At 38.3% G+C, this 144179-nt stretch overlaps 3 protein-coding genes across 3 annotated transcripts in view; 1 reads left to right on the forward strand and 2 right to left on the reverse strand.

Annotated features, from left to right (window-relative positions):
- Positions 1 to 61155: 61155 nt before the first annotated feature.
- On the forward strand, positions 61156 to 114035 carry STAB2 (stabilin 2). The gene is made up of 69 exons (XM_053463660.1): positions 61156 to 61236; positions 63927 to 64063; positions 64494 to 64609; positions 67112 to 67197; positions 67404 to 67473; positions 67698 to 67793; positions 69419 to 69538; positions 69814 to 70010; positions 70364 to 70497; positions 70754 to 70884; positions 71662 to 71741; positions 72223 to 72372; positions 72493 to 72636; positions 72735 to 72797; positions 72882 to 72998; positions 73814 to 73867; positions 74525 to 74605; positions 74809 to 74961; positions 75243 to 75305; positions 77715 to 77810; positions 78266 to 78352; positions 79115 to 79226; positions 79563 to 79743; positions 80140 to 80233; positions 80673 to 80828; positions 81015 to 81110; positions 82072 to 82167; positions 82272 to 82319; positions 83478 to 83614; positions 83787 to 83901; positions 84531 to 84608; positions 84930 to 85028; positions 85155 to 85262; positions 85785 to 85916; positions 86319 to 86447; positions 86624 to 86680; positions 87257 to 87352; positions 87727 to 87922; positions 88637 to 88732; positions 91299 to 91344; positions 92080 to 92156; positions 92563 to 92688; positions 93268 to 93341; positions 93443 to 93514; positions 93641 to 93760; positions 94091 to 94138; positions 94976 to 95059; positions 95615 to 95761; positions 96303 to 96443; positions 96757 to 96816; positions 97265 to 97441; positions 97562 to 97655; positions 98478 to 98620; positions 99293 to 99349; positions 99782 to 99908; positions 100043 to 100192; positions 100729 to 100833; positions 101141 to 101248; positions 101445 to 101638; positions 102261 to 102402; positions 103445 to 103578; positions 103886 to 104051; positions 106881 to 106987; positions 108297 to 108416; positions 110756 to 110914; positions 111056 to 111166; positions 111724 to 111852; positions 112390 to 112524; positions 112793 to 114035. The coding sequence occupies exons 1-69, from the start codon at positions 61156 to 61158 to the stop codon at positions 112838 to 112840; spliced, it is 7683 nt and encodes a 2560-aa protein (XP_053319635.1). The 3' UTR covers positions 112841 to 114035.
- Positions 114036 to 116066: 2031 nt separating this feature from the next.
- Positions 116067 to 133621, reverse strand: NT5DC3 (5'-nucleotidase domain containing 3). Its single transcript, XM_053463553.1, has 14 exons — positions 133404 to 133621; positions 129850 to 130034; positions 128363 to 128437; positions 127926 to 127981; positions 124857 to 124947; positions 123661 to 123798; positions 122785 to 122845; positions 121513 to 121615; positions 121007 to 121108; positions 119902 to 119983; positions 119373 to 119459; positions 117530 to 117670; positions 117086 to 117150; positions 116067 to 116915 (listed from the first exon to the last, which is right to left on the reverse strand). Exons 1-14 carry the CDS (start codon positions 133612 to 133614, stop codon positions 116654 to 116656), a joined length of 1659 nt encoding a protein of 552 aa, XP_053319528.1. The 5' UTR covers positions 133615 to 133621; the 3' UTR covers positions 116067 to 116653.
- A 7477-nt stretch (positions 133622 to 141098) lies between these two features.
- Positions 141099 to 144179, reverse strand: part of LOC128491267 (tetratricopeptide repeat protein 41-like) — a 16665-nt gene continuing 13584 nt past the window's right edge. The window contains exons 13-15 of the mRNA XM_053463549.1: positions 142916 to 143049; positions 142396 to 142519; positions 141099 to 141860 (exon numbers count right to left, since the gene is read on the reverse strand). Coding sequence (XP_053319524.1) covers positions 141242 to 141860; positions 142396 to 142519; positions 142916 to 143049 — 877 coding nt within the window. The 3' untranslated portion in view covers positions 141099 to 141241. The remainder of the gene's footprint in view (positions 141861 to 142395; positions 142520 to 142915; positions 143050 to 144179) is intronic.

Genomic DNA, 144179 nt, shown 5'->3' on the forward strand with positions numbered 1-144179 from the left:
ACAAGGATCCTTAGCAAATGAATGCCTCATCACCTAAAAGAACTGTCGTGTAATTTTTTGTTAAAATAAATACAATATTTTATTTGATATAAAACCCATTTTTTGAGTCTTCCTGTGCCTTTTGGGTGTTAGTTGCATAATAAAAATTTGACCTGGCAGTTAAGTGTACGGTTCCAGTCATATGTCGGGGGCATCAGGGTTCCAAATTGAAAGTTACAAAGTTCTCTCGGTATCTGTGATATGAGTCGTTACCCTGTGCTGTTGAGAAACTCATTATCAAACTCTGCTCAGTTTGCATGAAAGTAAGGATCACAACCATTTGGTAGCCATAAATGCAGATGTACATCATACACTTTCATCGTTAAAACGGCAAGCAGCATTTTGTTCATTCTTGTGTCACTGGAGTGGATCGCTGCCCCCTGGCTCCACCCCCACAAGCCCCTCCCCTTTTGCCACTTACAGAATGACCGCAGCCTGCGTGGCTGCCTACCTCCCATCAAGTGACCGCAAGCTGCGGCCGTGCTTCTAATAAATGACTGTGGTTTGTGGCTGCCCCTCCAAACCTATAGGTGGCGTCAGCCCTGCTGGTGGCTCAAGATCTATGCAGCACAGGCAGCTCACAAGATGCTGGTACTTTTTAGCAGCTGCTGTGTAGGTCTGGAGAAATCTGCATGCCCAATATCTGGAACAATAGTATGAATTAACCCTAGCCTAATTAAACTTCCAAAATTGACCCCTTGATGAAGATTGATTTTTTTATATAGGTTAAAAAATGCTGGTGTTTTTTTCACACAAGGTAGCATGTTTTTAATGTAATAGTACAAACAAACATATAGTCCAGAACACTTCTTGTTCATGCTCGGTAACATTCCAATTGAAGTATAGAACACTACTGCTGCTCCCATTGACTTCATTGTGAATGTCACTGAGAAAGTGTACGTATTGTGTCCTGGTTTCAGCAGAGGCAGCCAATAGAGGCGTTAATAAGTAAAATGCACTGCAGTCCACGCCGAATAGATTACAATATGCAGTACAAAAAAAAATCGGAGACCGGGCTGTTCTATTAAATGTTTTTTTTTTCTCCCAGATGTTATAAGGTGAAGGGTTGTGACCAAGATGTTCTAATTAGTAATATGACATAAAGAACTAGGGCACACATCTTTATTTTCCAGTGCAAGAGGGAATGATCATTCACTAAGCAACCCAATCTTTATTATTCATGTTTTTTGACCTTTTCATTTGGTGCTATGCTCATCTCTTTCATTTATCCCAACTGCTCATGTTTTTCATGTCTATTTATTTTTCATTACTTCTTGTGTTTCAGTAGTTGGACAGCTGGTCACTCAGTCCTTTCTACCATGGCCTTAAACTAAGAATGAAATGATTCAGATGCCCTGGCTCCTACAAACGATAAAAGAACGGTACGACCACATGCAACTCAGCATAAACTGTGTATGCTATACAGCCATACATTTCTATGTAACTCTGTCTTGTTGACTCATATCTAATCCTAACATGGATGTGTGACTTCTGGGTTAAACACCCCTTCTACCACACAGGTGCCAGAGAGGGCTTTGAATTGCACAAGAATCTCAGTGGGTAAAACAGCAATGCTCCACAGCAAGCAATACATCCACATTAGGCTAAGCAATGTGAGAATGTCTGCTCATACATTGACCTCATGTACCAAGACATTTACAGCCTGGTGTTGGTTACTGGCTGGGAAACTGATCCAATATGTTTTAGTGTCAGACAAGGATGCACCCTTTTACCTTTTTTTTTTTTCTTGGATTGCATCAGATGGAAATACTTAACTATACATGTATAATGTGAAAGTCTTCTGCACAGATTGACAATGAGTTAGGGCGCTTCTCCAGATATTCAAGGACTTTGGCAAAGCTTCAGATGCAAGGGTTAACTTGAGACTTGATACAAAATCACTAGGGTCTGATTTGGCAGAGATAGCTAGGCCATTAAAAACTAGGAATGAAAAATTAAGTAAATCACATTTAATGTAGGGGGGAGCACCCTCTCTGAAATATAAAGAAGTTTGGCAGTTCCATCCCTTACACTTGAGAGTGGAAACTGACTTGTGGTCCCTAGGGAGAGAAGTTTATTAGTGCCAAGGACGTTACAAAGCAGATTACTGAGCTCACCGGTGCAGAGACATGGCATCAAGCAAGCTGACCAGTAGATACAGAGACATGGCATAGATTGGTTTCCAGGAAGCAATCGTAATCCCCCCCCCCCCCCCGCCCAGGGAATATAGATGCATGCTAGGGGACTGTGCAGATACAGAAACTGACCACATTGTATTAGAGGAGACTTAATGACATTGTCACATCCTACCCAGGCTGCGGAGCTGCATATCTCGCTCTTGCTTCAGTTTCCTGTTTTGCTTCGATCCATTCCTGGATTTCCTTTTGCTCTGTTCAGATCTTCCATTCCTTGCTTCTGCTTCAGCTCTGTTTCCTTTATAAGGTGTGCCCCACCCGTGTGTTCTGTTTGTCTCAGTCTGCAGTCTAAAGGTATGTCTCGGTGCTATGTGTTTGGATTACATGTTTGGTTTGTTTCGTACCACTGTCAGCAGGGATTAGCGTTAGGACCCACCGTCATTGGAGTACTTTGGCGTAGTGGTGGGCTAAGCATACTATGGCCATATGATGTGACGGAATCTCCAATTGTTATCACATAGTTCTAGGCTAGTTCCTGTATTCATGTTTGTCTGTCTCTTATGTACCTTTGCCCTTCTTCCTTGTATCATCTGAGGATTCTGGTTCCTCTCTCCTCTCCCCATGTCCTAGTCAATATGGCCTATCCTTGCTTAAAGGAGAAGTGTGTGAGGATTCTGGCTCCTCACTCCTTCCCCTGTGTTCCCTGCCTTGTTCCCTGTCCTTTGTTGTGCCCTGTATCATGTATATCTTGTCTAGTAATGTTTATTCCTTGTCTGGTTCACTGTAGTACCCTGTAACATGTATATCTTGTCTGGTTATGTTTCGTGCCTGGTCTCCCTGTCCCTTGCTTATGTTTCTGCTATACCCTTTGCTTGGCTTCTATACTCCCAGCCTGCAGCATCCTGCACGTGATTCTAGTGATATGTTTCATGCCTGCTCCAGGGTGCCTGCAAAATATCACTTTGTTTCCTTTTATATATATATTCCTTTTTCCTTTGCTTTATGAGGGCACTGGTGTTTGGCTGCACAACCCTAGATACTCAACACCCAGGTGAGTGTGGTCACCCTGCAACCAGGCCCTGTCCAACTCCACTACTGCACTGTGACTCCTGCACACAATCTTTGGGCGCGCTGGGTCTTTCAGTTATCCGTATGGACCCGGTCCGTGACAGACATTTGTTCTGGTAGTGTCCTTTTGCACAGACTATGATGGAGAGGAATTTGCTCTTTCATGTTAACACGCGTACCCTCTCACATACGCTTACACATTCATGCTAACACAGCCATGTTAACACACTCCCGCTCACACACATACACATTCATGCTAATACACACATACGTATTCACACAGTCTCACTCTAACATACATACTCCCTCGCCTGGCTGCTCGCACACGCTGCAAACAGACTCACTCCCCCTTGAAGAGTTGAATACTTCCTTGGGTCTCCTCTAGGAGATCCAGCCCACCCAATGCTTATGCCTGGAAGGGAAGGAAAGGGTTGCATATCCCTTTGGGGAGTGCAGCCCCAGAAGACGAAGATTGGGGACTTGGCTCCGCTGTGGCCCTACCACTTCTTGGAGCACCAATCACCCTTCTTTCACTGACATGGTAGAAGACTGACGAAGAGCACGATCCCTCTGGTTCTCAAAAAGATAAGTAGCGAAGACAAATATGTTGCTGCAGAAATAATTTATTAAGGATTGTATTCATAAAACCAGGATACTGTGCCAGGATACTGATATCTTATCTCTCTGTTTAGAAAATAAGTATTTTTAGATTTTATGATTTTTTTTAAATTGATTTTTATATATCATATTTCATATCTGTGTAAGTAAACTATCTAGAATAAAAAAACTCATTAAACAAACTGCAGAAAACTTATTTCTAACCATATTTCTAGCCATTGAAACTTGCATTTTTAGATTTATTGCTTTGAACATTCACACACCAAATATTGCGGCACACTGGTATCAAAAATGGCAATGCAATTTGGGTCAAAATTTTCCAAGGTACACTATATGGACAAAAGAATTGACACACCTCTTAGTTATTGAATTCAAGTGTTTAAATCACACCCATTGTAACAGGTATATAAAATCAAACACCTAGCCATGCAGTCTGCATTTACAAACATTTGTAAAAAAAAAAAAGTCACTCTGAAGAGGTGAATTCAAGTGTTGGATGACACCTTTGCAGTAAGTCAGTTTGTGAAATTTGACCCTGCTAGATATTCCACTGTCAACTGTAAGTGGTATTATTGGTCTAAGCATTTAGGAACAGGAGCCACAAAGCAGAAGGTGTAAAAGTCACCATGCTCTAGTGATTTCATAGTTCCAAACTTCCACTGGTATTAACATCAGCACAAAAACTGTAAGGCAGGAGCTTCATGGAATTGGGTTTTCATGGCCAAGCAGCTGCATGCAAGCCTCACATCACCAAGTACATTGCCAAGTGTCGGATGGAGTGGTGTAAAGCATGCCGCCACTGGAAACGTGTTCTGTGGAGTGACGAATCCAGATTCTCTGACAGAGTTGATGGGCAAGTCTGGATTTCTCAGATGCTAGGAGAACGTGACCTGCATGACTGCATTGTGCCAACTGTAAGTTTGGTGGAGGGGGGAATAATTGTATGGGGCTGTTTTCCAGGAGTTGGGCTAGGCCCCTTACTTCCGGTGAAGGAAAATCTTAATAGTTCAGCATACCGTGACATTTTGGACAATGCTATGCTTACAACTTTGTGGGAGCAGTTTGAGCAAGGCACCTCAGTGCACAAAGCAACATCTGTAAAGACATGGTTGGATGAGTTTAGTGTAGAAGAATGTGATTGGCCCGCACAGAGCCCTGGCCTCATTCCCTATCGAAAGCTTTTGGGATGAACTGGAATGGAGTTTGTGATCCTGGGCTTCACGTCCAACATTGGTGCCTGAACTCACAGATGCTCTACTGGGTTAACGGGCAAAAATTCCCATAGAAAAACTCCAAAATCTTGTGGGAAGCCTTCCCAGAAGAGTGGAAGCTGTTATAGCTGCAAAGGGGGTCAACTACATAATAATGTCTATGTATTTATAAAAGTCCCTGTTGTAATGGCCAGGTGTCCTTATACTTTTGTCCATTTAGTGTATGTTCGTCATGCATAGGTTGCATTTAGATATAAATATGCTGAGTTGCAAAGGATGGCAAACCTTGTATTTTAGAAGGTGCCATGCAGCAGTATGACAAGCAGACTTCTTCCACCTATCATCTCAGGTTTCTCTTTGAGACCATATGTCTAATCCTGAAGAAGAGACCCGAGAGCTTGCATTCCAAATCTACTTAGCTAATAAAGGTATCAACTTGAATCAACTTTTTCTCTTGTGTTTCTACGGCTAACACGGTACCAACGCTAACCTTTTGTCTTTGAGACTAGTAAGTTAACTTACTCGTTTTTGCGTTTCTGTGTGTGGTGAAAATGGAGAGGGAGGTGTTTCCATACTCTCCCACTTCCATCCATGAATAACTGAGCAGTGGGGGAAACTGTGGGAGGAGAAGATAACAGCATGACAAGGGACATTATGTAGAGACACAGGGAGAGAGTTAGGGGAGTGTACAACTAGTGGAAAAAAAAAACTCAAGAATGAAGTAGAGGAGGGGAAAGAGCAATATGATCAATATGGTTTCATTGTTTGACCTTGCTTACCTCCACAGGAGACCATCTGCTCCCTGTCAATGAATCACCTGCTTGTCTCGCGTGTTGTTATGACAACCAGTGGGCGGAGGGATTAAGAAGCGTGCATGTCTCTGCTTATTTTGAGGCTGGTTTAGGGGAAGCCCAGGCAGGAGGCTGTGAGTTGGAAGGAAATGAAAAGGAGATTGAAGAAACAGGTTTATTTTATCTTAACTGTGAGAATTCAATGTGGAAGCATGCCATGCAAACAGGTGCCAGTACAAGATCTATGCTTGTAACTAACTCAGTGGATGTCCATTGGATTTTCTGTTAACGTCTCATAGTTATTTCCAATGCTTTTCTTTGGAATTGAGAAGAATAGATGGCACAGTCGCACGTATATAAATTAGGCGCTTATGGCTTTATTGAACTGAGAGGCCAAAGGATGGAGGAGAGAGACCTATGCTAGTGGCAAGGGGGGTGGTGGTAATTGCGACTCTGAATTGTAGTTTTGGTAGCTACTGATGGCATTTTTAGGTTTGTTTTAGTTATAGCTCCACATATAGGCACCAGAGGGTTAGGGAGAGAAAACAAAGTGTAGTGTAGTATTGTCTACAATATATGATCTTTTTTTCTTTACTTCAGTAATACATGCACATTTGCAGACTGATGAAAGAGAGGCAAAACTGGAGTATTCCTCCCACAGTATAATCCAGAGGCAGCACTGATATCGCAGAATTAAGTTTGAATTTCAACACAAAATGATTTATGTTAAAAAAATTAAAAAAAAATCATATTGTGTTCATATTGTCTTTAATATATAATACTTCAGTCATGCACTCAAATTTACACTGTAAAATAGAAGCCACATCAGAAAAACCATCAGGTAGTCATTTCTGGAGGGGCCAATAGCAGCTACCCCTTGAACCCGCAGCAACAGCATTCGGTAGGCGACCCCTGTGATCACTTCCACATGGACCCGCTGCTTATGTCTGTGTGGTTCGCACACTGCAAGCAGAATCTCTTGTACCACCTAGTGGATACAGGAACCCAGAAGAGTCACGTTGGGTTATGTCACGTCACATGAACCTGCTGGGTTCCTGCCTCCCCTGACCAGTAAAAAGTTCACGCAGTGTGCGAGCAACACAGAGGTAATCTGTCGCCCCCTACGGAAGTATGCAAGCACCACAGACAACTCTGAAGTTGAGGTAAGAGGGTGGGGGAGGTTGTATGAATGAGTGTGTGAATGAATTAGTATATGGGAATCAGTAAATAAATGAGTATGTATTTTATATGTGTGTGTGATTGCATGGATGCATAAGTGCCAAAGATGGCACAAGCTGGCCCTTTGGGGCAAAGATGGCATACGCAGGCAGTTTGGGGGCACATATGGCACAGGAAGGCTGTTTGGAGGCAAACATGACACGGAAGCTGGGGGCAAAGATGGCAAGTCCTATGCCTCTAATCTAGGTGCTGGGCAGGTGGATACAATTTGGGTGTTGGGACAAGTCCTATGTGCCTATCTGGGTGCCAGGACTGGCTTTTGGGGTTTGTGACCAGTCATCTATGTCTACAATTGAGGGTTTACATACATTACTATTTATTATTTTGCCTTCAATGTCGAGTTTGCTTGTGTTTTTTGCAGTTGATCTATACCTGCAATGCTATGTAAGGAGTCTTACACACAATTTAGGTAAAAAACACTCACCATACGTTATTGCACAGCCCATAATAATTATATTTATCTAGCTTTAGTTTGCTACTTAAACACGACTGCATTTTGATCCAGGAAGTTATGTCATTTATGGTGGCCCAGAATGAATATTATTGAAAAGGCGCAACTTTAAAATGGGTTACAATTAGACTTGTGCATTCGTATATAGGAGAACATGAAAACGAACACTAATAGTGCGTTTTCTTTCTTCAAACCGAATACCAAATAAACTAATATGGCGGCGGGTACACGAAGACGAAGAAGAACTAGACGAAGAATCTTAATGTTCGTCTTTGTCTTAGGTAATATCTCCTACCTAATTTCCCTGCCGCTAGCCTAACTTCTCTACGCAACATCCTAGGGGTTAAAAGGGATCTGTAGGATCTCGCCAGGAGTTAAAGGTCATTACAAGCAACTCCATTGGTCGCCGGCAGGGGCCTCCTCTGGCATCAACCAATGTAGGGCAGCTGTCCTTCAGTTTTGGACTGCTGCCACGGCTTTACAGCTGCTACCTCTAGGTAGACTGCTAAAGACCAAGTGGTAGTCCATATACTATAGCCATCGAGTATTTTGCATTGAAGCACCATATTAATCATTCCGATACCTGTTTGGGTTCTTTAGATTGTAAGCTTCCAAGAGCAGGGCCCTCTTCTCCTTTGCACCAGCTTATTGTATGCGTTTCTAAATTGTTCTGACTGTAACAACGCTGCAGAATCTGCCGGCGCTTTATAAATAAATGTAATGTAAGAGCAACCCCAGACCTGAACCACATTAACTCCTTTTGTATCCCTTGTAGTCCTGCTCAACCATCTAACTTCAAGACTTGCCTGACCCATCTTGACATAGTCTGGTCTGGCTTGCAAGCTGAGATCCATAAGGGCAAGAGCAGAAAGTATAATGTTTTGGCATTTATATATTTATATTCCAATTATTATTTTACCTTCAATGTTGAGTTTGCTTGTGATTTTTATTTTATTCTAATTATACATAGTCAAGTATATTAAGAATGAAACTGTACCAGAGACTGTGCTAAATTTGTCAATTTGAAAGATTCATAAAATAGAATAAAAAGTGCACTTGTAGATTAAAGCATACCCCATATGTTATATAACATTGTTACTTGTTATTGACCCTTTAGTGAGTGCCGTTCTAGGACTAAACATGATATACAATAGCCAAACCAGAAACCAGTCAAGCATATAATGGGAAATATATTGTTTATATGGGTAATATAAGTATTTGCATTATTAAAATATTTGAAACCTTTTTAAAACATACCAACACAGCTTCAGCGTTTGCAAGCTACTGTATTGTTTGACACTTGTTATAACTATTAATATCTTGTAAGGACCATAAGCTTCAGATTTAATAACAAAAAAGATAGATTTAGGTTCACAATAATTACTAACATTTTCAACCCATTACAATCTTGTAAATCTGTTTTTATTGTTACGGGCTTAAAAAAATTTCATTTTTTCTGAAGAGGTTCAGAAATCTTTAGCCCATTTTACACAGAATGACAAGTCCCTTTTGTTTGGAAAAGATACAATTTTAACGATTTATAAACTTATAAAACGTATAAACTGTATGATTGAAATGCACTTAGTATGTGCGGAAACAAATCTCTGGATCAGTGCATGCGTGTAAAGACTTGTGTTGCTGCCATTCTGCTACTTGGTTGGAGTGCAATAAAAAGAAATTCTATAATGTTTGACTTGAAGAGTAAGGTTGACATGTTCTTAAATGGTATATACTAAGATAACACATAATGATACAATAATTTATCAACATGTGCTAGATATTTTTGTAAAGGGCAATTAACAAATAACATACAGTGCCATGAACACACATCTCATTGCACTGAGCTACTGATCTTATGTATGTAATTACAATTTGCATTTCAATAAACACTTACATTGCCTGTGGAAAATTGTATGAATGATGGGAAAATCAATATTGTGTCAATGTCTACACACATACCCTATAACTATATTCTAGTGTTTGTGCCTCTTTAAAAATACTAGTGTATATTTTGAATTCTCTATGAGTTTGATTTCCGTTTCTTAAAATGATTAATTTTGAAATATACACAACTTTTTGTAGTCTTGAGGTTCAATCCGGATATATTTTTAAATGAAACACGTGTATAATATAATGTGTGGGTTGTTAACGTTAGACGCTTTTCACCTGTCCTAAGAACAGCCCTCCAACAACTTTAGTGCTACAGACTATGCAAAAAGTATACTTAGATGTGCTTCCTGTTTTAAGTAGAGGCAACCAGAAGTCAAAAAATGAGAAAAGTCTCATTTTCTAATTCCAATAAGTTCAGAATGTCTTTATATCATGGGCTCCGAAATGCATTTTACATTGAAATAGGTTTGGATTGGTGAATGTTTTTTGTACTTGTTAATGTATACATAAAATTAAATTTGTTTAATTCACCCATTTTTTCCCATAATAATATATTAGGCTAGTCAAGTACTTCTTATATACATTTTCTCTTAGAAAGCACCCCTAACAGAAATACCGTATTGGCTCGAATATAGGCCGCACTTTTTCCCCCCACTTTAAGTTTTTAAAGTGGGGGTGCGGCCTATATTCGGGGTCTAGCGCCCGACGCCCGGGACATGCAGTCCCGGGCGCCGGGCAGGCAGCGGGGTTAAGATACAGATCCCCCGCAGCGGTGCAGGGGACCTGCATCCTTCTCCCCGATACGCTCAGACAGCCTCCCCTGCCAGCACTTCCCACGGGGGGGGGTGCCGGCACGGGAGGTTATCTAAGCGTTTTACCTCTGCCCACCCCCAACTTACCGGAGCAGACTCCCGGGTGTCTTGCGGGGCCGGCGGGAGACATTTACGCAATACGCAAATGCAACTTCCGGTAACGGTACCGGAAGTTGCATACGCGTATTGCGTAGATGTCCCTCGCCGGCCCTGAAGACACCCGGGAGTCTGCTCCGGTAAGTCGAGGAGGGGGGGCAGAGGAGGACAGCGGCAGCGTATCGCGGGGAGGGAGGGCAGCGTATCGCGGGGAGGGAGGGCAGCGTATCGCGGGGAGGGAGGGCAGCGGATCTCGGGGAGGGAGGGCAGCGGATCTCGGGGAGGGAGGGCAGCGGATCTCGGGGAGGGAGGGCAGCGGATCGCGGGGAGGGAGGACAGCGGCAGCGTATCGCGGGGAGGGAGGACAGCGGCAGCGTATCTCGGGGAGGGAGGACAGCGGCAGCGTATCTCGGGGAGGGAGGACAGTGGTAGCATATCTCGGGGGCAGAGTGGCAGCATGTTTTTTTTGGTGCTTTTTTAAAGAAAAAAAACTTTTTCTTTAAAAAAGCACCAAACTTTTAGGGTGCGGCCTATATACGGGGGCGGCCTATATCCGAGCCAATACGGTAGCTTTAAGATGAACTGAAGAACCCCTTGTGCCCATCAGAGTTGCTACTTAGTACCTGATGTATAGGACTGGTAACGCAGTTGTGATGTCAGATTTGTGTCGAGTTGAAATCATCAAAGGAAAGCTTCAATAAAACTAAACAAAAACACTGAGCCCATCAGTTAATTTAGGCAATGCTGATAGTTTTTATCAGCACCTGTAAATAAATATGTGCCTTGTTGTATGCGTGCTATATCAGTTACCAGGAAACACTAACTTTGAATTGCTTTGCAAATAGCTAAACTGATCGCCGCTGTGTTTGAAAGGTTATGAAGCTGATACACAAAGTCAACACTGCAATGGAGACACTGTACAGAGATGGAAGTATTGTACTCTCAATGCAGTTAACGAGAGTATCATTATTTTCTCGTTAAGCATTTCTCCATCTCTTTGCACTAGTTTTGTGAGTAGAAGGTAAAAAATATGAAAATGTTTGTTTAATGTTAAATAGCCAATAGCCTATAATTATCTATATAAATAAAATCTATATTTATAGCCTAAATGATCTACAAAGAAAGGGATGTTTAATTTTAATTTGAAATTTAAAATGATTTTTTAATTTATGCACAGATATATTATTGTGGGAACAATATTTCATCAGGCATCAGCATATGTGGTAAGTATCCAGGTTTGATCTGGTGTCTACAAGTCAGTTTCTGCTTTCTCTCTTGTCAGGGGAGTACTACTTGGCTGTACCTACTTCCTGCCTACACCCGCCAACTCCCCACCAATTTAAGGCTGTTTGGGACTAGCCCTGTCACTTCGCTTAGTTTTATTTTTATATATAATATATAATGCTTAAATTATTTAATGTACAGAACTGTAAAATGTATCCTCTGTCGAGAGTGATATTTAATGAGCTGTCATTCCAGATCATTGCCACCTCTCATTCTTACACCTATGTAAGAAGATGAGAATGAGAATGAAAATCCTATTTTCTGTTGTGCTTTTTAAACCCTTCATGCAAAATCCTCAAGTACCATTGCAACACTCTGGGACACTGCACAAACTTGCCTTTACTTAGTTAAAAATAAAAATAAAAAAAAAAAGCATCTTAAAGGGAAACATTGTTGCATTGTAATCATATTGTACCTTTTTACTATTGTAAGCTTTACATTTGCTATTCTTAAATGAGGACCGCTATCGAATTTTTCAATTATGGCTAACTATGAAAATGTTTATATTGCAGTATAGGACAGCTGTCTTAGACACGGCATTGACTCCCTATCACAGTTTTCTGTGGTAGCAGCATTTATATTGGGTTTTAAACGTGCTTGTCTTCAAAGGTTATACTTTTGCTTTGGTGCCTTTATGGTGGTGTTTGTCTTTAAATCCATGATACAGTAGAACAATTAAGTGTGGTAAACTTTAGCAATCATACCACAGCTACAATCCTGTCCATCACAGATCACTAGAGAAGAGTGCTAGGATTTAGAATTCATTAAATTCAGAAACGGCTTAGTAATGATTTAACCACACATTTTTATGTCATTTTGTGGAACTGCAACTCTAAAAAGTGCTGCTAGTGATCCAGGTGGGTCAAATCTGAGCAGGCCTGGAGTATTCAGAGAACACCTATAATCTAGTAATTTTAGAGATGGAGTAGATTGCCGGCACAGCCTGGAGTTCCGGTCGTGTCAGTAGCTCCTCCTCCAGTGACGTCAGCTGGCAAGCTCACACTACACGTTTCCCCAAGCGGCTTCTTCCAAATCTGCCAATAGATATACAATTCTCCGTATAGTAGAACTGGGGCTCCGGCGGAAAGTTCGTATTTAACAAAATTTGTCCAACGTTTTCACTTTTGGAAATTCCGTTCTGCCATCCAGGTTGTCATGCAAACAATAAATTAAAGAAGTTGCATTAAAATGGCGAGATTCTCCTCCTCTTAGTGTAGTTAAAATGGCTGCCACAGCGACTAATGAATGAACGAAGATTTTTGTGTTGTGCACATTCATTTTTCATTTATTTTGTCCAATGTTGGATTTGTTCATTAGTTATTCGGACGAATGGAGGAAACTGTAAAATTTGGCACAAAAACGAATGCGCAAGTCTACCGCATACCCTTTCACTCTCAGTTTAGAGCATGGAGCAAGGAGAAAAGGAGGGAAAAGAAAAAAACACTAAACATGAAAGCATATATGGTATAGATAAGGCATTAACCAACAAGTGCAATCATAATGCTGTCTTGTGCCCTTCCAAACTGATGTATTGTTTGCTTCTTTTGTATTTGTAGTAAAACTCCTCAGTATCCCTTTACACCCTGAGTATACAGTTATACAATGCATAATAAATGTCACCTTTCACTAATGTTGACAAACAGAACTGCTTAATGCACACGTTCAACAGGAAACACACTGTTACATTTACAGCAAGATGATGGTGCACCAATACTGACTTCTAGTGGCTGTGAAACTATTGATATTTCATAAAATAGCTAACTTATATCACAGAAGTGACAAAATCCTGTAAAGGATACTTACTGAAATTCCAAATGTGTGTAATATGATGTAAAACGTACTCTTTATCATTTAGTTAATAAACATCTTCCATGACATGAAGTGTTATGCCTACTGACACCACCAATTGCATCTTCTTAGTGCACGTGGGACTATGAGGTAATTATATACAAAAGAGGGGAGCGCACAGCATAAAAGGCATACACATTCAGATTCCTGGGTTGCTGCTAGAATAATAATGACCAATAAGTACACAAAAAATCAAGAATTCAGTGCATACCCATTCAACACAAAATACACCATAAGGCATAAACAACCCCCACACTACCTCACCCTTTCTCAATGCCTTATGTTTGTCACCCCATTTCCTTCTAGATTGTAAGCTTGCGAGCAGGGCTCTCTCCACCAAATGTATCGGTTTGTCTTAGGCTGTCAATTCTTGTCTTGTCATATCCCTTGAATTTATGTATTGTATTAAGCGCTGCGTAAACTGTTGGCACTATATAAATAAAGGATAATAATAATAATAAATATTGGGGATTCTGTCACATTATATGGCCATACCTTGCTTAGCTCGCCACTATGTCAAAGTAATAGCGGGCTAAGCAGTATTTGGCCATGTAGTGTGCTGGGTATGTGCTGAATTGTTGCTTTGTTTTAAAGTAAAGCAATGCAACAAATACAGTATGTGCACAATAATTATGCATTGTATGTTTGTGTGTGTATAAATGTGTGTGTGTGTACAGATATATACATACTGTATACACCCTTAATTAAAAGGTCTTACCATCTCTTCTCTCTTCTCATTACTATACTGCTGAAAATATGTCATGGACTTTTTTCAGCCAAAGCCCAGCTGCCATATATCATAAATGTACTCACCCCAAACATGCCTCCCTATACCCATTGTATTATGTCAATATATATGGAAGGCAGATGGATGAAGCTGCAGCTTTTCATGTTATGCTTGATCTGTCTTTCCTAAGGATAAGCACCCAACATGTAAGTAGGTAGTCACGCAGAGGGGTACACCATCCAATTATAGTGCAGCACCTATACTATGCTATACCTTGCCCTTAATCACCGCCCAGCAAGACTATCAATTCTCACAGTGACAACCGAAGTGTGTCTACATTTATTTACTCACATGTTCCTTTTTACCCCCTCTGTATATGTGTATGTATGTGTATGTACACACAGTATATATACCGATCAACCATAACATTGACAACTGAAGTGAAAAACACTGATAATCTTATCATGGCACCAGGAAAAATAGGCAAGAACAAGGATCTGAGTGACTTTGACAAGATCTGCAATGGTCAGTAGCTATCAAACATGGTCCAAGGAAGGAAAAGCTTTGAACTGGTGAAGGGGTCATGGGCGGCCAAAAATCACTGATGCACGTAGGGGGCAAAGGCTGGCCCCATGTGGTCAGATCCAACAGACAAGTTACTGTAGCTCAAAATGCTGAAAAAGTTAATGCCGATTCTGATAGAAAGGTGTCAGAACACACAGTCCGTCACAGTTTGTTGCGTAGCCGTAGACCAATCAGCATGCCCATGCTGACTCATGTGAACTGCCAAAAGTGCCTACAATGGGCACATGAACATAAGAGCTGGACCACGGAGCATTGGAAGAAAATGGCCTGGTCTGATGAATTACGTTTTCTTTTACATCACGTGGATGGCCGCATGAGTGTGCGTCGCTTACCTGGAGAACACATGGCACCAGGATCCACTATGGTAAGAAGGCAAGCCAGTAGAGGTGGTGTGATACTTTGGGCAATTTTCTGATGGGAAACCTTCGGTCCTACCATTCATGTGGATGTTACTAACCTTTAAGTACTTACCACCTACCTAAGCATTGTTGCAGACCCTGTACACCCTTTCATGGACACAGTATTCCCTGATGGCATTGGCCTCTTTCAGCAGGATAATGCGCCTTGCCATAAGGTAAAAATGGTTTAGGAAAGGTGTTGACTTGGCCTCCAGATTCTCCAGATCTCAATTCAATCAAGCATCTGTGAGCATAAGAACTGGACCACAGAGCAATGGAAAAAGTGCCCGTGGATGGCTGGGTGCATGTGTGTTGCTTACCTGGAGAACACGTGATCCCAGGAAGCATCCATGGAAGCCCCACCTCGCAACTTACAGGACATAAAGGATCTGCTGCTCATGTCTTGGTGCCAGATACCAGAGTAAACCTACAGAGGTCTAGCGGAGTCTCTGCCTTGATGGCAAAGGGGGGCCCACAGAATATTAGGCAGATGGTCATCATGTTATGACTTGATAGAACCGAGACTTCTTGGATTAGAAAGATCTACGGACTTACATTCACCAGCGGATATCCAGGACTTTTTATACACATTGCCTGTATGCATAACGTTCTATAGTTATGCCGTCTCTTTTGTAAGTTTTTTACCTTTGTTTATTAAAAGTGATTCTTACATACTGCACTATTTGGGTATGTCTATATATATTCCAGACTTCCAGATTCCAAGCCACAATGATTCTTGATGAGCCTTCTCCAATGCTTTTTTGTGAGTGTATTCAACACTAATATTTATCACAGTGTACTTACTTATTACACTATCAGTTCTTTTTATTTATTTTTTTCAACATGTTCCTTGCGCCTCATTTTTGACATATCTACTATATCAACACTTGTGAGGCGTGTGTTTACTGGGAGCAGCAGAACGTGTAGGATATATATATATATATTCTTCATTTATACACGTGATCGGTGGAAGTTTTTTGTCTATTATGATCAGTGTATATACGCTACTGTTGAAAAGTTTGGGGTCACTTAGTGTAGACCTTAACATTGTAAATGACTATTGTAGCTGGAAATGGCTGATTTTTAATGGAATATCTTCATAGGCGTACAGAGCCCCTTTATGAGCAACCAATCTGAGTTTAAGTTTAAAAGGCTAACTGGTAATTAGAAAACCCTTTGTCAATTAAGAGACCCCAAACTTTTGAACAGTATTACGTGTATATATTTATATCATGACTGTCCATCAATATAACCTTACATCTCAATACTTATAAGTAATCTAAATGGCCCAAGCATTGTCTTCCAAATTAGTGGTGTTCTTTCTATTTTTACTCCTTTATTTAATGGCAAGCCAATTCATCAACCATATTTTTTACAATGTTTATCACAGGATCTGGACAATGTACTAATTTAGTTCCATCCAATTACTGTACATATCTGATTCAAATAAGTTAATTATATGGTAAGTAGTGCACAATATCTAGAACACTAAACAGATATACCGCCGTGTCAGAATAAATCTGTTTTTTGTTTAACATGTTTCATTAAACTGACTTTTTGCACTGAAGCATTCTCGGATACGTTCTACCTTTCTTAACTGGGAATCTAAATAGCTACACTTCTCATCGCAAACGTGAACAAATGCATTCTAGCAATAAATTTAATTAAAGAACCTATAAATTCTCATTTCTGGCATTCGACCTATAATTCCCTTTTAATACGTTGGTTTTAAGAAATGATGTTTTAAATACAATTAACATTAGCATTAACATACCCTTAATAAATGGATAGTTAAGATTGTAATAATCTGTGTGCTTTACAAAAGATGACTGGATTTCTTTTTAATTGGATCAACCTGATTAACGCTGTTAGCGTTCATTCTTACCTACTCATTATACAAATAGTTTGAACAGGACATTATTATTAATATTGCTACAGATCCAATGGCAGTTTGGTCTCTCTTCATATTGGTGTATAAGTGTAATTGTGACTGAACACAGGCTTACTACACAACTAAGCTGAACAAGCAAGGTTAGCACTTGATTCTGTAAAGTCTCCTATATTTACATAAGCCAGGTATAATATTATAGAGCATTTAAATGCAGCACAGGCAGAAATGTACAGTAACTACTGTATAGATTACACAAGCATAGGTGCACAGGGTTGTTATATACAATTCATTAATATTAATGAAAATAATGTGGGGGCAATGAGACTGAAGCCAGGGCCACACTGGTAATGTCGAGGCACCCCTGGCACTTTAAGCGACCGGCAGCTGGATATGTGCCGCAGCACGCTGTTTTTGTGCTCTTCTAATGTGGCCAGGTATATCCTGGCAGCACGAGTGTTGCATGCTGTCGAGGCACCGGCCCACTGGACATTTGCCTGGTGTGCCAGATGGCCAGTCTGGGCCTGACTCAAGGCCTGAGTTAATTAAAGGTCCAAGTTATGTGAATGAGGACAACCAATAGCCAAAGGTTATTAGAAACGTAACGTCGGCCCTGTTCTTGTTTTCAAATGTTTATTGTGTTTGAGTTTGTGTTGAGTATAAAGCGTTTTGTCTATGAGTGTATCATATCTGATTCTTACTATGAACGATCACTTTCTGTTTTTGTGTTTTTTTGTGGTTTTACGTGTGCCTAACTATTTTTAATAATGGATCATCTTAAGCTGTTACTTGAGAAAACAACATTTCTTTTTTTGTCAGTAAACAAATATCTAGTTTTTACAGGTTGCCCTTTCCTACTATGAAAAGAGAAAAGTGTTTTGTAAGAGTCAGTGGGTGTGTTTTTACAAGACTAATGCGATGTTTTGTACCCAAGGAGCTTCCATATGATATCCCAAACTGTTCACTTACCTCCTATGATATGCTTCATTGCATTAGAGCTATAGTTGTTAGCATTGACACAGTAAGTGTGATGTCTGCAAGAATATAATTGACAATACAAAATATTTTTTCTTTTCAGTGGAAACAAAGGCTACTATACATATTTTCCACTAAAAGTTTGAGGCCCTGCATTACTATACTTACAAAGAAAAACAACTGTGACTCATTCCGTGACAACACCCAACATTCAGAATATCCTTTATTACACAACTATAAACATTAAACATGTAGAGACCGTAAAAGCCCTAGAACTAATAACCTCAATGATGGCGAGTGGCATACAACGAACCTCTCCACGGCACACCTCCTTTGCAAGAGAATACAAGTGGCGCATGGGGATTCCATCCCTTCTGAGCTTGCTGTCGTTTGATATAATTGCCACTTTTGACTTAGTGTTTTTTTATTAGTTAATAGTAAATGTTTGTGTCATTCACCTGAAACATCTGGTCTCTGCATCTGTATACATATAACATCTAACAGATGTTAGATGTTTTTGTAGGGTATTAGAGTTTTTGGTCCAGTCAACAAGTCAATGAATTGGGCTAAAGTACCCAAGTAATATTACATTACAGCTTCTACTGCAATGCATGACCATGTGGATGCAATAGCCAAGAACGGTTGACAAGGAGGAAATACGTATCTAGATTTTTAAAAAAGGGAAAGGAAATTAATGTGCTGAAAAAATTACGGGAGAGGAGAAAAATGGAGTTGAAAGTGATGAGAGAATGTTATATGGAACATCAGACTTGGAAACATACAATCTAAACAAAGACCACCAGTAAGATTACTTGACATTTTTCAGCTGGATTTGGTCACAGACCAGTGGAGATTTGTAGGGAGAAGATGAGTGGCTTTAACATCTGTTTTAAAAATATTATATTACAAATAGATAACTTGGTGTATAACATTAAAAAATTATCATTAAATGAATGCCACGTATGTTCCATATAAAACTATAATAAAAACAAGTAATTGGCATAGGTATATTCCAGTCAACATTTATGATGCAGTGAATTTTGTGAAACCATCTTATCTCAAGTTTAAGCTCAACTCTAGTTTGAACGAGTTGTTTCTTATGATTTCCACAAACTTATTTATGAAAAAGTTTTTAATTTTACCTCTTTAGTCCCAAAGGAATTTTGCCATTTTTTGTGGTATGTCAGTTCAGCCATTATTCTCCTTTCCTGTGAATTGTGTACCCATGTAAATTATATATTGTTTTTTGAAGGAGAGGGCTTTCTTTTGATACCATAGTTATATATTTAGGATGAGAACTTTTGGTACAAACTAGTGGAAGTTAGAAAAAAATCGGAAATGCCTTATTTATATAGAATTTATACGGAACGCCTGAGTTGATGTGCCTGCCGAAGCACTTCTCTTTGCCTAGGTCATGAGTTGCCACTTCACCCCTGCCTGGCTTTAAGCTTCTGTTAATGGATGCAGGTGGAGAAGCGCAGGGTCTTATGTATAAAATAAAAATAAATAAAAAAACTAATCATGTGTAAAACCATATAAATAATTAACGTGATTTTAAGTGTAAAAATGCACTCACAAAACAATATGAAAATATCACATCCAGGACAATCTTAAAATGCAGTCCTTTCCAATGATCTGTGTGAGAGAAATAATACCATGGCACAGTATAGCAAGTAAAAAATGGCCCCTATTTATCGGATAATAGTCTATTATTATTGACTTTTAATACAGATCATCAATTTGTCTCCTGAGGAAGCCAGGACAGTGCCTGGTGAAACGCGTAGAGAGGCTGAGTTTATTTTCATTCACCTAGATCATCACTTACCAGTGGATTCCTCTTGGACTGCCTTTGCTTTTATGCTGTTGTAGCTAACTCTGTGAGCCACCACTTCTTGTAAGCTGCTCCAATAAATAGGGGCCACATTACTTGCTATACTGTGCCATGGTATTATTTCTCTCACACAGATCATTGGAAAGGACTGCATTTTAAGATTGTCCTGGATGCAATATTTTCATATTGTTTTGTGAGTGCATTTTTACACATTAATTAATTATATGGTTTTACACATGATTTGTTTTTATTTTATACATGAGACCCTGCACTTCTCCACCTGCATCCATTATCTTTGTTTTAATAGTACTGTGAGGAGTACTAAGGAAGAGCTGCGGGTATGCATGTTACTAAAATTAATAGATGTGCCACATTTCACACACACCTTGCTTTTTAGCGTCCGTTGCCAGCCTGTAAGCCCCACTGTATGACCTCCTGGCCCTAAGTAGTGGGTTCCCCTCTCCACCACCAATAACACCCGCACCTCAGGGTCGCTGGGTGGGGGTACCTTTGGTCAGGAGGTCTGGCCTTGGGGGAACAAAGGCAAGAAACCCCCGCAACAGCCAAGCACGTCCATGAAAGGGGATCGACATAGGAGCAAGCATTAGACAGGCATTGCCCCTGGAGGAACCCTGGGCCACAAGTCTCAAGGTGGGTGTACCTTAAGGTTTCTTCAGCCATGGAAGCCATGAAAAATTTGCCACCACAGTGAGGGTCTTTCTTAGGGACACTGGCATGCCACATGAATTATCTTACAACTACACTGCCTAAATACCAGTGGCGTCAGCAGGGGGGGACCTGTGAATGCCCTGGCTAGCCTTTGGGGTGTGCAACCTGTGATCTATGCCTGTAATTTAGTGGGTTTTATCTATCCATTTAATGCTGAGTGTTTATATGAATTCCAATTGATCTATACCTGCAAAGCTGTGTTTTTGTGTTATTCTGTTGATCAATATCTGGTATGCTATGTTTCCATACATCATTTATGTATAGCTGCAAATACAGGGCTTGTATGTCTTGTTCAGTTGACCTGCAGTGCTGTTTCCATATGTTGTTTATTTGATCTATACCTTCAGTGCTGCATTTACATGTGATTACCAGTTGATCTATGCCTTCAGTGCTGGGTTTGTGTGTTTTGTTGATCTATATCTGCTATGTTATGTTTATGTATACCTGCAAATACAGTTTTTATGTCTTATTCAGTTGATCTATACCTGCAGTGCTGTTTAAATATGTTGTTAATTTGATCTATACCTGAACTACAGGGAGTAAGTAAAAGAGAGGTGTAGTGTGGTAGCGGAGGGAGTGATTGCATGCTAGGGAGTGTGGCCCAAGGAAATGCTTTCCTGGGGTCCAATTTTTTTCAATATAAGATATTGGCAACATGGTCTAATATTAATATATATCGGCAGCAGGGGCTGATATTAAAGAATGAAAACTAACTGCCAGTTCAGCTGTTATTTTAAAATCATATTTCAATCACGGTCTTTGCTTCAAAGAGATAAGTACATATTATGTAGTTAAAAATGCATGTCTAACGCATATATATATATATTTATAAATATATATATATATATATATATATATATATATATATATTTTATATGTGGCGTTTTATAATTGCCCCCCTACTTTGGTCCCTGTCCCCCCATAATATGAAAGCTGGAGGCGCCACTGCTAAATACAGGGTGCGCAAATTAAACCTACACCTCCTGCTGTTGGATGCCCCATAGGCCCAATCCATATCAGATATGCGGGAGAGGCATGGAATACCTAAGGCAGCTGAGACCCTCTGGGGCCCCGAGAAACATTCCACCCATTGACAACCTTGGTCCTCTGTGTTCCTGTACTTGAGATTCCATTGAAAGTAAAGTCTGCAGTGAAAGCTGAGAAACACTATGTTTCTGTTTTTTTATCCAAAATCTGCTTGGAGTTGAGGTTTTGCTACCACGTAGCGAGAGTCTATGCAGTCTCCCAAGGCCACGCTGAAGTGAGTGGCCAGCACCCTCGAATCGAGGACCGGCTTCGGTGAGTCTCTGACCTCCTTGACTGTTATGTTCCACCGACATAACGCCCTCACTCCCTGGGCTACCAAAGGCAGAAGATAGGAGTTATGGCGAACATGCATGCTTTTCACTCTTCTGCCCAGAAATTAGTCCTGTAAAAAAGGGACCACCTAGTTCCTGAAACTGAGCACCCAGCCCGGTGTCAATGGGTCACGTTTTTCTTGGGCCACTGGGAACTCCCGGGAGAGCTTCCGGGAGAGCTTCCCCCTCTGCAGGCTTCGTGTCCTCAACAGCCTGCCTCTCACATAGATGCCGCAGCCCACAAACAAGGCAGTGCTTTGGTAGGTGAGCACGCTGGTGGGGCCCTGGGGAACCGTTCAACGTTGCAGAGCCCCTGTGGAACTTCCAGTTCTTAATTTTTTGGGGCCATCGAGGGTCACCACGGAACCTGCACCGACCCCCAGCTACACATTGGGGCAGGGGCACATGTCCCCCCAGAAGGTCTTGGAGCTTGCAGCTTTGCACTCTTTAACATTGTTACATACATCATAACGGGGTTGATCTATATCTACTCACTAACTTTATACATATTTTTTACTGCGGTGTCTGCAGATTAATGGGAGACACTCTACAGTGGAAAGAAAATGGTAAGACCATTTACTATAAAAGGCACACTTCCTCAATGATTGTTTAGTTGATTGAAGAGCAGAGACAAGTAGAAAGTTGTCTCATGTTTTTGAAGTGCCTTCTTATGTTAACAGAATCCCTGAGATAAGGACTATGAATGCAGTTTAGAAAAAGAGAGGGTCTGCTCAGAAAGACGGCTTCAAAGAGTGAATCTACTATACTACTGTGCTATTATGTCAGCTTAGAGGTACTATTCTAAAACAGGTTTCTTTATTGGCTTGTATAGATCTCTAAGTACAGTAAGCTTACAATTGGACAGTTTGTCTTTCAGAAGGCTTCAGGCTAGGTCTTGTTAAGATTCCCTCATGATAAATGACTGCAGAAAGCAAGACTACAGAGGTAATATTCTTGATCTTAGATGTGATAGTAGTGTTTTTGGAGTGACTTACGCACAGTGTTGTTTTGGGATGTGGTATGATTGTGTCAGCCTGGTCTGCATCCTGTGCGTCACTTATCAGACCCAAGCACTAATTACGTAAAAACAAGGTTAAAATGGCATTCAATATACAAATATCTCCCCTTTTTCTGCCAGCTGCAGTTTTCATACTCAAAAGATCAGATCATTGTTTGCACCCTAGGGTTGTTTAAGTGATTTCAGACTTTTTTGTCCTACTGTTCTGGTGGAGACAGGTGGTAGCAAATAGAATTACAAGGAGAAGACAGCAAGGTTAAATTGAATGCATTTTTCTGTGTTGGAAGGAATACATAGTATGTACATCTTCACTGTATGACAGTTCAATAAAATAAACAATGTTAAAAGTAGTCTAGCCTTAGGGAGATTGAAAGTGTCTCTAAGGGTAACCAACAGACTACAGGTGAAAGAAAATGTTTTTCTTTTCATCTTTCATTTCAAGAAGATGTCCAGATATCTTCGGAAAGAAGTACTCCCTGCAATATGGAAAACCCCAGGCAAATATGGAGTTAAAGGAAGGGGCTGGAACAAATTCAGACTTTTTTTGACCCTTAGAGAGCCTTTAACTGAGACCCACCTGTTGACTGCCACTGACCTATGGCAGGTACATATTCATACTGTTTATCAAGCAGCTGCCTTACATCTCTCAGCAGTGACAACTGTGATTTGCAGAGGGCTAGCTGTGCCATCAAATACTGTGAAGGCTGGGCCGTGGTCTGGCTCAGCTCCATCTCATTTTTTTGTCTGTCCAGCCTTTTTTTGTGAATTTATGTATACATACATTATAAATTCACTACAACTTGGGTTCCAGAAAAAAATCCTTAAACAGCTAAAACAGTCCATACTACAATCACTAGTGCAAGCATGAGATATATAGTTTAATTAATCTGTTGCCTAGTGATCTATTATCTCTTTAGTCCTTAACAAAATTACCATGCTTTCTTTTCACCAGCTGAGTAATTTAAAATCACCCCCCGGGCAATTCTACAGGCTACAAGCGTTGTGTCTACGCATTTGCATTAATGATTTTATGCCTGAATGTGGTATGAAGGATAAGGACAACCACTCTAAGTTAAATGAGTGCAGAAGACACCTGACAATGAATGAACAGACTGCTTCCATTTTTCTCCCAAGTTACCATTTCTTTGTAAAGCCTTCTACCCTATTCAATTTAATTTAGTCATGTACAGTGGATGCCGTTTGGCCATTGAATAGAGTAAACCTTTAATTCTCCATGGACACAGACATCAACATTGTCTATTTCTCCATGCCCTCTTGTAATCGGAGGCAAATGGCTATAATTGCTTGGCTGTACGTTTAGATACTTCCACACATAAAAAAGACTTATGGTAGGTAGAATTCCTCTGTTTGCCAGTCTAGTTTGGCTTATAGCATTTGAATTCATTTTTTCTCTGCCTCATTGTATGGGGCTATACACTTCATACAAACAGGCAACAAACACACTCAGGAAGACATAAGAACTGCCTATACTTTTACATACCTTTCAAGACTTAAAGCAATAAAGTTTGCATACAGTTGGCACAGAGGAAATCATACAACTGAGGCTTATACTCAGCTAAACTGTAATTAGTGTGAAATTGATTAATTGTACCATCTTCTGCAAATGCTGCAGGAGTTTGGTAGCAAAAAAATTCCCTTTGTGATCTGACAAATGATACACTCCCCAATATTCTGAAAACCATCAGCCATATCTTTTGTAGACATTCTTCATAATTTGTATATCCGGAAATCTTGTCTCTGCATGCAAGCATTGTAACCATGGTTGTTATACAAAGCTTTTGTGATTTGTATACACACAAACGCGCATACACAAACACTTGTTACAATTTCATCTGGGTGCTAACCATCTACTGTAATGGTTTGCCTTATAAATACAAGCTATAATATGAAAGTTTTATTTTATTGCCTCTTTTATTTGTGAAAGGTAATAAAACAGTTAATAAAAAATTCTATTCTAGTATGTTCAAAAAAAAAAAGAGAGAGAGAGAGGGTCTCCCTGCAGAGTTTGTCTTGTCTATAGTTTTCATGGTTTCTAGAATTCTTAAAGGACGACTAGATTTGTCATATGCGTTGTTCAGGAGCAGAGAGGCTATATACCCTGCAAGCCTTTCACTGTGTTTAGATCTCTTTTGCTACACAGTATGAGCTGACACCCCCTCTGAAAAGGTTAACTAGCACAACTGACATCATTTGTGTGGAGTGGGAATATTGCATGTGCTGCCCTGTCATCATTTATTACCCCTTTGCATTCTGGACTGGCATAGGGCAGATAAGTAAAACTAGTTTCACTAGTTTTGCTTTTTGAAAGAATTAATGATTCTTTTCTCCAAGCCCGTGTTTATTTTTACATTTTATTTTTTTTAGAACATGAATAGATTGTATCAACTAATAATATGCTAAAAAATGATCCTGTTATTTTCATAAGACTGTAGCTGCATGTATAAATCAATCCAATGTCTTTTATAGTCGTAGAAATGCAGCATCCACATTTGTCATGGTAAATAACGCACAAGCGCTAGAAAAACTAAAAAGGTTTCCAGAAAATGCAAACAGTAGCTAAAAGAAACCTGGTCTCCTTTTCAAGGTTATTAATTCATTGAGTCCTCTTTACCCATTCTGATACAATATTGTTTAAGTCATTAATCTGAATTAAGACAAAAGAAGAAGAATCCAATGGGTCATCAGCTAATGGCTGCACAAAATAATTCACATCAACAGTATACAAACTTAATGTGACATCATGCGTAGACTTGGTAGGGAAATGCCAGCCATCATGTAAATCAAAGTGAACAGCATTTCTATATGAACAATCACACTGCTGTGGATCCTCCTTCTTCGTATTGTTCTTGCAAGCAATTATAACCACTTCAATTGGCCACTGTCCCACAAACAGGCACACATACGCAAAGCATTGTCCTGAAAAGATAAATGAGGACACACACAAAAAAAGAGGTAATTTTAACCCTTTAGGAGTATAAAGTGCAATACTAAATACATTATCCCTAAAATGATTCTTTACTTATAGAATAACGTCAATTATTTAATAGTTAATTTTGCTTTTAAAACAAAGACTATTGAATTACAGAATTAGTGTGCAATGTCAATGAATATTGGTAAAGATCAGGAAAAAACAAATTATCATTTTAACTCTAAAATTAATGCAGTTGGGGAAAAAAGTGGAGCTGCAAAAGGTTGAGACATGCAAGAAAATGTTGGTTTTTTTTCATTGTGAGTAATGGTTTGTGAAGTGATGTTTACACTAGACAAGACACATCTATGAGGAGATCAGATACATTTGTCCAAATATATTCAAAGCCAATACAAACAACTCTCAGAGAAATGATTCCTTAATCTGGCTTCACGGAGGACACAAGGTTGTGCTTTGAGTCTTATTGAAAAATACTGACCATTCAACAGAGCAAAAGGATTCTTTAGCCGTTTTAAAAGCAACAGAAAAGACACCCATAGGCAATGGCACTTGCCATCTCCCTGCATACTTCCCAACATTAAAATTATAAACTCAAACAAATGATAACCCCGCTGTTTCTATACACATTGTTTTGATTTTTGCATTTTTTTCATATGCAGCTGAGCAGTCTAAAATTCTATAAAAAGGACTGACTCTGCAAACAATGGCTACTTTGAAGATATGCTCTTGAGATTTCATTGCAATGTCTCTGGCTCTCAGGGAAGAAATGAATGACAGGTTTTAGAAAAAAAGGCGAATGGAGGATACATTAAATTAAGTTGAGGATTGAATAAAATGAAGGGAGGATAAGAGAGGAGGCACATAAATTCTTTTAATTTGTTCTACCGTGGAATACATGTTCATTTTCCCAACTTCCTTTCCATGTCACTTGGGACAACAAGTGTTACAAACAACATTAAATGCAAACAGAATTTGTAAACATATACTGATCATCCATAACATTATGACCACTGACAGGTGAAATGAATAACGCCGAGTTGATGCCTTAGAAAAATGGGCAAGCGTAAGGATCAGAGCGACTTTGAGGGCCAAATTATGCTGGCTAGATGACTGGGTTTAGAGCATCTCCAGAACAGCAGCTCTTGTGGGGCCTGCAGTGGTCCAAGGAAGGAAAAAGCGGTGAGCCAGCCAAGGCTAATTGATGCACATGGGGTGGAGGCTGGCTTGTATGGTCAAATCCGACAGATGTGCTACTGTAGCTCAAATTGCTGAAAAAGTTAATGCTGGTTCTGATAGAAAGGTGTAAGAACAAACAGTACATCACAGTTTGTTGCATATGGGACTGCATAGCCGCAGGCCATTCAGGACGCACATGCTGACCCCTGTCAACTGCCGAAAGTGCCTACAATGGGCACATGGGCATAAGAACTGGACCACGGAGCAATGGAAGAAAATGACCTGGTCTGATGAATCACATTTTCTTTACATCACGTGGATGGTCAGGTGAGTGTGCCTCACTAACCTGGAGAACACATGGCACCAGGATGCACTATGGGAAGACGACAAGCCGGTGGAGGCAGTGTGATGCTTTGGGCAATGTTCTGCTGGGAAACCATGGGTTCTGCCATTCATGTGGATGTTACTTGGACATGTACCACCTACCTAAGCATTGTTGCAGGCCATGTACAACCTTTCATGGACACGGTATTTCCTGATGGAATTGGCCTCATTCAGCAGGATAATGCGCCCTGCCATAAGGCACAAATGGTTAAGGAATGGCTTTGGCGACACAGCAACGAATTTAAGGTGTTGACTTGGCCTCTAAATTGTCTCTCAATCCAATCAAGTGTCTGTGGGATGTGCTGGACAAACAAGTCCGATCCATGGAGGCCCTACCTCGCATCTTACAGGATCTGCTGCTTATGTCTTTATGCCAGATAGCACAGCACACCTTCAGAGGTCTAGTGGAGTCCATTCCTTGATGGGTCAGGACTGTTTTAGCAGCAAAAGGGTTACCTGCACAATATCAGGCAGGTAGTTAGAATGTTATGGCTGATAGATATATATTATACAATATGTGCCACTCCTTCAGTGTTCTAGACTAGGAAGTGTGAAGCATATTGCTCAAGTTTAATATTTTCATAAAGGTCTCCATTTAAACAAAAAACACAATGATTGTACCGAGGAAAGCAATGTCCAAAACACTCCTCCAACTTGTGGGTAAGATAAATAAGAGATCATTATGTTAAATCTAGCATTCCCAGGGACTTACAGATCTATTCTTCTGGAGAGGTAGAGTCTGTTCAGAGAGCTGGAGGTAGCGTTAATGGACAGGAATTCAAACACCACTCCCACTACTTGGCCAGTGGTCATCATAAAATTGGTGGCAAATGATTAACTTGCGCCAGTGATTAGGTAGCAAGTAGAAAGATGAAAGCCTGGTTAGCTTGAACCACTGAAAGACCGGGATTGGCCAGGGCTACTCAAAATCAGGATTTCTTAACCCTTTTCTCACTGCTTTATTTTATTTTATTTTATTGTATACCCTATGAACACAAGTAACACCACCTCTCCTTTAGCCACTCAGGTTGTAGGGGTGCAGTTTAGGTCAGCCTGCTCTGCATTCCCTGTCCCTGGTATCTAGTAAGGAGAACAGCAGTTCATTGTCTGTCTTTTCAAACATCTCCTTTCCCTGCTTTGATACAGAATCGGGTGAACGAACACAACTGAACAATGAGCCGAGTCTAGCTTGCCCTAGTGTGTGGAACCAAATTACAGGCCAAGCCAAGTCTCACTCCACAGAATGATTTTTCCTGCATGTGACCAGCAGTTTGGATGAAAGATTATATACTGCATAAGCACTTTGCACTCCCTTCTATTTTGTCTCCTCTTAAAACACGCAGCCATATATCTGGCCTGTAGCAACCCCTCTCCAATGCAGGTCAATCAATCAAACCTGGCACTCTTGTGGCCACATCCAGATTTATACTTCAGGCGCAAAAGAAATATATATATATATACATATATATATATACTGTATAATATATCTGTAACTTTCCAAGTGTTCCTTTTTAAAGAGGGACAGTTCCTCTTTTGGCCCTAAATCCCTCCATTCCACTTTACTCCCCTGAGGTCCCTCTTTTGGATATTCTCAAAATATTTGGTGGGTATGTGTGCGTCCAAGCGTTCTGCAGCCCTAAAAGTTACAATACTGAGTATAGAAAGAGCAGAAAATGTGTTTATAAATTCAATTGCCAAAATAAAATCTTACAAATGGGTTACTCTGGTACATAACTATCTATATTTCACAAAGTCGTGGCAGGGCCCCATGCCCACCTCTAATCACAATTCCAAAAGCCCTAAAAGAGGGCTCCTCTTTGGCTGTTTGAAACGTTGGGAGGTATAATACACGCAAGTAGAAGCTACAACAGTGAAACAATGACCTTTGAAATTAAATTCATTAGAAAAAATCACTTAACAAAAAGGATCTCTTTTCACCTTATGCCACTTTTCCTAAAGTACTGCATTGCAAATTGTTATGAATGATTTGTAATCAATGATACTTATTAACTCTGAAGCTTAGATCATGTCAGGAGGATTTCATTCAGTTTGTTAGAAATACCTACCTCTCAATAAACAAACAGTCTTATCTTGAGCTCCTTTTCCGGCCATAAATCTTCCAGAACAAGAGCCACTGAACTTCAGCTACGTTTTATTACACAATACATATACTGAGTGTTTGGAAAGCTTTATTGGCTTCACCCAACAAACAGTCCATAACTGGTTTACATATACAGCTAGAGTAAATGTTTCAACTTTTGTTATGAGTGCAACCTGCTATTTTTTTTTTTACCAGATTCCAACACAGTCGGCATCCAGAATAGGATTTGCATTCATAGTTAACATGTTATGTAGCTACTCTAGCCCCATACTGAAGCTCGGATATTCACAGTGGAACTGCACTCTTATCTAGAGTTAGAAAAATATAAGATGAAGTATTTCATTTGAACTGCAACTCACCCATTAGTGAATACCCCATTTGGAAAAGGTGTTTTTGTACAGAACAAGACAATTCGTTGCCTTTCGTGGAAAGAAATTGCCAATTTTGAGTCTCAGGAATTGCAGCTAAGATTGTTTAGAAAGAAAGAAAGATTTATTATCCACGCATAATAATTTTTAGGAAATAATTTTAAGTATGGATTATTCACCTCCGAAGACAATTATATGAGTTAAACCTTAATTATGAATTTGATTTTAGGAAAAGTGAATGCGCTGCTGTCTGTCAACATTTAGATATGTATATGAATCTCAAAGTCAAAGTTGAAAGTGATTGGACATCTCTGCATCTAAAGAATATTTAAGTGTCAGGAGTAAATGTATGATTTTTTTTTTCTTTAAAAAAATAAATTTATAATGCTTAAGGTAATAAGAATGATGCTTATAAAACTAAAATTATATGTCTGTGTAAATAATAACAAAGGCATTAGCACACGTAACAAATTACACGCGATTTCTTAAATGAGTCCACGTCGTTGTAATACTTACCTCAAGGGACAGGTAAAGCATTGTTTCCTCTCTAATTAACTTGAACCCAAGCATTTATGCAATAAGTCAAACTAGACACTTATTTCTTCTAATTAATTGCCAAGAGGGGGCTTAATGAGTGTATTACTTTTTTGGACCATAGGTGGCTAACAACATGTTGTCACTTTAATTAGAATTTATAGCACATTTATGTATAGAATCCACCCCATCTCAAGTATCATAAAGTGATATAATTCTTGATTTATTACATGAATAATAAAGATAATTTCAGGTTATTTTTTTGTTTGCAAAATTCACATGTAATTATATTAAAGCTATGATTGCCATATCTTACTGCGGCTCCATAGCCACCACCTTAGCAATCATTTCTCCCTGTGAGAAACCTGGCGGTTCATTCATCATTTCCTACTTCTAAAACATCTATTGTTTGCTACCGCATCAGGAGTGATGACACAGCAGGCCTGACAAGGCATTACTTTCTAGAAACACATGTACCCTGTCAATGCTTGAGAAGTTGTATTCTCCCTTTCCAGCCCTTGCACATGGGACTTACATGTCTCATTTGTCTATCTTGTCATGACTATGATACAGACCGGTATTACTGCAGTTGAAAGTACACATGTGTGAATTACTGTGATCTGCAATCATCCTGCATGTTGAAAACAAGACTGGATTTCCCCACTAAGTAGGCTAGGCATGTGTCTAGAACACCAGGTTCTTCAGGGTATCTTGTGAGACACAAGGCATGGGATTAATGATATCCATACCCACCGAAAACAAATGTCCATCCATTAAACAAATGTTGGGCCCATACATTCCAAGCGTCCATAGTACACATCCTTCCTCTAACGTCCCTCACTCTTCTAGGAGCTCAGAATATCTGTTTGGCATCAACCACAAACGATATTTATAAATAATACAGAATGATTTACTCTTAACAAAAATAGCTGTCATGAAGTCATGTCAGAAGTCACAGTAAGCAATTTTCTATCAGATTCTATTTTCATAAATAGTATGTCTAAAACTCAAAACAATCCTCTCAATAATTTAGTCATTCTGTTCTTTCTGACTTGTCATTACTACAGTGGCAATGAGCTAATGGATGGTGGAATGATGACCATATATCAAACCGATTAAAGCAGCAAATCTAGGTATGCACACTTCTGCTCTATTTTTACCATGCTTCTGCCGTGATAAATACAACAATGCCATAAAATGCCAAGAAGATTCATCAAACTTGTTTTTCAGGGACCCAGATCTCTCAGTCCACAACAAATAGAAGATGTGCATCCTTTCTCCCTTGCTGATATCCTATTAACTATAAATCATTGGTGAAGTGTAGAACAGCATTGCATTAAAATGATGAATCACGAGAGTACCTATTGTCCGTGCACTCTAGACATGCAAGCTTGGCCCAGTTTTGTGTATCTGATGAGATCCGTGTGTTTCAAACTTTATGCAAGAATCCATCACAAATAATGTACAACAAACATAATGTGGAGGTCGCTTTTCAGACGTCCGCATATTTTCTGAGTACTAGAACTTTACAAATCCGTAACATGCTTTTGAAGTGTCAGTGTATAAATTATCTTATCAAACGCAGTGATATATTAACTGTGGAAGCTTAAAGTAAAAATCTATGGGCGACACAACAAAATGTCCCAAGGCCATGTGATTAACAACAGTTTCAGTGATAGCACAAATAATTCTCATGATACTCAGCGTTCTGCTTTTCCTATTGATTCCAAAATGTATGTCTGCTTTATAATTGGAAAATTAAAAAAATACTTATATGGATAATTTGCTATTTGGGTGTTTAATAAAAAAATAATTATAAATGTACAAGTATTTATCCGACTTTTAAGACATGGCCTAATTTCCTTCAGTTTCATATTACATTTCTAAATTCCCATGTATCAATATGTCTCAGCTATTTTATATCGTGTGGCAGAGTCTGTTGTCACATTCTATTTGTTACAAATGACAAGTACCTTACAATGTTTTATTGACAATTATAATTTGAATAGAACTTTTAATATTCCTTTGATGATACAGCTCTATTCCCTCTTACTTCTGACATCACAGGTAAATGAAATGAATCCTGACTATTAGGATAAGTGCTTGGTACCTAATGCACTTATATGTTCCCATTACATCTCCTCAGGGATTGGTATGTATCAAATACCGTGGGCACCTAATATGTTATGTGAAGGAAAGGAAATCTACAAGAAGGAATCAAGCAAGTTTGTTTTGTTTTTAAATGCAGGAACTTGAATGTTTCCGGTATGTCAACTTATTCACAGTTCTCTAGGCATAAGGGACACCATTGCCTCCTGCCTGGTGTAACTACCCCTTGCTCTTATGTATCCAGTTAATAGCCCCATTCTTGCCCACTTGTGATAGGTCAAGTCTCATACGGAGTATAATGAAAAGGTTCCTGCATATGTTCATATGCTGTTTAAATTGTTGATACCTTTTCACTCGTATTTCTAAATGATTGTCTCCATTGGTCTGGATCTGTAGTCAAATAGTCACAAAAAGAAACAGACAACATTTACAGCAACTAAAATATGTATGAAATTATTTCTTCGATTTTTATACATGTTGTGGGAAATATTACAGGTACCATAAAACATCTTTTTTTCCCATATGCTTATTTTATTTGGCTTTATAGTAGTAATTATTTCTATGAATTCAGTCTATTTACGAAAAGTCCTTATTTTGTGCATGTGCCTTTGTGGTACTATTTTGGGATATAAACAGGTTTCAACTTTTGAAACGGAGACACGCTGTGTCAGGATACAGCAAACAGAGGAAAACTGCTTCAAAGTGACATAGCTTTTATGATTATTTTGTTGCTATTAAACATTAATATACCCACAAATTAGACAGATAAAATTAGATGCCATATGTCAATTTAATTACTTAAAGCTATGTTCACACAATGCATGAATTGAGTTCTGTTGGAGAAACACAATTCCTCTGATTATTATTATACCAAACTGGGTCTGCTGTGTAAATACAGGTTATTTTGTGTGACTAATATTGTACTAATGATCTTCCCCTATACTGTTTTGAGCAGTCTTTGTCACTCTGGACACCTATGCTATTGTACATATGCACATACAAGTAAACATCATTGAAAGATTTCCCTGACCATCTATAATGGGCGGGTGGGCTATGGGACTATGAGAGATAATATTTAAAAAAAAAAAAAAAAAAAAAAAAAAGCAATAGATGCAGGAGTTAGATAATTGATTGACATGTCATGCTACTTGATGTAATGTGCCTATCAGGGGCCAGCCTAGGATCACTGATGCTTGGGTGCAATAATTGTTTTCCCAATGAGGTGAGTGTGGCTATAGAGATAACCCCTCCACTTTATAGACATAACACTTCTAGGCACACCTATTTCTATGGCAACCACTACACCTCTTTGGGGCCCCTAAGTTCACCAAGTTGCATGTCACCTTTAGTGCTAGCTTTGCCCCCAACCACCTTAACAAGGGAATTAATGGTATTAGAATTGCAGATAATTAAAAAATAAAAGATTTCCCCAAACCCAGTTATTTATTCACATTTTGTGCTGGTCGGGGCCTGAGCAGGTGTTTTGCATGAGCTTAATGGAAAGGACGGTAAAGTAATCCTTGGCACTCTAGAGGTTGTGTACTGTAATCTCCATTATGCATGTGCAGGTGTTACAGCATAGCATTCATCAGCATACAGTTATAGATATGATACATTGCAGCCTCATAGTGAGCATAAGCACACATAAGACTGAAATATTTATTACAGCATAAATCCCATTACTATTTATTGTGCCAGACACTCATGGTTGTATTGTATAACGCCAATCATTATATATTGAGCCAGACAATGACAGTGGCACAGGATAAATCACATCATTAAATAGTAAGCCAGACACTGAATGTGGTACAGTAAAACTTCAATCATTATATAATGAGCCTAACAGTGGTACAGTATAACTCCCATCATTATACAGTTAGCAAGACACAGACGACCATACAAGATGACTCCTAACATTATACAGTGATCCAGACACAGATTGTGGTACAGCACAACTACTATCATTATATATTGATCCAGATGCTGAGGTTGCTATAGTATAACTCATATCAATATATAGTGATTCAGACACAGATGGTAGTAGAGCATGACTCCTATAATTATATAGTGAGCCAGGCACAGGCAGTGGTGCAGCATGACGTCCTATCATCATATAGCAAAGTATAAATGATGGTACACCATAACCTCCATCACTATATACTGAGCCAGATATGACAGCGGTAAAGCATAACTCCCATCTAGATTGTAAGCTCGTTTGAGCAGGGCCTTCCTCACCTGTTTCTGTAAGTCAATTTGTTATGTTACATACTACTGTCCTGTCTACCTATTCTACAGCGCTATGGGATTTGATGGCGCTATATAAAACAAATAATAATAATCATAGTTTTCATTTATTTTTTGTTGCAGCTTGGCGCCGCTCTGGTGCCTACATAGAAATATACAATAAGCCAAAAGTCTGTCTAATTTTGAATAGATTCAAAGACAACTATTAATACAAATTCTTATGTATTTTAGTCATGATATGATTTAAATTCATACTATATATATATATATATATATATATATATATATAATTTAATAAAGAAAGCAAGAAAAAATGGTGCAATTTACACTGTTGCTATTACATGAATTAATATTGGGCAGTGGCTTGTCAATGTGCCATCTATTTATTTCCTTATTTCCCTCTTTCTTTGTTTTTTTTTTCTTTTTCTTCAAGATTGTTCATGTAAGTACAGCACTTACTAGCGGTTAGGTGAGTGGACTCCTGTATGATTTAAACCCACACCACAGGTGAGACACTCTAAAGGAGGCATGAGGCCAAAAACCCTTTGGGCCAAGTATGGTGACAGTCTGCCTGCTTCTTTCTTTACATCTACATGATCTAATTAAAGCTTTCCCCTAATTTGCATTTTTAACTCTTGTTTCCTTATACTATAATTGTTGTTTGTTTACGTACAATTAAGCAATTTGGTCAACCCAGAGGTCTCCTTAAATGCAGATCTGCAGTTGTTTAACATCAAATCGAGAGTGGAATGTTTAAAACAAAAAACTTAATGGGTGAGTAAGTGCCAAAAGGGTTATTTAACCTACACTAGCAGGTACCAGTTTTCTTTCAGAAAATCAAGTGACCTCCCAAAGGTCCTATTGTTATGGCACAGTAGTAATTGACTTTTTTTTGCTTGTGTTTAAGAAATAACAATCTCAGAATTTCAGGCAAATGTGTATAATTACTCAGGACATAAGCTGGAATCTTCACAATGTAAAATACATTCTGTCACTTTTTTTTGGCTAAAACCATATTTCTTCGTGCTAATCATAGACTTTACAGAATCAGAATAAATAGATTGGTATAATTTAAATGCCAGCGCTTTATTTTTTCATTGCAGCTGTGACCACTTTTCTCAAATCATATGCAAACTGTTTTCAGAATTTGAAGTGCCAGTCTTTTTATTGACTTTTCTCTAATGGATTATATATTATGCAAACAAGAATATTACAAAATGAATATAAAAAAATTCCTAATTTCATCATGCTTTGCAACATATTTTTATATTGCACTTATCCTTTAAGTACAATGCCTAAGCTAATATAGCAGTTTGGCCTTTTCTACATTACATTTTATTGATAAAGTGCCATCAGATTCTGTACCACTATTACAAAGGGGGGCAGTGAAAATTAACAATATCATTAAAAATAAAAAATACAAAACTGACAATAACTAACACGTTACGACATGCTGGTACGGTTGGAGAAGCAGAAAGCATTTTATCTCAATGATCAAGTGGCACTACACGGAATATTGCTGCCACCTATTACAGTTTATATCTTACAAGTTACGTTAGACCTGCAGCAATGTAAAAGAAAGCTTGCCCATAGCTAAAGTAGGTGCCTTAAAAGACCAAATGCAAAACATTTTTTCACTCTTTGCAAGTCTATTCCACATAGGGTTGTATCAAGCTGTTTGTTATAAAATGGCCGATATGTATATTTAACTAGTTAAAAATATAACAACCAGGCAAAAAAGTGCATCAGCTAGGGAATTTCCACATATTCTGTCACATTATTGGCCTGGGCTATTCAATAGACGACTGAAGACAGGAGTTCCAGTTTCTTCTTGCTGGAGACTTTATCTGCGGATTGATTGCTCAGGAATTACTGTCCCTTTAATACAATGTATAATTGTAATAATATTACTATTCTTGTAACAGTATCTATAACTAAATCATATTGTGACTTAAATCATAAATATTATATGCAGTGCGATAAAAGGCAAGTTACATTTATGCGTTTGTACCTTCTGCTATGGATGGCCAAAGTGCTCAATGTTTGTGCATCAACATATTAATGAAACCCTGGGTATTAATGTAGTATAAAAATGGCTGGATTCTAAATTACCTATATTCAAGCAAAGGTTTCAACATATTTGTATATATGTCATCTCTGGTCTGCCATTATATGGTAGAGGCAGCGATATTCCCAGGTATTTTAACAGGGGCAAATTATATCATTAAACAGGTCTGGAGAACAGAACCGGAATCAACAAACTATACCAAGGATGGTAAACTATATGGAAATCAAAATAGGATAAGGCAAGGGTTTACAATATTCCAATTTGTGATTTCTGAACAGCTGCAAAACTAAGCTCCAAAAATTTTAACTCCGACAAAAGGGAGCTCGTGAAAGTATCCAATTACTGTTTTATTCTTATTCCGATACTGTATCCTTTCTTTGCTCTATGTATTTTCGATGCGTTCCATTTCAGGTCATTAAATGTTGCCCAGGGTTGGACAATCCAAATTGTAATCCTAACCCTACTGTTTGAGTGCACCATATGCTCAATATAACACACTTTCCTGGTCGGAAAGCCATGTACAAGTTAATGTTTAATTCTACCAAAACCTAGAATAAAATACATTCTATATCTAATCTTTTCTGGAATGGATTGCATATTCCTTATTATTTAAATTCAAGAAAATGGGCAGACTATATGGACTATGTTTTTCCCAGAAAACAGGGAATTGAAGCCAAGATGTGTAAACTCTTTTAGTCTGCTGCCCTCTTGTGGTTTTCTTTACAATTGATTTTGTGGTTTTCCAATTTGTTCCCTAGTGAAAAATACTGCTAGGAAGAATGTTTTATTATTTTGCTTAGAGTGGTTCCTTTTTCATATATGAAGATACCATCACTGTTTTATATAGTTAAATATTAGTAAGTCGGTTTACTTGTAAAAGCACCAAGTTCCCTTTTTAAATGAATTATTCTTGGCTGCATATCTGCAGTTGATCTCAGGGTTTCCAGTGAATGGGACTTGAGCTGGTATTGCCAGTGATACTACTATATCTTGTTTGGGTAAATAGCAACCAAGAAGTTAATTGGATTCGTTTTTATACGGCTAAAGTACTCCTTAATTAAATTAACACTGTTGCAGCGGATTTCTGTGATTAAGAAAGCATTGCAAATTAAAGTTTTATTATTTAGTTTAAATAAATAAATGTAGTTATATTAAAGTCTGAGCAAGCAAAAGTTGCTCCTTTAAAGTTAATTCATACACCTTGCCTCTTGGCAAGGATTATCTTTCAGTAAATGTTGTTGGAATATATAAAAGTTACATACAAACATGTTTCTTTCAAGTTTTGTGGCATTCTTATATTATTCTGTTTGCTCAATGGGCTAGAGATTGTACCATAAAGTTTATGTGTTGCGGTACATCCTGTGTGTTAAAACCCCACACCACCTCTCACCCTTTCTCTGTTCCTTATGTTTGTCCTCACCCCATTCCCTCAAAATTGTAAGTTTACGTGTAGGGCTCTCTCCACCTAGTGTACCGGTTTGTCTTAGTCTGTCAATTCTAGCCTTTTTATACCCCTTGAATATATGTATTGTAAGAAGCGCTGCACAAACTGTTGGCACTATATAAATACAACATAATAATAACAATGGTATTGTGTATTGCATCTATTTATATTATTTACTAGCGAGTGACAGGAGGAAATAATTGCTAAAAATGTAAAGGAGGGACTTGCTCTTTATTCCACTGTTTCCGTTTCTCCTGAAAATAATTTAATCTCTTATTGGTTATACCTATTAAGTTGTCCGTTGCTGGGATGAGCTCTGCCCATTCTACAGCATGGAGTTAGAATGGCGATGATGAGGTTACCCTGGCAATTTATGGCCAGCGGCCAACTGATTCTGTAAGTGTGGACGGTATGCCTTGCTGCACATATTTTTATAGCGTGCGGGCACATCCAGCCATCGACCACTCACTGCAGCACCTGATCTGGGGTGCCAATGGCCAGCGGCTCATCTGGAATTTGCCGGGTGTGTCATATGGCCAGTCCAGGCCTGCAACAATCTGCAATTGTAGGCCACTTCAGAAACAGCCTCTTATCTACTTAGAGTCCTTTCGGATCTTCTCTTTCTATGATCGCTGCCAATTATTTATCAATAGCCAGTTACATTCTTATGAGACTGCTACATTGTAGTTTTATTATTGCGCATTATGTGCTAGTTTTGGTCACCTCTGAATAACACGTGTAACAGGTTTGTAGCAACTCAATCCAGAGAAAGGCAGTGACTCTTTTTATTGATCTCAGATTTTCGCCGACAAAGGCTGCAAGTGGAAATTCATAAAAAATTCCTCACCTAAACAATGTTATCTGACTTTTTTTGTAGTCTGACCAAGGTTGATAGCTTTGCGTAATTGCCTATAATTCATTTTATTGCCTGCAAATTATTAACTGCACATAGCTAACGGCAATCAGTGGTATTAGAGGGCATCTGTTATAGAAAGCTGTTGTGATATGCTCTTGGAAATAATGCACAAGGCATGTTGAAGTTATTTAGCATAATTAATCGTTAAACCGTGCCTTTAAAGGCTGTAATCACGTCGGTAATCTAGGATTTTTCTACTGCAATCATTAAAAGGAACAGCTATGCCCACTTTTTTTCAGGGATGTCAGATAATGGAAGAGGGAGAGAGCCAGCAAATCTGAAGAGAAGCAATTGCCTTTAACCATTTCAACATCAACCATACTTGTTGAGAAGGAGCCAACTACTTATCACATACGTGGTGGCACTTCAAAGTCCCGTTTCTTTTATGTTTCTGTAGTGGGACGTTAAACATACATGTTGTGTATTGGCTATGATAATTAAAGGGAGTGGGGTTTTTAAGAAAAATATTTATTCTTTCTTACCTTTACTATATGGTTTGGTATATAATTGGGGAAAATATGTTTAGGTAATTTGGAAACTGGATATAAAATTGTCAATAGCAAAACTACAAAAAATGAACCCCATGGGGAAAATGTTACCCTGACATTCAAAGGGTTAAAGGAACCGAGTCTGAGTGCCGGATATAACGTCATTTCCCACAACAGAAAGTGTAACAGATGGAAAATGAATTTCAGGAAAATTTCCAAACTGGGCCCAAAATAGCTGAGTTGGAAAAATCACTAATTCAACTTTTATTCCAACTCTACTATATTGGGAGAATTTATCTCAGTGCAATTACCTGCACAATCATGAAACTCTGCGCATATGTAAACTCCTTATGTTAGCCTTTTTTCTTGTCTCCATATCACTTTTCCTCCCTCCCCCACATTCCCAGCAGACAGCACTCTATATCTGTGCTCTTAGATCCGGATATCCTGTCACCCTAATCCTGCTTTGTCACTTTATCATGTACCCTGTCCCAAAATCCTCGATGATGTTCCCTCACTCCCTACAGATCATCTCCCCATCTACAGCAGATACTGCGGTTGAAAAATAAACCAAGGACGCTGCTGAGGGGGGACGCCCCCCGATTCCCACTTACAAAGTAGTGAAAGCAACCCTCAAACCCGATCTCTAAATCCCCCGCATTCCTGCTCAAACAGAGCCCACTCATCCCACACCTTACCATACCGCCCCCCTGTGGCTCTAGACACTGAGCTACCCATCCACTGTGCCACTCGTCCAACCCAAGGCACGCGATCCCTTCTTGATCTGCATAAGGTGTTTTGAAGCAAGAGAGAGCATCAGCTGTTACTGCTCTTCAGGATACTCCACCCCAGGGACCCATTACACAATTTATAAGTCTCATACTTATATTTTAGTTATTTATTGTGCTTCCCTGGGGCTTCAATTTTACATGTAAAGGCAAACAAAATTAGCCAAACTAGGCTGTATATACCGCCCATCCACTACTTTACCGGCCTTTCTGTCACACATACCGCACTCATAAATGCTTCCTGTCCATTCAGCTCTGCCAACTCCCATGGCCTTCTTACTGGTAACATCATTATTAAATTAATTAATTGACGGGTAATGAAACACCATGATTTAATTAATTTTAAATTTTGGTAAACTCCTTATGTTATGTATACCGTATTTGCTCGATTATAAGACAAGGTTTTTTTCAGAGCAAAGGCTCTGAAAAATACCCCTCGTCTTCTATTCGGGGTCGTCTTCTAATCAGACCTCAAATAGAGGTCTGATTAGGAGACTAAGATCCAGATCCCCCGCGCCGCTGCAGGGGACCTGGATCCTCCTGTCTCACCCCCCCCCCATCATACACACACTTACCGGTGCTTCCTGCTGTATTGCCGGGGCAGCGGGTTGACGTCTACGCGATCCGCGTAGACAACGTCCGCTGCAGCCGGAAGGAGGTGTGGCTAGCAGCGGGGGTTGTCTGCGTCCGTCGCTTAGACCTTCCCCGACTGTCAGAGACTCCACCCCCATTCCGGCTGCAGTGGAAGGCGACGTCAACCCGCTGCCCCAGCTGGAAGCACCGGTAAGAGAGGGCTGAGAGGGGGGGGAGAGAGTGTGTGTGTGTGTGTGTGTTAAATTGGGGCATAGGGCATTTCTGGAGTGGCGTTAAGGGGGCATTTAATAGAGCACTCTGCCTCCTGAAATGCCTTATACCTCCCTATATGCCACTCTGCCCCATAATATGCCTTTTAACCCCCTAAATGCCAGAGTGGCATATAGGGGTATAAGGCATTTCTGGAGGCAGAGTGCTCTATACAATGCCTTTTAACTCCCTTAATGCCACTCTGCCTCCTGAAATGCCTTATACCTTCCTATATGCCACTCTGCCCCATAATATGCATTTTAACCCCCTAAATGCTAGAATGGGATATAGGGGTATAAGGCATTTCTGGAGGCAGAGTGGCACATAGGGGGTCAAAAGGCATACCATGGGGCACAGTGGCATATAGAGGGTTAAAAGGCATATCATGGGCCACAGTGCCATATTGGAGTGGCAAGCCTGGGGGCAGATGTGCGTAACTGGGGGACAGGTTGGAAAATACAAGAAATAAAAACAAAAAAAATATTTTTCTCAATCATAGCTTTTATTAAAAAAAATAGTTTACATGAATTAACATTTACTGGTAAAACTTTTTTCCTTTGGGGTCGTCTTATATTCAGGCTTTTTCTTTTTTTCCTAAGTTAATATTCAGATTTTGGGGGGTCGTCTTATAATCAGGGTCGTCTTATAATCGAGCAAATACGGTATATATAATCAGACATGATTGGCATTATCTTATTTCAAATTAAAAATAATCATCTACTTTTGTGAGTGCAATCAGTAGTATCTCTAGTCTGCTTTTTCTAATCATACTACACTATTGTGGAATTTTTGTTTTCTCTCCCTATGTACATGTGCCCCTTCTTCTGATTATATTTGTTCTTGGAGTATTTGGAGGAATACTTAGGCTGGGTGCTGCAGTGCAACATTGGGGAGTATTATATATATTTTTCATCTTTTGTTCACATTTACAATTGAGCACATATATCACGTGTCAAGAAATATTCTTTATTGAATAATAATACTACTAAGAATAACCTTAACCCATTAGGCAAAAGAGAAATATAAGTAACCTGTCAGTGAGATGTTGCATTATAAATTAGGACAATAACACAGATCTTTATTAACTAAGATTGATAACTATTTTTTAAATCATAGCAAGTGGTAAAGTAGAAAGAAAAGCTGGAAATCGTGAATCTTTTTTGTTTTTGTTTAGATGTCTTAAACTACATTATTTTAAAGATATGATGAGGGCTCATTTATTAAAATGTATAATTTAATTTTTTTAGGAATGCCGTTATAATATATAGACATTCTTGTTGACTTACTCTAAAATTTTATTCCTACAAGATTAAAGGAGACATTCTAATATCAGCAATTAATGTTAAAAAGAAATGTTAGCAACTCAATGCTCAGATCAACAAAGCGTTAACATGCTTGTGATTACAAAAAGGAGGTCTACAAACCTTTCCATAAAGATGGATTGCAAATGTCCTGTGTACTTTTAAGTCATTTAAATAGTTTGTCTTTGTGTTAGTGGTATATGTGTCTCCCTGGCGGGGACATTTTCAACAGCTATCTTCTTTTTTCTTTTCTTCTTTTCTCCCCAGCTGAGAAGCTTTACTCCCTAACAAAAAGAAAAAAGGGAAATCTAATGAGAACTCTTTGTGGGGCAAGACTATGGAAATGGCCACCCCTCGATTGCCAGAGTTAGCCTTCAGCTGTGTTCTTCATCAACACACGGTGGCTATTGAAAAAGGGCATCGGCTTTGGCACATTCCTTAGGCCACACCTGCTGTTGCTGCCAGCCATGTCCCCAGTGACATTTTATATTCGAACTATATTGACCCTTTCAAACCAAGTGATGAACAAAATCAATGATATGCCATATGATGATGCATTATGAACTGATTCAAAGGATAAAACAAGGTTGCCTGTAATCATTTTTATATCGTAGAGCGTAAACCAAATTATATATTTAACCCTTTAAGCACCAGGGCCATTTTATGTTAAACGATCAGAGCAATTTCAGTGTTTTCTAGTGCTATGTCTTATTTCCCTCTTTCTTATTTAGTGCACCCACACAAGTTATATTTTGTTTCAAGACAAGTAAGGTTTTTTTTTAAAACCATATTAATTTATTCAGTATGTACTTGAAATTGGGAGAAATGTTTTCTTTCTCCTAAAATACTTTTATCAATAAATCAATATGTAAGACATTGTTTTTTTATGAAAAAATTATTTAAAAAGAAAAACATTTATTCACAGTTTTACAGGTATATATAAAGTATACACAACTAGCATAGATGGGAAAATACCAAAAATATATTTAACTTGCCCTGATTTGGGAACTCTATATTCCTATATGATTTGATTAATTTAAGGTTTTCTATGTGTTTTTATTTTTTAACCCCTACCTAACCTTAATCCTATCTAATCCCCCCACTAATACTTTTCCACAGCACTTCTCTACTTTTCCAATATGGTTTAACCACCTCAGGACCAATGATATACCAGGTACATCATGAATAGCTGTCCCTGCAGGACTAGTGACGTAACTGATACATCACCGGTTAAAAACGGTCACAGATTTCTTTCACTTTGTGATATTTTTTATATATGTATTGAATACATTTTGTATATATTTATTTTTTCTTTTAGTAGATTTGTTTCATTTCAGTGTGATATCACTAGAAGCGTAATTACCCTATTTATTGGATCTGGATAATCCTCTGTATATTTTTCTTTAATCATTTGAGGTTTGTATTCAATATACGTTTTGGTGGTATTGTGTGCACTTTATTGTCTCAAATGTTTAATATTAAAGTTAGTTTGATGATCCTAAACACTTAAGTGTGACAAATATGAAAACATAGAAGAAATAGGGAAGAGGCCAAAAACCTTTTCACAGCACTGGACATGCGAGACAAAGAACTTAGACCTTACAAAACCCTTGTTTGATGCACACTAGCTGTATGAGTACAAAATCTTATATTGACTGATAATTGTAGCTTAATGACTTAACAATGATCCATCTAATATTTGGAAAGGTAGTTCAAGGTTATTAATCAGTGAACGTCCCATTAAGAGGATTTCTTTCATCTTGAAACTGCCCAATACAAACTATTGGCCCTCTAGACTGTAAGCTCGTTTGAGCAGGGCCCTCCTCAACTGTTGTCTCTGTAAGTCAATTTGTTACGTTACATACTACTTGTTATGTCCTGTCTACCCATTGTACATCGCTACAGAATTTGATGGCGCTAAATAAAACAATAAATAATAGTAATAATAATAGTAAGCAATAAAATATTGACAATTTTAAATTAGCAGGAAGGGATGTCATCTGTTTTATTATACGGAATGCTCACTAGAACATATTTTCTGTAGATTTCAAGTTTGGAATTATCAAATGGTCTAACTCTAAACGCATTATACAGTACCATCTGGGAGTAATATCTGCACATACAAATAACATGCATAATTACTGATTGAATCAAAATTCAAAAATGGTGACAGACATGTGGTGGAAATATTTTTGAACATAGGCAACATTTTAAACACATCTTGTTTAATGTCTGAAGGTTGGTATTGTATTTTTGCAGTTTCTAGAAAAGATCTATACATGCATAAGAGTAAGACATACTGTGGCATTATTATACATTGTAATTATTTGAGTGTGGCCTGGAGACTATGGAATTCATTTCTGAGTGCTGGATCTCTGGGGGATCCAAGGTGTTTTCCAATAGTTCTTATCTGCTCTGGACATACACATGCACTAACGAAAGCCTGATCAATTATACAGAGAAGACAGCCTGACAGACAAGTGACAACCATGTATATAATATATATGCCAACAATCAGCGGGAGGAACACATTACACTTTTGTTCTCAAAAATATGGTTTAGCCAAATATAATAAAACACCAAATCAAAGATGGATCCAGTTGCTGCCTAGAGTAATACTTTTTCAGGAGAATTACACAAGGCAATTTAAAACATTTTTGCCATCTAAGTCAACCTTTTCTTTTTTTTCTTTTTTTTTGTAGCAAATAAGCTGTAGTTGATTTTGCCACTGTGATTGTATATATAATGCCCTTAAGAGTTTAAAACCACCAAACGTACAGCTTTATAAAAAACAAAAAGCAGAATCATGTATAGTTGCCTAATTTTGCCACACTGATATATTAGCACCTAGTTTTGTATCATTACGGATATTTTGGTGGTTTTTGTATTGCAACGCTATGAAATGGTTAAGTTTTGTGGTAATAGTAGATACAGAACTGGTAATAACATATTGGTGGTGTAAATTACTTTTATGATACATTTCTGAATAGAAAGCACAAATAGTGACACATTATTATGTTATAAATTGGTAGCTTGCTGAATCAATGAGCACCCTATTTACAGCTCAAAGGCTTGATAATTGAGGATTAAATGTGCAAAGAAAAGCAAAAGGCTTGGGTCTTTAGCACTTATTATCTTTGAATGTATCAATAGAGCAAACTGATTTGGCGATAGAACGACAGAGCTTCAGAGTGCTGTGCTATTGACACATTCCTTTTATTTGACTAATACATATGGACACCGTAAGAAGGGTATTGTCAGCTTCACACAGAGCACTCTAAGAAAAGGGCACAGTAACAAAGATACATTTCTCCATCTTTGGCACCTTTTTGCATATGCTAATTTACACCTATATTCTAAACACAATTATATATATATATATATATATATATATATATATATATATATGAGGCATAAGTACACAGTACATATACATCAAGAAGTTAGTTTTTGTTAAAGTGGCTTCAGAACATTGTGTTTAAGCCAACTGAAAACTATTAAGTATTAAGTGATTACAATACATAAAACCACCACCTGGGAAAATAATAAGAAAGCAGATATTTGAGGATTTCTGTCCTTGACAGTCGTTCTAAAGAAGAATGCATAATAATCTACTCTGTAAACACTTTAATATGCATTATTCAGAAACAAAAAAAAACCCACACTTAGATAATGTACAAGCCTCGGCCTTGCAGGTGCATCTGCCGCCCTCTGCCGTGGTCTGACAATTTTTGCCCCGTGGCAGGAAAATGCTCCCACTGAAATCAACAAGAGTGGTTCCCACACATGACCACGAGAGTCTGAACAGAAACCCACACATAGTGTTCCCCAAACCAGTGCTGACTGGAGGTGGGTACATCATATGCATAGAAAATAGCTGGGGTAAGGGGGAAGCTACAAATGTGTGATCTGGGGTTCTGCGATAATTTATGGATACCACGCAGATATCATATGCATTAAGGTGCATTAAATATCTCTTTAAGTGGAAGTGGTATTTTAGTATGGCTGACAACTGATTTTAAGCACATCGCAATATAAATATCAGTAGAATTACTTTATTTTGCCACCAAAAATAATTCACTTTTAAGTTTTATAAGAATACATTTAAACACGGTTTTTCCTATCCCCAATCATTGAACATATTGTAGAATTTTTTAAATATTAAGAAAGCACAAAAGTTAGTTTTCAAGTCAAAGTATTCCTGAAAAATGAACAGCAAATGAAAAAGGGTAGCAGAAAAAGTAATGACAGAAACATGGGAGCAAAATCTGGAAGAAAGAAAGACGGCAAACAATAAAAGTGAAATAAAGTATCTTTTTTCATAGATTTTAACATATACAAATTGTTTTATTCTGTGTTATTTAATGTAGAGGTTATAAAACATATAATAGGGGTTCAAAAAAATCCAAATATAATATCAACTGCACAAAAAAGTAGTAGTATTCTGCATAAGCAGTTTTCTGTATTATATATTTTTTTATGAACAAAGAAAAACATAAAACAGATATGAAACATTTTGAGATAATTGTGATTCTTGGAAATGGAAAATAATCACTATTTTTTTAAATACATAGGATGGAATCTCAATCTACCTTAGCCTATTAAAAGCTAATGACTAATTTCTAATGCTTATTGTTCTTCTCTCTACTATTTTGCCGGGCAGTAACTAAAAATAGTATTAAAATATATAGAACAGATGCAGCATGTTACTTATAATAATACATGAAAAGTAAGGGTGCAATAAATTGATTAACTTGGAAAAATGAACGTATTGTAATTTAGGCTATTGAAACAGATAAACTTAGCAAGATCGATTTAGTATGGAAACAAGCAAGTTGCATGCTTTGTGCTGACTTAGCACCCAGGGTCAGAGAAGGGGCACATAGTGCTTTAGGCAGGAACAATATCAAATATAAATCACTGTGATTAATGCCTCCAACTGTGACTAAATAAAGATCACTGTGATTAGTAGGCACTAAAACAATCAATAAAACAAGTTATAGTGACAATTCTAAATTTTAGGGACCCTTCTGAAAAGATTTAGGAACTACAATATCTGCTGGCGCTCTATAAATAAGATGTATTGTAATTTAGGAGCATGGTTGTAAAACAAATGATGGATTTGATAGAGATACAGTCGAATGGTAGTTTAAAAATGCTTTATATTATGTAATATGTGTATTATGATATGTCAGTGCTTCTTAGTTGTTAGATTCACATATGACACAATCTAAATTAAAATAAATAAAAGATAATAAAATACTACTAATCGGTATTTATACCCACTCCTTCACATAGATCAAGTCTCTAAGTGGCTTTATTTATCTACTTGCATAACAGGGTACTTGCACAACTTTAGTAAAATGCAATATGCACCATAGTGTATGCTTGTGCTTGATAAATCTTATAGTTCATTAAGAAGTTGAGCCTATGCAGGTGACAGGGTATCTCTAGACTGTAAGCTCATTTGAGCAGGGCCCTCCTCATCTGTTGTTTCTGTAAGTCAAATTGTTCTGTTACATACTACTTGTTATGTCCTGTCTACCCATTGTACAGCGCTACGGAATTTGATGGCGCTATATAAAACAATAAATTATAATAATCTCAAAGCCCTACACCCGCTGCTACTAAGCAAGGGCTAGGGTTAGATATGTAAGCAGGGAGCATGGTTATTAAGGTGCTGCGCTTATGTTTAATCTTGGTACTAATGTCACATCGGCAGTGCACCTTAACCTTTACAATGGAAGACTGGAAGACTACCGGAATTTTTTAGGTAGCTGCCAAGTAGAGATGTTGCACCCTCCCTGGAAAAGAAATGCACCTGCATACCCAAAATTCAAGCTCACATATCCATTACTATCAGTTGTCAAAATAAACCCCGGCAACAAATAACTTATGGAATGGAAAGCCAAGTCTAGCATGAAAATCATACTCAGGTCTAGTCATTCTACAGTCAAAGATGCATTAGCTTGTTGGTTATTTTACTGAAGAACTGCGTATACTGAAAGAAACCATTAGCCAGAATGCTTTAACAATGTATCTACAGTTCAAAGAGCTATTCATACACAAAAAATAAAAAATGATATACACTGATCAGCCATAACATTATGACCACTGACAGGTGAAGTGAGTAACACTGATAATCTTGTTATCATGGCACCTGTCAGTGGGTGGGATATATTAGGCAGCAAGTGTTCAGTCTTCACTTTTTTTTTTTTTATGTATGGTATGAATGACACAGATGTGCAGCGCATAGATCCAAATGTCTCCCAGTGAGGCCATTCCGTCACCCTTCTGATATTCTGATATTGTATGATGTCTTTCAACTGCTATGTATTATAATTGTGAAATGGGTGCAAGCCCATTGATGTCTGTTCCTTTCCTGCTTGCTGAAATTCAACATGGACTAAGAAAAATATTTTTTCCGAAAAAAGATCAAAACAGTATATCTCTAAGCCTCCCAGAAATGGACTTCTGCCAGTCAAAAGAATGCCTCTCCTTGAGTCCAGCAGGGCAACCTTTTTTCAGAATTCCCAAAATTGGCATATTTTCTGTCTTACATTTGTTTTGTTTGACATCATTTTTTTTCCACTGTCTCTGGGCCCTCAGTTTCAGCTTCTGGTCATAGTAGCCCTGTTGATTCAAGGAGCCTTGATCCAAGCATATTTTTCAATTGTCTCCAAAACATTCTTTGGAATTTCCTTACTTAAAAAATTGTTTTTCTGTGGTTTTTCTGTCATCATCGAGGGCACAATGAATTCCCAAGGTTATTAAGGTATCATACAGGATAATGTCAAGGTGGCTGTCATTCATAATGAAGCTCTATAGAATTTATGTAATGTAGCAGGAAAATGGCCCTAAACATCGAAGTAAATCTACTACAGAATGGATTCAAACAAAGAAAATCCAACTTTTGGACTGGTCCAGTCAGAGCCCAGACCTAAACCCATTGGATATCCTGTGAAATGACCTCAAGACAGACGTTCACACCAGATATCCTTATATGGCTGAGCTTAAGGAAGAATGGTCTAAAATTCCTCTTGAAGGTTGAAAAAGGTAATACAAAAAAATAGTAATAAACCTAATTCTCGTGCTTACAGGTGAAAATATAAATGGGTGAAAAAAGTAATAATATATAATAAACTTGCACGATACTTCCCAAATGACCGCAGCAGCCCAAAAAACACTCTTCCTCAGGGTGTAGATATACAGATAGACAAATGATTGGGGTGCAGGTACATGTAAGGGAAAAATAATAATACAATATAGTGTAAAGTGTATAAACAATAATAAGTGTAGGTCGTGTTGTGATTGCACCAGTTTATCGAAGAGTTCACTTACTTTTTTTCATCATTGATGTGTACAATAAGGGCATGAAAGACTATTCGTGTCTGTGTTTTACTAGTTATATATAAGCACGTTGTGCCTATCTATACTAGTGACTTAGATATAGAACAGATCACATTAATGTACTAAATCCAAAGGGTTCATATATATATAGATATGACTCATTGTATCACAAAATAGCACACTGCTTAATTTATGCAACAATTCACTTGAAGGTTTACAAAGTTCAAGATGGTGAATATATACATGACTTTTAGAATGACATGGAAAAGGAAGTGAAACTAAGCTACTTCCTGATTTTACCTTCACTTCATTTCCTATTATCTTTTGCCATGTTTGCTTTTTTTCACATTTGAAAGTATCTGAACAGTGCAGAGCGCTGGAAAGCATTGTTTCCATTTAGATCCTGTTTGGATTAGGGCAGTATGTCACTCTTTTGAAGGTCACCCTCTGCCAGAATCAATACTTTTTCCCAGAATCTTGTTTTTAGGGACTAATTGGATAGCACGCTACAGAAATCCAAGTGAAGAAAATTATATTTGCTTTAAATCTTTTAATTGAATATTAAAAAAAGGATATGGTTATTAAATAATGTATAATATCACACTACAAATATGTGAACAAAAAATATTTAATATAATGGTTTTTTTTTTTACTTTACAATCCACTGATTCTGGGAATTTTTTGCATTTTATATCTAAAAGGTATGGAGGTGCATCTAATGTCTTGGTATACTGTGACCCAGGCAGGCATATCCTTCTTTGTGAACTGCTTTTGCAGAACAGACTCCATGCAAGCCACATACACTTCAAGGCTTGTGTATACAAATGTGTCCAAATGTATTCAAATGTCTTGCGTATACCCACAATAGTCGGTGTATGATGTGATCCATAATATATATGTCATACAAGATAGAATACGTTATCCTCAAATAGATTTCTGTGTTTCAGTCCAAGAGGAACAATCTTTCCAAGACATTGTCCCACTGCTGCTGACTTAGATCCTACTTCCCAACATTTGAGGTGTCCACAGTGGCACTTTCATTTAACTTGTGGTTAATAGTGGTTAATAGGGGTTAGGGCTTTACAAATATGTTTAATGCCCTTTTCCCTGTTGATGGCTAATTATGTAACTAAGAGCAGTGTTTCAAAAAAATATGTATTTTATATACAGAATTGACATAAACTAATCTCTTACTATTTATGTACACACCATTGTAATCTTTGGGGCTACACAAAATTGTGCAACACTAAAATTCAGGAGACATTCTACGCTATCAGGGGAAGAAATCAGGACAAACAAGGAGGCACTGTCCTTCCTAAAGAGGGGTAACTGGGAGGTATATTAGATTGTATGGCTAACATTACAACTTCTCTTTATGTCACTCACCCCAGATAATCCTGATTGCTCATTTGTTTGCAGTCTGATCCACACATCCCATGTTTTTGTTTGCCTATGCCTCATTGCTACTATTACACTGTAGCATGACCTTAGTATCGTCAACTTCTGCCCCATTCCCCAATAAGACAAATAGACAACGTGTGTAATTAAAATTGCTTTATTATTCGATTTTGGATAAATTTGGCCACGGTCAAAATTCCAGTATTATCCCCAACCGTGACACTCATTATCATATTTCTTAAACGTTATAAATCATAATTATATAATCAACCACAAATTTGGCTACAAGCCAACCATATAACACCGTAGATCTATAGGGCCGGTAAGGGCGTAACTAATCCACGTCACCTGTAGAGGCTGCCAGTCGTCCAAAGCCCAGCAACCACACGTCAATCAACGTATCACCTGAGCAACGCGCCCAGGGAGTGTTCTGCACTTCCGCCCTGAGGCATGTGCACCACGAGTACAACCATACCTTAGATAGTTGTCTCAAGCACCGAACCAGCCAACCACATATTAACAACGACCAAAACATAAACACCAACCGCCACACAAGGCAATGTACCATAAATAAAAAGAGGGAAGGGAGGGTGGGAATTTCGCCTACTTAAAAAACCTACAAGTTCATCTGTGAGCAGGTTCCCAAATTTATTTAGTTGATGACACCCAGTGCCCTCCCCTTCTTCCTGTGTGGGGGCAAAAGTTCACACAGGGGCCAAGCGGTCACAGAGGATGTATGTATCTAACAAACATTTAACCCCTTGTTAGGTCATGGGGTGCTCCTTGTTCCTTCCCCGGTCATGGTGCCCCTACACCTATTTCTTGCTCTGGGGCTGGTCTAAATCTGTCAAGCTTTACGACCTACTTCGGACACTCAACTAAGAATTCTTGTACATTCCTACCAGTTTTAATCCTAGTAATTGGATAAAAAGTTAGTTATATTCTTATAGTTAAAACCATTTATACCAGTTGCTGACTTAATGTTTTAATTACATTTTAATAAACATAATTGCTTTCAGGTTAGAAGTCTCTTCTTCAAAGAAATTCCATTTGAAGGTCACATGAGGTCCCAAAATCATACGTGACTTATATCTTTTAATATGTTGGTTTAATACAAGACTTCATCTTCTCTTGGACTAATACACAGGGGCGGACTGGCCCACCGGGATACCGGGAAATTTCCCGGTGGGCCGGCCGCTCCGTGGGCCGCTCCGCCCAGTCGGCCAACATTCAAAGCGGCCGTAAGTGTTGTAAATACACAACACGTGCGGCTGCAACGTAAGACAGCCGCTGAGCGGCTGCAAGGAAAGTTCAAAGCGGCCATTGCGTGGCCGCCAGTCCGCCTCCACCAGCCACTAATGAAATTAAAGTGGCTGGTGTGCACACAACGCGCCGCCCAATGGCCTTGCCGCTGCTCTTCCCCCCTTTTGTGGGGGTGGGACGAAGGCCATTGGGCAGCGCATTGCGTGACGGCTGCACAGTGGCCGCTTTGAATTTTGCTCGCAGCCGCTTAGCAGCTGTCTTATGCTGCAGCCGCACGGCGGCTGTGTGGAACATGTTGTGGGGTGGGAAGAAGAGCTGCGGCATGGCCATTGGGCGGCGCGGTGCGGTGCGGTGACACTCAAGGAGGCGGGCTCAGCCTCACAGAAGTGTTCCTCGTGACAGGGAAAGGATTGTCACGTCGTCGAGGAGAGCAGCAGAAAAAAAACAAAAACACAAAACTTTAAGTACCGGTATTAGTATTACCAAAATATAGTAATGGGGTTAAAGGGGAAAACAGACCCATATTCAAAGGATATTTAATTTCATTACATTTTAAAATTAAATAATACAAAAGGAGGGGGTGGCTGGGGGTAATACACATGGCAGTGGGGGGGGCATCAATAAAAGACAAGAGTGTTTCACAAAAGTGTTAGGGGCATCAGGGGGTTAGCTGGGGTATCACATAAATCAATGCTGGGGGCAGCAATACCCAAGGGTGTGGGGGAATAAATGCACAAAGGGGGCAATACCCAAGGTTGTGTTGTGAGGGGAAGACAGTAATCAATACTAAAGGAGGACCTGGCTGGGGCATCAATACACAAGGGGATTAATGACAGGGGGAGTTAATGACAAAGCAGCGTAGAACATAGTGTTTTATGCTTCAGTATGGTAGAGACTGTCCTGGTGTGTGTGTGCGTCTGGGTGTCGGTGTGCACTGTACTTACTGTAGTAATAAATTGATTTATTTAATTTTTACTTATCCAGAGATAAAACGCCTTCCTGAATTTGTAGTCACTTCAGAGGACAAGACTTTCTAGGCCCAGAAATGAGTGAGAGGAAAAGTAAAGGTATTGTGTTATTTACTCTTATTTTAATCTGCATATTTTATCACAAAGGGTTAATTGCAGAAACTTCAATGGTGGTTGGGATCTTCAGAGTGAAACCCAATTTTGTTTGTTATCCCCTTTGGTTTCACAGTCCTTCCCCCTTAAGAGAGGACCTTTTACTTAAACATACTGGCAGACCACTTTGCACCATGAACTGTGTGCATTAAAAATAATAATAATAATAATGTATCTGGGATGAGGTATTCATTGGATGATGCAGTGCTAGAACAGTTGTGGTGATATTAATATCCAAAAGTTTCTTACAAGAATATCGTGAAAAATAATGTGATCACTGTTTTGTTCCACTGAATAAAATGGAATTTTTTCATCAGTAGCAAATGTTTTGATTCCATTATGTCTAATGTATTTCATTCATTAGGGCCTTTTAACACTTTTGCTTTCTGTCATTTTAATACAAATAATGTGATAAAAATAATGTTTTAAAGCTCTTTGTATGGCAAATAGTGTGACTCGGGTATGTATAAGGGGTGCTTGAGGGTATAAGCGCTCGACCACGAGATAAACTATATGGGGCTGGTCTCCAAATGTTTCCAGGGCTGCTTTTCAGTCCCAGTCCGGCCCTGCTAATACAGCTATAGCCATTTTTTATCAGATTCATTGAATTCATGTCATTAGTATGTAATAAAGAGCTTTTCCCCATTAGGCCCCCATTTTTCCTATTAGGTTTATTTGTTGAACCCAGTAGGTAATTTTAAGGTAAAGAAACATTGGGAAGGGAAGCAAGTAACTACATTTCCAAAATAATAATTTTAAACATTAATAAGTAGACAGAAGTATGTAAAAAGTACAACACGGCCTGATTTTATATTTATTTATCTTCCTACTACTTATTTGGCACAAGCCTTTTAAGTGAGGATGAGTGTCACATGCTAAAAAACAGATAACAAGTCAGCATCTGTCTTCACCAACTAGAGTACAGGAAAAGGATGTGTCTCATATTCAATTCCCAAGGCAATAAAACCGAAGGACAACAGGAAAAAGGCTTTTATTTGCAAAAGTAACGTGGCTTCCGAATCATACTGAAGAGAGTCCACAACATATCTAGAGTAAGTTGGATGGATAGGTTCAAAAAGTGCGTTGTCAAGAGTTAAAACTGAGCAAATCACTTTTCCTAAATCACAATTTTTTCCTTTCTATACACAAAATAAACCCATGTTACTGTGTTTACAGATTCAAATAAACAATATATGTATTAAAAACACCTCTTATGTGTATGCTACATGTAGTGCCACCATTAGAAATCCTTGTGCTGAGTACAAACATGAAGACCTGGACCCACCCCATGATCCTCCCACCATCCTCCCCCACATACCCCCCACTAGGCCCCAAAGTCCAGAAAGAGACCACCAGCTCCAAATCCACCTGGCTCCAATCCCTGAGGGGCATTTCCAGGACACGAGGTCAAAGACAGGGCCTGTGGCTCATCAGGGAGGTCTTGCCCTCATACATGGCACAAGGTGGCATTCTGTCCTAACAATGAGTTAAATTAAAAGGAAATAAAGTAGAAAAAGGAAATACATTGGGTCAGATGTGATTCACAGCAAGACACGTGGCAGTCCTGTGGCATTCAGATTTTTATCCTGTTAATGTGATGTCTGTTGGCTCGATTTGTTCTTGTGGCTTGATTGGAACTTTTACACCAATGTCAATAAATCGGCAATGGATTAAATGGTAAATATCCTTAGCAGAGCAATTATCAGTACGTTACTCGCATATCCATATATAACTCCCGTCAATGGGAGCTGAACGGGAGTATTAGAAGCCAATCTATTAACTAAAGAATGCATGAACCAATTAGCATGTAATATGGACTCCATAACACACATTAACAACCAAAAACTCTAGACTTGTGTCAGCAGATATGAACCAATGGACCTATAATATTTGCCTATTAAACACACTTTAGATATGTGACAGTTACCCATGAGTACAGACACACTAATAATCTCATATGAATCAGCAAAATATTGTTTTGAAGTATGATCATGATGTACTCAAAACAGGAATTAGGAACACATCCAAAGATATGCCTGCAATCATTGATATTGTGACCTTAAATCGTATGCATTATGTATGTTTAAAAAGAGTCCCTATGTATGAACAGACTATATTTTCCTTTGCTTGGTAGCAGTCGACAAGAATTTGCTGAGTCTGCAGGAAGCTATTTTGTTTTCTCAGCTCCTATGAAAAAAACTGGTCTTTTCTCTACTATAGTGTGTTGAAAAAACAACTGTTAGTACAAGCTGACAAATGCAGGATTTTGTTGCACTTATCTTAAGAGTTTAAGCAATTGGTGACACAGTCAATTTAATTGTCCTGACATAACTTCTTATACAGATCACTGGATTCAAGCCAGTTCTTAAGCTCAATAGACAGCCTTATATTTGGGATTGTTATTGTCCCAGCTATACATTAAATAAGCCATGGACCCCTGAGTAGAGTCATAATGTATCTGCAATTTGAATCCTCATAATAAAAAAATTAAATTGATGAAAAACATTCTACGATGCCTGAGCAATATTATAAGGGGAAGTACAATATGTTTTCATCGCTGGCATAAACGGCATTGTTGGGGAGCCCCAAAACCCCCTGTGTTTCATTCCTGGTGGTCTACATCCCGCAACCAGGATACTTTGCAAAATAAGGTGACCAGTTTTCTTCCCATGCACTTCTATTCAGGCAGCTTGTTAAGCACAAAGGGCCAATCCAACACAGCCCGTGTCACTGGCAGAGGTGAGAACGCAATGAGTCATGTAACATGATGTTACTTGAACGCATGGTAAAAGCAAGGTTGTTCGCACAGGATATGATGTCATTGCTCCCTTACGATGCTACTTGGCAAGTGTAGGGATGCAGAGTGTAGGGATGTGGCGACATATCCCGCTGCTCTGCGATGAGGTCCGGTGCACAATGATGGAGGCCTGGAAGAAGAAGGGCTTCAGAAAGGAGAAAGGTAAGTGATGGAGAGAGAATACAGAATAGATAGAAAAAAGGGAGTGATAAAGAGAAAGATATAATGAAGAGGAGAGAGAAAGGGGAGAGATAGAGGGAAGGGGAGGATAGGGAGACAGGGATGGAGAAAAGGGGGGCACAATATTAAAAAAATATTGATATTGAGATATTGAGAAAGGGAGAGATGAGGCAAAGAGAAAATAAGAGATAATATGAGATGGGAAAAAGGAGAGAGATAAAAAGAGAGTATAGATGAAGTGAAATAGGATGATAAATGAGATATAGAAAAAGATGAGAGGCAATGAGAAAGGGGAATCAAAGAACGGAGGTAGAGGTAAAAGAGAAATCGGAGAGGTAGGGAGAAAGGAGGCAAAATAAAGAGAGAAGGAGTAAGTGAGAAAGAAAAAAGAGGTGAAATAAAGAGGGTAGAAAAAGGAAGAGAGAGAATAAAGAGAGATAAAAAGAAAAGAGGGGAGGTAGAAAGGAGAAATAAACATGAAGGAGAGGGGAGGTAAACAGACAGGGAGAAGTTGGGGGAAAAGGGATGAGGTAAAGAGAGGAGAAATATAGAGAGGAGGAAAAGAGAAAATGAGAAAGGAGAGAGAGAGAAAGAGGAAGGGCGGGGAGATACAAAGAAGGGGGGTAGAAAGGAGATATGAAGAAAAAGAGATGGGGAGATAAATGGAGAAAGAGGGACAGAGAAGAGTGAGAAATAAAGTTAACAGGGAGAAATATGGAAAAGGGAGGGATAAATAGAAAAGAGGAGAGAGCAAGAGAAAGGAACAGAGATGCACAGAAAGGGTATAGATAATGAGACAGGAAATTATGAGAAGAATGTTTAAAAATGTGTGGGCAAGTATGTCTAAAACAAGTGTGTGGCTGCAAGGGCAAGTCAGGATGTCTATGTATAGCAGCATGAATATGTATGTGTTTTGGGCCTAAAGGGTATAGAATGAATAAAAGGTGTACATGAGCCAGAGAGGAGACCTGAAACTCTTAAAGGTGGCCACTGTGGGTTCAATCTGGGTGCTGGGTAAATCCTGTGGATGCAATCTGGGAAAGTCCAATGTTTTTGGGTAATCTGGTTGCTAGGGCAAATCCTTTTTGTGCAATATGGGTGCTGCAGCAAATCATATTTCTGCAATTTGGATGCTGGGCAAATCCTGCATGTGAAATCTGGGTGCTGTGGCAAGTCCTATGAGTGCAATCTGAATGCCAGGGATGGTCTCCGGGTGTGTGACCTGTGATCAGTGCCTGCAGTTTAGGGTTTCCATGCATTATTTATTTGATCTATATCATCAGTGCTGAGTTTTCATGTAAATTTCACTTGATCTATACCTGCAATGCCCTCTTTCCATGTGGTGTTTATTTGATCTATACCTGAAGTACATGGGGGAGAAGTGTAGCACAGTGAGGGAAAGGACAAAGGGCGGCTTAAATGCAAGGGGACATGCCATGTGTATGATCTACTCACATGACCCTGCCCCCTGATGGGCAGGCTAAAAGGGCACAAGCATCAGGGAGGGATGAGCCAAGAGGGCGGTTTTGCCTAAGATGGCAAAAAACCTTGCACCAGGCCTGGGAGGAAGTAAGTATGTTAAAGAGAGACTGTATTTTGTATGTGTGTGTGTTTATGTGTAGGTTTTTGTTAGCATGAATATGTAGGTGTGTGTGAGAAGGAATGTGTATGTGTACTGTAAGTGTGTGAGATGGAGTGTTTAACATGAGTGTGTGTTAGCATGTATATGTGAGTTTGTGTGTGTATATTAGCATGAATGTTTGTGTTAGCATGAAGGTGTATATGTGTTAACATGAATGTGTGTGAAAGTGTGTTTTAGCATGACTGTATTAGTGTGAGTATGTGTATGTATGTATGTATGTGTATGTTAGCGTGAGTGTGTATATGTGTTTGCATTTTAGTATACGTTGATGTGTAAATATGTCTATTCATTACCAAAGGGGTCATAAGGGACCGATGTGTCCACTTGGCTTACTATAGATTACTATAATTTTCATTTGATTCAACAGGAATACTCTCCATTAAAGTAATTGGAAATTGTTAATTGACTGACTGGAATGCAGGGGTGTTGCTAGGTCTCCAAAAGATCCGTGCTAGAACCTACAGCAAATTTGATAGCAGTGGAGTCCGATTTGGGAGTGGTCGCTGCACACACTTCACATTCTGTATATACAGTATATACACACATACACATATTTGCAAAATAAATATGCGAACGCTTTATACCTGAATTCAGGATCAGGAGATCTATATAACAACATAAGGCAGTTTGAAAAGAGGGGGGAATAAGAAATTCCTTCCACGGTAGCCATTTCAGCCCATTTTATATGCTAGACCTCTGGAGGCCATAACCAGATCATCCATCTATCACGTAAAATTACCTTAGCCTGTTTCCAAAACCTTGGAATCGTCGCCTTAGCAGCGTTTATTAAATGAATAGTTAAAGACCTCCTATAAGATCTCATTCGGGAACTTGGCCTCAGCACCCATATTGGACCCACAAGATTTGCCACAGCACCCATATTGCACCCACGAGATTTGCCCAGATTGCATCCACTGTGGTCTCGTCTCAGACACTCAGGTCTCCTCTTGATCCTCTCCTTTCTCAATATCTTTTCCATTTTTCTTTATCTGGACTGTCCCATTGCTCTTCCTTTTTCCGTTAATATCCCCATTTTCTCAATATTTCTCCCATTTCTCTTTATCTCTTTTTTCTTTTTCTCTGTCTTTGTTCTCTTTATCTTCCCACTTTTCTCGTTATCTCTCATCCTCTTTATGTCTCTCTGTTCTCCCCTTTCTCTTTTGCTTCACACTTTTACACACATTTGCACAGAGTGACATACTCACACCAACACACACTTACACATACTGACATTTACACACATCCATGGTCACACACACTTACACATACATGCTCACACACATACACATATAGATCACAAATACATGCTCAGACACAAACATACATACATGCACACTCACAAACATGTATACCCTTTTTCCACCCTGTGGTCCCCCTTGGAGGAGACTTTTGAGGATTTTCAGCACCCGTGCTTTCCCTCTACATGGGGGATGATGCACTCTATCCCACTTTGTGAAGCCCTCCAATGGCTCCCTATTACTTTCTCAATTAAACTAAAAATCCTTATGCTAACATATGAAGCCCTCCATGATGCTGCTTCCCCATACATTTCTGTCCTCATCACAAAATACTCCCCTACTCGTTCTTATGCTCTTCCCATGAGCTAAGGCTGCCTTCCTCCATTACCACTTCTTCCCTTTTCATGCTAACATTACTTCACGCATGCTGCTCTATACCTTTGGAACTCACTTCCACCTAAACTCCAGCATTCGCTCTTTCTTTCAATGTTCAAGAAAAACCTCAAAACCCTGTTTTTACAGAAGTGTGCAATCTTTTCAGTTCCAACTTGTATGTCACTCATAGAAACATAGAATTTTATGGGAGATAAGAACCATTTGGCCCATCGAGTCTGGCTTTTTTTCCTGACTCGAATCCTATTCAATTCTTGATCTTAGATTTCTTTTATGATTTAGTTGCGTGTTTTAGAATGCATATTAAAATGGAGCTGTGTTGGATACCAGAGTGTCCCTTTACAGGAACAGTTTAATGTACCTGGCACTATTTGTTCTTCCAAAATTAAAAAAATATTTACCTAACACAGAAGATCCAGACCTGCTGCTGCAGCTGCTCTCCTCTTTCATAGTCTGAATATTATTATTATACTGATTGGCTGCTTTCCATACATTCGCACAAGGGTCTGAACCCCCAGGGTTCCCAGAGCCAAAGCTGGAGCTGTCCAGAGGTGCGGGGAGATGTGTTCAGCCGAATACATCTCCAGCAAATCATTTAGCTGGGGATTGGGAAAGTGGCAAAAGCATATTAGGGATTCTGCAGTACATTTCAATAGTTTACCAGTTTCTTTCAATGCTCTTCCAGATTTGAGCATAATAATTATTCCAGATTATGATGAATCCGTACTTTGTAAATTCATTTGTTTGAATAAACGTGTTGTTGTTTTCACTAGATATCCTGAGATTTGATGTCAGCAGCTTCTCACTCTTCAAAACCTAACACATATAGGATATCCTGCCATTTAACTGCTAAGGATTTATTCTTCTTTACAATCATAGAGCCATCCCCAGCATAATTTCCTGTGAATGGCAGGTTTCTCATGCTTGCAATTCTACAGGAAAGAGAGGTGGAACCACTAGGAGTAACTATTTAAGACCTTTGAAACACGCAGCTATTGCAGTGAAATGACAAAGATTTGGGTCTATTAATGTATTGCCATATAACCCAAGAAATCAGTTCAAAGCAAAATGAAGAAAAGGACTATTTTTGTCAATATTGCTGCGTCTGTGGTATTTCTGGGGATTTTTATTGAGGGGTCTGCAATTACGGTAAGATGCATTCTTGTATATGGGACATAGATATGTTTGGGTAATTCATTTAGAACATAGTTTTTTTAATTTCTGTTGACATTTGTGAAAATATCTTATTTGCCCACTTAACTGAGTATGTTGCCATAGAAATCGTCAAGAAACATCAACCTCCACAACTGCATTTGGCTGACAAGAGATTGATGTCCATTTTGGGAGATGTAGTAAACATCATCTAAAGAACTAGTACATATAAAGGCTTTGGTTCTAACATGTTCCCATTTATTTATGCATGCACTAGACTAAGTATTCTAGAAGAATAGTCGAGCATGCTATTACATTTTGATATTTGGAAAAGTATCTATTTTGGCTGCAATCGTTTAAAATACCTCCCGCGCTTGTATATGTTTTTGCTATTACCAACAGATTAAAGTATCTGTACGTATAAAACACATCTGATTTACATTTCTGATGTACAGCATAACGATTTAGCAAGTAAATGTACTGATCCAATCACGGATATCTTTAGTAATGTGACAAATAAAGGACAAAACTTCTACATAAAGTTTGGTCCTCCTCGATTCTATGGTCAGCATCTTTCATCTTCGTATCTCATGACAATTAATCTCATCACTACCTACACCAATTAAATATTTAATTACCTGGGGTATTCAACCTTGTAATCAGTGTGTGCGAATGTATATTGCACAAAATAACTGAGAGCCACAGAAATCACTTTGCCAGATCACTGATTTCTCTGTTGTCGTTTGTTTATATTGCTCTCGCTGATACATAATATATGGCGGTACTTACATATATACATGCAACTGTGCAGCCATCTTGTCTATTTCTGATATTATTCGGGTTTTTCCAAGCTTTTCTCTTTGCAGGCTCAGTGCTATTGGTTTAACTGTCGATTACATTGTTAATGATTATTTGCTACTTTTAAGACTTGATAATTTCTGTCTGGCCCATAGACACACTTAATAACCAATGTTCAAATCTCACATGAAATTTACAGTTATATGTTTCTTTTGCTTACATGGAAATTTGTATTCTCCGAATGTTGTTGCTTCCTTTTTATAACTGTTGTTTACATCAGTGTTGTTGCATGCGTTGTTCACATCAGTGTATGTTTAAGAGATCTGACTGTGTTTAAATATAGGGCCCTTAGCACAAGAGTGCTACGCTTTCCTGAACAACCGCTGGAAGCTTTGGCAGGCACCTGTTCACGAGAATGCGATCCTTTGCTAGTACGATGGATTGATATCTTTAACGTATCTTTAACGTCTCTTTAAAGTCAAAGCTCAATGTTGTCACTTATAAGCCTACCTGTTGTTTCGTCAGTGGTTACCTATAGTTATGGGTGTAGTGATGTTAGCCATAAGTATACCCTGATTACCTTGTTTCTGATTTTGCTGCTCGTGGTTTCTCTCTTTTGTGCCTGGTCCTTATGTACTGCACTTTTTTGTTTGTAACTCCTCTTCCGGCAGTAACTAAACCAGTCTCTTATCCAGTACTCGGTACTGTACTGCTCATCTTCAAATGGGGTGGATATAAATACTTATGAGAAGGGCTGGTTTTCCACATGGTCGCATCAGATTGAAAACCTAGCTGTTTTTCAGTAGCATCCCATTGACTTTAGGGGTAACCTGACAAGGGTTGCATTGTATGTAGATCAATGTACTTTCTTTATGTTTATCTATTAATTATTACTAGCCCCTTAGCATACATCAGGGTTTATGGAATATAAGTGCGCAATCGGTCCTGTTCACCAGTAAGTATTATACATGCTATGTAGGCCATAGAACAAAAACTGCAAAACAGTCAAAGGCAAGAATTTGTACATGATTTAAAAAAATATGATGGTAGTAAGAATCAGTGATGGCAGAATAATTTTGTAATGACAGTATATAATGGAATGCCATGTTTAGTATTAGTCATTAAGAGTGTATAGATTATTGATTTAATTATTCAGTATAATTATAAAAAAATGAGAAAAACATAATTCAAATCTTCTAGTAGTACGACAATCAACATATTCATATAGTCATCTGTTTGCTGTGAAGTGAACAGTGTGTTTCAGTGTACACCATGTACCAGTGTTTATACTTACAAGCATCATGTAAAATAAGATAAATGTGATGATCAGGGGATACACTAACTGTAATGGACCTGAAATAATCATTTCGTTATTTTATTTTAAAATACAATTGCCGCCTTCATAAAACAGATGAAATATCATCATTTTCCCACCCATAAGGTGAGCACTTCCCAAATCCATTTGTTCGATAAAAGTTGATTATAAGTATGTTGTGTGGATGAAAGGACATTGGAAATTACGTTCTCCTTTGATATTGTAGAGCACATCACGCTCCTGGAGACAAATACCTACCCTATCAATGGCAGCTTATATTATGGGTTAATATATATATAAAAAATAATCATTTAGAAGCTTACGTATAACCAGATGTGGTCTTACTTATGAATAAAGGGGTTTTCTTGTTTTGTAAATACCTCTGCAGTGGTCTTCATCTCGGCCCCCAGGCCAGGATAATGTCCTATTAGCTCCATGGTAGCAGGAGTGTGATCAAGGTTTCCCTCTTGATCACTTCTTTATTAAAATGACCTACGTAATATATATATATATTGTTTTTTTGGAATGCAGTATGTTTTTATTTTTTCTGACCATATTTTGTTTTTCTTTACAGGCTAATAACAACAGGTGTGACAAGAAAACATTGATTCTATCACATACCGACTGCGGCTCTTGCTCTTTAAATTTTAATGTAAATTGTCCTGAGGGCTACGTAAAAGTCAGCAACGGGAGTGGAATACGAGACTGCAGGTACTTTTGGTTTATTAAGTAAAGATAATCCTCAATAAGGTATATAAAACAGAAAGAATCAATATAGGTAGATGCTTTGGGGAAAAATACACAAGGAACTGGGCAAAGCATGTATAATATGGGTGTAGGATGCTCTAAAATAGAATTAGAAAAATGAGAGGCCCCATTAAACTGAACCCTGTTTCATTTCTATGATGCCCCTTACTGGTACTCATAAGTGTTGAACCTGAATTTATTATGTGCCCCGAGAAGGAATTGAGTTAAAATCCAAACTATGTATCAATGGAAAGCAAACAAAAAAAATTTATTTCAGCAGCTGCTATCTTTGTATAATGCATAAATAGCATTAGCCTCTAATTTGTATCATACTTCATTCACAAAGCACCATTTTTGAGTTCTCACCCCAACATGCATTTTTGTTTCTTTTTAGATACACTTTGAAGTTGATAACTACTTCTCTTCTTATTCCTGGCTGCCGACACATATGTATGATGGACAAACCTCAGCCTCAGTGCTGTCCTGGCTATTGGGGGCCGGACTGTCTGGGTAAGTTCTTCATAGGGACTGGGAGATAATAGTTTAACGCTAACTAATAAACTCCTAATACACACCAATCTGAGGACTTCTTTTCTAGATGTGCTTGGTGATTGTTTCAGATATTGCATCCTTAAGAAAATCATAATGGTTTATAAGAACCTTAATCCCACTTTTTAAAGGCTACATTTAGAGCCTCTGGTTGACCTATTTGTTAGCACTCCAGACTACTACGTACAATTTCAAAAAGTGAAAATATAAGAAATGAAAATTTCCTGGTTTTCTAGTTGCCATTTTGCGGATGGCATGTCTGGGTACACTTATGTTGCTACTGACCATATAAATATTATATGAAATTATGTCTGTCCATAAGCCATATCAAAGATGAAGAATTTGATAAGAAGTTTCTTGACAAAGGCACATTCCACTTATCACTCCACCTTGTCATGTCTTATGATCACCATGTAATTAATTTAAAACGTATTACGCTTTTATAAACATTTAATAAATACTGTAAGAATGTTCTAATCAGTATATTATTAAAATATCTGAGACATGTATTCAGTTAGCCTTAAAGCATCTAAGATATTTTTGGGATCTGTTTATCCTTTAGAAGGAGTACACATCTTCAAAACACAAAAATCATTACTTTTTTTTTTTTTTTTTTTTTTTTCTATACTTCCTGTTACAAACAGTGCAGGACATCTTGTGAGTGTGAAAAAGCAGCTATTGTTACTCCTGTCAACTCAAGAAAAATCGCCCCATTCCTTATCATACAGTGTTAAGAGCAGCTTTGACTGCGCTAGTAAAAATCAGTTCCTTCCTGTGCCTGAATGAACAGGCTGATTACAGCCTCGGAAGGTGATGACAAAGTATACTTAACTGTATCACGTTCTTTAGAGATTCTTTAGAAGACAGAAACCTCTTTAAAGTGAGCATCTAGATGAAAATATTTACAATAGCGATGATTTGAGAAATGGGCTATACATTTATGCAACATCTTTCATCAACTGGATGATGTCACTTCTGTTACCTCTATGACTAAACGCTCCCTAGTCTCACAGCAGAAGTTGTTAAGAGTGTTTGTTGTAGTGCCATGCCCATCTAAGCTCCATGGCATGTTAACTGGCATGAATGAGTCTTATCAGGGTTCAGCTGTCACTTTAAATGCTTGTGCATGCACATCAGGAAGCACATGGTCTAGTATGAATGCTAATTATGGTGATCCACCATTTTGACATTCTAAAGTTTCAAAGAAAGCAAACTTTACTCAACATATCCAACAATACTGCTTTTGATATGTTTTATGTGTTTGTTGCTGTATTTGGTGTGGGCGTTATGGTAAAAAATCTGGTTTTTAGCTTTCCAGACTCGTTCTAATTTTGGAGTATATAATATACAAATAAAAATATACAATATGGCTGCAGATAAAACATTTTAGCCCATTTAGTGTACCCATTGTTCCTGCTATAAAGATCCAAAACTTAATCAGTGCAAAGCATTCTAAGGTATGCTTATCTATAACCTTCTCAATAAAGTAAAACCTCCTTCCATTACATCAAAGCCTATGAGCCTCTGGTATGATTTTAACTACAAAAAGCCTTGTTGAAATAATAAGTCATAGCATAGAGGTTTAATATTAACATTCAAACTGTTAATGTTCATTCCTCTGCTTGAGCAAAAACTGAGCCCTGTTTAAGATTTTGAGAACGTACTAGGAATACATTATTACATTATTTTAAATGTTACTGACTGCGCTAATGTATCAAGTGGTACCGATGACATATAATCCTTTTATACCAATTTAAATTGAGGAATATGATTTACTCAGTAATATTACTGTCATGTAAAATACTTTTTTTTTTAAGTAAAGTAGAAGGATTTATAAGAAAATATAAATGAACTGTGATAGGCAATCCAAACAATAACTTTCAGATAGATTGTCGTGTACATTCCCACGAGGAATGGAAGAACAATGTCTCTCTCCCTTGATGATTTCCAGCGGAAATATGTCCTCACAATAAGCACTTTCACTTAAATCATAATCATGGAAACGCAAGTGACCTAGAGGCCAACATCCAGGAGTTATTCTTCTTGTCAGCACCTTTTCTGTTTATTCTCAATGATTTTGTTTGGTATGTTCTAAAGGAATATTCTTAGCAAATAATGTTAAGATTCATTTGTTTATATTGGTCTTACAATGAGAATTTTTATTGAGTATTTGTAAAATGGTATTTGTATGAGTTGGCTTAGAGAGAGTATAACTACCCAACATTATCCACATAATTTCTGAAAAAGGAATACTGAATTATATATATATATATATATATATATATATATATATATAATATTTAAAGCATACTTATCCTGTAAGGGTTATAAATTACCATACTAAAATTAATGAATAGTTCCTCCTTTAGGACCTGAACATCAAACTCCATAGGTACTGCAGTCTATAAAGTAATATTTTTCAGAAATGTGTATTTTTTAATAAAACTACTAACTTTTTTGTAGAATGCCCAGGGGGTGCTTTGACCCCGTGCAACAGCAGAGGATCATGCTTTGATGGAATACAGGGCAACGGAACCTGCTCTTGTAAGGTATTAATTAAATGCTACTGTACTCTTTACCAAATGGTTCTGCTACTCTAATGCGGCAGGATTTCTTTCTATGCTATGATATTCCCTCACAATTTATGCCACTCAACCTCCGAGAAATACAGGGGCAATTCCAGCCCAACCAATGCCAATAATAAATGAATAAGTATTAACTGACTCGTATGCTATTTCTGATGGTTCTTTTCTAGAAAGGATTTGGTGGAACCACTTGCGAAACTTGTGCTAGAGATCATTTGTATGGTGCAGACTGCAGCTCTGGTAGGTCATCTCCCTTAATACTCCGTAAAATACTGTGTCTTTTGAGTATACGGTATTACGCATGCATGAATAAGTATTAACATTAACTCCACCTCCAGTAGAGCACCGGTCCAGGTACTGTTGAGGGCAATAATATTTGAAATTAGACACATACGGAGGTAGATACCATCCAACCTATGTCCTTTTAATTACAGTACGTCTAATATGTGCACTCTTTCCTACAGTATGTGACTGTGTACACGGTGTTTGTAACAATGGGATCAACGGGGATGGCATATGCTTATGTTTTTCTGGCTATGGTGGAATCAGATGTGATCAGTGTAAGTATATTGTACAATTATCCACATTTCAGCACATTAGCATAACTTCTAAAACAATATTGAGCTGTACTATTTTGTGCCTGCCATCATAATCATCATCATAATCATTATAGCAAATTTCTCCTTTCCTTTTCCTTGGTGCATTTTCTGCAACCAAACACAATGATAGCTTCTAGTGGGCGATGTTATACGTGTTAGTAGGATGTGAATAATGTTATTGAGAGTAGTATATTGCAGGTATTTGTAATTTCACTGTGCATTATGAATGGTCACCCAGTAAAAAAAAATCACGCGGCCAAGTTTCTTTAGAAAGAAGGACAGTGTTGAACCTGAAAAAAACATACTTCATGTAAAATAAATGATTTGTCAGTTTAATCTTACATTAAGCATTAAAACTTAACAAGGATATCCCTTTCTAATTATGTAACAAAAGTGTGAAAACTCCATTGAGGTGAGTGGTTACTATAGTATGATTAAGCTATAGGTAACGGATGATACTGGCAGGTTTCTGTGTAAGCTTCCAAGGGAGGGATCCTCTTCTCTTTCTGTACTACAATGTGATGATGCATGTTTATGTTAAATGTTGTAAATTTTTCTGTCATTGTTTTCATTCACCCATTTTGTAATAGTGCTACAGAAGCTGCTAAAGTGCAACTTCTTTAAAGGGTTTTCCCCTACATCTAACTATAGCAAAGCTATTAAAATTGGTATTGCCCCCCACAGATGGAAAGTGCCCTGATGAATCATAGGGGAAATACAATGTCATAGTTCAAATATGCATTGGATGATCCCTCTCAACATCCCAAATTCTGATGGAGCAGCTAACTCCTTTGACCTCAGCTCTCTTCTGTCATGGGCTTTAGGCCTCTGACCTACTCCTACTAACTGAAGCACATTGTAAGGTTCCTGTTGTAAAGCAGAAACAGCATTTAAAATCACCCTGTAGAAAGATGGACAGCACAGCATAAAGGTGGCTCTGTCACCCAATTCCCATGTGACCACATGTATTGCCCCTTCTCCATTACACACCTTGTACAAAGCAAAGTACTGGCATCAGTAGCTTTGGTGCCTAGGATGAAACTTTAAATTACATTTTAATGTTATTTATTGTTATCTTTTTATTCTACCCTATTGTAATTGTGCTACAGAATCTGAAAAAGGCAGTGTAACATAATGTAACGCAAAACAAAGAAATAAAGTGCTGCGCAAAATTTACAAACGACACCACAATATGTGCGGAAATTAAATAATACTTAAATTCATTAAAATGGATTCTTCAATAGGTTCCTCTGTTGAGAAGCCCATAGAGCCCCTTCTGGGGAATGGAGTTTCTTCTTTGTACCGGTGTACCAGAAAAGACCGGAGGAGAAAGAGTTAAAAAAGTAGTAGCTTTAATATAAATAAAAAATATAGTATCTTACATATAAGAACACTTTAACGCTCCCGTGGGAAGGACCGGAATAATGCTGTGTTATAGCAGGAACAGTTTAGTTCTCTCAGGATTCCTCTGTGTCCACTTCCTCAATGGGCGTATTCAGCACAACGCGTTTCACCAATCGGCTTCCTCAGGTGCATAATGTAACGGTGGTTCCTAGTCCTACTAAACGATATTATGTTTTATTCAGCGTTACCAGAATGTGAAGCACTACAATGCAAAGAGAATTTCAGATGTGTAAGCGACAGCACTGGGGCACTTGCCTGCAAATGCATGCCGAACTATGAGGAAGTCGGAGCAAAATGTGAACGTAGGTTATCATATCGAGAGTTGCTTGTTGGATCCTAATAAAAGATTTGTAGCATTCAAAATCGCAATACTTTAGGATATCCTTCCTTTGGTTTATTTACCATATTGGCCCAAAGTTTGTTTTTTTATTTACAAATGTCTTAAACTATTTTATTTTCATTACATTTGTATTGAACATATCACATTATTAATACTCTGATTTTGTTTTGCAAAATGGACAGTCGAAATCTGATATTCGATCAAATCACAAAAAAATATCCCCTTTTTCCTTTGCAGCAATTAATCCTTGTTCAAAAACAGTTTGTGACGCTGCTGCTGACTGTATATATTTGGGACCAAATCAGCACAAGTGCGTGTGCAGAGATGGTTACAAAGGAGATGGTAAAATTTGTTTACCAGTTGACCCATGTCAAGAAAACTTTGGAAACTGTCCTGCACAATCTACTCTCTGCAAATATGATGGACCAGGAAAGGTATGCATTGAATTGCTTTTTTAATGGCTTAACCCTTACAGGGAGCTTTTTAAGTTAAGTGGTTAAACAATATGGCATATGACATAGTAGGCCAGTGTGTAAATGATTAGAAACCGTAGCCTACAATTAAACAAATTTGCTTTGTTCGTGATCATGCTGCCCCAAATTAAAATAAAGTTTATATGATATGAAATATATAATTTATACCTGCATCTTCAATGTTTATATATATATATATATATATATAATATTTTTAAGTGGAAGGGTTTTCCATCACCTTTACCCACCATAACTTTTGTTATTGGTATATATATATTTTGGCAGAATAAACCTTTAGCAATTCTTCTTTTCAGTCTCACTGTGAATGTAAAGAAGGGTACAAGGACTTCCGCTCTGGAATTGGGTGTCAGATGGTAGATGTTTGTGCAACCAAAAATCCATGCAGTAAAAATGCTAACTGCACCACTGTTGCTCCTGGACGGACTGAGTAAGTACTAGCAGTAGTAATGGTAATGAGTTATGATCCATACTTTGTTTTACCCGAAGTTGCTCTGTTTATAGCCAGTGAGTAGATTGAAAACCTAAAACACATAATGGAGATGAATTAATAAACACAGATAAAGCTTCTGTGACATAAATGCCCGGTAACTTACAGTCAGAGAATCACCCATGTTGTTTTTAAGTTACAGAAAACAAACTTTCTTGATATGGTGATTTGCACGGTATGTGTTTGTATTTCGCAGATGTACCTGCAAGCAGGGTTATGTTGGGGATGGCATGGTCTGCTATGGGAACATCTTGGAACGTATGAAGCAGCTTAATACTGAACCTGGACAGTGGCAAGGCAAACTATCCATTGCCGTATCCATGTTTGGTAAGCACCGCTCGGACCGTCAAGTTCTGTTATATTCCGACTGCTAAAAGATATATTGCGTTATGCACGGCAGATACATCCTTTTATTATGGATACATACGTGAAGCAAAACATATCTGCTACATACACTGTAACTTCGCAATGTGTATTAATAAAGTATGCTTGGTTCTTGTCAGAATACATTTGTATGCAATAGGTTCATATGTTTATTTATTTGGCTTATTTGTTGAAAGCAGCATTCAACAGATGCTATATGAACTACACATTATGCAGAAGAAAATTCATAATATCATAATTATGATATATGTTTTAGCAAACCCTAAAACAACTATAGCTATATGGAGCTACTAAGTACATTAGTAGAACATTAGGGTACCCGCTGCTCTAATGGTCTCCCTAGAGGATATGAGAGATACTAAGCTGATATCATTATAATGTATCTTTTTCTAAAGTAACCTGTGATCACAAGTATTCGTTTAGTTTACATATAACTATCTGTTTCTATATAACCTATAGCCATGCCACTTAAACAAAGCTTTTAAGTCCTGCTCGGAATGGATAAAACAACTAATAGCATTGGCATTATTAATTTTATTTTATTATTTATTTAATGAATACTTTTTAGTTTAGTTTTTAAGAAATTAGCTTGCCAATTGTCTATTTTTTAAAAAAAATTAATGTTCCAACCATGCCACAATTGTGTACATAAAAAGCGGATCACAATCCTTAAATAAATATATGTAACAGTGACATTTATTTTCTCTATCTCTCACAAAGATGCCTACTCCTGGCCACTCTCTACCATGGGCCCATTTACAGTACTGGTACCAATAAACAAAGGGATTAAAGGGAAAGATGTAAGTTATTGTGCTTTAGATCTACGGCTCTCATTGAAAAAGAAATGCATTTTGGTAAATCATTGTAGGAATTGTAGAAGTCATTAACAAATACCGTCTGCTTTTCACTAAAGGAAGCTTCTATCAACAGCATTTTTCCTATATAGTCAAAGTGAAAAAAAGTGGTAAAGAACCCATCAGCTTAATGGATTTGAAGCTTGTGATTTTGTGGCCACCTCCCCAAGAGCATTTAACACATTATCATTTAGTGCTTTTATGACATCCAGTAATGAAAACATAAAATTACTAGTCACATCCTAAATTCTGTTGGGCAAACTCATTATCAGTTGTCAAACTTGAACATTATGAATTATTACATTGGGGTAGATGCAATTGTAAAAGTTCAAAATATTTTTCTTGGACTGGGTGCACATCAGTTTCTAGCAATAGACGTTCCATATGATTGACGTGACCCGTTCTAATCAATATGCTTCTATTACAGGTAACTAGTCTTAAAGCAAACAAGGAGAACATGTTGTATTTTATAAAACTTCACATTATTGCTGGCCAGTTAAGTGCTGATATATTGAATAAGACGGATATCATTTACACATTAACTGGGAAGTCTGGCGATGTAACAGTCTTGAATTCGGTAAGAACATAGGAACTTAAATAATGTATATGAATGTAAACAAGCTGATGGGCATAAAAGTGATCTTTCAAGTGAAAAATAAAGAGTGCACGTTATAACATGAATATGTACTGTGCACAGGACAACTTGTTTAGGATAAGGATTCATGGAGGTAAGAAGAAGGCGAAAGTACTACAGGAAAACATAATTGCTTCCAACGGGATCTTGCATATAATCGATAAAACCTTGGACTTTGTGGAACCAACCCTGGAGAGCAACAAAAAGGTAAGACATTCCTCATTCTGGGACCGTCGGAGAATCTCTTAAATGTAGCTTGCACTTTGCTTCATCTTTCTTAGAACATTTTCTGTTGGCTTGTTTAGGAATCAATAATGAAAATTCTACAGGACAATGGCAGATACAATACGTTCAGGATGCTCTTAGAGGTGAGACAGTGGTGTTGTGTAGAAAGGCTTGAAGTTCCAAACACTCCTAAAATATTTAATAACTGCTGATGTATGATTTAACAGAAATCAAACTTGGGACCAGTTTTGGAGAAGGATGGACCATATACCATATTTGTTCCTAATAATGAACCCCTGTCTAAAATGGGAAATGAAACTCTAGAATATCTGCTTTCCAAACAGGTAAAAAAAAAATATTATATTCTTACTACATTTTTCTTAGATATCTTTATCTGCATACATTTCTTTATCCAAATAAGGGAATAACTATTGTCTTAAAATATGGTTGCCATGTTCATTACTTTTATATTTGGGTATGTTTTAGGTATAGTATATATAATATAATATATATTATGTATAGTATATATAATATAATATATATCAAGGCTCTTCAGGATGATTCACTAACTAAAATGCAATAATACAAATGATTCATTTTAATGTATTACATTTATTTATTGCTAAACACACTTTTCTAGTGTTTTGTTATGTCATAATATCTTTAGTCCACTTTCAACACAATTACTTCAGAAAACATGTTTTTTTTACTATTTCTTGTTGGGTTAGTGTTAGGACATGAGCTGTATTCAGTTAGCCATTTTTGTTCTTCTTAGTGTTTGTGTAAAGGGCGGGGGGGGTATTGCTCCCCCCAGGGCTGTCCTTATTGAAACTTTTTGGGCCACTGAATCTTTTTGTGTTCTACACGCAGTTTCCCATGTATCCACCAGGGTGACCAGAGTAACAAGGACTCACATTATGACATGGATTCTTTATGTGCTCCTTTAATGGCTTTCAATGCATCCTCTTTCTGTAAATGTAGTTTGGGCAGGACTGCATAGTACACATTGATCCTGCTGTCTTAGAATGCTTAATAATGGGCCATTTACCTGAACTCGCCCCCAGACTGAATGTTACCAGCCCTCCCTTGTTTGTGTATGTATGTTGTATAGAAGATTACACACATTTTAAACAATTACAAATAATGCTTATTTATTTAGGGCTCCCGAAAACTTCTGGAACTACTACGATACCATATTATCACTCCAGCTGAGGTAAGTATACAGCCTGATGATTTATCACAACTGGATATAGACAGTCTGGGCTGTCCATCTGAATCCACTCAGGGGCCAAAAGGGAATATTTGCCCCAAAGTATTAAATGAGAATTTGTAAGGAGGTCTGAGTAAGGTAATGAGGGTAAAATGTAATAAGATGAAGGTGATGAAGAGACTCACAACTTTGACCTTGATTTTATAACTCTTTGTATGGCCATGGGGCTCTGCACTAAAAGCCAACAGTCAATAATAATTATATACACTCCCTGATTAATAATAAATGAGTAGCGTCTGTACTGTGCATTACACACCTAGTATGCAGTGGTGGATTATCCATTAGATAGAATAGGCACATGTCTAGAGTCTCCCAAATATTGGTAGTTTAATGGTGATTTTATGAATAACCCAGCTTTATGGTTTATCTGGTAGTTGTGGAAGTGTTGGGAAGACAATATTTGTCCAGCAATTAGTGTGTATGTGTATATATATATATATATATATATATATATATATATATATATATATATATGATGCAGGAGAATTCTAGCTCATTCGTAGATGCATTTATTTGGTCCCATGACTCACAAGCTCATGTTCTGTTATGCATTTAGTATATCATGTTTACTTATGGATTAATTTCATGTGTTTTTCTTAGCTGGATGTTGCCAACATCATTTCATCAAATAGCATTATGACCATGGCTAACCAACTAGTCCAGTTCAATACAACTAGCAATGTAAGTATCGACATTGTACTGATATTCTTCAAAAGTAATGCTCTGGTTGAAGTTTAAAGTTTACTAAAGATAAGTATTTTTATGACATTGCTATCCTGGACTTCATCTTAACCAGGATGAGCAGGTAGTGGGATGTATAATGAATAAGCTGGGGCTACCCAATTTGACATTGCATGTATTTTTCTTTCTTTCTTTCTTTAAAGGGCCGGATTCTAGTAAATGGGCAAAATGTTGAAGAAGTTGATGTTGCTGCAAAAAATGGGCGCATTTATACTCTGGATGGTGTCCTTATTCCGTCATCAATATTGCCCATCCTGCCACACAGATGTGATGAGACAAGATATGAAATACAACGAGTATGTAAAATACATACAGTTTTTGTATTTGTACCGTATGTATATATATATATATATATATATATATATATATATATATGTATATATATATAATTTGTACAGCACTTGTTTGTATTATAGCTTTCAAAGGTTACTAAAGATAGATACACTCAAATGCTGCTCATTACATAGCCTTGAAGCACATGTACCATATTTGTACACTATACTGTATTTGTGAAGTATTATAATGCTGGCTTGGGTATGTATCTAATTTCTGTTTTCATTTTGTGTTTATCTCATAGGGATCCTGTGTGTCTTGCACGATGTCATTTTACAGTATATGCCCTAAGGGTTCCGAACACCTTGTAAGAAGAAATGTTTACTATTTGCTAGTATTCTTCATTTTGGACTATTTCATGTCAACCAAAAACCTAAACAGACATTGTTTGCATTATGCAAACATTATGCCCCCACCCAGAGCCGGCCTTAGGTGTTCCGGCGCCCTGTGCGAACTACTCCTCTGGCGCCCCCCTCACTACCCCCCCGTGCCTTCAAACTACCCCCCTATGCCCCTTCAAACTACCCCCCTATGCCCCTTCAAACTACCCCCCTATGCCCCTTCAAACTACTCCCCTCTGCCCCTTCAAACTACTCCCCTCTGCCCCTTCAAACTACTCCCCTCTCTGCCCCTTCAAACTACTCCCCTCTCTGCCCCTTCAAACTACCCCCCCTCTGCCCCTTCAAACTACCCCCCCTCTGCCCCTTCAAACTACCCCCCTCTGCCCCTTCAAACTACCCCCCCTCTGCCCCTTCAAACTACCCCCCCTCTGCCCCTTCAAACTACCCCCCCTCTGCCCCTTCAAACTACCCCCCCTCTGCCCCTTCAAACTACCCCCCTCTGCCTCTTCCTTCAAACTATCCCCCCGCTCTCCCTACTTCTCCTTATCCTAACTTACCTTGAGGAGTCCTGCCGGCATTTCATGGGGAGAGTAAGGGGCGTCGAGCGGTTGCTGAGAACTTCACGAGCAACCGCTCGGCGCCCCTGCCCGGGACATAAATGAAAACATTGTTGGTTTTTTTTGTTGTTGGTTTTTTTAACTTTATTTAGCATCCTTAACATGGAGGTTGTTAAATAAAGTTAAAAAAACCAACAACAAAAAAAACCAACAATGTTTTCATTTAGGTGCAGAGGGGGGGGGCGGCGGCAGCAGCAGCGGCGGAGGACCCCGCGGCGGCGGTGGCGGCAGCGGCGTAGGACCCCGTGGCGGCTGCGAAGGAGGACCCCGCGGCGGCGGCGGTGGCGGCGGCGGCGGGGGAGGACTCGGCGGCGGCGCCCCCTGGAGTGTGCCGTCCTGTGCGGTCGCACAGGTCGCACACCCCAAAGGCCGGCCCTGCCCCCACCCCATCCACCTTTGAAAGACATTAAAAAATAAGATCTATTATTTCCTCTTTCCTGTCAAAGGCTCACAGGGTGAAGTTCCGTATCACTCCATCAGTATAAGACAGACTTGGGTAACTAAGTGACTAACACAGTATGTCATCGCATTTTTTTAAATGGAAGAGCTCATTAACTCCTTTTTAAAGCTAAATTAATGTCACAATTAAACAAGTGAATATAGTGGACATGTACTGTTGTTCCCAAAAAATAATCTTCACGAAGATGTACTTAATAGACTGGAAGGAGACACTGTTGTTTACAGTAGCATGGATACCAAGTTGACCGATGATAAGCAGGAAAGGGCAAACTTTCCAGAGGATTTTTTAAATATATGATATCTTCAGGCATGCCTCCGTATAAATTACGTTTGAAAGTAAGGCTTAGTGAACGGAATGCAGTTACAAGTAAAAAACAAAGTAGCTAAACATGTTAAATACGCCGAGGTTCTGAATGGGAGTACCAAAGGAGATGCTGTTTTATTCCTTGTATCAATTTGACACCCTTAGATTACTAGAATTCATTTTCTAGTCCATTTAAGTTTTGCAATGAACAACAGTCAGGCTCAGACTTTAAGTAAGGCTGGAATATATTTGTCCCAACCCATGTTAAGTCTGGGGCAATTGTATGTCAGTTTTCCTAGAGCTACTGTCACTCAGGGTTGCTTGGCACCCTCAAGTAAAACAGTTTATAACCTAAATGTAAGATATTTTTGATATGTAAGAATTCTGTCCACTGTGTCTGTGGCACCACAGGCTTTATTAGCTAGTACATTAAAAAGCTTAGCCCACTGTGTTCTGGAATTCCCTGCACAGTAAAGACAGAAAAAGGCTAAAGAATTAAATATGGCATCCTAAGTCACAAACCCTCCTACCTGTAACCGTTCATGTTGCTTAATGCATTCGTTTTTCAAGGCTCCAGAGTATCAGCAAAATGATGTCAACAGCACACAAGTAAAATACTCACATTGTTGTCCTAATACAGGGCATGTGAAACAATATATTTATCCTACTTGAGTAAAAATGGATTATACACTGGTGACCAACATAAATAAACTATGTTTTTCGGGTGCTGTTATCAAGGTATATCTGGTATACAGAAACAATCGGATATCTGATGTACAGTCTATAAAATCCATTCCAGAATAGTTTTTTATGTTGTTACTTCTATTTTTTGGACCACAAATGGCTAACATTGTTGGTAAAGTTAATGAGCCATGGAGAGTTAACAAGAGGTGTCACAGCAAACAGTTGCTTATTATTATTACTGATATTAAGAAGATGACATAATTGAAATAGCAGTACTAAGTTTTTAAATAATTTTTGTTTTTAAATTCCAGAGTATTTTCAGCACAAAATGCTTCCGCAGAACCACTGTTATGGATAGTGACTATTCTCTGCTTGGATGCTCTAGGTACTGCAATGCAACAGTTAAGGTAAATAATGACATTTAAATTAAAAATCTACATACAGACTGGATTTCTTCCTCTAACTCCTCACTGTCTGTTATCCAGTCCTAAATCTATTCTCATTTTTCTCTTTTATTTTACCCAAATATCTTTTTGAGTGTTTTATGCAGTCCCTATTATCTTGTATTAAAACATCAAGCTGTGGTCACTGACGCATAAATGTGTTTGCACTTCCACCATAAGGCTGCCCAACCCCCCCCAACCGCAGACGTGTGTAATACATCCAGAAACATACATTACTGACAAAGCCATACTTTTTCCACTTTTCCCAATAGTTTTGCACTAATATTACTTACTTTGAAAATGAAAAGCAGGCTTGAAGCCCATCATTATGGAAGCCCTTGTCCCAAAACATGAAAGCTAGAAATACTAATATAAAAACATAATTATAGCCAGATCAGCCAGTGTCGTTTTCATTGCAGGTACCCCAATGTTGTAAAGGTTTCTATGGTCCAGACTGCATTCCATGCCCAGGAGGTTTCATCAACCCATGCTCTGGCAATGGAGAGGTATGTACCTTATCTTCTCTATTTTAAGTTCATTTTAGTAGGTCCCTCTTAACCTTTCGTTTCTTTGAGTCCAACATAACAACTTGTTGTGTTCTGTTGCCTTGTATTGTGCTGTAGAATATGATGGCGCTGTATAAGTCAATAATTAGTTATAGTAATTATACAAAACCAGTTTGTCTTAGTCTGTCAATTCTCGTCTTGTCATACCCCTTGAATATATTTATTGTATTAAGCGCTGCGTAAATTGTTGGCGCTATATTAAAAAAAAACATAATAATAATAATGGAAATCAACAATTAAAACTGAGAAGAACATTGACACACATTAAGGTACAGATGAAGAAGACCCTGTTCTCATGAACTTATGTAAGTCTATGATTAAGTAAACGTTTCACAGTACTAAAACTATGTTTCCAATGTTTCACTTAGTTACAAACATTTGAAACTTAACAGAGCAGGTGGAACAGCAGAGTAGATGAATATATGTCTCAAATACGCCTCGAAACTAAGATTACATTTGGTGTTAAAATACTTTAATGATTGATGTTTTTTTGTTGGCGGGTCAACTATAATTACTATGTAATAATTGTGATATTTAAACTATACAATCAGACACAATCCTCAAAAGTAGCAAATCTAGTCAAAGAAATTGTAGCCTTATTTGTAAAGATGTCCAGATATTATTATGACTGGACTGTCGGGATACAAATGTCATACAAATGCATACGTGTTTAGTGACATGCTGCTGTTGTGATTTTGCCAGTGCATGGACGGCATTACTGGGAATGGTACTTGTGTTTGTGAAGCCGCGTTCAGTGGATCAGACTGTAGACGTTGTTTTGACAGTAACAAATATGGAATCCGATGTGACAAAAGTAAGTAACAATGCTGTTTTGGTTTCAGTTACACTTTGCCTTTTTTGTTTTCCATCTTACAACTGAGGGGTAAATGTATCGGCACTAAGATTACTAATTTACATAATTCATCTGCCTTCTTAAATATTAAAGTAAAAAGTAAAAACAACAGACTAGACTGTTCATTTAAGACACAAAATCATTAGTACAATTTAACAACATTTGTATAAATGGCGCATGAAAGTAATCTAGAAAAGTTATGTCCTGGCCTTAGCCATACCACCATAAAACAAGAAACCTTCTGGCCAATGGAGATGCTGGAATGTATATCTTAATGTCTATATTTCTTGGAACTAGAATGCCCCTGTGTCCATGGAAGATGTAATAACCATGTAGACAGTGATGGGAGCTGCCTACCTGATTCTTGCCTGAATGGATATGCTGGGAAATTTTGTGACAAGAAGACAACCCCATGTGGTCCTTTGTTTACTTTCTGCCACGCACATGCAGACTGCGAATTTAGCAATGGGACTCCAAGGTACCTTTCCACCCAAATGATATTTATCTGTAACTGTGAACTGGCTCCATGTACTACTTTCTCTGGTTCTGCTTATGATCCCACGTATATAGGGGTGCTTATAATGAAATAAGTAATAGTTAAATATAGCTGTGAATTTGTTCTCAGAATATGTGATGTTTCTGTATTTTAAAGTATGCATGTGCATCTGTTTTGCATGCGCTTGCTGTTAATCCATAGAAATTACACGTTGCCTTATGTAGAAAAGCAGAAGAAGCACAAGGCAATGTTGTATGGGGAAGCATGAAGCGAAGGCATGAAGGAGCCCGGATTAGCATGTCAGTTGACCTTCTCGCCCCGTGGAAGTTATGGCCTTAATAAGCATCATACATGAATTTACAAATGTTTATCTTCCAGCTGTGTTTGCAAGCCTGGATATGAAGGAGATGGAACATTTTGCAAAGAATCAAATCCCTGCTCTACTTCAAGCGGGCAGGTGTGCAATGTTAATGTAAGTATACCAAGCTACAGCACGGAAAGGTTCTTACTACAGCTACACTCTATATATATAACTATATAACTATATAACTTGGAAACGTATTGCTGCATCAGTGTGCAATCTCAATTTACCTGGGAGTGTAGCATCACTGATGTCATACAGCTAATATTCATGCAAAAGAACTTGGTCATCAATATCACTCAATAATTTATTATATTTGCATGATTACAAATATTGTTTCTACAAGAAGTTTCACAATCTATATATTTGGTGACACACATTCACACCATTAAAGAAAATTGAGTAATGTCAGCCAAAAGCTCAGACCTGCTAAAGCATTTACAATCTCCCATAAGCAATTCTCCTGTTGTTGCATTCGTTAATCCTTTGTAGATTCAAAGGTTCATTCCATGTCAAGCCTTTACATTGGACTTTTGTTGTATTATAACAGGCTGAATGCATTCAGACGGGCCCGGCACAGCACAAGTGTGTGTGTCGCACTGGATGGACAGGAGATGGACTGGACTGCTCAGAGATCAATAATTGTCTCCAAGCCAATGGAGGCTGCCATGAAAATGCTTCCTGTGTATATATTGGCCCAGGCCAGGTAAAAAAAATAAGAACATTTATAAAAGAATAAAAAATACGATTAGGTGCTGTGGAGAAACTTAAGCTAGGGGAGTACTGGTAACTAATACCTATTATTTCAATAATATTATTATGGTGGAACAAGGAATTCTTCCAACTGGGCGTTGGTGGTATTTGTGAACTATAATTCCTGTCTATTTTATAGAGCGACTGTGAGTGCAACAAAGGATTCAGAGGAAATGGTGTTGAATGTGAACCAATTAATGTGTGCCTGGAGGAGAAAAATAAGTGTCATTTCTTGGTAAGTTTCAGTTTTAGAACATTTAACATGTTTAATGGGGGCTTCTAATTTTTCATATCATAAATATGTTCATTTGTTACATGTATTGACACCCACATTATATAAAACTATCCCAATATAAAAAATATAGATATAAACAATACTGGAGAAAAAGTCCTAGACATTTGAAGGTAGAAAATAGAGTTCACCAGTCATGTTACTAACGTTATTATACGGTGTCTGTTATACCAGCCCAGGGGTTGTCCTCAGAAACAAAAGTAGTACAGATACAGTGTAGTCATACACACCCCTTATCAATACACTACACGTCATAGGGGCAATCATATATAAAAAGCACCTTTGATACAACGAGGCAATTGTCATAGGAACCAATGCAATGTTCCTGCAGCCTTGGGATGGATCTCAGTCATATTACAGGTGGTACGTTGACTGCGCTATAACAACAGTGCTTGACTGCAAGCTTGAACAGTAAAAAACCCGTTCAATAGATGCAAAGATGGTGTTAAGATGATTGTTATCAAGTTTGGCATTTCAAGTATCCCGAGTTTTGTTGAACTACACTCAATAGCTGTTGAGCTGCTGTCAAGCACTGTTGAGGTAGCCTTTACAGCCGTTGAGGTGGCAGTCAAATTTGCCAGCCAAGTTACTCAGTCTGTTAGTTTTCCAGAGGGCTTGTAGTTTTGTCTCGCCTTCCCTTTTGTGGAGTTTGCTTGATTTTATGTAGCAACCGAGTGCAAAACGAAACTCAACTATTTGTGAATGAGCAATTTCACTGTGCTCTCCAAAAGAGTTAGGAGTTAATGCAGATTGTGAACGGTGTGAATTGTTATAATAGGCGTTATACATTTGCAAAGACTCTAACAGCAATCGTGGCGCTATTATAATTAAACGTATTTCAATTATTCTTTGTAAAAAAAAACCTCTAGGATTACACAACATTCAACAACATGTTTAATTCTAGGCAAGTTGTCAGAAAATGCCATCAGGATTTTGGGAATGTGTATGTCGAGAAGGCTATGAAGGTGACGGTACTACATGCTTTGGAAGTGTAGCAGATGTAAGTTTCAACTACATGGTCAAAGTATACTATTCTACACGTGACAAACACATGTTAAGAGCGACCCAACTGCGTTCTTTTCTCAGTATCGTTACTTTTTTTAGGTGATTTCATCCCTTCCACAAGCTTCTGAATTCTGGAAACAGATTCAAGTAAGTAAAAACTGCTTAATGGTACAGGCTTCCAATCTTCCAATTGTACCTTAGAGATGTCTAATGTGACATAAGTTTGAAGAAAAGGATTTATAGCCTTGTAACACTTTTTACCTTGGGCCTGATACCCTGGAAGGTGTCTACACGATGGCTGGCGCCTACAGGAGATCCTGGCTACCGCACAGCTGAGAGTTAGGGGGCAATATAGCAGTTTGGCAGTGCGTCCACCTAGTAGTACTCCTGAGTATTATACTAGGACATATACATCACACAGGACACAAGAATCACAGACACTATAATGAAAAGTTCTCTTAAAAAATGTAGCCTGTATGTAAGTTTAAAACAGTACGAACATGAACATTTCAATAACATTGAGGTACACACCTCCCCAGATATTAGGAAGCCACCTGGGGTAATGGTGAGGCCCTTGATGGAGGTCGTGCTTGAGTACCTTCCTTTGACTGAGCCATCTGTTGTAGTCTGGAAGCTTTGGGTCTCACAGGCTGGCTTTATCTCTCCTCGCAATGCAGGCTCCTTCCACTGTCTATTGGATTTAAACAGCAATCCATATTGCATATGTGTTGGTGTTTACAGATTAAAAATAAGCAACTTCTATGTATTCCCATTCCACCATATATTTATACCAGTGGGAGCAGTCATCTTAACTTCCTGCTTTCAAGATTTTCATGTTAGTTTTACCCTAAGTTACTCTGGCTCTTTTGTTCATTGGTTCTGGCAACCTTTGTAAAGGCGGAAGGAGAAGGGTAGAGGACGTCAGAACGGGAAATTATTTTACAAATGAAAAGTTTGAGCTCTAGGTAGTTTGAATAATAGTTATGCGAAAAGCACTTCCTCTTCTTGGTTTTTATGAAATAATGATCATTTATTATATTTATACTCTTTAGAATGTAATCTTGCAGTTTTGTTGGCACCATTAAAGTAAAAAATGAAAAATATGGCACATCTGTTGATTTTTATCAATCATCTTGTATCACCGCATTGTAATCTAATAGGATTAACACATAGTTTTACCTTTGCATATCTGAAGTGCTTCCATCTTATGTTCAGTTTTGTATGGTGTTGTTTAATAGGTGCATATAGGTGATTCCCAAATATATAATAATATAGAGAATTGTTGTGTCTCTCTTTCGTGCACAGGACCCATCCATATTATCAATGCTTACTCAATCACCTAACGTCACTGTGCTAGTGCCATCCGTGCAAGCTTTCGATAATATGAATCAGCAGGACAAAGCCTACTGGACGGCAAAAGAAAATGCGCCAGCCTTGCTAAAGTAACTATCAATGCCCGTTATTTGTATGCTGACCGTAGTCTGCCTATGGAAATCATAGTCTGTATCCATCTGCACTATTCTTTCTCCTATGTCACACTTGTATTCGCTAAAACATTTTAGACGAGACACAGAAAATCCATGTAACCATTTTTTTCATTCATTTTACGTGCAGGTACCATATAATATCTGGTGTCTATCGCGTCCAGGACTTAAAGAACTTATCTTCATCTGACTTGCTGGCTACGTCTCTACGTAGTAATTACTTGAAGCTTTCCAATGAAAATGGGGTAAATCAGAGCATTTTTTTTCAAATGCAAATTGCTGCCACATTTATAAGCATTAGTATGATAAAAATGAGTTATTAACCACTGAATTTCATCAAGAAGTGGTACTCCTCCATATATAAAAGGGGAGTGCTGGCAAGCGGGGGTGTAGTTGTTCCTTGGGCTGCTTCAGATTTTCAGATTTTGGGCCACTGTCAAAATTACCTTGTTGTGTTTTACATATAGCCACTGGGGTTTCTGGTATAACGCAGGTTCTATGCAAAATCTTCAGTTTGACTTGATCCTTATTGGCTCTTTTATGGATCCATTCTGGATCTTCTTGATGAATGTGTACACTAAGTCTGTTGTTTAACACATAGGTTGTGGACTACTTTTGCCCCCAGGCTAAATGTTGCCACCCCCTGCTGTATAATAAAATATTATAATATCCCAATGACATTGTATAAACTAAGAAAACAATATCACTGTGGTTTGCTGTCCAGATTATTGGACAGCAGATTAGGTTCAGGATTATTTTATTGTATTCACCCAGCTAGTATTGAAATGCAGTTTCTGCCACTCCAAACCAGCCATTTAATGCTACAACGTTTATTTGCCCCAGTGTGACCAATATAATACATTTTCTGTTGCAGAGTATCTCTATTGGAGGAGCAAACTTTGTCGTTGGAGATGTGGTTGCTAAAAATGGGGTTGTGCATCTTATTGACAAGGTGTGTGTTATAATGCAAACTAGTTTTACTCACATAATTGATAACAATAATCTTTTTTGACAGTGAGGTTTAGATCACTGGAGATGTCCTGTTTGTAGTTTTCCTATTTGAAACTTTGCCAAATTAATAATTTAACAAATGAACTGTATTGGTACAGGTTTGATCATACTTAAACGAGGTACTGATTAACAAAGAAAATATGTTACTGCCATGCCAGAGGCAGTAAAGGCAGACAACAAGCATTAACGGGACATTTATGTTTAATATCCAATGTGCAGATGTTGCCAGCAAAACGAATTCTTAGCAATGTACTATTTGCAGGTATTGACACCTCTCCCTCTTATGGCTTCATCGGTGCCAGACCTTATGGCTAGATTAGACCAGATGCCTGATTATTCCATTTTTCGGAGTTATGTTAATGTAAGTATTGCTTTCTATGAGCTTCTTTACACAAAAAATCTGAAACGCCTTCCAAAACAGGCACATTTTCATGTTAATTAATTAAATACAATTACACTTTACCCATTCCTGGCTTTTTCTCTTTAGGAATACAAACTGGCAGAAGAGATTGAAGCTGCTGATTCGTACACAGTATTTGCACCTAATAACGATGCAATTAACGAGTATATTCGCAGCAAAAGTCCAGCAACTATGGTATATATATGTTTTTTCACCAGTTTTCATCCATGATTTCTCTGTGGTCATAAAAAGAATGCCCCATCTGTTAACAATATTCACGGAGCCAATGATTGATAGATATTAACAGAATGTTTCGATTATTGATGACCATATTAACATATTTTTCAAAATCCACCTTTAAAAAGCCTTGATCACGTGTCCCTTGAAGCTTGACTCTGTGGGTGTTCCTGACAGGCAGGGCAGCTCAGCAGCCTTAATTTTCCTTCTCAGGAAACCCATACATTCATACTAGCCCAGCCTTGGATGTGTTGAAGAACATAGTTTCCAGAATGTCCATCTGTCCTATGGAAAAGGATACATTGCAAATAATATCAGTAATAGTAATAAAAATTCTAAATTAGTTGTTATTGAATTATTCCGTTTATATGTTTTAGAGTTATAAAACGTGCCAGATAATATGGACAAACATTGTAAAATAAAAAGAGGAAAAAAAAACACTATTCTAAAGACTGGCTTTATTGCTTGTTATTGATTTAGGATGAAGACACAATGCGATATCACATCATACTTGGTCAGCAGCTTCTGAAGAATGATCTCCATAATGGCATGCATCGTGAAACAATGCTGGGGTTCTCGTTCCAAGTTGGGTTTTTGACTCAGAACGACCAGGTGATGGAAACCAGATAAATGGATGTTACAGTGTCTTCTATGATCATTGCCAGAATAGTTTCATCAAAAAATGACTGGATGGCTTCAGAACTGGAATTTTCAGAAAAATAAATAATAATGTTTATAACTTAAAATAAACCCCCTTTAGATCAGCTCAACATGTTGTTATAAAGAGGGGGCAAGAGAAGGTAGATAACTTCAATGCAGGGAATTAATTAGATAAGCTTCGAAATATCTTCAAAAAACAGTGATTGAAAAACAAAGCATGCCTGCCATAGGTTTAATAAATGTTTGAAGTATTTCAAAAGCTGTAGGTGCAGCATGTAATGAGGAAAATAAAATGTTAATATTCCCTGTTAAACCCATCATTTTATATTTTTTACGTTTCCATTCTGTCTTTAGGTGTACGTTAATGATGCGCTGGTAAATTATGCTGAAGTAGCAACCAACAAGGGTGTTATTCATGGAGTTGGGAAGGTTTTGGAAATCCAAAAGAACAGATGTGACTCTAATGACACCACCATTTCTATGGTAACCTTGTTTTATTGTATTGTTTAGCAAAATTCTTTATCATGAGTAATTTGGAGAGTATTTGGATATGAGAGTAGTGATATGTAGAAGGGACGAGTTGTTAATGGCTCTAGATTTCAAGGTAATAAAGTAGCGTAATAAAAGTAATATTGTGTTGTTTTGTTTGTTTTTTAAAGAGCGCGTGTTCTAATTGTAAATCCACACCAATCTGTCCGGTGAACACTCAACCAGTGGTAAGTCTGAACTACAGCTGTAGTTTACAGTATTCTAAAATAATTTTGTCCTTAACCTGTTGTGGTTTTTGCAGTTGTATCAAAAATGTGTGCTAAAAATTGTACCCATGTGCGTGTATGCATTCTGCTGTCCATCGAGTCCCATCAGGACTGCCTTAGATCAGGCCTAGCAGACTTCATTTTTCTGATCCCATTCTCTCTCTCTCTCTCTCTCATACTAAAAAGACCTCTAGTTGGCTTCTAATAAAAAAATGTAACAGCGTTTATCGCCACTTTTATCAGTAATCAGCCCAAAAAAACATTTTTGAGAATTTTTGAGGCCTTAGACGTTTAGCAGATTTAGTAGTAGGTCGGTAGCATACCTAATATTCAGCTTACAAAAGGTAATGCGCACCTCCTCATATTTGCCCATAATGACTGAAACAAAATAAAAATATATGCAGATATATTACCAGATAATTACCAGATACGTTCATTTATTTTAGGGTATTTTTCTTTAAGTGCTCTAGGTACATACAAAACTGTGAACATATTTCTCCCCCTTAATAATGTTTTTATTTATATATATTTGTGCAGATGAGTGCAAAAAAGGCCTGCATATATACCGAATATACTGCATTAAAAAGATACATCTATGTTGGGTGTCAGGTGAAATGTTCCAAGACACTAATTGTAAGTATTTTCTCATTTTGTATTTATGTTCTGATATTTGGGTATATTTATGCTCTTTACTTGTATGAAACTCTACTGCTGTACTATGCATTCATGGTCCTTGTTGGAGATGAATTGATATTAAAGTGTTTTATTATTATGTAATGCATTGTAATCCATAACATTATTGCAAGATGAAAACAGATGAAAACAGATATACATATACACAAACATATGATACTCCGACTAGGCAGTAATGCGTAATTTAACATAATTACAGTACTTACAGTACTTTATTTCATCAAGTTAGGAAAAGATATAGGCAGTAATTATGTTAAAAATAATCTGTTGAGCAAAATATCCTTACATTCGTTTGTTAATAAATGTATTTACAGACCAGAGACTGTTGCCCAGGCTTTTTCGGCCAGCAATGCCTAACTTGTCCAGGCAAACCCGGGAGTCCGTGTTTTGGGAACGGCATTTGCATGGATGGTATTAACGGCACTGGGGTATGTCAGTGTGAGGAAGGATATAACGGAACTGCGTGTGAAACGTGTATCAAGGGAAAATATGGAACCCGCTGTAGTCAAGGTACCATCTGGTCATCAATTTTTAATAATTTATTTGTGTACAAGGATCATATGTTCTACAGGACAACATATAGCAGACACACAACATCAAAAACAAGAAGCTAGAGGTTACTTGTGCATTTACTTCTGTGGAGGGTCCAACAGAGAGAAGGAAACCTAGCAGCTGTAGTCTTTGTTATGTTTAAAGATATAGCAGACACCCGGGTCTTGCCCACTTTCATGCCTTTGTAGAAGTCTCTCTTGCACAGGTCCTCTTCCACCTACTCTGCTGAATTGAGTTATTTCTTTACGAAATGCAGTCTTGTGAACATCATTCATAGTAGATTGTTAAATGACCAAAACTGCTTTAATCAGGTAGGGTTCTACATCATTCATCATTTTTCAAGGAATGTTTGGCATGTGACACAAAATCAGAAGATTATGAGATTAAACTTTCGAATGAACGAATACATTAAGAAATCTGCTAAGGTTTATTCAGTTATTAGTTTTCAGGTTGCATTGTGCTCTTGGCTACACAACACAGTAGGTAAATGTCTGCCTATTGCCTATTTGTAGAACCTTGTGATCATGTGGGCATATGTGATTTCTCTCCATATGATACATTTACCTTACAGTGACTAGTATAGCATTACTTCCATTCACTAAGATATGCACATATTTAGATGGTTAGATAAAGTCTTTACGCTATAAGAAATATTTGTTTGCATGTGTTCAGAATGTACCTGTGTCAACGGAAAATGTAGTGATGGAATCAATGGCGATGGAACCTGTGACTGTGATGTTGGCTGGAAGGGAGTTAACTGTGACACTGGTAAGTGTATTGTCATCTTAACAAAAAGTGTTGAGATATATCAAAAAGGGTCTTCTGCAACACTCAAAAGCCTCATGTTAATTATTATTATTTTGTTTGACTTCTTACTTATTGTGGAGGACTTCGAGAGTAAGCTGAGGCAGTGTGATGGTCTATGTAGGGATATATATACCGTATATATCAGTGATGGCAAACCTTTTTGAGCCCAAGTGCCCAAACTGCAAACCAAAACGACTTATTTTTTTCAAAGTGCCAACACTGCAATTAAACCTGAATAACGAGGTTTTAGTTTAGAAAAAACAGTTCGTACTAATTAACAGCTTTTGTTTAAAAAGAAAACCACAATAACAGAGCTTTCCATTAAACATTTTTTTTATTGAAAAAAACAAAAAAAATACAACTGTACACGTGCATGTATTTTTTTAAAGACGCCTTTTGTAGGCACAATTAATGTGATTTTTGCTGTTGTGTGTCCACACACTTAAACACTTGAATAACATACACACGCATGCACACACTTACGTACACACACATAATGGGTTAAACATGTGTTACAGGGAATCATTCTCTTCCCTTTATGTATGACATGCCTGCTTATACACACATATGCACTGCTCTTACGCATGCCTGCCCACAAACACACACATATACACTGCAGTTGCCTGCAGATACACACTTGCCAGTACTCACACATATGCACTACCCTTATACACACCTGCCCAAACATACATAATCTTCTCACACACACACACACGCCTCCTCATAAATATACACTGCCCTTGCACATACTTACAAAGACGTATACACTATAAGACAAATACACTCCTTATATACACACATATACACTGCCCATACAGACGTACACATATACACTGCCCATACACACGTACACATATACACTGCCCATACACACGTACACATATACACTGCCCATACAGACGTACACATATACACTGCCCATACACACGTACACATATACACTGCCCATACACACGTACACATATACACTGCCCATACACACGTACACATATACACTGCCCATACACACGTACACATATACACTGCCCATACACACGTACACATATACACTGCCCATACAGACGTACACATATACACTGCCCATACACACGTACACATATACACTGCCCATACACACGTACACATATACACTGCCCATACAGACGTACACATATACACTGCCCATACACACGTACACATATACACTGCCCATACAGACGTACACATATACACTGCCCATACACACGTACACATATACACTGCCCATACACACGTACACATATACACTGCCCATACACACGTACACATATACACTGCCCATAGACGTATGCACATACACACACATATACACAGCTGCCCTATACACACACACATATGCCTGCCCAAGTGCCCATACATATGCCTTACCATATGTATATGCACACACAAATCTACCGTCAGACCCCCCCCACCCACCCACCTTCATTCTCCACATCAGACCCCCCCAACCCACCTTTGTTCTCCACATCAGACCCCCCCACAACCTTTGTTCTTCACATCAGACCCCCCACAACCTTTGTTCTCCACATCAGACCCCCTCCCACCCAGCCACCTTCGTTCTCCACATCAGACCCCCCTAACCCACCTTCGTTCTCCACATCAGACCCCCCAATAATCAACCACCCACCCACCTTGGTTCCCCACAAATCTTACCTTTTCTTCCTCCTTTCTGCTTCCCCTTCCTCCTTTCTGCTTCCTCCTTTCTGCTTCTTCCGTTCTAACTTTCCTTGTGTTTTGCCGCTCGCAGTCTGTGCAGTGCGGCTGCGCACAGCTGTTTATGCTGAGCGCCGGGGCTGGATATAAACGTCATATCCAGTCGCCCGGCGCTCAGCAGAAACAGCTGGAGGGTTCTCCCCAGAGAACTGTGGGAGATGTAGTCTGCGGGAGCTGACGCCGTGACTACAGTGTATGACTGTAGTCACGGCGTGCCCACAGAGACGGCTCGGCGTGCCAACAGCGGCACGCGTGCCACACGTTCGCCATGACTGGTATATATGTAGGGATATATTTGTATACTTTCTTATAAAGGTCTGACATTCATGTTCATCTTAGCAAAGTACATCTACTGACTCTGTAGGTCTGACTCTGCGGTGGCTCATGGACTGTCATTGCTCCCCTTTAACCATAAATTTAAATTCTTACTACAAACTCCAACTTTTGTGAATACATTCCTCTGCTATGGGCTATTCTTACTCACATGTAGCACATGTTGGCTTAGATGTATTCCTTTTCAAATAATAAACCAAATAAAAAGTGTGTAAATACATTTTTGTTTTATCCACGCTGGGACTTTCAATGTATTATGTTTACACAGATTCTGGGTTTTTTTCCAAGACAACCCCCCTCCCCGATCTTATTTTATGTATCCTCTTTTTCAGATTTATATCATAACTTTTTCTCTGTTTAGTAAACCTCAACATAGTCTGCAGGAATCCTGTTTGTTTTGGTGTATGTTCATTGAATGGTGTAAAAAATTAAATATATTTTTTTTCAATGTAACTTTTTTCAGTGATAAAAGATGATAAATGCAATAAGACCTGCCATTCAAGTGCTAAGTAAGTAATGGTAACTGCTTGTCAAATACACATTTAGGGGCTAGATCCAGGGAAGGGCTGGCCAGATTCATCCGAGGGAGGAGGGGATTTCAGCCAAGTCGTACAGTAATAAAGCATCCCGAAGCAAAGTTTAAGGACAACATGGCCAATGTCTCATCCAAAACACATTAATTGAAATGGAATGCCTAGAAATGAATAAAAAGAACAAAATGGATTCAATCCATGGGTAAATTCTTCTGAAAATATAATTCTGCCCTTGTTGCTCTAGATAACACTGTAGTTATGCAGTTTGCAGAACTGCAAGTAAAACACATAATGGCTCTTAATGACTCTTAAGGCATTAGCCCAGAGCCTTTAAACTAGGGTGGCCCTAGGAGCCAATCGATCCCTCTCCCAGGCCACCTCCCCACCTTGACAGCCCTCTCCTGGCTAGATGAACTAAAGGCTTTGACCTTTCACCTCACCATTTACATAAACCTAGCGATTCAAACTCATGCCCCAAATACTCATCCAACTGAATAAACCCATATCCTATATCTTCTGTATAGCATACCTCCCCATTCCTCATAAAGATCCCTCAGTCCTTCTTTCTTCTCCCAATGCCCCTCTTTTTTAGGAGCTCGGAATATTTAGTGGGCCTGAGTGTAAAAACAGAAATGTATAAACCAAGAATTATGGATACTAGTGAAAAATGTATTACTTTATAAAAATATGTTTTTCTGTTGTTTTCCTTAGCTGTCTTGTTAAGGAGGATGGCACTGGGTACTGCCAATGTGCTGCCGGATTTAAAGGAAACGGCACGTTCTGCTCAGGTAGGTCATTTTTATTTTGATTCAAACATAGTGAAATAGTGTCTTTTAATCATAACTTTTTACTACATGACCAATTATAAAAAAGGGTTGCAGTCACTTCTGCTGTTTCTACCGTAGATGATGACCTTAATGTCCCACTGGTGGTCTACGGTTGTAATATGTGCATGGGTATTTATAAGTAATAAGTGCATGTAGACTGTGTGTGCTGTAGTGTATTTGGGGCATTTATAACATTTTTGGTTTATGTAGAGACCTGGTTTGCATATTCTAGTTAATCACTATAGCTACTATGGACTCAAGCCCAAAATGTTGTATTAATCAAGTCCTCTGCAGACCAGATTGGCTAACTTATTGATTGTGATCACATTCTATGTTTCTAAGAAAACAATAATCTATTTTGTTTCAGCTATCGATGCATGTGAGACAAGTAACGGTGGCTGCTCTGTGGATGCAGAGTGTCGAAGAACCAAGCCGGGAAGTAGAATGTGCATTTGTAAAGAAGGGTACACCGGGGATGGCATAGTGTGCCTTGGTAAAGATTTTTTACATATCTAAACAAGATGATGCCAAATATTAAAAACCCCATGTCATAGTACTGAAATCTTGTAGTTTGAGATGCTATTTGTGAAAATCCGTCACCTACATCGTAACCGCAAAATGCGTGATGCCACCTTGAACTTAACATGTTTCTTCTAAAATAAATAAAAAGGGGTAACACTGGAAAAGCAATATTCCGAATCAGTTGTGTAGCCTCATACAGAACACCGACAGTTGTGTTTAGCATCTCCTGTTGTACTCTCAGTTTGGGCTTCTGCAGACATTACCTATAGACATGAGTGCATTCATTATTGGACTAATTATATGCAACAAGTATATAAAGAATTAACGTTTTGGGGGATGGTTGTGTCATACGAGTGGATGATGCGATAAAATAATAATTTAATGCATTAAGTCTGCATGTTCTAGATTGTTATGTATTGATATCGGCAAGACCTAAAATAGTTTGTGGATGATTTGGAGCTTGTAAAAATGAAAGTGATGCGCAAATAGGCATAGTTATTCAAGTATAAAACTTCCAGTTTGAAAAATTCACAAATATTTGTCTCTTTAGAGATTGATCCTTGCATGAAAAATAACGGTGGATGTGATAAAAATGCAGAATGCACAAAAACTGGGCCAAATAAGGTAAAATATACCTCATAATAACAATTTTATGTAAACTGTGACATTAAAAATGAACATAATACCTCATTGTCTCATTCTTCCTTTGGTTTTTACTTTTGTAGTTAGCCTGTAACTGTTTGCAAGGATATTCAGGAGATGGTAAAACATGCACGTCCATTAATCCATGTCTGACAGTAAGTCAAATGCATTATTTCATTAAATATCATATTACTTAAGATATATTAAAATATGTATATATTGTATATATATATCCTTGGCATACAGTTGACTAATAAGGTACATTATTTATTATTTGTCAGAAAAATGGTGGCTGCAGTGAATTTGCCACATGCACCCATACTGGACCAGCACAAAAAATCTGTAGATGCAAATCCAAATACATTGGCGATGGCATTACCTGCAATGGAAACATCTACGAGGTAACACACGTTAATAATATACACCCAGGGCTATATATGTTTTTAAGTGTTAAACTTCTTTACAATTTTTTCTGCATGTTTATTCTCTACAATATTTACACATCAACTTTGCATTCATACATGATCTTTATTTTCATATTTCCAATTCCATAACAGAGGTCTATTGATGACATATGTGGTTAATAATCACAATATAATCTAAAGATAGGTATCTGGCCTTATCCATTCCAATATTTGTAATCAGCAATATATTTACATTTTTAGAAATATTTTGCTTACCTTTTCCTTAAGTAATTTTTTTACTTTTTTTTTCTTTCTTTCTATCTTTAGGAAATGCGCAAGAACCCAGAAATGTCCGAATTTTACTTCCTTTTACAGGTAAGGCTAAGGGGATACCGATTTGTATTCTTCTCAGAATGAGTAAATGTATGCGGTGTGAAATAATAATGTAGCATGGGCTGGCAGCTACAGGATTTATTTCAGTAAATGTGCCTTAGGCATAAACCTTTTCCATGACAAATGTTTGCAGGTACAAGTACTTTGGCATTGCCTGTAACATATCACTTATTGGAGTCAGTGGCGTATTCGGGTCCCAGGTCCAGAGTAGATCGGCCTCTCTGCAGCATAACAGGGAGCCAGTGGTCCTACTGGGCACTCAGGCTCCCTGCTGCAAAAGTGCTCATTGAGCCGGTTAAAAGTGAGTTCAGTGATCTCGCCAACCAGCTCGTTAACACAATCATGATTAGTTTATTTCTGCCCAGTCCCATGTCTTTTTAAAATACTTTACTAAAACATTCACCCTACTGCTCGCTTGACAGCAGCTCAGCTGTGTCTATTGGAACGATAACAGGTCATTAACGTCGAAGTGGCATTCAAATTGTTCCAACTTGAAAACTTTACCTTGGCTAATCTAGAAGCAGATGTTATCAGTCAGGTAACTTTTTAACTCAACAGTTGACTTGACTTTTAATTAATAAACTTGAGCAGCTTTAGGATATTTACTTACACGTTATTGCTGCTAAAAAGAATTGGGACACGGTTTCTCAGTTATCTCTCTCAACTTCAGGAGCTGGGATTTACCTAAATACAAAACTATCTTGACATAACTAAACTGCTTTTTTAGAGCATAGACAGATAAACTTCTTTCCTAAATGTGTAATCTGTCCAATTTAGAAAACCATAACTTGTTGCATTGCTTTCCAATTTCTTTTGCAGGCAAACAGCCTTAATGATCTTATCGGACCTGGCCCTTTCACAGTCTTTGTTCCATCGACTGATACTTTGAAAAAAGATCCACGTGTAAGTATGAAATAATGTGTGAAGTGGAATGCAATTCATTCTCACACTCAATTCAATTCTAATAAGGGCTCTTTCTTGGGTTTGATCTACACTCCAAGTACTCACAAACAAAATTACTACAGGTATTTAACTAAATATTCGTGGCATTTTAAGAAAATAATATTGCCTGGACATTGGCAAAAGGAAGTAGCAGTAGATTGGACTTTAGGTGGAACTGACATAACATAACGCTACACCCGCTCTTCTCCCATGGTGGTCGCTTAAAAGCACACCCAACAGCCAGTATCCAACTTCATGCTGATGAGTACCATTAAACATAAAACAGCTGTCAATGAGTGTTTATATGGCTTCAGCACCTCACTCATGAGTATTGTTTAAAGGCTGTATAATATATTATACATTTGCTCTACAGAGTCCATGTATAGCAGGTCTTCTGGCTTGCCTTGTGGATGTGAATGAGTGTTTAATAATGCCACCTAAAAGTAGCAATTTTGCCCTTTGCTAAGGATGCTAAATGATTTCAATGTTTCCTTACACTTACAAATTATTTTACAGACCAAAGACTGGACAGCAAAAGGAATGATTGATCAAGTCCTCCTGTATCACATCGTACATTGTGCTCAGCTAACTAAAGATGACCTAAAAGCAATGTCAACTGCAACTTCCCTCCAAGGAGAACCTCTGAGAATTACATCTTCAGCGGTAACTGCTGCATTTATATATTTATATACTGTATATAGTGTATGTGTGTATACATATACTTAAACAAAGACATATAAAATAGCGCTGCTTAATTGTATCAGGTATTGGCAAATACATGTTTTAGAATCGTAATATGCAGCGTATGGAAAAAGACATAAACGACATAGCACATGTGTTTGGTTATACTTCTGTGTGTTACATTGCAACAAGCACCAGGAAGTTATGTCATATTCCATGGCTACGCATCATCTGGCAGTACACAGATGTGTAATAGAGGGGCACGATATGTCCATGCCAGCCATGGTACAGAACTGCACCACCCTGTACCACCCTGCCGCCTACCCCATAGTTGGAAATCCACAGAGCCCTAGTCTGGGCCCTCTGGGACATTGACAAGAGGCAGTCACGAAAGGTGCAAGTCTAATTTTTATTTAGTTCAAACAAGCTGTATCATCTTAACTCAATTAAGTGTGATATGACTTTATACCTCCAGTTTATTAAAATGGTTATTTTGTGATCCCTAAAACAACTTGTTTTGCAGGATTCCTTGATCTTGAATGGTGACGCAAAAATAGTTTCAGATGGGTTGGTGTTTACAAATGGGATTGTATACACCATAAATAAAGTACTTGCTCCCCAGAAAATGCAATCCTTTAAGAAAAAACAATATGGGAAAGTATTGGTAAGTGTTGCTTTTTATATTCTATAATTGTAAGACCCATGAAGTGCCCTAAGTTAACTCATCTTTTCTGTGAGTGTGCTGCCTAACATCTCCATTTGTGAGACCCCTGCTCAGCGATTTTCTTAAAAGTCTTGGCACTCTGTCTTTTGTAGTATCTCAGTTTCTTAGGATGGTTATGTTTCTAACTATCCTTGGACAAATTATGCCAGAATTCAGTATTACTACAATAAACATACTTAAAGATTTAAACAATCCATCCATTTATGAGAGACATCATTATGTGACTTTTACATGTTTCTACTGTTTTCCATAGGACAATTTAACTATGGTCGCAGAAGCCCATGGGTATGGTACCATGATCCAATTAATACAGGTAATAGAACCTTTTTTAGAAATATTATATTTATAAAGGCTTAATCTGATCTCACAAATCAATGCGCCATAATGGTAACATCTGACTGGCTTACAAAGTCAGCATACTGGTTGTAGTCCATCAAAAGGTTAAGTAACACATCATGGACAAGGGGGAATGGGTTGTGCAAAGTAGATACAAGATATAAACACACATCATGGACAATGGGAAGATTTTTTCCGTACGGGGACAGTTAAAGTACTAAATAAAACATCAGCAGTCTTTGAAAGGCACACGTCCTTACAGTTTTTAAGGCCCTGATTTATGAAATCTACCAGTTCTTTATAAATGAAAATCTAAAATGTTTTATATCTTTATTATACTGTTTTATTACAGATGAATTACTGCATTTTTATGATATTGATTCCATTGAGTACAATGTTTTCATTATAATATTTTTCTTTTGCAGGACACGGATCTGATGTCACTTATTGATGATCCTATCCACAGGCCGGTTACCATATTTTTGCCAACAGATAACACACTAAGAAATCTATCTAAGGAACAGCATGATTTTCTCTTTAACAATGAGAACAAAGACAAACTCGCTCAATACTTAAAGTATCATATCATTAGAGATGAGCAGGTGAGGAAACTAGTCAATGATTCGCTTGGTGTGTAGGGAGAAGCGTTTTATTAATCATCATCTTAATTCGTAGATACATGTGTGGATGTTATTCTCACGTGGAACATTTTATCTTTTTAGATTTCTTCATCTGATCTTGTTAATCGTGAATCAAGAAAAACTCTTCAAGGCTCAGAACTTAGTATAAAATGTGGAGAAAATGACCCAGTGGCAAGTATTTTAAATGACAACACTTACAATAAAGACAGCTGTAATAATACCATTTTCACAAAACAATTCCATTCAAGATGCACAAATCAATGATCTTGAAATATGCTTTAGCAGGCACACAAAGGCATAGAAAATGTTTAACTTTAGACCTAATTACAATCTCATGGGGAAGCTAACAGAGAGAGGACATATCATTTTGTTACCATCAATCAGTGCATTGCCTTGGATTCCCATCTTTTTAATTGTATCCCATGAGCCACGCTGATGATGCCAGGTTGCAATCCTTCACTCCTCTTTGCCACAAGCATCCCAAATACATTGTAATAAATGTAGAGTCCTGGTTAGTCCTCGGGCATAGAGTTGTTTGGGTGAATAACAGGGTTACGTAGTATAATTTATGCTTAAGCCACTAGATGTCACTGGTTACACTGGAGCATACAGTATGTACATGTCCCCATGCGACCAGGAGCCCTTTTGTCAATCCACTGCCATTGGGTACAGACAAGAATATTGTTTATTATTGTTTTATTTTTTGTTTTATTTTTTTTTATAATTTTCGGATGGTCCCTCTCTGTGGGCCAAAGATAAAGAATCAAGATATGTTTAAAACATTTTTTACTGTCCTTCCCCCGTCACCAAAGTAGGTCTATTCATTAAGAAGTTGAGAGGTCGGTCGAGTTAAGAGTTAGCCCCTTAACTTGTTAGTGGGACTGAAACTTGAATTTTTAGCCCCCTTACATGCACTTGCAACTTTTTGTTCATGTAAATCCAGATTGTTATGTTATGCACTACTTCTTATGTCCTGTTCTTTGTTCTCTTTAGGGAGACCTGTTACTAGATAACAGAGAGTGTAAGATTGTCCAGCGCCAGCTCCTTTTCGATGGAGGGGTCGCATATGGCATTGACTGTTTGTTGACCCCATCTAGTGTTGGTGGGCGATGTGACAGTCTGGTTAGTTTTGAGATGATGGTGAGTCCCTCTTAATATTTTGTTATCAAACCTAAACTACTTTTTTTTATTATTTTGCTAAGTAATCCATCACTACACCAAGTCACTTTCATGTTACATAAAGCTGGTGAAATAAAACACGTTTGTCTTCCTGGGGAGTACCACATTGACAGCCATATTTATTAAGAGGAGCCACTCTGAAGCAAAGCTATGAAACAAGGAATGTTCCATTGGCTTCCATTATGATCACTACACTGATCTTTAAAGCCCTTTAAATATAAAAGTTTTATTTTGTTATATGCTGGTGAATTTGTAAAGTTTTCTACTTTTGCTATCTTAATGTAATCACCATTTCTAATAATCATCATCACCATAATCATCATTATTATCAATTGCCAAATATGCACGTGTTTCAAAACAGTTGGAATCTGTTACTTACCGGAGTTCCTTTGGGTCTCTTGTCTAAAACCCACACTGACTATTTCCATTGGGGGCAAACATTTCCCCCTTCACCGGCTCTAGTCTACCAGGAAGAGGATGAAGAGAAACCATGGTCTCAACTACATCCCTTTCTAATATTACACTGCAGTTATTGTTTGTAGTTTGCCCTGTATGAAGACAATATCAGGTTCAAAAAATTAGGAATGCTGTATCAAACTTATAATAGTCTGTAATATTGTTTGTCTTTAACAGGGTAATTGTGGAATGTGTTTTAACACTCCGGCCTGTCCTGCAGGAAGTAAACCCAAGGTAAAATAAACTTGTGTTGCAGATAGATGATCCAACTGCTAATATAACCTTTGTACATTTACCGTATATTTTTTTTTATCTTTTTCCTGAACATACGCTTTACCATGAAACAATGGTGAGCAATATCCAGTTTAAATAAACAGAATATGTATATAAGCAATCATTACATAGAAGTGTATCCTTAAAAGATATTGTTTCCCAGAGAATTAGTTGGGATCAGTTAAAATATGAACGGTATGTGATAACGTGTCATATACAACAAAAAACGGATCAGAAGCGCCGTTGGTTTATGATTGTGACAATATCAGGGTTCATTTGGATCATTCCTCTGCTTTTTGTGGATGTGATGGACAAATTAAGACTTGTGAAAAATAATGAAATCAATAGCTTGACTTAATATGTGCACTTTTATCTATTAATGAAAATTTACAGGGGTCAAAGGCAAAATGTTCCTATAATTTAACATCTAGAAGAGTCATAGATGGGTGTCGTCATGAATGCACCATGGTTGTGTGGATGACCAAATGCTGCCGTGGATATTATGGACGAGATTGCCAAGGTCTGTACATTGAAATGTTATCTATTTTCTGCTAAGCAATTTTCCTTTCATTGCCTTGTTTATTCTTCTTTTTAGCAGTGATGTAAAAAAATGAATTGTCTGATCTCTTATCTTATGAAATTTGATTTTATCAGCCTGCCCAGGTGGTCCAGAAAAGCCGTGTAATAATCATGGGACGTGTGATGATGGATTCACTGGAACTGGGGAGTGTAAATGCTTTGCTGAGTTTAACGGAACAGCATGTGATACATGTATACCAGGAAGATATGGAGCCGATTGTAGATGTAAGTGCAATGTAAATGAAGCTGATGTATTTAAACATTCCAGTTTGAAAAACCCGGGCTCTAGAAGTGGAAGGGCGTGCTGAAACTAAAAGCAAACTTATCGAACTCTCAGCAAAGAACTGGAGTTTTGGTGGGGGGCTCCTGCGTCAATACTGCCCCCAAAACAAATTCATAATACTGTCTTAAATAATTAAATAGTTCATTCTTCACCCTAAGCAAAAATATGTATGGGCCTATCTCTCAGACAAGTAGTATAATTATTTATATGTAAATGATGGAAAGCAATACGTACCTACAAATCCATCACGCCATTTATTTTTGCTGGCATAGTACCAGATTTAAAATACCAGATGAAGCAAAATGGAACTCCAAACATAAAAACCTTTAAAACAGAAGTGTTTAATGAGCTGTGCTACTATCAGAAACTCATTTGGAACCTTACTGTATTTATTCATGTAAGCATACATTTTTATGTAGAATTTTTTTTTAAGAAAATAATATAACAGATAGCTTTTACTGTTTTTCATGTTCTACAGCCTGTGACTGCACGGAACATGGCCAATGTGATGAGGGCTATAGAGGAACCGGACAGTGTCTCTGTGAGAGCGGATGGACAGGGAAGCGATGTGAAACTAAATTAGGTCTCTGTTTACAAATATTATTTATATTTTGTGTGTTGAGGGATAGGGGATGATATGATAGAGCTATAATATAATATATTAAAGGCACAGATGGCTCCGGATGGGAACAGGCTTTTTCAGGGAAGGGCACGTGGTAATATATGGATGGGTTGGGGTTGGTGATATGGTGGATTATTGTATTGGACCTTATTGTTGGGTATTTTTTTTCTCTCTTTATTTTAATATTTACATTAGTACATATATATTAACTTCATAGATACTCAGAGCGCAATATATTTAATGATGCCTTTCCTTCTACTTCTGATAGTTTTGCCGCCGGTCTGCACACCTCCTTGTTCAAGTAATGCTGTGTGCAAAGAAAACAACATGTGTGAGTGCAAGCAGTTTTATCAAGGAGATGGACGAACATGTCAAGGTACATTTCCTTTTGCTCCTTTCTTTTGGAAATATCACTTGTAACATTTCAAAAGACCAAAGGGGATGATAAATGCAGAGTATACAATGCAATAAACTAACATATGAAATACAATATAGTATGCTGGCTAAGTTTGGAAAAACACACTTACCTGAGAAGTAGATATTGCAAATAAATCACATTTCTTCTTCTTTAGTTGTGAATCGTTGCCAACAGAAAAACGGTGGTTGTGACACAAATGCAAAATGTTTCCAAAGTGGAGTGAAAGTTTCCTGCAGCTGCCTAAAGGGATACAAAGGAGATGGGAAAACCTGTACAGCCATTGATCGATGCGCTGATGGACTGAACGGTGGTTGTGATGAGCACGCAACGTGTACAATGACCGGACCTGTACGTTTATTCACTTTGTTAAACGATCCATGGCGAGGCTGTTCATGTGCATCTTAACACATGAAAGCTCTACAATCCCAATGAATTCACAAATATACACCGAGGCACTCTTAGATATAAATAGTATCCATGGCATAGACAGGATGGAGGTGGAATATGAACAAACTCGGTGGGCTACAGTATTTGTATGAGTTGGTTGGGGGCAATAAAACTTTGCCTCCTTGATATACACAGTGCATAACACAACTGTAGGCAAGTCAACATTTTGTGGCCCATAATTACAAAATGTTTGACAAAACATATAGCCACTTCATCTCTCTGATTTCACACTTAATTACCATTCTGTGAGATTTATCTAAACATGGTTAACACCTCTCCTTAGTATCTCTGTGCCTAGTATATCTATATCCTCCTGAAAGCAAACAGGTACGTCTGTACCACACCAGAAAGTTAGCCTTCACTTCCCGTATCAGAGGCTCCGAATATGCTAGCTTATTTGAAGAATATCTGGTGTTGATGATCAAAAGGAGCAATAAATGGGCATACCTTTTATTCTCATGGGCTTATCTTTGAAACTTCTACTTCTTGGTGAATGTGTATAACTTTTTCCCTTTCTTTCCAGGACAAACGTCAGTGTAAATGTAAGGATCAATATATTGGTGATGGCGTGAACTGTGAACTAAAGAAACTACCAATTAATCGCTGCATGCAGGATAATGGGCAGTGCCATCCTGACGCGGACTGCAATGATTTACACTTTCAAGGTAAGTGATCAACTGCTAGATTCATAGTAATTCTAAACTAAATTCCCAGATCATAACCGTTGACCCTTTTATTTAGTTATTTACACTGAAAAGTGGTTTTTAGCAATTCATATTTCAAAGGGAAATGCCAAACTGAGGGTTGTCCCCGTTCCCAGCTCACACGATAATAGACAATGTTACTTTCTCTTGTGCTTTATGTAAGAGCTGCCATCTTTCTTCTGCATTGCGTTTTAAACTGTGTCTTTCTGAAAGATGATGCTGTTAGCTTTACAGAGGAACTACATGTTTAAATAGTACTACAGATCCAAACTACAGTCTGGGGTAAATGTCACAACCCCCTGTCTGGACCAATAGTACAATTCCAAAGCAATCTTCACTAGAGGAAAGAAAGGGACAATTTAATGAAATGCCCTGGCTATGTATTAGGTGGAGGCAGATAAGGTGCCAGAGCTGTAGACCATAAATAACTTGTATAACTTGTATATTAAATTGAAATGATACCAACACAACTCAGAAAGGGTTAATATCGTTAATATCCTTCTATGGTCTAATAAGATCTAAGCATGCAAACGTGTTTTTCTGCTGGTGTATCTGCTTGAAAATAAGTAACCTAATTCAGAATAGTTTATCATGACACTACAAAATGGATATTGCCGTATTTGTACAAAAAAGATAACTCTGGGTTTTTAATGTTGTTTAGTGCACCAATGATTTAAAGTAAGATATATTTCTAGAACTGCACTCTGTCCTAAGTAGTCCTAGTATTTTATTTGACTCTGTGACCGCTGGTCCACTAAATTGTACCAAAAAGACTCTTTGGGTCAGCTCAGAAAGCTTACAAAATTCTCAGGTTATGTATAATTATATTTAATTAATTATATAACAAATTTATTATATTATTTCTATAATACATGCATTAAGATGACCAAAGAGATATCGTAATTAACAAAGCATTCTTCATGCATGTCCCTTTCCTTAGAAGCTGAATACAGTCCAAAATGCTTATGTTTCTATCTGCTTAAGATGATTTCTTCGTCCACAGATACACATGTTGGTGTGTTTCATTTACGTTCTCCTAAAGGACAGTATAAAATGACGTTTGACGATGCTACAAAAGCATGTGCCAACGAGGATGCCACAATAGCTACGTACAATCAGCTGTCATATGCTCAGCAGGTAACAGATTAACAGAAAGCTTTTACTTATGGAAAACTGTATATGCTCAATACTAGCTTCATAAAGGTTAAAATATACCTTGTATCAGTAAAGTCTTCTTGTTGGACCCTGCTTACAAGAAAAATTCACTTCACAAACAATATATTTGTGTAAATGTGTTTAATTTTGTAATGGGCCTGAGTTAAAGATCTAAGTTGTTTTGAGAGTTTACACTCTAATTCTACTAAAGTCTCCATTTAATTTAACATTGTGGTGAAGTTCTAGTTTACATTTATTTACCCAGTTTAACAGTTTTTTGTTGTTTTAGTCCGGCTACAATTTGTGTTCAGCTGGCTGGCTGGCTGAGAAAAGAGTAGGTTACCCAACAACATTCCCCAACCCGAACTGCGGATCAGGTCATGTTGGGATTGTGGAATATGGGCCTCAGGACAAGCTTAACAACACATGGGATGTCTTTTGCTACCGAGTTAAAGGTAATATCCCAGGCGGTTCTACTAGAATATAATCTGACAGGTCCGATAATACCTGGGATCTTCACAAATATGCTAACCCAAGAGGTCTCCCCTTCCTGTTCCATATGAGGGGGGGCACTAGAGAGGAAGAACAAGGTACACTTGGGGCATAGCCGAGTCTAGTGGGCTGGGAAGAGGAGGTAGTGGTTAGTGAGTAGGCAGAATCAAACAGCTATCCCCCACCTGGGAATCATACCTGGGTACTCCTGGTGTCTCCAGGTCAGTTTCTTGTTTCTCCAGACAGGGAAGTGGCATTTGACCACACCGTCTACCCACGGAATCCCCTCCTACAACCACCAAAGGCTGTTTATATAGTAAAGGGGCTAGCTTTGCATGAGACAGGTCTAGCACCACTTCTACATAAAGGCAATCCTATCAGAAGAGGGAAAGCTCTGTGTAACAAGCTGTGATGCTTGGAGCATCTAGGGCAAATCTGAAAAGTTTCCTGGTATAGGTAGAACTCATTATTCACCAATTTGCTGGAAGTTATGTCAATTCAGAGGCTGTTCCATACTGAGTTGTCCTGGTATTTCCATTAAGTGCACGGACTCTTGTTCTGACAACAGAGCCGGCCTTAGGTGTTCTGGCGCCCTGTGCGGACTACTCCTCTGGCGCCCCCCATCCCAAAAAAAGAAAGGAATAAAAACTTGTAACAAAACCCCCGTCACTATAAACTACGCCAAACATTGATGTGGTGTAGGCCTACCACTTCATTGTCTGGCTTAGTAGTAGGGATGCACCGAAACGAATTCTGGACTGAAACCGAAAGTGCATTTACCTGGCCAAAACCGAATATGACGCCCCCCCACACCATAAAAAAATCTAACACTTTTATTTAAAGTAAGTAACACACCAAAATAGGACAAAACAATTAAATAACAATATTATATATATATATATATATATATATATATATATAATTAACAGCAATCACATTCCTATCATGCCCAGGCATACCCAGATTCCAGGATGTACTCGCAGACTTAGCATGATAGGAGTATGATTGCCCTATCTACCCCTTCTCACTCTCTTCTGCCCTATCTACCCCCTTTCCCCTGTCTCACTCCCTTCTCCCTATCTACCCCCTCCTAACTATCTACCCTTTCCCTCTTTGAAGTTCACTTACCTTTCAGGAGTCCTGCAGTGGGGGTGCAAGGCCTCTGCCTCCCAGCTCTGCCACTGTATGGAACAGTATAGAGTGATGGGAGTTATGATGTACTTTTAGAGCATAATTAGATCATGAAAAAGACATTGGAAATGGTACAGCATAACACCCATCACTCTCACACACTTACCAATCCACACATATACTAATCCACACGTATACCAATCCACACGCATACAATCCACACGCATACCAATCCACACATATACACCAATCCACACATATACCAATCCACACACATACCAATCCACACGTATACCAATCCACACGTATACCAATCCACACATATACCAATCCACAAACATATACCAATCCACACATATACCAATCCACACATATACACTAATCCACACATATATACCAATCCACACTTACCAATCCACACACATACCAATCCACACACATACCAATCCACACACATACCAATCCACACATATACCAATCCACACATACACTAATCCACACATATACCAATCCACACATATACACTAATCCACACATATATACCAATCCACATTTACCAATCCACACATATACACTAATCCACACATATATACCAATCCACATTTACCAATCCACACATATACACTAATCCACACATATATACCAATCCACACTTACCAATCCACACACATACCAATCCACACACATACCAATCCACACATATACCAATCCACACATACACTAATCCACACATATACCAATCCACACATACACTAATCCACACATACACCAATCCACTCTCACTCTCACTGAATGCTTTCTTACCTTTCCTCTTTTCTCCTTACAACTCCTTTTCCTTCTCTTCGCTCCTCTTCTTCGGTTCTTCTGTCTTCTTCCGGGTCAGAGGGCACGGACAGCGGTGGGCGCGGCTTCAGTGTTGTGCGCCTGGATCTGACAACAAACCCCGGCGCACAGCAGCTGTTGCCGCGCGGATCACAAGGGAGCGGTATCGGAGGTCTTTAACAGACCTCCGGCTCCCTTGAGTGATTTTAAGCCGGGTTCAAGGGAGATCCTTGAACCGGCTTAAAATCACTCAAGGGAGCCGGAGGTCTGTTAAAGACCTCCGATACCGCTCCCTTGCGAGCCTGCTCCTCCAGCGGCGGACATTACTGTCCGTCTCTGGAGGGGTGCCGGGTGCCCCCCTGATGAGCGGCACCCGGTGCGGACCGCCCCCCCCGCTAGATACGCTGCTGACGGCAGCGGTACGCTACGGTGGTGTCGGACCCCGCGGCGGCGCCCCCTGGAGTGTGGCGCCCTGTGCGGTCGCACAGGTCGCACACCCCAAAGGCCGGCCCTGTATGACAATACATAGTAATGGGTTAATATAGTATAGTTACAGAGCACCTACAGTTATACAGGGACTCAGCATTTCACCTAAACTCCAGCACTCACGATAGACTTAATGGTATATCGTCTGCAGACAGATAGTGTCAAGACCTGTAGAGTTTTCTTTAGGGAATATCCATTTTAACTGTTATTACCAATGCTGTTAACAAATCATGCACAAGAATCAATTAGTGATAGAATGTTAGGAAACCACGTATATTTCTGAAAGATACGTGACATATTTTCACATTTGCTGCATTCTATTAGTAATTATATGATATATCATCACTCAACAGATGTGAGGTGTACCTGCAAACCTGGGTATGTGGGAGATGGCTATACCTGCAATGGAAACATGCTTCAAGTCTTGATGTCTTTTCCAAATTTTTCAAATTTTGTTTCGGTAAGAAAGGCAATACAACAAATTTAAAGAACAATTTGAATAAAATGCTTTGTATTAGGAATTTAAGCTTCTTGAGCTGGTAATCTTATTTATATTCATACACACCACAGTCGGTATTCCTTTATTCTTTATTGCTTCACTTTTTATTTTGTTTAATAAATGACTGTTGATATAAATTAGTTTTTCCACTGATCCCCTATATCATAATTACTGAACTTTCACTCTATGTAACCTTTTGTATCTTTTCTCTTTCCAAATGAATAGCATTGGGATTTTCATCCCCTTTCCTCTCGTGTTGCTAATTTTTATAGTGAATCTATTATTATGAATTTGTTTTGGCTAAAAAGCAAATAGGGTTGTTTTTATTTTTTATTTTCTTTGCTAACAAAGCCCCTGCAGTATGTCACTGGGTCCAGTTCCAAACCCAACCACAAGGGGGCAATGTACCAGGAGTGCATGATTCCTGATTAGGTTGAATAAATTAACCCATAAGATCAGTAGGCAGTGAAGGACATAAACTTGTTTTTGAGATTGAGATGCTGCTTGGTTCTCATAGGACATAATGTATCTCATAGAACCAAGTACACTGAAGCAAATCCAACGTATTTCTAAGGTTCAGGTGCCCTACCTAAATCCTCCCTCACCGGGAAGCGGAACCTTTTTAGGGGACCCAGTTCCGTTATGGCATTTCCAGTGATTCAGAAAGTCCAAATGATGAAAAATCAGTTGTGCTCTGTACTAATAATGGTCAAACGATAAAAAAAACACATACACTCTGCATAAAACAGTGCGTGAAAAACTATATACAAAGTGTTTCATAAAAAGCCCAGATCCAGATTTTCATCCCCTGTGCCTCTAGGCACAACTAGAGGTGCACCCTACATTATAAAACAATTGTTAAAAAAAGCTTTTGGTGGGGCGCATGTTGGTGGAACTAGGTGAAGCATGGACAGAAATGAGTGGTGCGTATTCCAGAATGTTTTTAAAAGTAAGGATAAGTGAGAACGGAGTTACTGAGGAACCCCCTCCCTTTTGCTTTCATTGTGCCTATAACAATCATGCATGTCTATCTTGTAAAATGCCAGAACTGGGTCCAACGTACGTCTTGACGTTATGGGCCACACTCCGCAGATAACGTATCATGGCCAGGGATATGTAACTGAATTACAGCATTAGAAATCATCATGATTTTAGAGATTATTCGAAAGCACAGAACTGTTTAAAGTGCCTTCATGAAATTGATGATATTCCATACATCACCCCATCGTTAATATGCTAATGACATCAATATCCTTTTATTTCCTTACAGGAAATTTTAGTGTACTCCAACACGTCACAAAAAGGCAAGGAGTTTGTAAACTACCTCACTAATTTATCAGTACAAGCTACACTTTTTGCTCCAGGCAACGATGGGCTGGATGAGAACAAGGTTAGTGCTTAACCTACATATGCACAAGAATCCTCTGGCTGCAAGTGCAGTGGCATTTATGTTGGGCAAAAAGTGAGATTTTTCCGTAAAATAAGAGCTGCGGATGCAGGCCTGTTGTAGCGCCGCTCGTTGTAAGTTTTAACGCTAAACTACATAGAGCCAGAGAAGAAGGCATATTATTGTTGTTGGGTCCTACAGTGTTTTGCACCTTCAGCAAAGCTGGAACTTCTAAATCTAGTCATTGTGCAGCACTGTGGTGGTGAAGTGAAGCACACATTTAATAAGAAACTATATTAAAGATTGCAAGCTATCAAATATTCATGGGCTAGATTGGCTCAAGAATGCCCCAAATTGCCAGCTCTAAACATGCACAATTTTTAGCAAACCACTCCAAGTATGGATCATTATCGCAAAATGCAGTCAATGTTCCCTCTAAGCTGTTGTCCGTTTTGCAACCAACGCACAAAGAAAATTTATATACACATATACAAGTTTAGCAGGACTGGAGACCGGGAAATTTCCTGGTAGGCCGCCTTGCCTGGGGCCGTTTTATGTTTTTTTTGTAAACGTACATAAACTGTACTTTGTATCAAGACATTCACATTAAGCATCTGGATAGTTTTGTAAATGAATGAGTTATTTTTCAATTTCCAAATAAAGTGTGGATGGAGGGGTGTTATTCTTATTACTTTATTTCGTCACATAAAAATAACAAACACTCATTGATGTTTTATTTAATGGAACAACAAACTGAACAAAGTAGTTCAAACTTCAAGTATAGAATAAAATACATAACATGCATGAATTGCATTTCTATTTGTATTGTATTAAAACATGGCAAGTTTTATTAGCCACGACAGAGAGATTATGCCAAAATTATCTTCAAACACTTTCAGGTTTACATTTGCACAAGCTTTCACATACTTTCGTAATAGGAACATAAGATTTCGGCGCCCACCACCTACTAAAAATGAAAAGTAACATTGGATGCGGTTCACGTGCTGTACTTCTCTAAGCCAAGTTGAACTTCTCACCTCTCCACAGACTAAACTTTGTTCAAAGTCCAAGCTGATCAATTTTCCGGCAAAGGTCACCTGTCAAATCCAGATGTTCTAGCCATTTCGATTTAGTAAATCATTTTTACTATTTTTGTATGTAGGCACTTTAAAGATTAGCTGTCATTTTCCCCAGATCCTACATTTTGCAATTCTACACATTAAACCCATATAACTGCATTTACGGATAAAACTATATATATATATATATATATATATATATATATATATATATATAGCTATATATATATAGATATATAGCTATATATATATATAGTTATATAGCTATATATATATATAGCTATATATATATATATATATATGTACAAGGGTGAAGCCGTATTAGTCCAGTAGACACGATGTCAAAAAATAGAGTATTGCAGAGTATGCGGTGATACCTTTTTTATTGGACTAACATAATATTAAAAAGACAAGCTTTCGAGAGTTATCCTCCCTTCATCAGGTCTGAAGCAATACTAATCAACATGATAGAGGTTACAACTTAAAACAAGTGATGGTATAAGAGAAGAGGGGAGAAGAAAAGAATGAACCTGCACCGAAGCTCCATCAAAAACCACGAGAAAGACAAATATTGCACCCCGGTAGGACATCATTTCACACAGAACAATCACTCCATCCAAAACCTAAAAATTAAAGTACTCAAAGGAAATTTCAGAGACTCTCAGGAAAGAAAAACATTTGAGATGAAAATGATTACACATTTTAACACCATAAAAGAGGGACTTAATGTGGATTCTGGTTTCCTTACACACTACCAGAACTTCATATGAACTTCATCTAGTCATCCAATGTCTAATTGCTGTCATTATCTTTGATGTTTTACTGTGGTTATTGGTTTCCCTAAGTTTATTTGTTCTGTCCCTGGGTTATCTCTCTACCTCTCTGCATTTCTCACCTCCAGACCTATTATTTACGACACCCCACTCAACCCCCCCCTCTTATACCATCACTTGTTTTAAGTTGTAACCTCTATCATGTTGATTAGTATTGCTTCAGACCTGATGAAGGGAGGATAACTCTCAAAAGCTTGTCTTTTTAATATTATGTTAGTCCAATAAAAAAGGTATCACCGCATACTCTGCAATACTCTATTTTTTGACATCGTATATATATATATATATATATATATATATATATGTGTGTGTGTGTGTGTGTGTGTGTGTAATTTAATAATTAATTAAACCAAATACACCACTGCCAAACAGCTACATACTATGTTTTGGCAGTATAAAATGTAATTAAAACTATTTTATTTTCTTGTAGACTCTTTCAGGTCGTGACATAGAATATCACCTGGCCAATGTCAGCACATTCTTTTATAATGACCTTGACAATGGAACCGCTCTCCAAACCAGGTTAGGCCACAAACTGATGATTTCCATGGACAATGACTTAGATGGTATGAGAGCCCAAGCAACAAAGGTAAGAAAAGCAGATTTTTAGCACATATTCAACTTACTATAAGTGGTGCAAAACTGGACAGGCCACTAGGAGGCACTGTCATGTCTAAGGCATGTTTCATTACCTCTCCTACTGATAAACTCTTGGGTGTGTTTTTCTTAGAATAAGAACAGATACGTAGATGGAAAGATGATACTGCAATGGGACTTTTTTGCTTCAAATGGAATAATTCACATGATTTCTGAACCTCTTAAAGCACCCCCTCCACCCCAAGTAAGTATAAGAATGAAAAATGTTAGCTGGAAGAAGCGCTCCCTTGTGCAAAAAAGATCTTGGGCAGGGGAAGGCTTGAAAACTTTAATGAGTCATATACTTTATGTATTTATAAATACAGTATACATTTGTAGCTATTTATACTATTTAAACGTACATTTTGCTAAAAAAAAAGAAGTCAAAGGTCAGCTATTTTGGTAAGAGGAGCTGTGGTCCTAGCTTACACTGTCCTTTTACAGTCAGGGCAGTTAATACTGTCCTTCAGCACTGTCTGTGAAGGTCATTACCATAAGTACTTGGGAAACTTTGACTAGATCTGTGCAATCAGGGATATCTTACAAATTACAAACTCAATTAACCCGTGTTTCGTTCAATCTTGTCATCATGTAACTCTGCCTTTATAAGATACAATTAATGTTCTCAGTCTTCTAATCCGCTATACATTCATATACAAAATTGGGTTGCAAGAAGCAGTTAGTTTTATTATTAGTCAAAAAATATAATTTTCAAAAATATTTGTTGTCTTTTCAAGTAATTTAACCCTTTGGTTTGTGTAGGCTCTACATGCAGGCCACGGGGCAGGGATATTCTTTGCAATTGTTCTGCTTTTTGGGGTCGTAGCACTCGTAGTCTACGCATACAAGAAGTTCAACAAACGAGACTTCCAATTCCAGCAGTTTAATGAGGTAAGTAAAGTCTAAGACATGGACCGGAAAACATTCATTCTTTAAACGCTTGTAGTATGAATCGAGAACCCCTACTAGAATGGGGTCCAGCACTTGCTGAGATGACCTTATAACAGGATATTGATAAGGTAGTCAGGCTAGCTTTATCTAATGTCCATATTCTGAGCCTCCTGAGTTTAATGAATAAACTAATGTTTTATAACATAATTGTAGGTTAGTTCTGCCACCTTCCGATTCCATGAAGTATTATAGTGTCTCCAAAAAATTATACTGATGCAAGTAGCACAAGTTAGTTTTGATAAGAGAATGCAGTCATGCAAAAAGTTGTAAATGTGGCAGTTTAAAGAACAATTAAAAAAAAACTAGCTTAGATCCTGTGGTTAAATTAAGTGGATAGAGGCTGCGTGTCAGAACAGTTCCTGGGAATGACTAGCATCACTTCCTTGATCAGATACAATGCACCACAATATAAAAGTTGTAACATGCTTAATAATTACAATTTAATTTAACGTTTGCTATTAATCTTACTTTATGCAGTATGACGATAAACAAATGGTGTCAGAGCTTGACATCCCACCAGCCTCAAACATCGCTAATCCTATGTATGACAGCTGTCGGGACCCTGCCTCTACTTCTGAGCCCACCAGTGAGCCAGCCTTCGATCCCTTTTCTGTAAGTTGCCTTTTGGAATTATTTCATTTTACAGCAATATTTTCTTCTGGGTGATAACATTGATTGATCCAATTTGGAAACTATATTTCTTTTTAGTCATGACTTACTATTATATTGCCAACACAGATCTTTCTAATTTTCTAAAGGAGTGAGTAGAGCAGATTCACCGCCTTTAATCACAAGAAACACCATTGCTAAAGTATAATTTACATACTAACCACCTATTTTGTTGGACCTGAATTGTGATTGTGTTTTGTATATTTTTTAGGACTCTGATGAACAACAACTTGTCACCATTGGTGGCCTTAAAAAATAACAGTGAACTAAACCAACTTCTTGGTGGAACAGAAGATACTGGATTGTGCTTACAAAGTGGTGGAGGCTCAGCAGCATTTTACATTCATCTGATATGGATGATCTAGAATGTATATTACAGCGCAGCTTCACTGAATTGTTCCTTCTCGTAAAGTGTCACCACCTTATTCAGGACAGAATGGAGCCATGCTCTGGTTCATTTATCCATCTTACAATGTGACAACCTCCTTTACTGTGAACGAAAATGTAAATAATTGCTTGTATATGAATTGTGCTTTTACTCGGCGTGAAAGCTTTCACATTGGCCGTATTGATAAAGAGCAGTTCCAGCGCAACATACTAAAAGTGGACCAAGGAAAAATTAGCATTCCATGGGTTTCCACGATAATTGCTCTTTGAATATGGCATATTTTTCTTTATCATTTGTAATTTCTTATTTTCTTTCTCATCTGGAGTTGTACAAAAAAGAGAAGCAAAAAAGAGATTTGGTTTAACTTGTCTATCGTTGCACTTTATTTTCAAGTCACTGTACTAAATGCAAACCTTTTTTAAAAACCTGGGCAACTTAGAAGTGACCCACTGTGAAAACCTTTGTCTTTATTTCCTGTGAAGATTACATTTTTTTTTACATTAAACAAACTGTTGTAATCAAATGTGATCTTTTAATTTGATTACCAGGGAATGTGCAATAGAATTGTTTCAGCTCCCTGATCATCACTATGCATTGTGAAAGGCCAACTTGCCCATCTTGCGGAAACTCACTAGTTCATAAGCGATGAAAACCTTTAGACTCCTGGGTTAGTGGATACACCCATCATTGATTTATTTAATATAAAGTAAGATTTAATAGTGTGACTGATTTCAACACACAGCACACCATAATTATTTCACTGCCATGAAAAGTCGCTTACCTGTGGAAGAGTTAAAGTGTGACGCACTCAACATTGGAACCTTTTTGAAAGCAGACTTTCCCAAGAGAAGTAACCACAATAGTTCAGGATTTCTGTTTTCCCTCACATAGGCGGCTTATTAATTGGTTGTAGAGTGCAGTTGCAGTACATGCCCTCATTGCAACTAACAACATTTAAACTGGTAGCCACATGCATGGATTCAAAAACAAGATGTCGCGTTAACCTGTAACTCGACTGGCTGTTCAACTTCTTTTCTCTATTGATATTAAAAAGAACTGTTCCTCACCCAGATGTTCAGGACAATATCTTCTGAGTCTCACTAACTTTATAAGAAACGTATGTGATAAGACATACTTCAGTAGCTCACTAGGGCTGCATAATTAAGCAAACTGCATTAGATATTTCACCTTAAATGTACTATACCATGGTGATGTTTTCCTGCATGAGGTGCCAAGTATGTTTTCCTGCATGAGGTGCCCTGCATATGATGTGGGATGATTTCATAGCATAAACTCAGAGATTTAACTAGGCAATATACAGATGAAATGTTAATTATGAAGGACCCATCCCTTGAAAGCTCTGCTGGAACTCTGTATCTCATCACAATATATATTATTATTGTTTGAAAAACATCAGGATTGGCCTGCATAACGCTAAATAGAATGGAATATTAAAATGTTCTAATTCCCAGTTCAGTGCACACTATAGTACAGTTGTTGAGATACAAAGAAGAGTCCATCCATCGCCTATATTACCATGTAATACTTCTAGTAACAAAGATAGTGTAATAACAAAAAAATCTCTAACATTCCAGCAAGTTTGCTCAAGTACACAAACACAAAAAAATGAATTTAAGTACCTTTTTATTTCAATCAACAAGACTGCCATAAAATATTTTTTTTACTGAAGCTCTATTGGTCGGTATTGTGTAGATATTGTTGAATACATTCAGCATTTAAGTAACATGAATATATATATATATATATATATGGATTTTGACTATAATTATTAGAATGGTGCTGTAGCCCCATCTATACCTTTAAACAGACATAAGAAAATTCCTAACTACTATTAACAAAGGTTCACGTAATACCCAGTACAAAATGTGCAACAGTGCAGTACAGACTTTTTAAAATAGTTTGACAAATGCTATACTTGTAATTTGTATTCACAGTACTCCGTTAACGTTAAAGGTGGCAGAGCCACCAAAGACGTAGCTTTGATCGCAAAACCTTTCTTTGCCGTGCCTGAAACAGGCCTATAGCCAGAATATGAAAAGATATAACACCTCATATTCTTCAAAAACATTTGAAGTAACCACCTGTTACATTTGTTTTACAAATTCATAAAAGTCAGTTTTAGAAGATCTATGGATTTTTTTTTGCATGCAGTTATCAGGAAACACAAATGTAACTTTAGTTAAGATATGCACCTTTATATCACTTTGTAATGCAAGAGACCATTCAGCATGGACATTTGTTTTCATAAAATCTGGACACCCAGAAAGTTTACTCCCTCTCAATGAACCTTTTTAGAGGGTTCAAGTTATCTTTGTTACAAAGCAAAAAACAAAGTATCCACAATTTTAGTGTATAAAATCTGACTGCAAAACTATATATCTAGAGTGAAATCAATTAGCATTTAAGCAACCAAAATGCACTGAATATTTTAAACAAATACGTGCATAATAATAATAATAATGATAAAAAAAAACATAATCTGGAATAAATCATACAAGATGAATACTGTTGTTTTTTCCTGATTTTTGCAACTATTTACCTTACTAGTGTTCGTCTAACCATTCTAAAAATTGATACTTTGAGCCACAGGCAAACCAGATTATTTCTGTTAAAACACACACAATAAAGCTGCCATACTGAAAGTTTAAAACAATAAGAAATAATGCATTTTGTGCGCTATTTCCCATAATACAGTACACCTCAACAAGATTGCATCAATAACTTCCACGACACAATATTGCTGCTATAGTCATTATGTACAAAGTAATCAACTGGTTTAGTGCAACCTCGTTAAAAGGTGACCCGCCATTGAATAGATATCAATCTGAGATTAATTCTTTATATCTGCCAGGAGCAGATATTAATGTTACAATCGTTTGTTCCTTTGGCATTGTGCAGAAGCCCATAAAACATATCTGTTTCTGCAAGCATGTCAGTATCGGGGGACTAAGATGTTGAAAATTTCTCCAACTCCAGCATGTGCGTGTGTGCATATATATATATATATATATATATATATATATATATATATATATATATATATATATATATATATATATATATATATATATTATAAAACCTGCACACAAGCAAATTCATAAAAGGAAAAAAAACTATATGAAAATCAGTTTCATTACTAATTTAAAAAAACTATATCACATTAAAAAAAGTTTTATGTCAAAATCGAGGATATCTATCTTTCTCCCCAGTAGTAATAGATGTAGAATTAAGGCTATAATCTCTGACCTGCAAACAACATTGTAATAGGAGAACTTTCATCTACAAAAAATACACTCAAATAGATTACCCTTTTAACTGCAGTTTTTTAAACCCACCCATTAAAACACACTCTTCTCACTCCAGGAGATACTTAATAGATGAATCATAAATATTCCATGTGAGATTTTTGTTTCTATTAAAATTAAGTGAAAAATAAAGATAGCATTTTTCTAGATTCATGAAATAGCTACAGCCTGAAGAGACAATACTGGATAGTCTTGGAACACTTTAAAAAAAACAAAACTAATCAGCCTTAGGAACAAAACTGGGATCATAGGTAAATAATATGTAATTAAACAAAAAAGTGGCTTTGGGGAACCAAGATCATTTGGAAGTGTCAAAGTATCCAGTGATTAAGAAACACATTCAGTTCACAGACTGGAATCACTTGAGTTGGGCAATTTCTTGTAGGAAAGGGATCCCAAAGATGCCAGGATACGGCTGGTCAGAAGCCACCGGGACTTCATGCTGTAACGGTGTCCTCTTCGGGTAAAAAGTATGATACAGATCATAGTTCAGGAGGCAGCTCAAAGACTCCATGTAAATATCAGCAAAACGGGACAACCGCCTCAAGAAATACGTGGGATTGTGATCAGTCCTGAATATACTTCCAAAGCGGTTGTTGAATATTTTTCTTGCCATGTCCCTGTAGGGGAGAGAAAAGAATTTATCAGTTACTCTGAAACAAAATTTTGGTATGGGTTGGTTATTAAGTCATTTCAAGTGAATTTAGGTGACCATCTTTGTTACACACAATGTAAAACAGAGGAGCCTAATTAATATGACACCTCGATAAATAAATGGTTCAGTTCTGACCTCATCTCTCTCCTTTCTTTAATCCACTCGTCTAGGATCATCTGTGATTCAGCATCTCTGTAAACCTACAATTGAAAATCAACAAGATATTTAATTAGGTAATATAGACAGGAACAGCAAGCACTCTTCCTTGACTTTGTTCTGTGGCGGCTTAAATCATCTTCATAAGGCTAGACAAAAATAGCTAGATCAAATTAAGTCAACTTCTAAAATAAACCGAAGTTGGCACAAGCATTAAATACACAATTACCATCAGTCAGTGTCTGACAGCCTTGCACGATTGGTACTAGGAACTAGACTCATCTTACTATATACAAACAAGAGAACAAGAATGTAAAAAGCACTCCTTTTAATAATGAATGTGTCGGCAGAGGTAGTAGATGTGATTAATGTCTGTATGGATGGAATATGCTGTTCTTTTCTCAATGTGGAATTATTACCGACCTGCATCCGTTCAAGTAATCCGGTTAAACCTTGAAGCCAAGCCATGGTTTGAATGTATTCTGCTCTATTCATGATTTGAATTTCGGATTTTAATTCTGGAATAATGGCTCCTGTCCGCCATCCATGTTTTAAAGTCAGATCCTGAAAAAAATGTATTTAAAACCACATTATAAAATTCCAGGATAGTCTGTGTAACTGGCTAGCAATTTGTTTAAAATATAAATGTTTATGTTTATTATTACAATATTACAGATGAGCTACTGGTAAAACATTTAACTGTAATACGGAGGAAGTCATGCTGCTAATTATGAGACCTGATATTTCTTAAATGCTACAATAGGTCACTGGTCTCTGGTTACTTCCGGGTACATGTGCTGCAGCCATTATTGCAGTTGCTTACTATTTAAATTTATAGTGTTAGCGAATATATATATACGGTACAAAGGTAGTCAATTTCATCCTATTCCTAACGTGAATACCAAAAAACGTATGAATTATCAGATCAAATTCCCTTGCGACTAGTGAAAATCCCAGCCTGTCTGTAATAGCATTCACAAGATACGCTCCCCTCAAAGCGTATAAACAAATGTTCGCTGACACTTGAGACAAGCCAGTGGATGCCGCCAGCTACTGATGTCTGTCACACCAAAATAAATCCAGGCTAAACAGTCTACAGAGAGTAAAGCAGGATCCACTGAGATATACTGCAGACATCTCTCGGCCTTGTACTTTGTATTATAGAAGTAGAGCGGTCGGCATAACAAAGCATTTTTATGGCTTTAGATTGCAAGTTGAGGTATTCCCGATGGAATTTAGGAAACCTACCCAAAATAATTAGCAAATAGGTTTGCACATTTAAAATGTAATATATATATATATATATATATATATATATATATTTACATGAGAAAGACGAGAAAGTTTATAAAGAATGAAATGATTAGGGATATGAGCTCAAAAGCGACCATACAATATTATTTAACATACTCAAGACTGGTAGAAAATTTCTTCATCTAAACCAAAAACCCAGCATGACATAAAGGTATACATTGGATGATCATAAAATCCAAGCACTGTAGGTAAAAAAAAAGTAGTTTAAAGTGGAACTTTATGCATACCATATGTATATGGCATATTTATATATTGTTGGGTATCTAGTAAACTTGAAGTAGAAGAGGAGAAAAAAGTACAAGTAGTTTGAACGGGTGTTCTTAGTTCCCGTTTTCCCAGTGTGAGTTATCTGCAATAAGTCCAGTGTTCACTACGGTGTTTGCTTTCCTACGAAGAAGAGGCGTTACAAGTCTGAGCTGACGGCACAAATGCCGTACGTGAAGTATTGTGGCAAATAACTAAATATTTTGTAACAAGTAGCTTGCATAAGGACAGATATTTATAGATTTGTGATGCAGGCCGCATCACATGTGATGCAATCAGTACCGTTTTCAAGTCTTAAGAACTAGCTTCACAAATAGCAGAGGATCATGAGTAGGTGAGTATTCACATGAGACAAGAAAATAAAGTAACCATTTCTGAGTCATTTGCCATATTACATACATATCCATTAATACCTTAAGGATTAAAAACAATGTTGGAAGTTACCCTTTAATTTTCTATTTTTAAAGGGTCTGCTGTGCCTGATTATTTTCTCTTCAGTAGAAATTAATGCGACCAGGTTTGCTTCATTGCCCTTACTGATGTCAAAACGAGAAGAGTTTGGCTTCCCTCTTTAGTGTTTCAGGAGCAAAGCAAACATGGGGCACAACAGTTCTCATTTCCAATAAAAATGTTACTATGATTTTCTTTTTCAGGCAGTTTAGCAAGAATAAAAAGGCATCTCTCTTACCGCTAGGTCACTGTATATATGATCTCCAAAGTACAATACTTTTGATCCTCTCCATCCAGTTAACTTCAGAAATTCAAATAAGTTACCCTGTATGCAAGGAATGCAATTTAAAAAAAAGCTTGAAATATTTCTCAATTAACATTGAGGGTTAACATAATTGATTAAATAGTCTAAATTATATCATTTCATTGTTGGATAAGGAAATATGTGCATAGGTCAGATCAGACTCTAATTCTAGCTTCAAACATTCACTAAACACCCACCTGTCCAGAAAAGCATACCACCTATCCTCCTAATGCTGTGTGAGCTGCATTCTGGAATAGAATTGTCAGTTCTCCTCACCTCCAAGATTTCCACACCAATAACCACATGACCCTCGCTACAATCAAATCACCCTCACCCAAGCAGTCCCTACCCTTCTGTCTCATCCCTCAACCCCTAATGCATTATAAGCGCATAAGTGGTATGGCTTATTTTTAAAGATAAAAGCAATGCTTATTAAAAAAAAAAAAAAAAAAAAAAAACTTACCTGCTTGTATGTCTTTCCTTTTTCAAGCTGGTGAATTTTATCCCACAATAAAACCCCACGGTCTGTAACTTTGCGGAATGGCCTGAAAGGGATAAAATGTGCACAATACAAAGAGTCATCTCAGGAGTATTTGTGAAATGTTTGGGTGCGCTTTACACTTTGAGACATGGCTAGAACAAGCTATATAAAAGGTTTTAACTTTCAGCTCACAACGTTGGCGTGAATACAGTAGCCGTTTTCCTGCTCCCAAATCCTCCTATTTGGAAGTCATCAATACTGAATTGTTCCAAAGTGACATTTTATGTTGATAAAACGACTTGGCAATGTGTAAAGTAAGTGATAAATGTAGAAAGGACAAAATTCCACACAATTTCCAGTAAAAAGCTCAAGTATATTTACTCAGTTATAGAATGCAGGTGTAATTCAGAGATAACATATATATATGTCCCTTAGTGTTTTTTGTTACTGTTAGATATGCCCAAAGAGGGAAAAAGTGTTACATTTCAGATTTTACAATAAACATCCTTCACGGAAAGGCTAGGAATGCACTGAACCCATTGAATAGTCGCTCCGACTCTGTTTTCTGTCTAATGGCTCTGTGTTTGTCGGCGTATTTGTTAACGTGTGCCAAAGATCATCAGTTATTTCTTGCTATTCAGGAATGGCAAGCAAGTTCAAGATGTTATATTGTGAATGAAATGGATGCAAGTCTTGGTGCCAGAGACAACGACAACAACAATACAGTGAAAACAACAAGACTATTCACAGCATACGAACCATGTGTTGTGCATGGAAGAATTCATATAAAATAAAAGTGCCTCTTATTACCTGCTATACATTGTTTTCAGTGCTGAATTTAAATAAGATTTCATTTCACAAGACTTTTCACCTTTTATGTCTTGAGTGCCATCATCGTATGAGTGACGACACTCTAAACTCTGTGTATAGTGGGCCGGCCATGTTTCTCACAGGATAACAAAATGAATAAAAAAATACATAAATGGGAAAATAGGAAAGTTTTCATTCCTAATGCAAGGTTCAGTTATTGAAGATACAGATTATCACTACAGTTTGATCACGCAACGAACGATTTGCGGGAACTCACCTTCTCTTATCATTGAAAAAATTAGGTTTGTCAGCTTGAACAATGACAACATCAAAAAGATCCCGCCAGTCCTTTCCTACGATGAAGTTCATTCCTTTGTCCCTATGAACAACATACTTATTTATCACATGATATATATTATTAAAAGGAGTATGCTTTTTATAAAACATTCTTAACAATGGTGATTAAAAAGGAACCTTAAAATACCATAGACATGCACACAGTATGTAAGGAATGTCTTTTACACAAGAAAATGAATGGTATCTCAGTAGGAACAGTTATTCAACACGAGGATGCCTTCCATTCCGGTCTTCCTATCATTAATGTACCTGTAATTTATAGCTATAGATTAAAGTATAATAATTGGAGGCAATTGAGCCAGCCATTGCAATATATAAAGAGTATTGTAACTAAATACAGACGCATGGAGAGGACAATGATAAACAGAATCACTGATAAATCAGACAGAATGAGAAATGATATTCCCACTATAACAATTTACTTACACAAAACTGCTGGGGCTGTTTGTAATCAGGAACATCTTTTTGCCATGGTTTGCCAACTTTGCCAGTACAGCTCGAGTTTTTTCTCCATAGCAAATGTACCTTTCTAGAAACATTTGAAGAATAAGTCAAACAAACGGAATATCCATGTGATAATGTAAAAAACAATCACCCAAAAAGAGCAACATGCTGTAATTGTTTAACAATGTATCTACAACAATGCACATTATTTAGTTGCATCCTTCTGGGGGCGCAAACGGTTTTCAATATATTATATTATATTATATTATATATATATATATATATATATATCTCAAGGTCAATAATGAAGATGTAATAAAAGAATGTGAATATAAGGACAGGTAGGCACATATTGTGTATCTGCTTTCAGTTCGGAACCATTGCTAACGCAACAACGTGAAGATTTATAATGAAAGTAAAAAGATGACAGCTTATTATGCCAGAGTTTGCCATAAATGTCACATATAAAAGGCTCATGCTACTGCAAAGGAAGGAAATCTGACTTTATGGCTTCACCACAAGCAATCCTATAAATGGATAAAGCTTACGAGTACATGCCTCAGTGTACAACAGTTACCACTGAGGGTGCAAATATTATATACCCCTATATCTGTCAATCATTAAAATGAGCAGATTTCATTCAGAAACTCCACATTACTTTGCTGACGGCAAAGCACAGAGAAATAGGCTGATATTTCTTTATTTGTCAAACCACTGATTCATCCAAATGGTATGACTCCCCATTGCTCAAGAACAGTGTGGGAACAGATAACAAAAACAGCTAGTGGTGCATAAAGTTTACCACGTTCCCCCGTCCACATCATACAATATCCCATGACATTAATAGGAAATGGGTGGTTTATAAACTAATGGACGACATGTAGACTGATATGTGGATTTCACAGGTGACTCTACACACAAAGATTACTCTCAACCCCACTCTTAATGAAAAACGACAACAAACGTTAAGAACATAAATCAGTGGAACATGCATAGAAGTTAAATACGGTGATACCGTATGGAAAATCTGGTTCTGGTGGTTCATGTTGGTGGCCAAACACATGGACCAGCGCAAATGTTTCGTTTTTGGTCCATTCGTTTTCGGACAATAAAATATGTTCCCTGCCCTTTCGGTTCCAAAAGCACCCATTTTATGGACATATAAACTTTTAAGCATGGTCAATATTCTAGTTTAGATAATGTGACAGCATTTATTATGGAGCAACTAGACAAAAATACACGATCATTACTTACCAATGTCAGCTTCAATGGCTCTGTACATTAGCCCCTTTACATGAACATCCCTTATGACATCCTAGCATACAAAAGAGATAAAACATGTTATTACTCAATATAAAAGACATACTGGTAAACAATCCAGTCTAGCTGTAGGTCCAAATAACAGCTTTTAGCACTTATAATCAAAAGAAATAGCAAATGTTTCATTTCATTTAGAAAAGATAATTCAACAAATTAATGGTGTTTATGGTCTACTGGATTGCTTACATCTTTTCTAACTATATTCTCACAAGCTGTATCAAAATGTTATAATATGTAACCTATTTGCACTTTGAAAGAAGCACCATTCACATCACGGAAACGTCCTACATTTGGAACACCATTGTGGTGCCCTGGTTGACCTGATCTTAGGATGTATCTAAGCCACCATTACACGAACAGCAGCTTGACCCAACAAACCAGTCAAGTCATTCTGTGCATGTCCTAAAGAGTTTTTAGTACTTTTGTATGCACATTACATTTGATCCTGAGATCATAGATGGTACCAGAAAATGACCTCAATGAGAATAAGTGAAAAGATAAATTGTATTCCCTTGCATCTTATTTTTAAAGTACTGTTCCACTTTCTCTGCTGAATTTAAGGAAACATCATCCCTAGTACCCTTCCAAGAAAATATTATTTAATCATACAAAATGTCTCCTTATTTATATGTTTTGCAGAGGATACTTTTAATGTGGAACAATACCAGAAACTAATTGGCCTTTGCCATACGAATTGAAAAGGACTGTTTCTATGGAATTAAACCTTCAGAACAAAAAAATAAAATGACAGTTCTGCAAAGTGAAACAGCACATTTAATAATGCAATAATTTCGCTTTTTCGTGACATACCTTCACATCTTTGTACAAGTGAACAGGTTCATAATCAATGTTGTTTTTTAGGAAATGTTCATTAACGCATGAGAGAAGAGTCATTTCTGGCAGTGAGAATATATCCATGAATTGCTTCAGAGTATTCCCTTCAGAGCTCTGCATGGAGAAAATGCACAAAATATTATGTGTACAGTAACTATATATACTGTACAATTACTACACACTAACACATCCATCACAGCAGGTCATGTTTTTAGTCACTTACAGACTTGTGCACTTGGCTTCGTGGAAATGCATGAACGACCGAACATGAAGAGAGACCACAACAAAATAAACAAAACAAATTTTCATTTGCATTTTGTGGCGCTCACATTTTTACTCACGCTGTCCCAATGTCTCTGCCGTCCACTTTCAGAGAAGGGACGCAGAGAAACTTTGAGAGAGAGTAAATGAGAGCATGAGAGAGCGACTGAGAGTGAGAGTTTGAGTGAGTGACAACAGATTTCATTTCTGAATGGAAAAAGCCCACTAAATTTCATCTCAAGGGGCAGGAAGTGAAATTCATTATCCGAAAATGAATGGACCAAAAACTAAACAAAAGAAGATTTGTCTGTATTTGGAAAAGTCTAGTCACTTAGTAACCTCTCAGGGTCTTTGCCTTCTAAGCTCAGCTTTCATTTTAGGTCATTCTGGACATTATCCACCAACATCAAGCTTAAATTAATTAGAACAGGAATATTAAATCCACCAAATTCTTTTTTTGTCCGAGAACTCTAAATTAGCGTTAGAACTTATTCAGGTAATTGCCCCAGTAAGAACTACTATTCAGTGATTTTTTATTAAATTGCCTTTTGATGTTTATGCTTCTATACAGCATATTTAGTCTCTGAAAAAGGCAATGTTGCTCTGGTGATTGAAAAAAAAACAGTATAACAAATATATAAATCAGTAACAATAAACGTTTATTGTTGCAAGGCTAAGCAACACTGTGGAAGCTATTTTAATTGCTTTTTTTAAAGGGAATTTTATTCAAACACAACAACAGGTAAAAGCATTATAAAAGGAAATTAAAACATGTCTGTGGGCCCCTAGTGTATTTACAGACTGGAAGATGCAACCAGGAAGACAGACCTGCTGTTTAATGGTGTGACTTTAATAAAATAAATGGCATAATGTAATTTACCTTGAATATATAAAATGAATACTTTTGTTACCTTTCCATAAAAGTCACTCATCTGTTCCAACGGGACATGGTGACCCTCATACATTTCAATGACTTCTGACTCGGGTACCACACTAAGCCCTCTGATAGAAAAAAGTGTAAGTGTTAAGGATTCAGTAAACAAAGAATTGCTCCAAGGGTTACATGCAAAACCAGAATATGTATGGCCAAGTAACATAAAAGGTGTCTAGATCTTCCAAAACAAGCCAACAAAAGGTTACGGTAAGGAAACATTTCCAGCCACCTGTTCATAACCACATGGATCACACAAAATCTCACAATTTTTCTTTACTTTAATTCTTACATTGTTCACATACAAAATATGTTTTGTCCGTGTTAATCTTTACTCTGCCCCTAATATTTTACTTCTATACATTTCCTAGTTATCTAAAAACAAACATACTTACCTACATCTACATTCTGAATGCATATCCGCAATATGCCCTCATGCTTTTATTGAATTTCAAACTAGTGATTATTGGAAGTTATACATTGGAAGCATTGAAGTAGGGCTGCAACTAACGATTATTTTAATAATCGATTAGTTGGCCGATTATTTTTTCGATTAATCGATTAATCGGATAAAAAAATGCAATTTTTTTAAATTTAAAATAATGTAATAAAAACGTACAATTTACACTGTCATCTCTTTATTGCAATGGCCTCTCTCTATTCACCTTCTTATTTTACTGACATAATAATAAAAGCTACAAGAACCCAAACACGGTGTTTCTCAAACTAGGTTTTAATACAAAGTTATTAGTAGATATTAATTCATATGTTAACTATTTTTTCATATTTAATAAAAACTATGAGAAAAAAAGCCTTGTTTAAATTTTTTTTATTTACCAAACTGCCCCCGGTTATGCACATCAGACCCCCAGCTTGCCACTCTGCCCCCATATATGCCTTATACCTCTTATATGCCAGATTCCACTGTGCCCCCTGATATGCCACTGTGCCCCTGATATGCCTTATACTCCTTATATGCCAGTGATATGCAACTGAGCCCCCTGATATACCTTTTACCCTCAGATGTTTTATGACCCCCTGATATGCCTAATATCGATATGCCTTATAACCCCTATATGCCCTGAAATTCATAATACCCCCATACACCACTATAACTCACACATACACAACTTTGGCTCCTCCCCCTCCCATACACCACTCTGGCTCCTCCCCCTCCCATACACCACTCTGGCTCCTCCCTCTCCCATACACCACTCTGGCAGCTCCCCCCCATACTCCACTCTGCCTCTTCCCCCTCCCATACACCACTCTGGCTCCTCCCCCTCCCATACTCCACTCTGCCTCCTCCCCCTCCCATACACCACTCTGGCTCCTCCCCCTCCCATACTCCACTCTGCCTCCTCCCCCTCCCATACTCCACTCTGCCTCCTCCCCCTCCCATACTCCACTCTGCCTCCTCCCCCTCCCATACATCACTTTGGCTCCTCCCCCTCCCATAAATCACTTTGCCTCCTCCCCCTCCCATACACCACTTTGCCTCCTCCCCCCTCCCATACTTCACTCTGCCTCCTCCCATACTCCACTCTGCCTTCTCCCCCCTCCCATACACCACTCTGGCTCCTCCCCTCTCCCATACAACTCTGGCCCCTCCCCCTCCCATACTACACTCTGGCTCCTCCCCCTCCTATACTCCACTCTGCCTCCTCCCCCTCCCATACTCCACTCTGCCTCCTCCCCCTCCCATACTCCACTCTGCCTCCTCCCCTCTCCCATACTCCACTCTGCCTCCTGTCAGCAACGGATCTTCACTAGACACCAGGGAGCTGGGTAGAGAGGCAGAGTGGCGTATGGGAGGGGAAAGAGCCACAGTGGTGTATGGGAGGGTGGTTCCCATACACCCTTCTGACTCCTCCCCCCTCTGCCGCTCTCTCCCTCTCTACCCGGCTCCGTTACTGACAGTAACGGAGGCTGTCTGTGCGATGCAGACCCCCACCAGCTGACAGAGAGGATGATTCTCTGTCAGCCTGTGAGTGTCTGCATCGCACAGACAGCCTCCGTTACTGCACTTTACTTACACTGTGGCTTCTATGAAGCTGCAGTGAAAGTCCTTGTAAGTAACGGAGCCGGGAGAGAGGCAGAGTGATGTATGGGAGGGGGAGGAGTCAGAGGGGTGTATGGGAGGGGGGAGAGAGAAGGAAGTGAGAGACCGGCCGACAGCGAGGGGAATCCAGGTCTCCTGCAGTGTTGCGGGGGATCTGGATTCCGGTGTTATAATCCGATCTCTGTTTGAGATCGGATTATTATAAGGAGAGGAGTTTTTCAGAGCATTTGCTCTGAAAAAAACCTCTTTTTATAAATCGATAAAAATCGATTCGATTAATCGATGATGAAATTAGTTGCCAATGATTTTCATAATCGATTATTATCGATTTTATCGATTAGTTGTTTCAGCCCTACATTGAAGGCATAGATGCAAAAAGTCAGGACATGACAGCTTCAAATATTGTGCACTGCCAACAGAAGTCCAGGAAAATATTTCAGCAGCGCATGAAATGTAACACTACCCAGATGACTCCATGCAATGACCGCAGCAAGCTGGCAGCACAGTGCAAACCTACTACTGAAAAGCTAACACCAGTCCATGAACAAAAATACACTTCCTTTAATAACAAGATACTATCTATTCACTTTGATATACACCTAAAGGAACAGAGTGCAATAATAACAAAATTACACCAAGCAGATCCAAATTTAGACCTTGTAATTAAAGCACAAATAAATATTTTTTTGGACATCTTTATCCATTAAAAATATATATATCAATGCTTAAATTTAAAAAAAAAAAAATTTGGTCATTGAATTTATAATTGTTTCTGCATACAAAATCATACAGCGTTTCAGTCTGCTTGGCCAAAATCTAATTTGCAGTAGATAATATAGAAGGGAAAAAAATGAGATCTCTCTGAATACCAGAGGGATGGATGGTATCTTCTAATTACATCCAATGTGCTTTGCCCATTGGTTCTTGCCGTTCTGTTATTATTGAAAAATATGTAGCAAAACATTACTATGTATGCCACAGACTCACCTGTACACTGTTCCTAGCTGAATATAATGAAAAGCATCAATCTTCATCAATAATGCCTAACAGAAAAAGATAAGTATACCTATGATTATAATGTTAGATGCTATCACAAATAATAAATAAACCAGTTTAGCAAGAAACAAAATATTTGAAGATGATTAAAAAAAAAGAAATATAAAAACATGTTAATAAACCTAGGTTTTATAATAATATTTACTGCATTTGACAATTGATATAAAATGTTCTTGCCATTATTTATCATCACCAACCACTGGTAACTGTGAACAACATCTTGTGAAGATAGCAAGAAAAACAGCGGAGCTCTTGGACATTCTTTCATCCCTTAGGTCCGAGTAGATTGCTGGAACAGCGTGAATCACTGTTTACAGCGATAGATTACATGGAGGCGGTGCACTGTAAAACATGCAGCTCATACTTACTTTGTGAACATCATAATGAAGTCCTCGAATCGCAAAGTTTGGATCATACTCATAATTCCTTAACTCAGCAGGATACTACAGAGCAAATGAAATTGTAACAAATCAAAAAACACAAAATTGTAGCAGGCTTTTTTTTTTAAAGTTATTCACTAAAATATCATCCTTTTCACTTTAGACCAATTCATTAACAGACAACAAAAATGAAAATGATAAAAAGGCTTCGGAATGGATATCTATGCATATATAACATTTGCTATTCTCCCGCTAATTACTCATGCGCCTATATCATGTTGAGTTTTTCTTTGAACCTTTTTACCTCTACAACATAAATAAAGTTTTACAACTACAGACAGCCAATGAGTAATTGAGAAAAAAAATAGACCAGGTCATGTCTGGAATGATTTATTTGTTCTTTTAACCCCTTCAAGACCGGGACGTACCTGGTACTTCCTGGTCAAAGGTCACCGGCAGACGGGGACGTACCAGGTACGTCATCGATGATGCGCGATTCAGCGTCGCTATGAACTCTGGGATCGCGAGGGGCGGCTGCTACTGACCGCTGGGTGTCCCCAGCGATCCATAGCAGCCACTCCCCCTCAATTCCGTGCACGTGATCGCTTTGAAGCTTTTAAATATTTACAAAAAAACTGCGGTCTTCAAGGGAAGACGCTGTTTGCCAGTGTCGGTCCTGAAGGGGTTAATAGGTTTTAAATATATCAACACTGTTCTGTGCTTGATTGATATGACTGGCCAAAGAGTATTGATATTTTCACAAAATAGTATGTGCCAAAACATTACGCCTGGGCCACTTCTAGAGGCAAACTACAGATTTGTTTAGTTATTTTTGGCTGGGTTTCCAAACTTTCCAATATACCCCAAGGAAAAGTATCTTTAAACATGCGCTAGCTGGGTGACATCATGTACCCTAACTGCTACTCTTGGGGTCTGCTTGAGCTCCGCTAATAGTTAAATGAAGGACTTTGAAGACAAGGTTCTTGAGAAGGTATCACACAAAGCAGTCACACTCCCAAGGAACAAATTTCAACCCTTAAGCTTCTCCTGGTTGATCACCTTCGTCACTAGAGATCCTACCTATTACATCTCGCAATGTACTGATCCAGACTCTTACAGTACAACTGCATGGAGTTCTAAATATTAGTTTGTGACAAAGATCTGCCACCAGCTCAGGCCATTTGATGTTGTGTTTGCCCTTCTTCTCTGTACGTCACCTTTTGGATTGTGTTCACTAGCTGTTACTGTCATGACTCAGTCAAGATATCTGCTATTGGGATCTACTGTATATCTTAACAAGCCTTATAGCATTGTGCTAATCATCTTAATAAATACACAAATCAGTCTTATCAGGTGGCTATAATAATACTTTTTGATCTTTGCTTCAGTTTTGTCATGTTTCCAGTGTAAATATTGCATTCATGCTAACATTGTAAGACTTATTATGATAAAATAGCATTATTCAATCATCTTACCCGGTGCTCATTTATGAGAAGATCTCTAGCAGTATTGAAGATCAGTGTGTGAAGATCTTTCGAGTAAAATGCCAAAGTATAATCATAATCAAATCCATATATTTCAATGTCGGCAAGACTCATTTCATTGTTGGCAAAAATAGCATCCGGGTTCAATAAATTGTTTGAAATTGAAGGGATGAGTTCTTCAAAAAGAGAAAAGACATTGATCAGATGGAAAAGTACGTAACAGCTTGGATTACTGATACAAACAATGCCTAAACATGGAAGCGAGGAACATAGAATGTTTTGGAAGTCTGGCAAGTTGTACAGGAAATCAGGTAATAAAAAGCCCTTTCAGTGCCCAAAAGGAAGCACTAATTATGTTATACACTTTGGAAACAAACAATGTTTTACATTCTTCCTGTACAGGGTGTCTACACCCAACAGCATTAACGCTCAGAAGAACTGCTGGGCATCGGAGGCTGCTGCCAGGTAGGTTACCAAGTAGTAACGTTGAGTGACATACTGTACTGGGATTATTCAAGCTTAAATTGGCTTCCTTCAGTGATCTATGAAAAATTGGGCTTGGCTGCCACTTTCATAATGTTCCTAAACATACATTAAATCACTGAATAAATAAGAAAAACAAAATATTATAGACAGGGGATTGTGTGAGTAATGTGGCTTTGTTATACTAAAGGCTTATTAATTAGTCCTGAAAGGACATTCCAAGGTTCCCATAGTAAAGAGCTCAGTAAGTCTGATGTGATATTGTAATGTCTTCACAGGCCGATGTGACCAATACATTATATCCAGCAACGCTTCCAATACCTTAGAAAATGTAAACTATTACCGTATGTGTCAAATTAATTCAATAATCTGTGCAATAAAGTATATATATAATAGCTGTAATTAGTTAGGCACCAGAACCTCTACTGCATGCCATTAATATAAACTTTATATAGCATTATATAGATGTTATTGCATAACAAACTTTAATTCTGTGATAAAATTGTTTAACTCAATATGCAATTATCAGTACCCATTTTAATGCGCCATAACAATGTCTGCTAGCTTTTTGAGACATAAGAACTTTCTTAGGCTTCTCAGGACCTCACAAGTGATCAGATCTACTTGACCCAGCTTTAAGGAGAAACAGCCACTCACAACGGGCCAAATTATTTCATTTAGGTATTATCAATGGTGGTATTTTGAACAATGTTCATATTTATATTTTTCAGCACTGAAATCCACCTAAAGCATAGCCATTTCTTAACGATCCTTTACCAAAGAGTGCATTGGAATCCTGCTGTCAGCCAGGTTGGAAGCTGTACCGTGCTCTCCAGACTACACCTGATTTGTTTTAGCAATCTAGAGATTACTTACATCTGTACAGTTGATATGTAAAGCTATTGCAAACACAGTAAAACTGTAAAATATGTGGTTGGGCGGCACCTCCCACATAGACTACAACAGAGAATAAGATATGTATTTGTATATTAATGCTTAGGTGGAGGAAAATAGATAATATGATTTATATAGATGTAAGGATTTGGGTTGGAAATCATCTGGAATTTGAAAGTTCCCCTTTAAGATGGAAGATATGAGTTGAAGCAACCCCTGTGTTTTTCAGGTATAACCATATGCTCGCTTCTGTTTGTAATAAAGAATAAACAGATTGGGCACTTAAATGAAATATGGCTTTTTATTCAAGATTTTGCTTCCTGGAACTCAATTCTAAGATAAAACCTGTTCAGTAATAAATCGTTCCGTATCAGTTTTACATTACACACATATAAATAAATGAACAGTAACGTAAAGTTCAAGAAAGAGTAGAGAAAGGCCAAGAAAAGGATGGGCAGGAATACACCCTCGCTATACCCAACCGAAGCTTGCCAGGAAATCAAGAAACGCTGAGTATTAGTTTTATGGGAAATTATCTGATGTTCAAAAAGTCTGAATGGATAGAATATATCTCAGTCTGCCATTCTGGCCTACATCGCAATACGCATTGATAATTTAAATACCCAAGGCATGCGAAATGTTCAGACTCACATCCGGCTACATCATACCCAAACACCGTTCTAATCTATAGTATCGGATACTACAAACCCTGGTCCACAAAACAGCCACACATCAATGCTGTAGCCAGCCGTGTAACACAACAGGCCATTCCTGTAAAGCGGAACACAGGTGGAGAGAAACTATAGGGTGCAATGCAAATCCCATCATGGATAAAGGGAGGGAGGGAAATTAATGTTACTGCCACCCGTAAGTTACAAAAGTTTGTTCCGTGCACCTTATCATCGGTACAATGTTTTTGTGCAATTAATGTATTTTAGAACCCCAAGGCAGATTTGTAAATTAAATTCAATTTATTCTTTCGATCCAGATATTGGTTTTACTTGTACTGGGGGGGTGATCACTAGTGACTGCATTGGTAGGTTTATCTATTCCGAGTTTGCTATTTGTTTCTGCCGTTAAATTAATCTCATTCATTTATGGTCATAGACTAAATTAATTCATGTTGAGAATATAACCCCTACTTTATGCGACACAATTCATTACACAGAGGTGGACATTTAAAACACACTGAATAACAATTTCCTCATTCATTGTTATATTGTCTGTATTTTGATGAGAATATCTTATTTAGGTAGCTATTGCACCGTTTGTATGCAGGCAGATAAAAATAACTTATTTTGACATTTTGTTCTAATACACCGCATGGGTAGTAATGTTGTGGTGTCACGGGGTTATAAGACACTATCTTGCAAAAAGGAGTTTAAAATGAATGATCTTATCCCTCGTGTTATCGTATCGAGGTTCAGAACTACCAAATATGTGACATTGTAGGTCACGATCACCTGCTGAATGTCATTCTGCCACTAGTGCTTTACATCAAACCATATCACTACTATCCGCTTTCACCTGCCAGTCTGCACTTCACACTCACCTGTATGTGAGTTTTTGTGTATGTGTGTCCCTGCCACTGCAGGTCACACTCACCTATCATTGTGCATCCCTATCACTACTATTCATACTCACCTACACCTGAGTGTCCATCACTGCAGTTGACATTCAGCTACCACTATGTGTCCCTATCACTACCATCCACACTCACCTACCTCTGAGGGTCAGTGACTGCAGTTCACACTCACCTACTATATGTGTCCCTATCACTACCATTCATTCACCTACCTCTGAGTGTCCCTGTCACTGGAGTTCACACTCACCTACTATCTGTGTCCCTATCACTACCATTCACTCACCTACTTCTGGGTGTCACTCATTGCAGTCCACACTCACCTAGCAGTGTGTGTCGTGTCACTGTAGCCCTACACACAATGTGTCCCTGGCCCCACACTCCACGCATGTCACATTGACCAAGCAGCCCAAAGCATGTAAGTGACACGCAGTCCCCACGCTCCACGTTCATTGCCTCGGCTCACAAACTTCTGTGGCGGAATCCACGCAGCACGAATTGGTGACATTGCGCAGCAGGAGCCTCATGCTATTAGAGACATGCCGCGCAGCCTCACTGAGTGCCGGTAATCCCCTTACTCTCTCACCGTTGATGCTTCTTTTGGTTTCCTTGTAGTGGTCATTCAGATATCGCTTCATGTCGCCGTCCGCAGGTCCACCGGAGTATGGAGCCGAGGACTGAGCCCAGCGCCAGCAGGCAGTCATGCCGAGAGGGGGCCCTGGGCTCCCGGTCAGCCTTTTGCCCACAGCCAGGGTCACCCGGCAGCAGGCGCCTAACATAGGAGAAACCAGAGACATGGCGAGAACTGCGTGTGTGAGAAACGAGCCGCAGGCTTTATATAGCTGCCCCCCCTCTCAGTCACTTCCTGGTGACATCATTGCAGGAGGAGGAGGCGGCAGCTGCTGGCAGTGGCGGTACGGTGCTGGTGTACGAGTTACCGGCAGCGGGTGGCAGTACCAGGGAGCCGTGAAGCGGGCATACCGAATATCTGAAGATCGAGGAATGATAAATAATCACCGGTTCAGATTGTTGCCGCGGGGCTCGTATAGCTTTCGCAGCGGTGTGCAGGTCTAGAATGGTTTGTGTAAACCCGTTTAAACAGGTCTCCGCGCCGGGTTTCGGCTGGCCTGCCATTGCTGTAACCGGTTGCTTACTGCCAGGTTTAAGAAGAGCGGGTGGCCACTGAACCACAGAGCCTGCGGGTATTTACAGGCATAGGCACCTGTATTGCTCATGGTCAGGATGTAGTAGGGTCTGGGTGGACAATGTATTGATGTTCTATGGACCTTCATATACTTTGCTGGGGACTCTGTTGTCCTTGAACATGGGCGTAGGAACCCCTAAAACTCTGGGGGGGATAGCATTTTTACTGGTAGGGTATACCTGACCATTTCACCAACAGGGACTTTTATGACATTGCATTATAAATACATAGACATTAATATGTAGTTGGTCCCCCTTTGCAGCTATAAGATTTTGGAGAGTTTCTGTGGGGAATTTTTGCAACCATGCCTTTATGGACCTTGTTTTGTACACTGGGGCACAGTCATGATGGAATAGAAAATGACCGTGCCTAAAACTGTTCCCACAAAGTTAGAAGCATAGTGTTGTCCAAAATGTCTTGGTTTATCACCTTCAGCTCATAAAACGTTCTACTAGATGAATGGGAGAAAATTCCCACAGAAACAGAAAAATCTTACAACCACAGATGGACCGCACTGGACACGGCCACAGAGACTACTATGATGTATTGAAGGAACCATCTAAGACTCCTAACACGTCATGCACACAGGAACATATCCACACACTTACAACACTTGAATAACATACATACACATGCACACACTAACAAAAACAATCCCACCCTAATATACCTAGACACATGTCCACTATAACACACCTGGAAACATACTAACATACCCATAAAAACAGATGTGCACAATAACATACCCACAAACATACGCTATCACACCCAGACACACATTCAAACACATACTTCACTTACTCTGCCTACCCCTAGATTTAACACGTGGCGCTTTGTATTAGTGATGCCCTAGACCAAGTAGCACCCCGCAATATTCTGTTGTGTCCAAATGCTACATACAGTGACACACACACTCATTTTAACCAGAAATAGGCCTGGATTTAACCCTAGGCGCCCCTGAGTTAAACATGTGTTACAGGGAATCATTCTCTTTCCTTTAAGTACGACATGCCTGCTCATACACACACATATGCACTGCTCTTACGCATGCCTGCCCACAAAAACACACATATACGCTGCAATTGCCTGCACATACACACTTGCCAGTACTCACACATATGCACTACCCTTATACACGCCTGCCCAAACATACATAAACTCCTCACACACACATGCCTCCCCATAAATATACACTGCCCTTGCACATACTTACACAGACGTATACACTATAAGACAAATACACTCCTTATATACACACATATACACAGCCCATACAGATGTACACATATACACTGCTCATACACACGTATGCACATACACTGCCCTTATATGCGCGTGCCCATACACGCACATATACACACCTGCCCTACACACACACACATATGCCTGCCCAAGTGCCCATACACATTCATAAACATTTCCCATATACATGCCTCACCATTTGTATATGCACACACACATATCTACCATCAGACCCCCCCTTCGTTTTGCACATCAGACTCCCCCTTCGTTTTGCACATCAGACCCCCCCTCGTTTTGCACATCAGACCCCCCCTTGTTTTGCACATCAGACCCCCCCTCGTTTTCCACTTCAAACCCCCCCGTTTTCCACATCAGACCCCGCCCTCGTTTTGCACATCAGACCCCCCCTCGTTTTGCACATCAGACCCCCCCTCGTTTTGCACATCAGACCCCCCCTTGTTTTGCACATCAGACCCCGCCCTCGTTTTGCACATCAGACCCCCCCCCTCGTTTTGCACATCAGACCCCCCCCCACGTTTTCCACTTCAAACCCCCACCTCGTTTTCCACATCTCTTACCTTTCTCTTCTTCCTTTCCTTTCTGCTTTCTCTTCATCCTCTCTGGTTTGCCGCTCACTCTCAGTGCAGTGCGGCTGCGCACAGCTGTTTATGCTGAGCGCCGGGGCTGGGATATAACCGTCATATCCCATCGCCCGGTGCTCAGTGACAGTGATCGGGCAGCTGTGTACCACTTACAGCCCTGGGGGGATTTCTCTATTATCGGTCCTCCCCACATGATTTCCTGGAGGGGATCCATCCCCCCCGTCCCCCCCGGTTCCTACGCCCGTGTCCTTGAAGGACACTTTGCCTATCCCTTAACCTTCCAGGTAGTTGTTTGGTCAGAGGTGGCTTTTCTAGTATATGGATATTATGGATTTTGGAGTCTAGGATAATTGAATAGAAGCTCCACCTGAGAGCTTCTGTTGCATCCCCATTATCACCTAAAAGTCAACAGCCAAGTTTATTGCAGTTTTTTTGTTATATTTATGCTAAAGAGCATCTAGCTTTTGTTTGTAGATTTTAACAAAACATAGGAGACTTTGGGTAAGTTGTGTTTCAGCTCCTTTGCTACGCTATCCATCATGAAGATCTAACCCCATTGAGCTTCTGCTGCAGGAAGAGCTTGGCCAACCCTTCTACAGTCACATCAGTGAAGGCAGTCTCTTTACACATTGCATTGTGCATTCTGTAGGGCCAGCTCAACCCTTTTTGCTGCCAAACTAGTGATGGCCCTTCATAATAAATAGTGAATAGTGAAGTTAAAACCGCAACTCTCTTGATGACTCTCCCTTTAGTAAAAATACCCATATGGACTTTGCTGTCTGCTACATAATATGCAAGCAGGCAGTAGTAGGGCTCTTAAAGCTTAAATCCATGCTGGCAGCTTGATTAGCAAGAAGAAGTATTGAGCAGCCAGCTGTTTGTCTCTGCTTCTCCTGGAAAGGAACATTGATTTCCCTTTGTGGCCATTGTGGGCTGGAAGTTGCAAAGGAAATGGAGAGAGGGCCCCAAGATCACATTTGTAAAAGCTGTGCTGGCAGCCAAGTCTACGTTTCTTAGGAATACAATTATGTGCAGAACTCTGCAAGTACACAGGCACTGGGGTATGCATTGAAGCTCTCCAAATGCAGCAGGGCTCAAGATTAAAGCTATTTCATCAAATATGGTTCTACCGTAGAGTAGTTTAGTAAGACGAAATGGCCTGATGTTTCAGTTAGATATAAGAAAACGAGGCTTGAACTGAACGTGTCACATGGATAATAGCCATTGCTGATTGATATAATAAACATGTGACCCAATATTGGTCCAAGGCACTCCATGCCAGCAAGCATACTGTTATAAATTTTTGACACGACAGAAGTGTGCTCATCAGATATATCATGAGACTGAAAACACATTAAACCTGTAGCCGTCACAAGGTATGAATGAAAGTCCTGTGTGCTCAGCTGGAAGCTATAATAAGTAACTGGTATTTCCCACAGCTCCTAGCATTGGGCTGATCATTTCTGAAAGCCGTGTGCGCTGACTTGGGAGTGTCTTACAGTGTCATGTTACTGCACAACAAAAAAGCCTGCTACAAAATTTCTCAACCCGGCACTGTAGCCCATGCCTTGTTTACAATGCACTTCTTTATACGACCAATTCTCATTGTGGTAGGAACATATTTACCAAAACACTGAGGAGAGAAGGGATTGTGTACAAAGAACCAGAGGTCATCCTCTGAGACTGGAAGACCAAAGATTTCATAGACGGCAAATTAAGGAATTCTTTACAATAAGGGCAATAAAAGGAATGGAAATCACTGCCAAGAGTGACTGTGCTATCAAATACATTATATTTCTTTTTAGCAGGGCTATAAATCTATAAATTATAGAATAAATAATAATTTTAAGAGCTTCTTGATCCAAGGAGAAATCTGCCTTTCGGGGTTGAGAATGTTTTCCCCTACAAGTGGCAAAACTTGAAAAATAGCTTAATTGGGTTATTTTTTTTTCCTTTTAGATCAAAAGCAGGAGGGATAGGTAGAAGCATTGAAGTTGGTCTTAGGTCTTTTTGTCAACCTATGTCACTGTTACTAAACGTGAAATTGATGTAATGGATTGGGTAAATCTCACAGACTCTGTTCTGGATGTCATTAATCTGCATCCTAGTGGGCCCAGGGTAGCAAGGTGCAAAGGTGCTGGCTCTGCTTTACGATGCAAGACTTAACCAGTCCTCTGAGTCAACTGTACTTGATTTAGTCCCATTCCTTACCCCAAGTCTCCTGAGGGTTTGCTCTGCCCTAAGGCTGCAGAGCAAAGGGAACATTAGAGAGAATATATAATGTCTGTCCATGACACATAAGGAGATTTGCTGGGGTCTCTGTTTTGAATTTTCTCCCTTTTTCACCAGTCTTAAAGGTGATTTTCCACCTTTAATATACACAAAAACATTAAATGCACTCTCTCCAGTATGTTATCCAAATAAACATTTGTTATACCTTCTGTTTTATCCCATAAAAATGCAGAATCCTTTAAGAAGCCTTTTGAGTTCGTAACCTTTTACGTCACAGTGCTTATCACGAGTTCCTGGCAAAAAATATGAACGAGACATGTCACATCATCAAATAATTATTTGTGGGGAGGATTTGGACATTTAATAGTATTAAAAATGAAGTATTGAGTCACAAACATGTTCAGCAGATAAGATGAACAGCACCATTGAGAAATAATGTTTGTTGATATCTGTCTAGCACAAGAACTGAAAGAAGCAACAAGTGTTATGCCATTGTTTGTGTGCATTAGTCCGCCAAGCTACACTATTCACCGTGAGCACAAACCACTAAAGTCCTGATAAGTAGGACAACAGGCGTGCCGAGGTCTCCTTAAAATTTGATTTTTATGGCGTTTGCCATCTAACCTAAATATTTAAAATAAACCTTTCTCCATAAAATGTTACTTATGTGTGAGTATTAAAGAAACAGGGCAAATCAAAGTGCAGAAGTACAGCTTCAGAGTCCCGCAATAAATCTATTTCACAATCATTTGTGCTTTGCGTACGTGTGCCTTAGACCGATGCCTCATTTTATTACATGGAACCTTGTTTATGGACTTGACTGTGCTTTGTAATATCACAGTTACTTTAAAATGTTTTCTTTCTAAGTAGCTTATTTGCAAAGAACTAAAACATAAAACTATTTAAAACATTAAAAAAATACTAAAAAATGATCAATTTCCAGCTTTTATGGAAATACTAGGTGGGCGTTGTTGCCTTATGACTTGGTTGTAAACCTACCATTACCCCATGTGGCTACTCCTTCATTGTGTTCCGCACTTACCTAGATAAACCTTAACTGGCAAATCTGAAAGCTGTCTAGGTGATAATGAATAACAAAATGTGAAGAGCGTGATCTCAATGTATTTAATATCAATGTTCATTAACGCATAGTATATGTATAGGATATGTATTTACATTCTTGCCATGCGACTGAATTTATCGATTTCCTTCTTAAAACATATAACAAATCTTTGTTCTTAGAATCCCAAATGGTGTCTCGTATTTGGTTACCCCATAAGGGGGTTCTTATTAGGAGGGTGTGGAGAAAAGAGAGGGAGGAGAAGGGGAGCTGCATGTCCCCGCAAGGGATGAAATGAGGTCAATAATCCACTAATCTCATCAGAGGTAGTAAAATCGAGCCAACTGAAGCACATTACAGTGAATGCTGTCATGGGATCGGAAGTAATGTGGCTCAATTCCTCCATGGACCTAAAATACCCAGACCTCACGCCTTTTCCAATATACAGGGGTTAGACAGTTTGCAACACCAAACAGAGGTTTAGTTAAGGAGCGCTAAGAAGAAGCTAATGATTCCCCAGTAAGGGGAAGTAGCATTGCATCTGAGGTTAAAGGGAGAGATCCTCGTCATGCTCACCGCAGCGTGGTGAACTCTCCTCCAAAGGTTGGATCACTCTATACTCCCACCAAAATGTGGAGAAAAGTCCCCAGCTCCACCCCAGTCCATCTTTTGATGTAGTTTTGGCATTGGTAATGGGTATTATTCCTGTAATAACACATTTCATAAGGGTAGTAGTAGGGTGGCTGCCCTATGGGCAAACAATACCTGAAAGCCATAGAGGTGTCTCTTATGCTATTGATGTCATAGCGTTTAAAATATGTGACATACAAGCATTTTTTGCATTGAATTTTGTCTCCAGTAATAACCTAATTCCCGTGCTGCATTCTGTCGCCTTCTGTCCCCATTTCTGAAGCTTTTGTTTTTGTCTCTTCATCTGTTCATTTTTATTTCATCATTTTGCTTTTTCTCATGGCGCTGACCCATTTTCTCATAGTCGGACACTGTGCATGTTTTCTCACTTTTTATAAGGTGTTTGTTGTTTCTCAATCCTTGTTCTACTTGCTTCATTTTCTCTCCAGCAATTTCTCTCTGCATCTATCTACCACTAAGGGTCAAACCTGCAAGTGAGGGCTAGCAAAATTCAGCCCAGGGGCAAATCCACTCAAGTGGCTCAGTTGTACTTGGCCCGATAGAATTACAATGACCTTAAATTGATGTAGGTGAAGAACACATGCTTTGTGATTCCATGCCCTGTCTAAAACCAAATCCTAGAAACTAGACAATGACTGTAAAAAATGCCACAATCAAAGCTAATGAAACATTTGTACTTACATTATTATTATTATCATCTTTTTTTTATATAGCGCCAACAATTTACGCAGTGTTTAGTACAAATGATTCAATGTGGTCCTTAGAAAAATAGCACTAGTTACATTAATACATTTTAGGGTTTAGTTGCGATCTAAAAGCAGAGTTAGAAAGGTCTGAACTTAACACATTGTTAAAAAAAGATTGGAATTAACCTTTTTTTAAGCAAACGGCCTTACTTTTATTAAAAGTAATGATTTGGAGTTTTGTTTCCACAGTGAGGAGCCGAGCGTGCTTTTTGGACACAGATCAGCTGGCTGGCAGACAGTAACAACGGTCTGTTCCCTGCTGCCATGCCACAACTAGCCCCCATCAGCAAAAAAAGACTCTGAAGCAGGTTTAGGGTTTTTTTTTGTTTGTTTGTTTGTTTTTTTTTACAGACAGATGACGTCTTGTGGACTGCAACTCCCATCACCCTCAGCCACGTAATGGTAGTCCACAAAAGTGGGTCCACTAGAAGAGTAAAAGATTTCATATATAACACCGATGCTAAAAAAAAAACATGGAACACAGCATACAATACAGGAGTGAATAATCTCTGAAAGGTGGCAAGAAAATCAGAAGTCATTATAATGAGTGACAATATGATTAAGTTTACTTTTTTTTTAGACATTTATTCAAACAACTCAATTCCTCTATAACTACACAAGATGCTGTATCAGTTATAAATGATTTAAAACATTGTTTATTCTCCTAAATCGAATAACCCTGTGGACTCACACCCAATCTGGAATTTGATGTCTTTTGGGTGGATAGGGTGTGTGAAGTGTTGGGTATCGGCCAGGCACATGGTACCATGCAGATTTGTGGGTTAATCTGTGCTCTTTTGACCTTGAGACAGGGCTGCTAAATGTATCCAATGCTGTAATGGAGCTTAGAGGACCAGATATTACCGTCTGACACACAGTCGTAGGGTGTGACACAGGGGCGCTTTTTGCACGAGAAGGTAATGGACCAAGCCTTTTTCCTTTGAATGCTGTTATTGGAGATACTGGGGCAAGTTTGCCACATCCGTCCTCTCCTGAGTTACTGTCCCCTTGATTGGACAAAACCTGGGTACCCAGCAGTTTCCTCTTTTCCAAGACAGTTGTCGGTGCTGTCTTTGCTCGCCATTTACTGTGCGTTAATATCTCATTTGAGTTCCTTTCAGTGGAAGAATTTAGGGCTTCTGGGTTTGTTCTGTGAAATTCCATATCATGATGGTATGTAGGCGGTGAAATGTTTGAAAGTCTTCCATCGTCCAGAGTATATATATTTTCCATAACACAGGGTGATCTTTCACATTTAAACTGTCCTTTGCCACATCTTACAACGTATTTCACCTTCTTAAGACAGCTAAACACAACAATGAAACAACAATCAACAAGTGCATATTATTTATTCCTAAACACACAACATTTGAAATCCTTACAAAGATTCTTTCTTAAAAACCTACACCGAGGTGCATGCAAGTCGCTGTTCCTGTGTAGCAGCAATCAATGCAATCATCCAGCTGGCCTCCAAAACACTTGCCACAGAATCAGCCTGGCAATTGATGTTATCGTTTTCTAAAATACCCAGTGATGTTTCCTAATCTCCCGCCTCCAACCAAAATGTAATTCAGGACGTTTTCTGTTTTGCCATTTGTTTAAATTAGCCATAATTAAGCAATGCCCCTCATTTCCTATAGTATCATGGTGTGCATAGAGCTACGTCATTTATCTTTGTTGCTTGAAAGGGATGGAATTCTTCTTTTTTTATTTTTAAAGGGACATTAAAAGGTGTATCTTGGGCTAACGTAAGCACACTTTTTTGGCCCGGCAGAGTAAGGAAATTCAAATTTCCTTTCCTTTTACACTAAATCTACATTTTGTAGGTGGCACTAACTTACCACTGAACTTCACGACTCAAAGGATGATCAAGGCCTAAGATCCTTGTTCTCAGGTCGAGGGACCTTTGCAGAATTCCAATGGCCTCCTTACATCCTCTGAAATCCGCCTGACATAATAGGATTCCTGGCCAAAATATAATACAAACAAACAAAAAAAAAGACAAAATGCCCATTATACTAATCAAACTGTTATTCAGGCCAAAACAATTATAACTGCAACGTTCTTTAGAAATGATTAACCTAAATCTAGCTGGATTTAATAAATGAATGGCTTGCTTAAGATATATTTCCTACTGATAATGATTACATAGTAAACTAGGGTTATTATACATAATTCCCTAAGAACATTTTGCCTTTAAGTCTCTTAGAACAATGTGTTCCTTTGCAGACATTTCAAGAAGCTAGATTCTTGCTTTAATATAGTTTCTCCAGAAAGCGAATTTTAATTAAGCTTGCCCACGAATTCACACGCATTGCTACATTTTTATGGTCCTTACGCAACTCGCATTACCATTATTACCTGATTTAAATAATGTAGTGCTCAGGCTTAGTTTGAGATTGTCTTTGATTTCCACTGATTGTGACAATTCTTCAGCAGATTCTTTTATACTTATCACTTCTTTGTAGATTTCGAGTGCTTGTAATCTGTGGGAACTGAGAACATGACCGTTTGATTTTAGAATTTAGAAAGCAAAATCTTTTTATGTTTAATCATCTGAGCAAGACAAGCAGTCTATATGTTATTTGTTGTTACAGAATTCAGCTGTTTTAATAATACATCGAGCTCATTATTCAAGAGGTAGTGAGAGCGAAGAAAAGCTTCATTCAGTCACAGTACCGGCCTAGAACAGCAAAACTGACTACTTAAGGCCAGCAGCCTATTATAAATCAAATTGGAAATAAAACGACGCCAACAACCAATATAAGTAACTGTGCCAGGAGTATTCTGATTATTAAAACCTTTAAAAGACATATAAATCATTTTATATGTTACATTGAAAGGAAATACCTGGACATCTATTATACAACAGCAAGCTTAAGATGACAGCAGAGGTCAACCCTAACCTCCAATGGAGGAGCCCCAAGAGATATGGTCTAATGGAGCTACTTGTTGTCAAAGGAGGACCTCAAGAAACCCAGTGTATATGTTTGGCCTCATCAGACTATAACCAAGAACGGGGCATAGTTTCGGGTAGACTTAAAGAGCCCAGAGATAACTCTCTGCATGGTCTAATACAGAGTAGAAAAAGGCAACCATGCCTGCAATATCAAACTTGCACAAAACATCTTCCTTCAAAACTGTGCTTCACAAATAAACTGGTGGCAAGTCAGTAAGAGGCAGTTCCACCAAGCCAAGGGTCCCAGCATCAAACACAGCCAGATCCCTTCTAGATGTCTGGAGGTCCACAAACTCTGCTACATTTGCTCTGCAGAAGCTGCCAATAAGCTTAACGTACTGATCTGTAAGAAACGGGTCAAGGGAACAAGCTATAATTTCTTTCTATTTTTACTCTTTCAAACATTTTGAAAATTCTGCTGATTCCTCTGCAAGTAAAATGTCGGCCAAAATGTGGACATCCCTCATTGTACCTAGAAAGCTAAAAACTACATATAGATCATAAGGCACCGAAGGCTGAGCTTGCTGTTTTTCTGGTTCTGGGCTGCCCTTGGGGATGGAGAAGTCTGATATACTGATGAAGATATTTCCATCATAATGAAACGTCTAAGATGCCCCTGAGCGGGGATCCATCGTTGGACAAACAATCAAGCATTTGCTGTTCTCA

The sequence above is a fragment of the Spea bombifrons genome, chromosome 4, assembly GCF_027358695.1.
Source record: "Spea bombifrons isolate aSpeBom1 chromosome 4, aSpeBom1.2.pri, whole genome shotgun sequence".
In the NCBI taxonomy this organism is placed as follows: Eukaryota; Metazoa; Chordata; class Amphibia; order Anura; family Pelobatidae; genus Spea; species Spea bombifrons.

Excerpts from the sequence above, each read along its gene's own strand:
- NT5DC3 (XM_053463553.1), bottom strand. The coding sequence starts at position 133,614 with ATGTCTCTGGTTTCTCCTATGTTAGGCGCCTGCTGCCGGGTGACCCTG. Across the intron at positions 130,035-133,403 it reads AACCAAAAGAAGCATCAACG|AACTCATCCCTTCAATTTCA; the intron begins GTGAGAGAGTAA and ends CTCTTTTTGAAG. Across the intron at positions 119,460-119,901 it reads AAGGAAAGACATACAAGCAG|GGTAACTTATTTGAATTTCT; the intron begins GTAAGTTTTTTT and ends CCTTGCATACAG.
- STAB2 (XM_053463660.1), top strand. The coding sequence starts at position 61,156 with ATGAAGAAAAGGACTATTTTTGTCAATATTGCTGCGTCTGTGGTATTT. Across the intron at positions 85,263-85,784 it reads GCAAAAGTCCAGCAACTATG|GATGAAGACACAATGCGATA; the intron begins GTATATATATGT and ends TTATTGATTTAG. Across the intron at positions 88,733-91,298 it reads GGGAGTTAACTGTGACACTG|TGATAAAAGATGATAAATGC; the intron begins GTAAGTGTATTG and ends AACTTTTTTCAG.